General features: G+C 40.7%; 9 protein-coding genes and 1 long non-coding RNA gene across 13 annotated transcripts; 5 read left to right on the plus strand and 5 right to left on the minus strand.

The window, feature by feature from the left end:
• Window positions 1–2,647: 2,647 nt before the first annotated feature.
• Window positions 2,648–4,814, minus strand: faslg (Fas ligand (TNF superfamily, member 6)). Its single transcript, XM_044200862.1, has 4 exons — window positions 4,455–4,814; window positions 3,781–3,823; window positions 3,629–3,691; window positions 2,648–3,537 (listed from the first exon to the last, which is right to left on the minus strand). The coding sequence occupies exons 1-4, from the start codon at window positions 4,731–4,733 to the stop codon at window positions 3,119–3,121; spliced, it is 804 nt and encodes a 267-aa protein (XP_044056797.1). The 5' UTR covers window positions 4,734–4,814; the 3' UTR covers window positions 2,648–3,118.
• A 2,392-nt stretch (window positions 4,815–7,206) lies between these two features.
• si:dkey-86e18.1 (uncharacterized protein LOC557342 homolog) lies at window positions 7,207–10,924 on the minus strand. Of its 2 annotated transcripts, none has more exons than XM_044200864.1 (5): window positions 10,765–10,924; window positions 10,335–10,375; window positions 10,160–10,234; window positions 9,846–10,050; window positions 7,207–7,846 (listed from the first exon to the last, which is right to left on the minus strand). In XM_044200864.1, exons 1-5 carry the CDS (start codon window positions 10,829–10,831, stop codon window positions 7,281–7,283), a joined length of 954 nt encoding a protein of 317 aa, XP_044056799.1. In that variant the 5' UTR covers window positions 10,832–10,924; the 3' UTR covers window positions 7,207–7,280. The 2 variants fall into 2 exon arrangements, with proteins under 2 accessions (XP_044056799.1, XP_044056800.1); XM_044200865.1 differs by having other exon boundaries at window positions 9,861–10,050; window positions 10,765–10,923.
• A 552-nt stretch (window positions 10,925–11,476) lies between these two features.
• On the minus strand, window positions 11,477–15,804 carry LOC122878278 (CARD- and ANK-containing Inflammasome Adaptor Protein). Its single transcript, XM_044200863.1, has 4 exons — window positions 14,582–15,804; window positions 14,259–14,439; window positions 13,028–13,250; window positions 11,477–12,943 (listed from the first exon to the last, which is right to left on the minus strand). Exons 1-4 carry the CDS (start codon window positions 15,753–15,755, stop codon window positions 12,194–12,196), a joined length of 2,328 nt encoding a protein of 775 aa, XP_044056798.1. The 5' UTR covers window positions 15,756–15,804; the 3' UTR covers window positions 11,477–12,193.
• Window positions 15,805–19,077: 3,273 nt separating this feature from the next.
• On the minus strand, window positions 19,078–21,175 carry jun (Jun proto-oncogene, AP-1 transcription factor subunit). The gene is made up of 2 exons (XM_044200866.1): window positions 20,979–21,175; window positions 19,078–20,870 (listed from the first exon to the last, which is right to left on the minus strand). The coding sequence occupies exon 2, from the start codon at window positions 20,786–20,788 to the stop codon at window positions 19,805–19,807; it is 984 nt and encodes a 327-aa protein (XP_044056801.1). The 5' UTR covers window positions 20,789–20,870; window positions 20,979–21,175; the 3' UTR covers window positions 19,078–19,804.
• A 12,714-nt stretch (window positions 21,176–33,889) lies between these two features.
• LOC122878281 lies at window positions 33,890–63,085 on the plus strand. 2 transcript variants are annotated; one of them, XR_006378439.1, is made up of 3 exons: window positions 33,890–33,976; window positions 58,744–58,909; window positions 62,843–63,085. It is a non-coding gene; the product is annotated as an uncharacterized LOC122878281 (long non-coding RNA). The 2 variants fall into 2 exon arrangements; XR_006378440.1 differs by lacking the exon at window positions 33,890–33,976 and adding an exon at window positions 54,414–54,540.
• A 35,138-nt stretch (window positions 63,086–98,223) lies between these two features.
• Window positions 98,224–104,945, minus strand: prdx6 (peroxiredoxin 6). The gene is made up of 5 exons (XM_044200869.1): window positions 104,628–104,945; window positions 102,429–102,585; window positions 100,408–100,551; window positions 99,633–99,779; window positions 98,224–98,574 (listed from the first exon to the last, which is right to left on the minus strand). The coding sequence occupies exons 1-5, from the start codon at window positions 104,717–104,719 to the stop codon at window positions 98,449–98,451; spliced, it is 666 nt and encodes a 221-aa protein (XP_044056804.1). The 5' UTR covers window positions 104,720–104,945; the 3' UTR covers window positions 98,224–98,448.
• Window positions 104,946–105,087: 142 nt separating this feature from the next.
• plpp6 (phospholipid phosphatase 6) lies at window positions 105,088–114,811 on the plus strand. The gene is made up of 2 exons (XM_044200867.1): window positions 105,088–106,425; window positions 109,574–114,811. Exons 1-2 carry the CDS (start codon window positions 105,933–105,935, stop codon window positions 109,939–109,941), a joined length of 861 nt encoding a protein of 286 aa, XP_044056802.1. The 5' UTR covers window positions 105,088–105,932; the 3' UTR covers window positions 109,942–114,811.
• Window positions 114,812–114,941: 130 nt separating this feature from the next.
• On the plus strand, window positions 114,942–120,495 carry LOC122878284 (flavin-containing monooxygenase 5-like). The gene is made up of 11 exons (XM_044200870.1): window positions 114,942–115,127; window positions 115,869–116,007; window positions 116,160–116,348; window positions 116,451–116,616; window positions 116,770–116,912; window positions 117,020–117,219; window positions 117,472–117,607; window positions 117,693–117,912; window positions 118,012–118,084; window positions 118,697–118,949; window positions 119,079–120,495. Exons 2-11 carry the CDS (start codon window positions 115,876–115,878, stop codon window positions 119,226–119,228), a joined length of 1,662 nt encoding a protein of 553 aa, XP_044056805.1. The 5' UTR covers window positions 114,942–115,127; window positions 115,869–115,875; the 3' UTR covers window positions 119,229–120,495.
• A 3,833-nt stretch (window positions 120,496–124,328) lies between these two features.
• Window positions 124,329–131,123, plus strand: LOC122878286 (flavin-containing monooxygenase 5-like). Its single transcript, XM_044200873.1, has 11 exons — window positions 124,329–124,403; window positions 125,759–125,897; window positions 126,031–126,219; window positions 126,325–126,490; window positions 126,726–126,868; window positions 127,154–127,350; window positions 128,730–128,865; window positions 128,961–129,180; window positions 129,379–129,451; window positions 130,007–130,259; window positions 130,418–131,123. The coding sequence occupies exons 2-11, from the start codon at window positions 125,766–125,768 to the stop codon at window positions 130,565–130,567; spliced, it is 1,659 nt and encodes a 552-aa protein (XP_044056808.1). The 5' UTR covers window positions 124,329–124,403; window positions 125,759–125,765; the 3' UTR covers window positions 130,568–131,123.
• A 991-nt stretch (window positions 131,124–132,114) lies between these two features.
• LOC122878285 (flavin-containing monooxygenase 5-like) lies at window positions 132,115–139,962 on the plus strand. Of its 2 annotated transcripts, none has more exons than XM_044200872.1 (11): window positions 132,115–132,425; window positions 133,817–133,957; window positions 134,215–134,403; window positions 134,518–134,683; window positions 134,831–134,973; window positions 135,310–135,509; window positions 136,631–136,864; window positions 137,765–137,886; window positions 137,973–138,045; window positions 138,191–138,260; window positions 138,339–138,480. In XM_044200872.1, exons 2-11 carry the CDS (start codon window positions 133,826–133,828, stop codon window positions 138,354–138,356), a joined length of 1,347 nt encoding a protein of 448 aa, XP_044056807.1. In that variant the 5' UTR covers window positions 132,115–132,425; window positions 133,817–133,825; the 3' UTR covers window positions 138,357–138,480. The 2 variants fall into 2 exon arrangements, with proteins under 2 accessions (XP_044056807.1, XP_044056806.1); XM_044200871.1 differs by having other exon boundaries at window positions 132,122–132,425; window positions 138,353–139,962.
• Window positions 139,963–140,977: the final 1,015 nt, after the last annotated feature.

Below are 140,977 nucleotides of genomic sequence, written 5' to 3' on the forward strand. Positions count from 1 at the left end.
ATCCCAAAGGTATTGGATGGGTTTGAGGTCAGGGCTCTGTACAGGCCAGTCAGGTTTTTCCACAGCAAACTTGGAAACATGATTGTTTATGGACCTCACGATGGCATTGTCATGTTGAAAGAGGAGAGGACCTTCCCGTGTTGCCACAAAGTTGGAAGCACATTATTGTCTAAAATATCACTGTATGATGTATCATTAAGATTCCTTTAAAGGCCCTGAAAATGTATTTTCTTAATCACCTTCTAACTATGACTGATCCTACATGAGCACACTATTTTCTGCCAAAGTTACATGAGTTTTGCATATTTCCTATCAGAGTCTTTCTGTTATTGTCTCTTCTCACTGGTTTTTAGTGGGTAGAGCTCAGTTGGAAAAAGGTGATGTCACGTACACGGTACATAAATCAGGATCTGAGGAACATATGAATCAGAATCTGACAGTTGGTAGATTGTTTGGACACAGTAGCAGAATAACGGGCTTTTTGAATGTTAAACTTAAAGATATATATTTTTTTACTTTGATGTTGTTTATTTCGTCATGAATATTTAATGTTGTAGAAAAATACTTCAGATTTGAAGCCCAATTTTCAGGGGCTTAAACTGAAAGTAAGACACTAACCCAGAATGCAAACCAGCGCCAGAGTACACACAAGTATCTAGACAGTGATGTCCACATACTTCTGCCACTACCATAGGGTAATTGGAGCCTGTGTGACATTTTACCCCTGCCAACTAACTTTTTCAAGTCTGCCTTAAAACAATACTCACATGCCCATACAGTATGTACATTAAAACAGTTTTGGTTGTCGTGATTGTTTCTTCTCTCCACACTGGCTGTAGAAAGTTACAGTTTTTTACAAATACAAATTAACAAGTACAAAATCCCTCTTTATTCTGTCATGTTGGCTGTGTTTGAACTTTGGCCCAGAAAAAAGGACAGTGAATTTTGTCCTTGATCTCTTACTTTGAATTTGTATTAGGAAGGGATCGTTTCACGGCCAGCATGGACAATTACAGCAGCCAATAACTCTTTGAATGTACATATGGGCACGTCAGTATTGTTTTAAGGCAGACTTGAATGAATGTGAACCCTTTAAATCAATCTGTGAGCCAACTTTCATCATTAACTTTTGTGCAAAAGTCGCACAAGCTCTGGTATGACTGTGGTGAGAAAACTGTTCAGATGCTTTACATGATTGCTGTGCAAATTATTTGACTTTCCATTGGGTGGTATAGAAAGCCTCAGCCCATATCTTGCGAAGGCACTGAGTTACCACACAGTTACTTGTCAAACCTATGTTAGCTTTATCTCATTGTGTGGTTTTAAACTTCAAAATAACAGACTGCCTAAGTCAAGTGAACTCATGTATCAAATGGCTGTTTATGTAGTCTTAAAGGGCTGCCCTTTATAAAACGCATCAGTTTCAAATGGACATGTGCTGTAAAATGTTTCAGTCTGTGCAACTAGCATCATAAAGAAATTACTAAGGAGGGATGGAAAGAATAAAGAAGTAACAGCAAAATGATAAATTGAAATGGCCCTAAGGGTTACTCACATGAAAATTTGCACAGTTCATCCTGGTATAAAGCTTATTCTCCTAGCAATTAGATACTCTCGAAAAATGACCATTCTTGTCTCTGTGTGTAATATGATGCAGATATGGATCCAAAAGGATCCAGATAAGAGGATTGTGGAGCCTTGTCTGAGTCCAAGAAGCTCGGAAACAGATAGCGCACACGTTTCTACAGAGGTTGAGGGTTTTCTTGTCAAAAGAGAGATTTTGGGCAAGGCATCACTTTGAACCGCCAGTACTGTGATGAGTAAAAAGTGATTATTCGAACAAGATGCAACCACAAGTCTGTTGATTGCAGATTTGAGTGAAGACTGGGTGTTAGTAGATGAGATGGAGGTTAATTAAGTTGCTGAGTAAAAACCCTGAACACTTTCAAATCTGTGGTTCCACTCAAAAATAGGTGTCTAAACAACACAGTAAACCTGCATCTCGGAGTGTGCCTCGGAAAACGGCACACCGGGTCTTGAGACAGAAATCAACATAAATTAGTTTAGAAGTTTACCACGTAGATAAAAGGAAGCACAAACTCTTTCACAAAAATCGACCTGCACAGAAGCGAGACCCTTGAGATATTCACACAGGAAGGAACCACACGTCAAACCTGCCACAGTTTTGTCCCCTCAGCTGTGCCCAGCCTGCACTTCTTCTCACACTCCACTAACATATGTATTTGTGGTGTACTGAAAAAGAACAGCGCAATGAGGGTGTTAAACTGCAACAATGCAAGTGCACTGCACCATGGTCTGTTAGCAAAATTTTGAAATTTCAATTAACCAGGTAATGCCCCGCCCCCAACACACACACATTGTAGCTACTTTGGAGAGTTTAACTGCGTCTTTCTTTCAAAATAGAAATCTGCTTCTGTTTTAGACCTCTGCTGTACCTCAATGGAATATATGGAAATCTAGTTCATTACCAGGAGCACAGCCAACTTTGAGTTGGTGTCTTATTATTATAATATTTTCCAGTGGTCATGAACAAAACTCATGTGGGTGTTCATTACATGGCATGTGCAAACATTAAACAATGTCAGGTTTCATAAACAAAGCATTTCCTTGTTTCAGCAAATGAAAATCAACTTAAATTATCTCTTTATTTACTTAATCAAACAACCATCATATAACACTTTTTCACTTTCATAAGCACACATTTAGACATCACAAGAGTCAGATCCACACTAAAATAAATATTTTAACAATGCTATAACTAAACCACCGTGTTAGTGTTAACCGATTCTCTCAGCATTTATAAAAGGCACACTATTTGTTTATCCATACGTGTGGAAATTGCTTCAATTTATTTCACCTCCAATTTTAAAGCTGGCAATAAAGAGTGCATGTGCAATATTTTCTCTGGGATTTAACATTGCAGACCCTTTCATATTCATGCTATTCAGTGCAGTTATGATATGTCATAAGAATCACATTCAACATAGGAATCATTCGGGTAAAGTGATGAGTAAGATTCACTCCTGCCTGAGACATTCTGAGCAGTTTACATTCACTGGAGTACAATTATGACACTAAAACACAAAGCCCCAACTCTTCAGATCTTGTAGAGACCAAAGAAGTTGGCATAATGTGCATGACTAAGATAACTGGGGTGCGATACGTTCACAAAAACTTTGTCGTGTTTCTGCAGCTGCAGGGCGGAGCCGAGGTAACTCTCAGTGGTCCAGGAGTGTCCCGGCTGCTGAGAGCAGAAACCTGCTCTGTGGGCCTCCATCAGCTTCACAGGTGAGGGACGTTCTGCTCTCCTCACAAACACAGAGTGAACAAACGAGGATGTAGGGGAGCAGTCCTTAAAGATCAGCTCCACTCGTGAGTAAATGTGGTAGAGTCCGGTCTCGTTGACTTGCAGAGCACCATCAGCAAACCGGTATGCCACTCCCCCTGACGTGAACGCCCGACCAACCTGCGACTCCCACCGCAAAGTGTTAGGGAATTCTTTTTTTTCAATCCGCCCTGCAAGAGGAGAGAAGTGATGTTACCTCTTTCAGTCCTATGTCGATTATTGAATCATATAATATAGGTTACATTTTTATTATTATGTTACCCATCAAGTGTGCGGCAGGTCTGTTGTCTTTTTCTTTTCCATTCAACTCAGGTTCATAGAGACCTGAAACAGCCATCAGATTAGAGTCACATCACCTCTTCTTTTCCTTTGTTGGGAATAATTCTTGCGTGGTGAGAGGTGTTTACACTTACCAATTTGCTTCTGAGCTGTGTTATATTCAGTCACAGGTTTAACCTTCAGTGAAACAAAAGAGAAACAGAGGAATCTCAGTACCACATCACACAGACGCCTGCACCTCAGTGCTTTTTTTCTAAAAGAAAAACTGAGAGCACAAGTTAGAGAGGATATCCTGTTTCACTGGACCGGTGACCACAGATCAAACGATTAAGTCCTTGGTTTGCATTTTTAAATGTCAGGGCAGAGCTGAGATACATTAACTCTTCAAATGAAAAGTAAAAAGTGAATCTATTATCAATTTACTTTGCAGTGTTGTGATAACTTTCCAGCTGGGTTTTCCACTCTCCCACCTTACACCTCCCTATCACCCCTAGCAAAGGTTAGAGAAGTCACACCATTTTTATTTGCAGCTTTCCCCCATTAAAACTGTATAACAAGCAATATTCTACACAAAGGAATACAATTAATATTGACATTATTATTATTATTTCTTGGCAACTGTTGCTCTTCTCTGCTTCTCATATTCTACACACTGCTGTCCCATTTCTCCTGTTGTTAACCTCAAAACTATTTGTTTACACACACACACACACACACTGCTGCAGTCATTATTAGCTCATTAATTCGGTAAACAACGCTCACTGAATTTCAAGCTGCTCCATGTCCATCACACCAAGTGGCTCCTTACCTCTCTCATCGCTCTCAGTTCCGTCTGCATGTTGTGAATCTGGTAGGCTTCGAAGCCCAGGGCCGCAAACACAAGCAGGAAGAGCATCAGCACGACCAGGGCCACGCCGTGACTGACTCCCATGCAACCCCGACTCTTCCCATGGCCCCTGACCCTCTCCTGGGCAGGCGGGAAGGACCAGCAGGGTACGAGACTCGGTGGCTGGGCAGAGTGCTGAGGACCTCCACTTCTATCCACAAGAAACACCTGTGGGAACGGATAGGTCTGGTCACAGCTCATGATGCAGGTCCTGCTGTGAGACAAACTGTGTGTGCAGCTATCGCCTCTGCATGAAGGAGGTGTGTACTTGTATCTGAGCACCTCTGTCTTAAAAAAAAGAAGCTTCAGTTGTCAAGACATTCACCACCCACAAACACCTCCCACACAAACACCATGTACTCAAGACAAGTTCATGCTACTTATCATTAACTTACACATCTTTCCTCTGGTCTGCATTGCTGCAAAGTATTTATGAGTACTTGCTGCATGGTATTTACTTATAACTAAGTGTATTAAGCTTTCGATCTTTTGTGTGCTTACTGGTTCAACTTTGTTTTTGCAGTGTGCATATAGAAAACTGTAGCATGTAGTCTGAAGGGAAAGGAAGCTAGAGGTTTCAGCTGACCCTGCCTCACTAACCACCATCAAGACATCATCAGACAGAGACGTTTTCACCAATTCCACGAAAGGAAAGATTGAGCAACCACTAACACGGCCAGCTGCCCAGAATTTGACATGCAATCTAAGAGGACTTGTGGCCCAGGTTACATTTTAACTTGGGGAAACAAAACTGAATCTGAAAAGTTCGTTCAACAACTGTGGGGAAAAAATCAATGCCTTGAACGTTTTTGAAAATAGACATAAATAGACATGGGTCATTGAAAGTGCTTGAATTTATATATTTTGCGCAAGAATAGAAATTGAAGTTCTTTTGATATTTTTTTTAAATTAAAGTAACATCACTGTAACACCACAGCACAACTGAGAAGTGATCACACATTCAAACCTCTCTCTTCTTTTTAATTGTTGTCTGCGAGCTTCTGTAAAGCCCGCTAGTTCTCATTATAAAAATTCTCAGTGTTGTAACAGTAATTAACCTTGATCCGTGTCTCTATGCCGTGTTGGGTCCTTGAATTTGAGGGAACTGGGCCTAGAAAGTCCTTGAATTTGATGTTTAATTATTATTAAAATGTATTATTCTATCAGTCTTTATGAGGCACAGCATGTTAGTAAACAGTGATAGAGCAGTTTCAGTAGTACACAGCATATTCTTGGTGGGAAGATGCTCCTGCCACATGAAAAGAATATATGTCTCTACATTGGCTTTCGTGCTGGCTGCTTATGAAAAGCTGGTAGCGAGAGACAGAGATACTTTACAGAGGTGAGACATAACCCCAACCAATACCTCAGAGACGAGCTTACAGGAAAGCAGAACATGCACACCGCTTTCCTACCCACTCTGTGAAGAGTTAATATCATTGTGGTCTTACTGCCACTTTTGGGTTTGTTTCCAAGGATAAGCAGCAATTACGATGTGCCTTCTTTGTGGTTGCAACAGTTTCCATAAGAGTAGTTCTTATCTGTTAATTAATCAAGAAAATCAGTTTACAGCTATTACTTAGCGCTGTTTGGTGGGCTTTGGTGATTTAGGATAAAGGGCATCTTTCCGACCTCAGAGATGGAACAGCCTTGCAGTGGAGGGGGCTGCAGCAGTGCTGTCTCACACAGGCCTACACTACAACTTAAGCAAACTGATTCATTATGATTTACATCAATTGTGAAGCTAAGCCAGTCTTGTATATTGCGTAAAACTTAATTTGGTGTTTTTTGTGTGTATTTTGGTAACTGCAAAGGAAACTCCAAAGTTCTCGGCCCTGTCTGCTGTTGCAAAAGTTTTGTTTTGTTTCTCCAGGCCCCTGCAGAGACAAAGGGGAACCCACCTTGCAGTGTGCATACAGAGCTCCAACTAAAACGGTAACTACGTCAAACTTAACCATAAACTGCACAGGGTGTCTGCACTCTAGAAGCTGATGTGCCGGTTTCCCAGAAGTGTCATGCTGAAAGCGGTCCCCGCACCAGCAGCACCAGCAGCGGGTTAAGTGGGAGGGTGGGGTTTTGGGGTCTAACCAGTTCGTGTTCAATGCTGCTGCTCCAGTTAATATAACCAGACAAAGACACAAAAATGAATCACTGAATCAGCAAGTCTAAACATTACTGTCAGTTTCTCATAGTTTCCCTCCTTTCTGTTGCATAATGGAGGTAGTTGTGGTCATGATGACTGATTACACAAATGGAGTAGTACCTGAAAATTACAATGAACTTCTCAACATAAAATTAATGACATTACTCATGTCTTTCTTGCAGACATATCGTTTCCCTTACACAGCAGGTCTTGTGAGTAGGCTTTTAACTCAATATCAATTATTCAGCTTTTGTCTATAACATTTTCATATCAAGACATCGTGATTCACAGTCCTCATATCTCATATCTCTCATAGTCACATCTCACTAAAATCTGTCACATCTTAAATATTTGAGAAAATGTAGGCCTTTTTTTGGTTACAGGATTTTGTTATACTAAAATGCTAAAAGACTAATTATTTTCTTATATGCAATTCTCAAAAATGCTGTGACAATTATTGTGATATTAATTTTATCCATATAACCCACCACCACTTAGGAAGCCTTTGAATGAACACAGAGCAACAAGAGGTTCCATAAAAACACTTTATTGTAATTCAAAATGTAGAAAAATGTGGACCAATATATTTCATGATCAAAACAATATCACGTGTCACACTCCTCATCAGAAGAAGAGTAACAGTCTAGTCCCAGGACATGACCTGTCCTCTCCTCTGTTGTCCCAGTGTGGGATGACTTCCCAGGTATCCTCTCTGCCGATTCACAGTCTGACTTATGGTCTTGGACGTCACTTTTCTGTCCAACAACAGATCCCATCGTTGCCCCATCATCATTCTCTGTTTTTCTGCTCTGGGTTGAAGATGTTTGCCTTAATGAAGCGTTAACAAGGTTTGGCAGGCCAGACTGCAGCATCCTGACTAGGCTCTGTGTCTGAGAGGAGCCTCGCTGAAGTGACGGTCCTCTGAACGCAGCAGCTGCCACCGCTAGCCTTGTATGGTCAAAGGAGAGGGGCTGGTCCTGGTCTGCATAGACTGCCTCTGAAGTTTCTGAGATCTGGTTGGTGGGGACAGGGGTCTCCGAATGGCTGAGAGGTATCTGTCTCTCAGGGGCTGAGGTTTTGTGACATCTTGTCCAATTGCAGGCCAAGTCACTCTCTCCTCCAGTCCACTGCCTGCTATCATCATGTGATTCACAGGGCTGAGGATTTTTCACTATAAATGAAAGTGAAGATATATAAAAGGTCATCTACTGGTGTCTTAAAGGAATAGTTCACCCCAAATGAAATTCAGTCAGAAAGATGGAGATTAGACAAGTAATAGCAAATTAAGGTTATACAGTTATGTCTGGCAGAGAGGGCTTTTTTCTACTGGACATTCCCAAAAATAATCAATGATCAGTGATCAAGAGAATCTGCAGAGAGCACAAAGCATCTCAGAGGGGATACGAGGTAAGATATGTAATGTATATAATGGACAAAATATACTGTTTTTAATATGACAAAGAGGAAACAAGAGCAAGAAGCCTGGATGGTAAAAGGGGGGAATCAGCATTATCAGTAGAAAAAATGATTAGCAGTTTCTGTGTGCTTGTAGATGGAATCTGCCTGATCGAGTCTGTAAACTACCATAAAATTACTCCAAACAAGTCTTTGCAAGTCTAACAATAACACATTGGGTCCAAAGTCCAATACCTACTCATTTTTACACACTCCCAAGGATCTACTTGTCCTACAGTTATCTGGCAGAGGAGTCTACTGTTACCTTCATTACCCGGTTACCTTCATCAGACAATAATCATCCAGGACACCTTGCATATTTGCAGAACTTTTGTCGATAACGGGTGTGTGAAATACAGACTAATATCCCTGGGATTTTCAACTACATTGCAAATTAAAATAGAAACACAACACTGAACATCACAACCTCATAGTAGATGTGAAATATGCAAAGTGTTAATAAACAAAACTAAGAGTCTACAGCCGAGGCTGTACTTAATGCTTACCTCACTAAGATAATATGATTGCACTGACAATACTAACATGTTAAGCAGGTATAATGTTTACCATGTTCACCATCTTAGTTTAGCGTGTTAGCATGCCAACATTAGCTAATTAGCACTAAATGCGAAGTACATCTGAGGCTGTATTGGACATAGTAAAATTTTGAACTGATAATGGCACTTGATGAAAAGTCAGGGGATCACCATAGCACATGATAACAATACATCCTGAGGGAGGATTAACTGTTTGTACCAAATTTCATGTCATCCAGTTGAGACATTTCACTCAATAACCACATGCCAACCTAATGGTGGCACAGGAAGAAAAGTCAGGGTATCACCAAGTAATTAGAATTCATCAACTGGGGAACACAAATGTCTGTACAAAATGACATGGCGATCCATCTAATAGTTGTTGAGATATTTTAGTCTGGAACAAAGTGGCGGACCGACTGACTGTCCGACCAATGAACCAAGCTTAAAATGAATGTACTAAATATCATCTCTTTTGAATGAAAGTGGCCATGTTTATACAGATTCTTTCTTTTGCTGTAAGATTCACGGCTAATTTACGTTAAGAGTATATATTTCTGATTTGAAACATTTGACCCAAAGAGAAAATTCTCCTTTCCCCATTCAACCCTTTCATGGAGGTCTGTTTCATGACTGGGATTTTATTATTGGCATGAATAGTTTTGGACATGGAAAAAGAGGAGTTTCATTACTACATACTTGCTTCATTACCAAAGATAAAAGTAACTGGTAACCAGTTATCTGGCAGAGGAGTCTACTGCCTTCACGTGCGTCTAGGAAACTCTAAACACTAAATATTAGTTAATATAACTTGTTGCATATCCAAATTTTTGGCCATATCGCCCACCCCTAGTTCTGGTGTTTATAGATCTGTGTGTGATACTGCATGTTAACTGTAGTTTGATTGTACATGTGTGCTGCTACTTCAACTGTGTTCTCTCAAATGCCCCAAACAAGTTTTTCCTAAAGGAGACAATAAAGGCTAATATACTCTAATCTAATCTAATCTACCCCTTCGTCGGGATATTTAGCCATGCTAAACCTGTAGCTACTTGTAATTCTGGTACTATTGTCAACTTGCAAACAAACAGGATGATGATTTAAAATATATATCTAGAAGCTGTTGGCTAATAAGAACACATGACATGTTTTTACTGTATGTAGGAGATTAGTCTTAACCTTTAACACACTGACCAATACTTGGAGAGTCTTGTGTGTCTCCTCTCCTTTTGCAGTACGCTCGAGGAGTCCATGGCTTATGTTTGCAGGAGGGGTTAAGAACTCGTAGTTTGGCAATGAAGCTTTTGTACTCTTTTTCTAAAGCGTCGATGTGCAGCTGGAACTCTGCTATCTTCCTCTCTGGGTAGTGAGACAGCTGGGATTGCTGAGAGGGAACAGACAAAAACAGACATTCTTCTTTAGGCAGGAAACTAAGTGTCATTAGAAACCATCTATGTATAATCCCTTTTACACATTACTAACAATTCACTTACCTGCAAGTAATACTCTATTTCTTTCTTGATGCTGGGGATCCACTTTTTCACAGAGGAAGCTGAATTAAGAGTAGACTGTGAAGAAAAGGGGTGGCTGAAACAAGCTAATCCAAGTAAAAGTGAAATGAGGTGAAGTCAGTGTTGACAATTTGATAATTTATTACGTCTTCATTACCAGCTTGGGTCTCCGCTCATGTACATCTTTCAGGCGACCCGCTGTACATGAAATATTGAAAGAAAACATTAGTTTAAGTGCCTCAAGGTGCTCAGTATTTACTCTGAGCAACACGTTGAATGCTAGCTGTTAGGATAAATAATAGCACTATTAGGAAGGGATGACTACGTTAGCTTTTAATATTACAATATAACAACCTCTTACAAGGCGGATGATAAAAAACATTACGGGAACATTTGCTCATCCAGGCAGCAACTTAACGGTAGTTATTTACCGTAGTATTTTTAAAATTTTAACCAGATGGAGCTAATGACAACTGTGAGTTAGCACCACTGCTAACAGTTAAGGCTAGCTGCCCGTACAGCAGCGTGTTTTTATTGGCCAAATATTAGTTAAATTACAGTGTATGTTCTGGCAACTTGCTGCTTACCCTCTCTCTCTTTCTGAAGCCATAATCTGTTCAATCTCCCTTGTTGCTTCTCCTCGTTTCTTGCCATTTCAACTTCACTCCAGACAGTCTACAGGACCGCGGCTCTAACAAAACAACGTCACGTGACACGCAGTAGCCGTCACGTGCTGCTAACATACCGCGAGAGCAACTCTCAACGTCATTAAAAGCGCACTTACCTGTTCAACCACAATCATTACAGACGTGTTTCTGTTCGTTTGGTTTGTATGTAGAAACAACATGAAGCAATTATTAAAATGAAATCAAATATACAAAGTTAAGTTGCTGAGCAAAGCCCATTTGTGCCTCTCAGCGGTTATCATTACAATGGAGTCAGATTTGTTTTTCTGAAAGATAAAACCCAATAGGCATTAGGAGAGAAAACGTTAGATCAGTGCATACTTATAACCCCCCCATAAAAAATCCAATACATCCACTGTAACAGCATATGTTTACGAAGTTGCAAATGTATTTCCTAATCCAAGAAGAAGATCCCCACGATTAGACTAACTGCAACTACTGATGCCTCACATTAGCTTCAGCTGACTTTAGACTACATTTAAATTTCATTTTATCTAGCCTATTTATATAACTGTTACTATTTATACTCACACACCTAACAACAATGTATATAACATTGAATTGTTGAACAATGAATCAAGGGATTAATCACATTTGCATTTAAAAATGAAAATGATCATTAAATGCTTTATATAACATTTTTTATCATTTAACACTTTTAACAAATACGTTTAGTAGGATAATTTAAATGACCATTTAATAAAACACTTTATAAATTTAAAAAAAAATGCATTATGGAACAATTTATAACTGACCGGTAAAAAAGTATTTTCATGACACTCTCCTGCGTCCATTCAATGGAATCTGGCAGCAATATTTTGAAAATGTCAACATTACAGTAAACATGAGGGTTTTTTACATTGAAGTTGCCTACAGGTTTTTGATTTCTCTGAGATATTTATGTTTTATTTGTTTCTGTGCAATATTTTTTGCATTTGCTCAAAACATGTTTTACATAATAACATTATACTTTAGACCATGTTTGAGTGAAAGTGTTTCAACCCATTATTGTGACATAGCATTTTCTGATTGAGGAGTATTTGCTTCATTACCAAAGATAAAAGCCCAACAACAAGCCTTTGAAGTCTATTCTAATGTCTAAACAAGAATTACACTACTTCATGCTTTTGTTTCTGTATTCATTTTTTGTTTCTATCAATAAGTCATACAAAAAAAAAGACTCCAACAACTTCCACAAGATGTGATGCAAGGGTTGAGATATGGTTTCATCAGTGATTTGAGTTCCTGAACATATTGATAGATAAAAGGTAATAATATCATTGAGCTATATTTGCACTTCCTGTTGTTTGCTCTCTCAACGTCTCCCCTTTTATTTGATAAGAAACATCTTTCTCATGAGTAAAGTTGCAACGTTCTCATGCTCTGGTGTGTCTCCACTCTCTGCCACCTGCAGTGGTGTCTTCCCCACATTATTGGTAGCCTGCAGATTCACCTTCTTCTGCCGTCCCGTGTGCCCAGCTTGGCCCCAGTTTACAAGCCTCTTTACTACCTCCTGGTGTCCACCTCGTGCAGCACAGTGCAGAGGAGTGTCTTTGCTGTGATCGGTGCTGTTGATCTTTGCCCCGGCCTCCAGGAGTAGCACAGCTACACTATCGTGGCCCTTCTCAGCTGCAGCATGAAGTGGCGTTTTCCTCCATGCATTCCTCTCCTCTATCCCCTTGTTGTTGAGTAACTGTAGAAGAGCTGAAACCACGCTGGCATGCCCACCAGCGGCTGCGTAATGGAGAGGTGTGGAGCCATCCATGTCTTTAGCCCCTCCCTTTGCCTTGTGGGACAATAGTGAAGTCACAGCATCTACTTTCCCCTCCTCAGCAGCTAGGTGGAGGGCAGTTTTTTTCTCGTTATCAGTGGTGTTTGGGTTGGCTTTGGCCGACAGCAGCAAGTCTACCACACAGCTTTCTCCCTTGGAAGAGGCTGCCCAGTGCAAGGCTGTCCTCCCTACCCTGTCTTTGACTCCTGGGTCTGCCTTGCCTTGAAGAATCTGGATCACTGGGTCTGCATGGCCCTGCTGACTGGCTATATGCAGAGGGGTCAGTCCATCCTGGGCTACTGCATTTACCTAGAAATGGCACACAACTCTCAGTCTACCCAAACATAAACATCTACAAAATGGACATTAATGACCAACTGGTTTGACAGTTACCTGTGCTCCAGCTCTTAGCAACAGATCAACAAATTCTGGCCTATTGCACTGAGCTGCCAGGTGTAGAGGGGTTTGGGCTTTAGGTCCAGTAATGTTGGGGTCTAATCCCCTTTCCAGCAACGTCTGCACTATGGGCACACTGCCACTGTGGACAGCCAGGTGCAACGCTGAGGAGAGGTCGGATAAAGTAGCATCCAGTTTGGCCTGTTTTGCCACTAGCACTCTGAAATTAAAAAAAGGTCACTATTTAAGATTCACCAATACTTACAGAAAAAGGACTGACTCAAAGTAAATCTGGACTTATTAGCAAGTGAGCAACAAAATCATATTGGACAAAGTAAATTTTGGATATATATAAAGACATATGGTACATGATCAGTAGCAAGAAAGAGCTGCAGTAATGGACATATAGAATATATGATTTGATATAGGAAAAAGCATATGGACATTATATTTGTGTCAATGTGTATGTACTGCGTGTGTTGAATGTTTAGATATGTTTATAATTTATGTTCTGTTGTATACTGTACATCACTGTCACTTGCTGTTTGCAAAAATCATAAAAATATAACAACAGAACATTTTAAAGCCACTATGTTAACAATATTTTACACGGGTGTCCCCTTATGGTAGTATAAAAAAAACTTTGTGGCAGTCGGCAATGTGTGCAGCAGCCCCACCCCCTCCTCCACACAGAGCTGACCCAGGAACACTGAAAATGAAGGGCTGTTTTCACTTGGACTGTCACAAGATTGTTATGTATACCACCAGGATATTTTAAGCGATGCTATAATCACAAATTCCACACATATAGGCTTTAAATTCTATCATCAAATATGTCAGGGTCATGGGACACAGAAGAGCGGCACATCCTTCTGGTTGAGGGGATGGAACTGGGGAATATTTGACATTTTTTCTTGAGGAATGGTACAAATGATTGATTGATTGATTAACAGAATGGTACTGGATTGATTGTCTGTCAATCGACTCATCAATGAATAGTTTCAGGTCTGGGTTACATCAGGGCAGGAGTTCTGGGATGTACTGCAGAGCAATTATGAGAGGTCACTGATGTTATTCATCTTTGCCTTGGTCGCTTTTTGTCTTTCTTGAGGTCTTGTCCCTTTTCTTTCTTTTTCATGTTTGTAATAATACACTAGCTATCAGATTTCCTCAATGTGAATGTGTGTAAGAGCCACATCACTGTGTTTTAGCATAATTCAGTCCTTACCGGAAGACTTCAGTGTGCCCCAGCTCAGCTGACAACAGGAGAGGAGTGTACCCCTGTTTGTCTAACATGTTCACATTTGCTCCGCTGTCTATGAGAACGGTTACAACTCCATCATCGTTCTGTTTAACAGCCGAGAAGAGAGCAGAGCCCAGCGCTTCTTCACTCAGAGCTCTGACATTATCTATGGATTAGACAAAATATTGTATGTTTGCAGCTTCATGCTTTATTTATGTACAATTAACATTTCAAAAAAATTAGAGCATGGTGATGTAGCACACTTCAAGATGTTAAATAAGGTCATAGTCTTTTGTGAAAAAACTCACCAAGCAGCAGACGGAGAATTGATTCTTCATTGAGCTTAAGAGCTTCATTTATTACATCACAGTCAACTTTAGCCCCTGCGTTTAGAAGGACTGTCACTGTTTTCTCATTATTCCTGGAAACTGCATAAAACAGAGCTGTTTGTTTATGGTTGTTTCTGGCATCGACTCTGGCCCCGCTCTGCAGCAGCATCTCAGCCAGCCTCCAGTTATCTTCCATGGTTGCCGTGTGAAGAAACATGTCCTGCATGTAGCTCTCAGACCGTTTGTTCTCCTCCTTCACCAGGACTTTCACAGAATTCAGATGCTCATTTTCCGCTGCCAGGTGAACGGGGGTTTTGCCTTGTAGATCCTGAGTGTAGATGGGTGCCTCAGCCTGTATGAGAGCCCTGACTGCCTCAGTGTGACCCTTGCTGGCTGCTCTATGAAGAGCTGTGTGACCCTTAATATCCTGCAGGTCCAGTCTGGCTCCTTCACGGATCAAGAGCTCAATGATGGACAGGTGACCAAACTCAGCAGCTATATGTAACAGAGTCTCATTGGAGGAATTCACAATGTTAATATCAGTGTCTTCTAACAGCTCCTCCAGCAGTACTAGCTCTCCATCTGCAGCAATCATGTGGATGAAATTATCTGATTTACTTTGTGCTGGTTTATGCTCCTCTGATTTTGACACAGTGCTTCTGTCTTCCTTTTCAGGGCTAGATTTCTTAGTTTCTTTGGTGGCAAATAAAGTATGAGTCTTCTGAGTGACAATTCTATCAGTAACTTTATCCATCCCCTCCTGGTCCCTCTCCAGCAAATATCCAATCAGCTGTCTCCTTGTGTCTCGAATACGTTCATTCACACCACACACATAGGTCTTGATTCGCCGATAGAGGTCGGGTTCTGCCAGCATAAGACACGGATGGAAGAATTTCCGACATGCCCTTTCACCTCTGGCCTCCAGGATGTCCAGGACCCTGGAGTTTTGATCTGTGCGAGTCCTAATGGTCAAGATGATGGATCTCTTTGCTGCTGTCATGACCCCCTCTGTGACGAGAAGATCCAGTAGATCCTCAGTATGTGAGATCCCATAAACTAGATCCCTTCTCTTTGCCCTAATTACATCCACAGCATAGGGGTTGATATAGTTTGATGCTGCTTGAGCATCAAAACCCTTGAGTATATTGAACATTTTAAATAAGGTTTTCTTAAGCCTTCACACGCAGCAAGTCATTGTTGTAACTTGTGGTTCAGGCTATGTGTGTGTGTGTGTGTGTGTTCTTTTTTTTTTTTACCTTATTGCCAAGTGAAACATCTTGCCCTAGCAACAAAATACAGAGAGTCTATTCACCATACAGATCTGTCCAGCTCAACCTGCCCTTTGTGCGATTATGTGACCAACTAACATGGTTAGTTTACAGTAGATGTAGTTATGACAGTAGTCACACACTGTTATTAAACTTTGTAATTGAAATAATAATACACTCTTTCTTCTGAGCTTGATCAGTGTAAAATTTGTATTTTGCATATTTTTCTTTTGTAAACAGGGACAACATTCATGACAATAACAGGTTTTGAAATGTAGCTGTACTGGGGATAACCTTGTGTGTGTGTGTGTGTGTGTGTGTGTGTGTGTGTGAGAGAGAGAGAGAGAGAGAGAGAGCACATGCATGTGCGTTTGTGTGTGGGTGCAGAAGTGGTGCACTCCCCGGATAACCCCATTCTGCTCAATCTCTGAATCACACCTACTCTATATGTCAAATGTCAGGGAGATATCTAATAATCACCACCTCCTTTTTGATGTGCCGTTTTGCACCAAAGTTATTTATTTGTGTCAAATGTGCAGTCAGTGGTGGAACAAGGATTCAGATTATTTGCTTAAGTAAAAGTAAAAATACTACACTGTAGAAATACTCCAAGTAAAAGTCTTGCATTCAAAATCTTACTTGGTAAAAAGTAATTTTATAAATCAATTTATAAAATTATAATATTTAATTATACGATTTAATGACTGTTACTGATGCGGTAACATGTAAGCAGCATTTTAATATTGTAGCTAGTTGAGGTAGAGGTAGTTTTAACTATTTTATAACACTGCATTATATTTTACAAGATGGCTATATATTTTGTATGTAAAATCTTAATCTGCAAAGTAACCTAAATATAACTGTCAAATAAATGTAGTGGCGTAGACATTTCCCTCTCAAATGTTGTGAAGTAGAATTATAAAGCAGCATAAAATGTAAGTATTTAAGTAAAGTACAAGTACCTCAAAATTGTACACAATACAGTAGGGACTACCTGAATGTAGTCCTGACAACGTCATGTTTGTTGTTAATAACGACACACCTACAGTTAGCCTACTGCGGGTTTAGATTTAGATATTGGGTTTTCATTGCGATTTTTATTGTATTCTATTCTATATTTACATCCAACAGCGTACGTTCTGTTGCCGTTGTAATCTTTGCATTGATTTGCCCTTGGTAACTTCTCAGGACCGTATTATGCAGAGATTAAAAAATCTAGTCACTTCCCGTAATACACGCCTCCTCCGTCGTGACGTAGATCTTCCGACCGTTGCCTCTCCTTATATGGTCGGGAAGGACTCCGTTTACCGGAATGATGTCATGATGGCCCAAGTTTGAGAAATCAGAACAGGTTAAAGGAGATTTGTGGAGAAATTAGAGTTCTCGTTATAATTAAACATGTAGAATAATATTTATATTCTATCTGGACCTAACAAACGAATTACAATAAACCCCCAGACCATCAACTTAATTGGTTCATCATTTCATTACTAGTAATGGATATTGAATTAGCCTAATGTTATTTACTTTATTTAACTCATTAAGAAAAAAAATATTGACAAACTAATTACCTGCATTTATGCCTCAAACCATGTTATGAAAATCTTCCCTATGGATTTATAAGACATGAAATATAAATTGAAGAAAAAACAAACACACCAAACAAAGGAAAGGAAAGAAACAAAAAGAAATCGCAAAATAATAAGGTTACACAGACAGAATAGGCCTATAAAGTATATTTGTTTTACGTTTAGGCTTTATTGTGCATCATAGTCAGACTCAAAACACCCTTCAAGCCTCCATAGTTAATAACCTGTTCTTTTTCTTTGACACCTGAAATCATGACAGGTCTGTGTTAATTTAAGCACGAAGCAACAACTGATGAGCCAATGCAAGCTACAGTGGAGGCATAAAGGCTTTGAGGAAGCAACATTTCGTTTCATCTTTCAGGTCAGACAGTCTGTGTCGCCCTCTAGTGTTTCATTATAAGCAGGACACACTGGTGGCGTATAGGAGTGTTCAATGCTGTACAACCTGTCTGCCATCTCTGGCCTGTCCCGCCACATTCACCTGCTGGAATCAGTGTCTGTGCAGGAATGAGGCTTATAATGTTTGCTGGGGAATTTAAGTCTCAAGTTTCCTTACTTTCAGTCGTATACAGCCCCAGTCTGTTTTTTACTTCATACATTTGAAGTATATTTACATAACTGAAGGGCTTGAAAAAAACATAAATGGAATTTCTCAACTGGTCATAACAGGAAATATTGGGATGGGTTCACCAGCATTAGGCCTACTGATGGAGACAAACGTTTAACAGCTTTAGAAAACACTTATATTTAGTTACTGTCTTGTCTCAGTCCCTGAATTTAAAGCCCTGGCAATGAGGCTCCTATCTTGTGTTTTGGATATTTGGTGTTGGAGCTATCCCTTTGTTTACATTTCGATTACTGTATGCTCCTTTAAGCGAGGAGCTTACTGCCTTTGCACTGAAAGTACACTATATGACAACTATATGATAATAGGATACCCTGTATCCAGAATACACTCTCCCACAAAACCACAGTGATAACATTTTATTGAGTTAATATTCAGTCATGTGTTATCTCTGATGTAGCCTATAGCTATTAATTTGCAATATATGACCCAAGACTTTGTCTGAGTTTGTTTCCACATGCTGGGGCTTTCTTTATTTGCAACAACAGCCTAATGTTGAATAACTGTATGGTGCAATAGCATCGAGGATGTCCTATGATTTTCCTGTTATTGTGTGGCAAATCAGTGATACCTTGGATTTTGAATTATCGCTCAGTCCAACCTGTTGTAACAGTGTTGTAGTTACAACATCTTAAAGAGTTCTACTTATAGTGCCATATAGCTGTAACACCTGAGAACAATGAGGTTTTGAATACTATTTACACTCTTCAGGTAGGTCTGTGCGTGCTGAGACATAAAGTGGAAATCTCAAGCTCTACAACCCCCATCTTGCAGAAGTGGCCTCCATCAGTAGTGAGTGAGCCTGGTCTGTCAGCTGAAACACAATCACTTAGCCTGGATCAATACTAGCACTAATGGAATTTACCTTGAGGTACTGGGAACTTGCAGCTCTTGCAACATGTTGTAGCATGTTTTATTGTTTGAGCTCCTGACATGGCACACCCACTTTTTTTTTTCTGTCACACACTTACAAGAACACAGAGGCAATGTTGCTTCAGTTTATCTGGTTTATTTTCTTAAATATTGATTAGTTTCTGAAGTGCTCAGAAAACGAAACATAAAAAAAAATTATACAGTATATTTTATTACAAATGGTAAACATAAGTACTCCAAGTTGATCTTATATACATATAACAATGAGTGAAACCCCATTAAACAGCTTTAGAAAAAAACAAGTAAATCTTGAAGCTTTTCTAACACAATTTCTTACAATTAAGAAAAGTACATTGTACTGTAACTCAGAAGTCAGGCAGCTTTTGTTACAACTTTTCAGCCGTTTAGAGTTGGCCAACGCGCCCAAGTTTGAGGCCATTATGGTTACAGCAAGAAAAGTCTCTATTGCAGGTTCTTCAATCCTCTAATACTGAATTTCTCCTTTGATGGTCATGATAAGGTCCATGCAGAGCTGGGTGTAAATCAAGAAAACTTTAGTCCTGTCCAGTTCTGTAAAAACAGCACGAAACAGAAACAGAAAGGTATCCTGCTTGTTGCCATGCCCCCTCTGGTTCATGGCTACTGTCACTGTCCTGAGCCCCTCTCTGGGACGCGCCAAGGGGGAGCGCGTGGCACTCGTGGAACATTAGCGAGGCCCCTGCCAGTGTCGCGCCACATCATCCCAAATCCCGTCACGATTTCGGGAGATACAGCCACTCACTATCACAGGAAGCGTCCGTTTCGTTCAACTACAGTCTTTCCTCTCTCCGCCGCCGCTGACACCACCTCAGAAGGTCTGCAGCTGCTGCGTTAACATGAGCTGGCACCCGCTGTTGACGTGGTTCATCACCTTCTGCTTCAGCTGGGCCACCTGCTCGCGCAACATGTTGGCGGTGGACGCGAGCTCCGAGTTCTGCGACTTGAGGGTCTTCACTTTGTCCTCCAGCCTCGAGATCCTCTCCAGCTTCCTCTTCCGGCATTTGGAGGCAGCGATACGGTTCCTCATCCGCTTTCTCTCGGCCTTGATGCGCTCCTGGCTCTCCATGTCGATTGGGGAGAGAGGAGGGGTCTCCCCCGGCATCTCAGGCACGATTTGGGGCTCCTCTTTGAGCGCCGTGAGCCGGGGGAGCGGGGCGGAGGATGACTGCCCGTAGATTGGAAGCTGCGGTGGGGCAGCAGGGAAGGACATAGTTGGGGCTGAGGTGGTGTAATTCGGTGCCGAGACGGTGCTGATGGCCGGGTTGAAAGTGTTCAAGTCCTCATAAACCGGCGAGTCGGAGCGCATGGTGGCGTTGTTGTTGTAAACGGTGGCACCGGCAACAGATGACACAGGCGGCAGGGCTGTGTTGACAGTGGCCTGGGGGGCTGAGGTGACACTCACATTAGGTGTGCCCGGCATGTGCTGGTGGTGGAGCTCGGCCAAGGCTCGGACAAACCCCTCCGCAAAGCCCTCCTGCTCGTCGGTGACATTCTTGGGGCACAGGAACTGGGTCGGGGTCGGCGTGGTGGTGATGAGTCCGTTGCTGGACTGGATGATGAGCCGCTCCAGCTCCGGGGAGGCCAGCTTCAGCAAGCCCACATCAGGAGAGGTGAGGATGTCGCTGGCTTTGGCCCGGAGGTGAGGTTTCAGAGTGCCCGTCGGGTCGGCGAGGTTCAGTGTCATGTTGTGTTTCAGCGCTTTGGGGTTGCTGTACCCGTAGCCGGCGTTGTCGTGCTGGGAGAAAGCGTTGAGTGAGTCGTCATAGAAAGTAGTTTCCATCTTGGTATTCATAGAAGACAAACCAAAAACAATGTAGCCTACTATAAAGTCTTTTATAAAACAACTCTCTCAAGGGGACCCCCTTCTCTTCTTCCTGGTTTATCAGTCGAGGAAAAAACACTGGTTTCCAAACGTCCTCTCTGTGCGTAAAAACTTCCAAACTTTGAGTGCGCACTTTCTTGACACAGGAATCAGGACTTACTTCTTGCAGCCAGCGATGGTCGATTGTTCAGTGCTGAGTTGTAACAGTTCACAAAGCTTTAGTCAAAGTATCCAGACTTGTACTGAGTCCGTGAATGAAAAGCGCCGAGTGGCTCTAACTTTTCTTGTCAGGCAGCAACACCGTCTGTGGTGCTCCTCTGCCTGGATGTGTATATACTCTGAGCTGTACAGCGTGGAGGCAAACCTTATCTGCTGCCGCTGCCTCTCTAAAAATAGCGATGATGTCATGACGGGGCTCTCCCATTGGCTGGAGGGCGTGTCGAGGGCGGGGCCCAATCCTCCGATAAGGCGCGTTGCCTAGACGACCACCCAGAAGATTCTTAATCTCGCGGGGGATTGTGGGATGAGGTAATGCTGTAAGGAGAGCGTAAGCGCGGTGCATTGTGGGATGACGTATTGTTTTTGAATCTCTAGTTACCCGCTCTACTGTCGGTGGCGGGACAGACAGCGCTCAGTGCTACAGCTCCTGCTGAACTTCTCTTCTCACCACCTCTAAGATAGGCCTACATCTATTTTCTGTCTTCCATTTATTACACTTTTTGTATTTACTTAATGTTTTTGTACACATAGAAGTAGTCGTATTTAATTTAATCTTGTAAAAGCCATTAAAAATAGGCCTACAGTTGAAAGAGCTCTAATAGCATGAATTTTATAAAATTATTAAAATGTTTTCGTCTTTATGTTTATGGTAAATTAAAATGACAACCACCGTTCTCTTCTGTCTTACTACATATTTATAAAATGATCTGGCTTTACAACAGCTTTAACACTAACAGTAAAATGAAAATGCCACTCTATTCTAGTTCATTCAAGTTTATTATTCTTTATCTGGCTTCAAAACATCTATTTTGTGTTACAGTAAGAAAACACAAAATTATATTCTTTTCTATTTTGCCATTCAAGGTTTTCCACATTTAGGCCCTATCTGGCTTCAAAATGGCCATATTATGATACATTACATGAAAAAGATTCAATTTCTTCTGCCATTTAAGCCTTTTCAAGTTTGTCTGACTTCAAAATACCATTTTGTGATACAGTAAAAGAAAATGGCTCTTACAAATTCCATTCTAATCTATTTTGCAAATCAAGTTGAAAATCAAGTTTATTCACTTTTAACCAGCTTCAAAACCAGCTTCAAAATCGCAATATATTATGATATGACATGACTAAATTAAAATGACCCCCACAATTTTCTATTCTATTCTGTTCTACAGTATTCTACTCTCTGCCAAATCTACATTGCAGCTAAATCGGAGCTCTAATTTCTGTGGGTTGGAACTGGAGAAAGTTGTGAGCACCAGAAAACATGGAAAAAGGGAATGAAAACAGTTATGTGAAAACAAAATTACATATTTTTCCGTGTGTGTGCACTCATGGTGGAAAGTCTTCTTGTTCTGACTGTCATTTTGCTTCTCCGTCTGGGATATCATGGTGGTCTCTGGTTGGTGGTCCCCTATAAATTGTCCTGTATAGCACACATACACAAAACACTTTCCGCATTTAGTTTTGACTACACTGTGCATGCTGAGGTACAGTTTGACACCTGGGCAAGTTAATATAAACATAGACATATTTAAATATATAAGAAATGCATTAAAACTCAGTTATTTACCTGAAGTGTAGACCCAAGTCCATCTTATTGAGTCATGTACTTTGGTACTTACCAGTCTTTTCTTCCCTTCAGTCATTACGACACAGATTTTTAGGACCTTTTTGCTTTTACCACTGCATAAACCACACGTCTGAAAAGTTACATTTAAGACCTTTTATTTCTGCTACAACTACAAATTGTTAAAGATAGATCTTCAGACGTCTGTTCGTCCTCATAAAGAGCAAGTACATTTCCTATTACATGTCAGGGTGTGTAATAATTAGTGTAGTGCACTCCATTGTCCTCTGGCCCTTGGTCAGAAATCACAGCTGGTTTAATGGCAGGAGGTTAACCGGTGTGTCTTACGTGTTCCCCTCTAGTCTTCCACAGTCCCACTGTCTGGGTCATCTTCTGCCCTGCCAGCTTTACTGCCTACTATCTCCAGCTCACCACGTCTAAATATGTCCCCCTTGTGTGACAAGTAAATCAGTCCCCTGGCGCTGGCTGGCTCAGAGAGGCACCTAAGGAGGATGAACTGGATCATAAAACACTACCACAGTCTGACTTTTTATGGCTACTAATGTTGTCTTTATGTACTGTTGTATATGTCAAACCATAGCAATCAATAAAGCTGGATATACTCTGATCTAGTTGGTTGATTTAACTGATCTTGCAGTTTATTTTTTTATTTAAAAGCTTTAGAGAAGATTGCGTTGTTTTATGGTCATGCACACACAAGGGAAAGGTTAAGGTGGGTACATACATACACATTCTTGTAACAAACCTCTTTTCTTCACTTTCATTCATTTTTCCTGTTTCTTTGGATGAACGTTTACAGATGGCTGTATCTCCAAATGTCTTTCTTATTCTCTCATTTTCTGTCAGTTTCATTCACTTTGTCGTATTTTTATAACTATCACTCTAGGGATGAAATAAGGGGAAGTGGAATAAGGACAAGTTGTTTAGTCGCTTGTTTACACTCAATGTTCCACTGGCACATTATGAAATATTTATCCACTTTGGCTCATTCATGTATTCATGACTGCTTTTCTTCTGAATTAAAGCGCATGAAAGAATTATAAGTAGGTGGTCTAGTGCCCACCACCTGACAGCAGGGATCCTCATGTATGACTTCACCAATTGTCCCAAATAGACGAATGAAGTTAGGGTAAAACATATGATATCATTTAAAGTTATTATCTCATTTAAATTAAAGCCCTTTTCAGAGTCACATCCCATGGCAAAAGTCAGACCTTGGTAAATTCTGTTTTATATACTTTCAAATAGTGTTTAATACAGAACCCTTAAATGTTTCAATATGGCTAGAGGGCTGGATGAATTGGGTCTGCTTTTCTTCCCTGGTCGCCACGCGTTATGAAGAAGTAACCACACGCATGGTAGTTTGCCAAAGTAATTTTCTGTGGAGGAATGTATGGGAAAATTAACATGGAGGAACCCTACTGTTTAAGTGACTATTCAACGTGAGGTTGGGATATCCTGCTGCTGCCTTGGTTTAGGGCCTGGACATTTGGTCACTTGTGGTCACATAGGCTTACATACATATTCAGTATTGTCCTCACATGTAGTAGGATAGAGGCAGAGGCCTAGGAAGGAAGAAGCCCATTATTAACAGTGTGGAGAAATGTTGCCAAAAAGTAGCCACATCCAACTTATAATAATTAAAATAAAATCATTTCATTCTAATATGTATTTTTGTAATAATTTGTCTCATAAAAATGACTCTAAGTCAGGCAGCAGAGCATATTTCACTGATTTTAGCTGATTACTGCCACCAGTGAAATGGGGACTCTTATGAAAACTTCTGATTTGTGGGACTAACTCGAGACTTGGTGTTCTTATTGAATTATTTCTGGTTGGTGGAGCTAACTGCAGGCTCTCATGACATTGGGAAGTGAGGTTTCAGTACTGTGGAAATAACAAACTACTGCAGAATAGATGGATGCAGTAGTATTACTACTATACTATTACTATACTACTAGTAGTAGTATTACTAAAAGGGCTTAGCAGATGTTCACAGAGAAATATAAAAGCCTTACAATGGTAATGAATCCCAAAAAGTACATACAGTATACAGGTGTCCACACTATCTTAATATGACTTCCAGTATGTCTACAGCAAGCAGCTCTGTGAAGCTGTACTTGAGCAGAGCAGTGCTGAGTTAAATTCTAACATTAGCATGCTAACATGCTCACAATGACGAACATGCTGATTTTAAACAGGTATTATATTAACCTTGTTCACAATCTTCTGAGTTTTAGCATGACAACATTTGCACAAAGCACAAAGTACAGCTGAGGCTGATGGGAATGTCTTTAGTTTTCCAAACCAAGGTATAGGACAAGTTGAAATTTTGACCTGATGATAGCGCTAGATGAAAAGTCAGAAGACCACCAAAGTTATTACAGTTCATCCTGAGGGGGACATGAATGTGTGTATCAAATTTCAAGGAAATCCATCCAATGGTTTTTTGACACATTTCACTTAAAACCACAAATGTCAACCCCACAAGAAAAGTCAGGGACCCACCAAAGTCATCTGGGAACCATGATTGTTTGTATAAAAGTTTGTGCCAATCCATCAAGTAGATAGAAATATTTCTCAAGATAAGTCTGGCATGCTGGTAGTGCTAGAGGAAGAGTCAACAAATGACTAAAGTCATTAGGATTCATCCTCTGGGAACCGTGGATATCTGTACCATATTTCATGGCAATCCATCCAATAGTTGTTAAGATATCTTAGTCTGGACCACAGTGTGGGACCAACACACATCTGAGAAAATGTTTGTGGTCAACACATTTAGGTAAACAGACTGCAAAAAGTGAAATTGTCATAGTAACATTTAATCCAGAGACCATCATCATCCATCATCTAAAGCTGCCGCATGTGTAAATGTGTTTGCTCCACATTAATCTTGCTAACTCACAGTTTTAGTAACAATTTTCAATACACATTTAAAACATCTTGTTTTTATTTTATTCTAAACAAGCAGTGGTGATTCAACTTCATTTCACTTTCCTTTCTGTTTCATCTTTATTTTCAAAATGAACAATGAACATAGACTCTCATACAAACGTACATGTTTTTCAAGTACTGTGTTCCTGCTCAGCTGCATCCTGACCTGAGGTAGTACAATTGGGCCTTCTGAGTTGTCTAGTATTTAGACTTATCCTCCCACCCACCCCTGCTTCTCACTGATCTTTTTTATCATTGCCTCCCCCTCTCTCCTGACTCTCGTCTCTTTCACTCCCTCCATTCTGACGTTACCTCTGCACTGTTTTTCTCTCTGGACTGGATCCCAAATGTCCTCCACTTACACCCCCCACACACTTTGCCTTTCTCTTATCTTTCGCCTCCTCCTCCTCTCTCTCTTGTCCCTCTCATCTTACTCCTATCAGTGGCCATCCAGGCAGCAGGATTTCCCCTGTGATGGAAACAGGCTGTGGCCCAATTGTATTGTTTCAGCAGTTCTTTTCAGTAAAATCTCAGAGTGCTCTCTGTTTGTGTTGGTATCATTTAAAGTTAAAGCAGTACAGTGGCCAAAGCATTGCACAGTGCAAAGGACAAGCACAAGTGTAAAGTCACCGAAACATTTAAAAAAAACAATTTTTGGTCTTTACGTCAATCTGAACATCCCTTGAGGTTTGCAGGGTGAGTGAGAGATAGGGAGACAGGCTGTTGAAGCTTTTGAGACAGTGTACACTCACAATGGTCTTACCCTGTGAGAACAATTGTTGTTTCAGCTGTTATGTGAAGGAAAAAAAGCACCCGACTGTGTAGATTGTGTGTCCGACTGGCCTGTAAGCAAGCTCACACGCTCGGATGTGTGTGTGTGTGTGTACACGTCTGTTCTGCCTTCACTGTAAGTTCACAAATTTGTAGATGTGTTTGTCATTGTGTGAGGACAGGCAGGTAGAGCGTATTTGCACCAATATTTAGAACAATGTGAATTGTCTACACCAGTGTTTTCCAACCAAGATTGTGGAGTAGCTCAACTAATTTGATGAAATAGAAATTACAATTTGATTTTTTTTTACAACCACATATTGAGTCAGCTATAACACCCTAACACCACATTTCTTTGATTAAGAGTGTGTGAAAACTAGTTAGCATGCGAGCAGAGAAGTTGAAACAGTTAGCTAAAAGTAACAGATAAGTGGTTGATAGTTAGCTAAATGTAATGGATAAACAGATGAAACAGATAAATGAAATAAATGGTTGAAATAGCTTAAAGTAATGCACAAATGGTTGAAACATCTCAGCCACTCCAAGTGGTATTAGTATGAATGCAAACTTAACCAAACCAGCCTAAACAGTTCAATTGTATGAAAAAAAATGTAACATCCACTATCGTATCCAGTTTTACATCATTAAAAGTATATCATGTAGCCTACACGATCTGACAGAACTGTGGAAGTACGTACCGAATTATCTCCCTTACTTTAGCTTTCAGGACAAAAACAATGATATCAATGCACCTTCCAATAACAATCTATTTTTTTTGTCTGGCAAAACAGCATGCTATTCCACACCTCCTTCCTTCTTTTCTTTTGTTCTTTTCCTCTTCATCCTACTCCTACACCACATCTTTCATTTTCTCCGATTGCCTCTTTTTTTTAATCATCTTTACCTGAATTATGTATAGTGCACACACACATGCACACACATGCACACACATGCACACACATGCACACACACGCACACATGTGCTCATCCTCACACATTAATACGATACTGTGGCAGCCATTTTTTTTAATGAAAAAGGAAAGAAGTAGCTAAATGACAAATGTCCCTCTTTCCCTTCTGGATTTACGACATGGTGTAAAGGGAGGAATCATTGTGTCTGATTACTACACACATGCTGACACACACACACACACACATTGAATCTCCCTGAGTGATGTCTCATTGTTCTGCCCTTCACCAAGTGTAGAATGAGTGTTTGATGCCTGTCTTTGACAGGGTTTTTCAGGCGCTGTTTTAATTAATTTGCCCATAAAATGAGCCACGATTCCCAGCAGCCACTCTGGCATCCCCAGCCACAAAAGACTTTATTAGCTTTGACAATTAATCGTCGCTAACTACCCAGACTAATCACATCTTAGATTTATCGGTCAGAATCATATGGAATATTGATTGGCTCTCCCTCATTTTGACCCTTTCAGCGCACAGTAACTCACTCAGGCAAGTGTACAATGACATCATTGGGTAAACTTGGCCACACTGCAGGTTCTTTGACTTGACTTTTGCTATTTAGGCTACAGATGCTTTTTTAAATCACAGCTAAGGCAAGAGAACAACTTCAGTTAAAGGGTTCCATACACTGGGATTTGTATGTTTGTGGGGGTGCATGTCTGCATGTGTATTTATTTGTTGTCTCAGAGTAATTTAATCTGTGAGAGTGGGTCTGGGCCTCATTATGTAAATTAAATAACCTCATCTAAAAAGAAAGGTGGAATGAGCCACAGACAGCAGGACTGTCTCTCTTTCAAACACACACACACACACACACACACACACACACACAGACACGCAGTGTCAAAAAGGCCATTTACTTTGCCTTCCTGTATGTGTGTGTGTGTGTGTATTAGTGCTTCTGTGTGCCTCTGAGTGCACACGTGTGTGTGTACACTCAGAGACCTGTATGAGTCCTCAGCTGGGTCTGTTCAGCCTGTAACAGGGAGGTGAGTGTGTGAGTGTGTCACTGGGGAGAATGATCGATAGCTATTAAAACCCACCAGTTTCTCAGTCCAGATGGAGGCCTATTTGTGTGTGTCCGTGTGTGTGTGTGTGTGTGTGTGTGTGTGTCCGTGCGTGTGTGTGTCTGTTTAGCCATGATCAAGCACTGTGTTTGTACAGGTGGGACACTATATGGCAGCAATGCTAACCTGTTCCCCTCCATTTACCTCTGCAAGTTTGGGGACCATACCAACCGCACAAGGTGTGTGTGTTTTTTCATTTAGTATGTCTCGGGCTGCATTTGTGTGTTTGTGTTGTTTGTGTGTGTGCAAGAGTGACCAGGAGGTTGTCAGTGTGTGTTTGGACTTGCTGGTTATTCTAGCCTGGCTTTTCAGAGGCAATAAAAAAGTAGAGAGAAACGAGGGGGGGGGGTTAGTGACAGGACTGAGCGATTGTTTTCAGCCAAGCAGCAGTTTCAGTCTGTGGTTGAGAGAGACCGAAAGAAGTTTGTTCTTTTTCATTACTAAAGAACAGAGAGGAAGAGAGAGAGAAGCTTTTACAAATAAAACATGACTCAGTGAAGGTTTTGCTTAAATTATATTCAGGCTTTATTGGATATATGATAAATATAAATGAACTTGATCTTGCAGAATGTAGTCCTATGAAACATGAGACCTGCAACTGTAAAAAAACAGACTCCTCTCTCTCTTCTCTTTCTTGCTCTCTTTCTTTGTCTCTGTCATGCACACATGCACTGTGCGCACTCACACACACACACACTCACACACACACACACACAGATCATCCTCACTACCCTCCTCTGAGACAGCTATGAAACCTGATCACAGATCAATATTGAGTGGTGTTATAGTTGTAGAGGAGGGGGCTCACACGTTGATGGTTGTCTGGCTTTTGGGCGAGGAATATTATACCACTTTACACTGTACTAAGACCATGCAAAATACTTTCTGATTGGTTGGCAGGTGTCAATTAAAATTAAATAGGACAGGACACCAGGACACCTCAAACATTGTTCAGATCAAGAGTTTAATTGCTATTTCAAGTGATTTTTCATTTTCATTTGTAAGAGGAAAAAGAGTGTTATTACTAATTTCAAAAGTTACACAGACTCTAAGCGTTCAGTGTTCATGGGAGCCTATGGCCTGTATTAGAATGCCAGTAACCATAGCAACAAACCTGAAACTCAGTAAAAGATAAACTAACTTACTGTTAAATCAAAGGTCGTCACTTTGTCAGAGGAATCTGAAGACAGTTTCAGCGGTACAGCAGTACTGCCCCCTTATTGTTCAACCCATTTCATTTTTTAAATTATATGCTTTTGTCCCATATCACAATCTTCATTCTTCATTCTTTTGCTCTGGGTGTTTCCTCTCCCCGACTCTCTGGTATCATTGTGGGGATTTGCTAATAAACGTGTTGGTTGTCCTGTTGCCGTGCCAACTGAGCAACAAATATTTGGAGCTATGTGGCACCTTCCACCAACATTCCAGGATCTGCTGTTTTGGAAAGTTCTTCTGTCAGTCGTCTCCCCCGTCACCCTTCACTGTATCTCCCCTCCTCTTTTCTGCCTCTCTGTAGATAAATGGACTCTTTGTCTCCTGGTAAAAATGAACCTTGAAAACAGTAGTTGGGACAAGTGGTTTTGTCTAACAGCAGGAACACACACTATAACTGGACACTAATGCAGATCGGGAATAATAACTGCTTTGTTATAATAACTGGCTAAATGGAGGTTTGACATGTCCAATGCTAAAATATTACTACTGCTCCACTGTGGCATTGCATATACTCTGCATATACTAGTATAGCTTGTATAGCTTAAGAATAACGAAGATACCACATTCAATTATGACTGGATAGGTCATAATTTAACATGGTCAAGGTAACAATAACCCATAACATGGTGTCAGTGCAATATATACAGTATAAACAGGGAGTGGATGCAATAAACCAGACTCTTCTCAAGATCATGCAGTCAAATACAACACCACTTAGTTTCAAAACTTACCTCAGAGTTGCATGGACGTTTCTCTGACCAGTGTTGGAACATAACTACGTACATTCACTCAAGTACTTGAGTACAATTTTGAGGTACTTATACTTTACTTGAGTATTTCAATTTTATGCGACTTTATACATATTGTGTGAACAACAAATCCTCCCAATTAAACGACAAAATATGTTGTTTGTCCACGCCCTCTAGAATGACACATGAAGCATTTTCTGATCTGACACAACTATCGGCAGGACAACATCACTTGTCTGTTCCTTCCAAAATTATTACAAATCTCTGTTTTATGATGTGACAACGCTATGGTTAAGGTTCGGTTAGGTTTAGGCACAAAAACAACTTGATTAGGTTTAGGGAAAGAAGTTATAGAATGTCTGATGTTTTCACCCCGACCTCCTCCCTACACAGACTTTGTAGCTCTATAATAACATCACCCGACTCCTTTGCTCCCGTCATTATTCCTGCGGCAGCTAGAGGCCTCTGTCATTTGAATGTAAACATGTGTTGTTTTAGGGCACTTGCTGAAACGATTGATGCTGCTGTTCTTCTTGGGAGGACAGTCTCTGTGCAAACATTGTACAATTTATTTGACAGCTATATAGTTACTAGTTACTGTGCAGATTAAAGCTAGGGTAGGTAATGTATTTCAGAAGCATTTTTTTGTTATATTTGTTGAAATTCTCTTTACATCCCGACAGCAATCAATAAATCAAATGCTCTGGAAAAAAAGGAAAAACATGCGGTATCTGTGGCTGGCAAAGGCCTGCAATAAGCCAATCCTGGCTGTCTACCTGCCTACCTGCGCGCCCTCTGCCCGTGCACTCATTGTGCATGAAAATGTGTTTTGGGGGAGTGGCTTTGGAGGGAGGTCTGAAGGGAGGGCGTGTTTTTTTTTGGTTGGATATTTCATCATAAAAAGGCTGCTTACTTGTTAATTAATTGGAAATAATAATTAAGTATACTAACATAACACTTGGATGGCCCATTTCCCATAATCAGTACTTATAGTATAGTTTTGTAGCACAAATACAGTTTTCAGATTATATTTTACTTACTGTACTTTTGATAGCAAGACTTTTACTTGTACTGGAGTATTTTTACATTGTGGAATTGCTATTTTTACTTGAGTAAAGGATGTGAATACTTCTTCCTCCACTGTCTCTGATATAACTCTTGGAAGTCTTAGAACTGTTTCCAAGGCTACTTGTAGCTGTTGGGTCCTTGTATATACAGTACTGTAATAAATGTAAGCCAGTAGAATGCAGAGAGTTTCAGAGCCACAAGACTGATGTGACAGATAGGAACTTCCCCTAATTGCCGCTTCGATTTTATTTCAAGTTTTCCTTCCTGTTCTTGCTTTATGAACCTGAATCAGTGAATCCTCAGTTGATCATTAGATTAAGTTATGACTTGGCCGAGTTATCGTTGGGCTGCTGAAAGGCAATCAATTCTTTTAGCGTGAAATCTGAAACTTCTGACAAGTGATATACAAGCGGTGCCTGGGAATGTGCCTGCCTAAGGATTTACGTGCAGGCCTGCACACACACACACACACACACACACACACACACACACACACACACACACTGTGCAGACACAAAGTTAGATCAGTTTGAGAGCTACAGTGGGAGCTATCACTTCCATGTAGCAGCAGTGCAGCTTTTGTAGTGTGCAGCTCTGCAGCACGTCTGCATGCTGATGGAAGCCGGGAATGATGGAGCTCTGTGAGGCATCCAGCTCATCTGGTCCGTCTCATACAATTCATCCTAAGTGTTTACAACATGATGTGGCAAGTGTGTAGGTATATCTATCTCCACCATATGAAGCACAATTTATTTTCATATATTAACTATGATTTTGCTCCATTGATCACTGGACAGACAAGAAGTATAGTCTGAATTTACCAAGAGAGACAGCGGGGGGACTGTTGTTGTAAATAGAGCTTTTAAGCATCCTGCAGCTCAGGATGCAGGATTTATGAGATCAATGCTGGTATACAGCGTCTGATTTGCTATCAGTGTTTTTGTCTGATGTTACAGATTCTAGTAATTTAATGTGTCCTATGTGTTTTACTGTATGTGTGCAGGTGACCTTTATATACACTTAAATCATAGGAATCAATAACCTGTGTGTCTCTGAGTGATCAATGTGTACAAACTAGACCAGTAAGTGTGCAGTGGGTGTACTTAATTTCTAACTAATTTCTTACAAAGTTCTCAGAAGAGATAGCGATCTTGCAGCATGTAGTATATGTGTGTGTATGTAAATCTTTTGAGTTTGTGGTGGCTGCAGTCACTCTGTGGAATGCACTTCCGCTCTCTCAACCAATCGTTAATCTGTATTTACTCAGTGTAGCTCGAGGGCACTCTGGTCGTGAGAAATCTTTCCCAAATCACCTCTCTGCTTTAGCGCACTTGCATGTGTGTGTATTTTTGTGTGTGTGTGTGGATGTATGTGTAGTCAGACTGGTTTGTCAGAGAGGAATAGAAAAAAGTCTCAGCCGAAACTGACTCCGGTGCATGCACATGCTGTCCGTGTTTCACATGCAAACACACACCAGTGACTGAGTTGGCAGTTGGAATCCTGTCTGCACTTAAAGTCCTGCCTCTATCTCAGAAGGTTAAGGGCTACAGCTCTTATCACATACTGAGACTGTGTGTGCACATGCATTAGCGTGCTTGTATGTGTGTGTTTGTCTAACCCTGTGCACATGTGTGTGTCTGTGTGTGTGTGCATGTTTGAGAAAACACAGACTGGCTCATGGGACTGCTCAGGCTGTGTGTTTTGGCTCTGTCAGGCAGACCATTTCCATGGCGTCGAAGGTCAGGTGGTCTGGCTTGAAGGCCCAGATATATTTGTATGTTTGAATTATGTATGCAGGCCTGATGAATAACCTCTCTGGGAAGTTAATGTGTACTTCCTTAGTTCCCAGTGGGTTTTGTGGGATTCTCAAGACACTTCCTAAGACTGCTCTATATGTCTTTGTGTGGCTGAAGTGTGAGACGGTGATGAGACAGGCCACCCTTGAAGGTCACAGGTTTTATACCTGTTACACCTGACATTTTTGTTAATACACCACCAGGAAGCGTTCTTTAGAACAATAATGTTTGATTAATAATGACATCTATTGTCATGTCATGATGAATAAGAAAACTTCAGTGATACTAATGAAAGCATAACACACAGCAATACTACCACTAAAATGATACTAATACTAATAGTAAAACTAGTTTCAGCACTAATGATACTAATAATAATACTAGCACTATTAATGGGAACTCAGTCATACTGACATAGCAGATAATGAAAACTCTGTTAATACTCAAGACTGACAGATATCTGTGGTTGGCAGAAAGTTGACCAGGGAACCATTCTGCAGCCCACACATACCTAGGTTACTTGAGGTCAACATGCGGCCAGGCTGACCCACTATCTTGCTTCTTCTCCTCTTTATGTATTTCAGAACCACCTCTCCTGCTTCTTCAGTCCTTCTTCATCAGTCATCATGCATTTTAGCAGGCTGTTTTAATAATGAATGTCCAGAAATCTCTGTTTCTCTCTTTTTGAATCCAGGTCAACAAACATGTAAATCTTGACTAACGGGTTCCTCAGTGGTTCTGCGCAACCCTGGTCGTCTCCCTGGTTTCTGCACGCAAAGGTAATTGTGCACATATAACACGTCTTTACTTGGACATTTGGATCTGTTTGTTCTTTCAGTCTCACTTTTTTGGTGTCCTAATACTCCAAGGGGACATTGGTGGTCCCTCTGTCTCTTCATGTTTCCATTTGCCACTGCAAATCAAGCAATAGTTTCACATTTTGGGAGATGAAGCTCTACTGAAAGTTCAGTCAGGAAGACCATTCTTCTGCATGCTTATGGCCTGTAGATTATTTCTCATATCATCCTGCCATTTGCTCCACTCATGCATGCTCTCTCATTATTTCCTGCTGGTATTGTCTGGGGCTGCCAATTATGATATCAGCTGTTCTCATCTATCACATCTATCCAATAGCACAGCAACACACCTACATTGTTATCCTATCATGTTGCTGCTGTCTTTTTAAATATGATTCGCTCTCTGCCTTTAGTACATTCATGCTGTTGTTATGGGCGCCCCTCCACCTCCCCATCACTGCCTAGTCTTTGCCCATTCATCAGCTTCATCAGCTTCATCATTTCATCGGCCTCATCAGCCTATTAGCCTCAGCAGAGCCAGCCACCACCGGTATCTGGACTCCATAGGGTGATTATTCTTGCTGCTGCTCAGGGCAGACACCCCTCAATTACAAAAAATCTCCCCGTAGAGTCTAAGCGCCAAAGAACTTCTATCAAGACTATTGATAGTTATAATAAACAATTACCCTTACTTCATTCACTTGTCTCTCCTGACTGAAATACCCTTATTAGCTTTCTTACTGAGAGTTAGATAAGAAGATAGATGCCACTCTTACATCTGTACAATCAATATGAAGCTACAGTTAACAGCCAGTTAGCTTATCTTAGTACAAAGACTGGAAACAATGAGTTTTAGAGGTGCTGGTAGGTGGATTTTGTTACTTTTGTACAAAGTGTTTCCAGTCTTTATGCTAAGCTACAGCTGCTGGCTGTATCATTATTTTTACCCATGCATAAATGTCGATTTCGTTTTGTTTCCATTATGTTTGTTAAGATTATAATGCTTGTGCTTGTGTGTATATATTTGTTCAATTTCCATTGTTGGAGGTCTCCTAGCACATTACAGTATATGTAGGTTGTTCATATTTGTATGAGGTCAGTACAGTATATTGCAGCTGTTAGATGATGGTGGGTTTAATTTGCTGTTTATTAATGTGTCTGAATGATTCCATGAGGGATGGGTCATGTCAACGGACAGAGACATAAAACTCTTCATTCATTCATACCGTACAGACATGACAGTGGTAACTCCCCTCCAGAGAGCGAATAAGCATATTTCTAAAAATGTTGAACAATTCCTATAAAATGAAGTTTAAATTGCAAAATAATAAAAGCTGTCACTTGTGTACACTACATGCACCGTAAATGCCACATCCTTTCTGTTCAACTGTGTGCAGATTAAAATGAGCTGCTGAGGTTGCAGGTGTATGAAATAAAAGCTGCATTTACGTTTGTCAGGACTTCTCAGCTTGTATTTGTGATCAAATTAAAGCCAGTACTGGTAAGTGAAATGCACCTGATTGATAAATTGACTTTAATTGCTTAATTGTGTCTAGTCTGTCAAGCCCACATATCTAAATGACATTTCCAGACTGACGTGCATTAAAATGGGCAGTGGAGGAAGTCATTTAGGCGTAATAGCGATAAATGAGTGGGCTAACTGGCACTAATTACCCATTGTGCATGTATGTGTGTCAGAATGCTTGAGTCTTTGACAGGCTGGGTAGAGACACCTACGATAACACAGCTGTGTCTTATTCCCCTGGGTCTGGGAGTGATTATATTGGAACTGAATGACTCCCTTTTTATTATTGCTTTTACCATTTCTTCATATATTTGCCTTAGATTTCAGTTTTACTTCTTCTCATGTCTAGCCCATTGTGTTCTTTCTGTCTAGTGTGTGGGATGGAGAAATGGAGAGACGGATGGAGAGAATGGACAGACGTCACTGTCAGTTGATGTAGGAGCTCTCAGACACTCACACACTTTCATTCAGCTCATCACAAACACCCCGCTGTCTTCATCTGTCTGTGTGCCATGCCGGTTAGCAGTGGGCGCGTGACGTTATAGGGGAGTAGGATTCCATTGTTTGCTTTTGACGTGCATCCGCCCTCAGCCACGTGTGCATTTTGTGTCGACGTGGTTTTGTGAGGGGACATATTTGTGTATGTGTGTGTGTGTGTGGTTTTGCATGGCAGAGAAGTGAAACCAGCGTAGCCTCAGAGACGGCACCATCCTCTCTCTTTCAACTATAACGTGAAATTCACAGATCGAAAGAGCTCCGTGTCAAGTACAGCCGTCTCACAGGCCCGCTGTTTCTGTTTATGCATGTGTTTTATTTTGTAGCAACAGTTACACTCGTGCCAATAGCAGATATTGCAACCATCTTAGATTCAGGTTCATGGATTATATATTGACAGTGACATTTAGATATTGCACATGAAGAACATAAAACATGTGAGGAATGCACTGCAACCCCAGGAGGCTAACCTGTTTAGACAATAGACCATCGTGGTGGCATTTCACAGGCACATGGCAATTTTGAGTGCCATTCTGCCGACATACTCCTACTTTTCAGCCGTGACTATGCCATGTTAGATGTATGCTGTAGGTGATCGTTGTAAACAAATCCCTGACACAAGGACGGGCCTCGGTGCAGCATGGGTTCTGCCTTTCAAGAGCAGCAGGAAGGACTTACAATGAAACTACTCAGGCTGCTTCCTTTCTGTGCAGAGGCACTGAAAAGGAGGCACAGTGCCAGTTTCTCCTCCTCTAGCCCGAGGTGGGGTTTTTATAGTCAACTGCTCAAGAGTTTGGGAACATACAGAGCAAATAGTTTGATGGGCTGCTGACTGATTGATTGATGACTTTGTCTGTCAAAACACACCACGTTATTATGCTGCTTTTTTGTCATATTCCCAGTGCACAAACTTGCTGCACTTTTTTTTCGCATGCACCGTGCCATGTTGTATGAAACTTCAACATGTATGTTGAAGGAAAGGCACTGTTGCATACACTTGAGTCATTGTGCTCATGCACCTGAAAGCTGTGTTTATTTTCCCCCGCTGCTGTACATGCAAGCTCTGTTTTTTACGTCGGTCCTGAGAGCAACTTCCTGAGGTTCTCTCCAAGCTTCCTGTCTGAGAAGTCAGAGGTTATCTGCGAACCCTGCCCCTTTCAATGCACACAGGTCCATGCAGCTGTTTCCTCTGATGATCATGGATCAGATTGAAACGCACATACATGCACACATTTTCTGGGATTTCAGGAAGGCCACAAAAAGCGTAAAAATCTACTGGAAGAATAGTTACGTTTCTACAAAGTTGCTGTTTCCTTTTTTGCTGGGAGGATGATTTTCTGTGTCTGATGTGTTCCCTAACTTCTCTTTTTCACATCATTGTGAGTTTGGGGTGTAGCCTTGGTCTCAATTCTAGGACAGGAACTATACTCCAAATGGGTGTGTGTGTGTGTGTGTGTGTGTGTGCGTGTCAGTGTGTATCTATGTGTATGTTTTTTTGAACATCTGCTCCTCGTTGGCTTTGTTTTCCCTCCTCTACATGGCCCACCGTTGCACTGGGTGCTGGACTCCCAAGCTGTTCTGCAGAAAAAGAGAGGAAGACAGACATGGAGCGGGGAAGAGACGAAGAGAGAAAATTTCTGCAGCCATTTCAGTAGAGTGTTAAAAGAATTTGATCTCATTGTCAAGGGATTAGATTCAGTTGATTTTTGCAAGCTCTAGTTCTCCGTTCCCACTTTTCTTTATCCCAGTCTCTTTTCTCCTCTTCCCACTTTGTTTTCCTTCCCTCTTCTCTACCTTCCCCCTCAGTGTTTCTCCCGTGGCCTTGCTCGCTCCATCCACCTCCCTCAAGGCAGCAGATGTTGGGTCTGTGTCCAGATGTTTTATGTTTATCACTCTCCAATCACATCTTTAACAAACTCTCAAACAGTAAACATTTACAATGGCGTCTCCTCTCCTCTGCACACACTGACACACACACAAACACATGCAGATAGACTCAGGTATGCACGCACTTCATAGTTTCTATACTGGTTTGAGTCCAACATCTCTGCTGACTTAACAACAAAAAGAGCGCTCTGTCACTCGCGTGCAGCCAGACTCCAACACAAAAAGGAAGTCTTCAGATCTGCTTTTACACTCGCTCCAGAAATCACTCGGTCTTGAAATGCAGTGCTTTCATAGCTGCATTTTTCTTGTTTCAACCAGCCAATCTGCAGACTTTTCTTTCTCTTCTGACTGTTATACATCTGGTGTCTCTGTTGTTTCATATCTGTGTCATCCACAGAAATGATCCTGGGAGGGATTTTTATTGATTTGTATTTTACATTTGACTGAGACATAATAATTCTGTCCCTGCTGCTCTCTCACACGCAGCTACGAAGGGAAGCATTGGCTATTAATATTGAGCAATTCAGCAGTGAGATACCAATAACAAGGCCATAAATAATTCCTTCTGCAGTTCACCTGGCTTTTTTCTGGCTTGGCAGCTTGATAGAACAGGCAGAGAGACAAAGTACATACCTGCACATAGACATGCAGATAAATGCCCATGCATGCTTACACACCTTTGTAACAACATTTATACGATATATATGTGTGTGTGTGTGTGTGTATTTGTACCCTATATACATTAACATCTGTTAAATGTCTAAACAACATATATTTACATTATAACCCCATGTGTAAACTGTATATTCAACATTGCTTCATTGTGTTATTTATACTGCTCATTAATTAAGTTTTGCGCTTTTATTGTATTTTTTTGTTAGTTTTCCTGCTAAATCCCCCAAATGATTGACAAGGTTTCATTTTAAGTTTCACTGGCAAACAATAAGATATAGATATACTCAGTTTTTAGTCATGCTATCAGCATTGGTCGGCTGGACCACCACTTCAAGACTGAAATATCTCAACAGCTATTGGTTGGATTGCCATGAAAAATTGTGCAGACATTCATGTTAACCACAGGATGACTCTTAACGTCTTTGGTTATCCCCTGACTTTTTATCTAGTGCAACCGCCACCAGGTCAAAGTTTTAATTTGACCAGTACTTTGGTTTATGGCCAAATACCTGCAAAACTAATGACATTTCCATCAGCCTCAGCTGTACTTTGTGGTTAGAGCTAATTAGCAAATGTTAGCATGCTAACACGCTAAACTACAATGGTGAACATGGTAAACATACCTGCTTAACATCAGAATGTTAGCTTTGTCATTGTGAGCATGTTATGTTAGTATGCTGATGTTAGAAAGTACAGCCTTGCAGAGCCATTAGCATGGCTGTAGACTCTTAGGGCCGGGTTGTGCTTGAAAATAACTGGTTTGTACAACGTGTTGTTCGACCATGTTGGAAATCCAAAGTGTTTATACGGCCACACTTGAAGGCAGGGTAAAAAGCCAGTCATCCTAGTGAGGGGGGAGATGCGACACTGAGGTTCTTTAGGGGGTTAATACCGCACATTTTCAGGTAGTCTATCCAGGAAGACATTCATAGTGTTGCACTCATTTGTTCATATGAAAGTGACAGAAATAGTTGTGTCAAGAATGAAAAAAGAGAGCTAGAGAGAGAAGTTCAAACCTCGAATCATCTTCCATGAGTGTGAATGTCAGATTGTCGGATTTGGAAAGTTACAGAAATTGTTAGACACAGCCCCCCTAATCTGACATTGTAAAGATGTAGGGGGGAAGGAGGTTTCCAAAGCTGTTTGACCATCCGACAAGTTGTGAGTTTACTTGCACCTTTAGTCTTGATCGGTGACATCAGAGGGATTGTTAAAGGCAAACACTCAAATGTAACCTAAATGTACAAAACATCAGAAAAATCAGTAGTAATGTTTTTAGTACATAGACACATAAGTAAAAGGAACAGGGAGTCAGACAGACAGGTCAGTGGGGAAGAAGCTAAAGGAAAGGCAGACTGTAAGACAGACAGAGCCACAGCAGCTGATACTCCACTGAGTGACAATGATGAACCTCAGGTTGCTGGACTTGACTGCAGGCCCAGGTTCTGGCACAAAGGTGTGACCCTCAGCTTGACGACATGGCACCCTGCTGCCAATTTGGAGGGATTCCCTCCCTCCTCTCCTCTCTTTCACTTTTCCCATCTCTTACACTTTTGTCTTATACAACATGTTCTACCTGTTCTGTTTCTGTTATATCTGGCTGATTGATTGACTTCTGTAGATCAGAGTTTATTACTTCCACAGGCTTTCTGGTCATGGACACAGCTCACCCAACACCTCCTCTTCCTTCCTTATCCCTCTTGGCTTGGACATCAGTCCCATTACTATATCTTACCTCTTTCACTCCCTGTGGTTTCTCCTCCCTCTTGTTGCTCTCCACCCCCCGACCCCCCATCACTTATCCAGGTGATGACATCCATCTCATGTCACGACAGACAGGCTGCTCTATGTGATGTCCAGGTGCTTAATCCTTGAGCCTTTTGACATGCCAGGCTGGGGACATGGAGCCAGGGAGTGAGGCCATCAGACAGCTGGTGCTCTGGGGTACCCCCCCCCCCCACTTAAACACACACATACACACCCATTGTACCTTTAAAAAGATTCCCTCACCTTTAATCCTAACATTAACTCTCACTATTGAACTTACACACACACACACACACTGACTAATTTTAGTGCTGACAGAGCGGCAGGAAAGACTGATAATTAAGCAGATCAGACAATAACAAACAAGAAGAAATCAGGACCTAAAGGCTTACCAGCTGGGGTTTTCATATCTTAGTTTCATATTTTTTCTTTAAATCAGTTTTTATTTGTTCTATTTAGTTTCATACATATGGGTTAGTATATATATACAGTATATATATATATATATATATATATATATATATATATATATATATAGTCCCATCCAGGACAGTAGCAGCACATTTAGTCTGTAGACAGACCAATAATAAAAACAATTCATAAGTCACAGACAATAGGAAAGCTTTCCTCTCTGTGCCAGCAGTTGTACTTGGCTCGTTTGTCCAAAATTTATAGCGGAGTTCTGATTGAGCCTTTTTCTGCTGAGTGACTAAAATTAGTAAGCGATGACTTTCCTCCTCACACATGTACAATGCTGCTGGCAACATCCTTACATCTGCCTGTACATGACAGGAAATAGCAAAGAGTTTAGCCTCAGTGCTTATTGGATGTACTTACCATGGTGGAACATGTGTTTATGGTTGATAAAGCATCAGTGCTAAACAGGACTGTGAATCCACATGCTTGCATAAAAAGAACACACACACACACACACACACACACACACACACACACACACACACACACACTTATTAATTCCACTTAGTGATTCTGAGAAGGAGCAATGCTCCCCATAAAGTACTGAGTCATGAGTATAGCGCAGAATTCAATTATTGTTTTCCCTCTAGTCTCTGAGCTTGATTCCCATCAGACACACACACACACACACACACACACACACACACACACACACACACACACACACACACACACACACACACACACACACACATGCACGGTACATTTTCCCATCAACACATCACTATTATCCAATGCTGTTTAGTGGCTAATGAATTTACATGCCCACCAAATGATGCGCTTCTTTACCACACGTATAAAACACAAGGTTTGAGTGTGTGTTGGGCAAGTGTGTGTGTCTGTCTGCCCTTGGGTATATCAGTAATGAAATAAAAAGGCTGATTTCATGGTAACTGCTTACAATACAAGTCCCATCCCATCAATTGGCCATTTCCCATAGTTTATTGTTTTAAATGGCTGGAGTGGAGAGAGATAGAAGGATAAAATCTAGAGATTAGAGGGAAAGGAGAGAAGAAAGGTTTAGAGGAGGCAGAAGACTTGGTTGACTTAGATGAGAAGATGGACAAATTATGAAAGAGTCATATTTATTTGTTAGAAGTCAGAAGGGATTTCCAGAAAGTTTAGTCACTCGCATAACTGGAAATTTAACAGTTTAACTGCTTGAAATCTTGGTTTGGTAGAGCCCTTGTTTGTCCATGAGCAGGGCAAAATGCCAAGAATTACTTTCAGATGTGATTTACCCCTAGTTGGCTTGAGCTGATGAAGACAGTAGGGTTGAAAGTGAAAGGGAAAGACAGAAAAGCGAGAGGACAGAGAGAAGGTAGATGGGTAGAAGATGTGGGGGGTGTTTCAGATCAGAGGAGGAGGAGGGGTGAGATGGGATGATGAGGAGTGGGGCGAGAAGGGAGGGGAAATCCCTCAGGGAGGTTCATCTGTCCACATATGTAATGAAAAGATAGTCATCCATGTACCCGTCTAATGTAGTGTATCGATGAACAGCTAACAGCCTCTCTCTCGCTCTCTCTCTCTCTCTCTCTCTCACTCTAATTACTTGTGTTTGCAGTGAGGTTACAGGCTTTGTTGAGGTCTCCCTGCCTGGAGGCAAACCGAAGCCTTTCAACTCTGTGGCTTGTGGACCACCCTAGCCCACACTGGTATGCACTCGATCCCCCTCTATCCCCGGCTCTGTAGCAGAGGTCAGAGGTCAGAGCTGGCAGGTGATTGGATGTTGTTGTGGTAAGGGAATACTGGGCCGCTAAGTGCTGTAAAAACACCAACTGTCTCTGATATTACTGGCCACAGGCCTTTAGCCTACCACTGTGTGTGTATGTGTGTGTGTGTGTGTGTGTGTGTGTGTGTGTGTGTGTGTGTGTGTGCGCGCGTGTCTATGTATAGAGGTCAAGAAGGGACAAGAACCAGATATTTGTCTTGAACTAGACCTTCTGAACACACACCCCACCTGGAAATTAACAGGATCCATGTGTCTGTGTGGACACGAGTCTGTGAGTGTGTGTGTGTGTGTGTGTGTGCATATGAGATTTTAAAAAAGCCACATTGCTAGTATTTAAAAATATCTTCAGATCATATCTGCCATTAAAATAAGTTATAGTTGGAGCCTTAAACAGACAGACAGTAACAGTTGGACGTGCACACACATTCAGACAGTTTAGGTGCTGGAGAAGTTAAGTCAGGGGAATGCAGACAGACTCTCCAGTAATGTTTTTGATGACCCGGCTGTGGCCACCACATAAACTAGCATGGCCGGTTGAGCTGTGTGTCGGAAGAGAGTGAGAAGAGACAGGCGGGAAGTGGTAGAGGAGAAAAGTTTTTAAAAAATGAACTAAAAAACGTTCCCAGGTGGAGTTTCCAGGTGGTTGCTAAGTAGTTTTCTAGGCAGTTGCTACAGTGTAATCAGTATAAAATCTGAAAAAATGCATGAAACTTGTGATGGAACTGTGATTTCTCTAAAAGTAGGACAGATATGAAAAAACTGATACAAACTAATAGAGGTTTAATGTTAGGTTAAAGTTTGGCAAAAACTGGCAAAAAGAATTTTGTGTGAATTTCATATCCGATTGCTACAAAAATTCATAGCACGCTTTCCTTCTATTAGTTGCACAATTTGATGTGCACAATTTTGTAGGTGGGAGGAGTAGGACACAGAAAAATGAAAGGCTTGAAATAATAATACATGTGTGCATTGCAAGCACACATAATGAATAGAGTGAGTCTGAAGAAAAGGTACACCCTTGCCTTTTTTGTCTCTAAAACCGATCGACTTTTGAGGTATTTGTGTGTGTGTGTGTGTGTGTGTGTGTGTGTGTGTGTGTGTGTGTCAGCGTATACGTGAAGGTGGCTGCTCATGGATGACACGTGACATGACATTTGTTGAGCATGTACTCAGAATTTGGTAGACAGATGAATGAGACACACATACACACACAATCAGTGTTTTCGGCTGAAGGTTGCGGACTGAGAGGATTCACTAGTAATTATGGGTCTATTCTCATTACTCTTCATCCGAAGGCTAAAGTGCTCTCTTGGCGCTCCCTTCTCCACTTTAGTTTGATTGAAAAGACTCTCAAGTAGACACAGTTTCCAACATGGTTTAGCTGAAACACATACACAGACACACACATACTTTGTTAGCATGCAAGTGCACAAAACACACATGCAAACACACACCACAGCTGTTGTAAAATATTTTTTATAAGCACAGAATGCTCTCTTGGCAGTGCCTCAGCTCCCCAAAGTTCAAGCACCCTATAGTTGATATCCTGGGTTAATGCCAGACTGACTCACTGCTCTCTGTCTCTCTTTCTCTCTCTCTCTCTCTCTCTCTCTCTCATACACACACACACACACACACACACACACACACACACAAACCCGTACACAGCCCCAAAGCTTTGATTGTTCAGTGCTTTTGCCAAATGTTTCACTGCAACGGGGAACTAACTGCAGCCATTTCTCATGTAAGCTCACTCTTTCTCTCACCCTTTCTCCACTTCTCAGCCTCGACTCTCCCTCCGCTGTGTGCAATAAATAATCACAAAGTGAAGTCCAATAATTAGCTGGCATAGGTGTGAGAGGGCTATCAAGATGAGGGAATACCCACAGGAATGAGATGATATAGGGGAAAAGAGTGGAGAATAAAAGGGTAGACCGAGGGGAGTAAAAGATCAAAAGGCGATGGAGTCATGCAGACACGGCAGCCCGTCGTAGCAGCCAAACAAACCCAGTGACCCCTCTTCTCGGCCCAGTGCTTTCCCTCTCTGATCTTCTCCTCTTTTGGCAGCAACAAGACCTCTCCATCCTAGCCAGGCCCTGCCCATCCTCTCTTAGCCTCACCTAGCATACCAAATCATGGTCCAGTCCAGCAAAGCAGCATGAGCCAGCCCCGCCCGACCACTCACCCAACACTGCAGGAGGCAAAGCATGGAACCTCTGCTGCTCATATGGAGTACTGGAAAACTTTTATAGCTCCATAATATTTAAACCTCTCCCTTCAGCTCCCCATTTTTTCTCCTGTTATGAAGCAGTCACATTCTTTCTACATGTGCCACAGATGTTCTGGCTTTATTGTAGCACTGCCATTGCTATCTTATTTACTTTCTTTGCTTTCTCTTTCTCCATCTTCACCCCTCGCACCCACTTCACCGCAACCTCCACCGCGTGCTGCCCCCTTGTCTCGCTGGCTTGCTGTAACAAAATCAGGGGCTTAGAGAGCAGTCAGCGCCAAGATCCTCCACAATGCAAAACAGATGTGTGACACACACATATACACACAAACACACACACACACACGTGGAAGAGCAGCCTGGAGCATTTCGGGCCAGAGGGTGGAGAGAGAAGTAAGCAGAAACAGCTCTGTTGCTAGGATACAGCCAAAATAAAACAGACCCGGAGAGCTGCAGTCTCTAGCTGAAACAGGCTGTCTGTTTCACACACACACTACTAACTGTCAAGATTGGAAAACAATGTTTTGAGAGAGTCCTGGGAAAATAGACTGGTTGAACCTTTCATAAACTGTTGTGTCAGATTTCTTGTACTCGTGTCTCATGTTCAACTCGAGTTTGTTCACTATCACGTAAAAAGATGCAAATAGTTGGCTTTGGCAATCTGTTGCTGATTATGTTTCAGTGTAAGGTGACTGTATGTGAGTTTAGGAGTGTGTGCATTCATGTGTGTGTGTGTGTGTGTGTGTGTTTGTGGAGAGTTGAGGAGTTCAGGCTTGCTGGTACATGCAGGTGTGTGTGTGTTGTATTCAACAGAGGAAATCTCTTACTGATTGAACTGTTTTCAAGGGTGCTTATTGTAGCCAAAGGTCTGCTGTCTTCCTGATGGAGAGAGTCAGATACCAGCAGCAGTGTGTGCGTGTGTGTGTGTGTGTGTGAGAGAGAGAGAGAGAGAGAGAGAGAGAGAGAGAGAGAGAGAGAGAGAGAAAGGAAGAGAGAAAATGTTGGTGGCTGTCTGTCAGTGTCTGACAGCTTGTCCATCCAATTTATTCTGTCTTTTTTGTCTCCCCCTCTCTCCCTCTTTAGCAGTGTTACATTCATGGTTGTTAATTACATGTGTGCTTTCTAACCCTCCTCAGAATGAAGGTCTGCAGGAATGTTTATTTCCTTGTTCTCCAGAACAGGTGCTATCTTCTTGGAAATCTCCTGATGGCTTTAAGCACACACACACACACACACACGCACGCACACACACAAAGCCAAGGGGGATTCCTGGGACTAATGTTTAACAGGGAGAAATTGGACGGCACCATCAATTTTAGCTCTTTGTGCAGACACTGTGGTTTACTCTAGATAGCCGGGCCAAGCCTCAGAGATAAGACGACTCTCGGCCTGCCTGTGGGAAAGATGAAAGCATTCTCTTTAAAACTGACTTTCTGTCTCTTTTCCACCCTCTTTTGCCATAAGTGCACTATGTGTGAATGTGTATGTGAGAGGGCAAGATTGTGTGAGCAGGTTTAAAACTTTAAAAGCAGTTATGTGTCACAAAGATTTTTTTATTAGTCGTACAGTTGTACCCTTAAAGTTGGATACATGTTTATACATAGTGACCAAAGCCTTAGCATTACATTCATCATGTCGAGTGCACCGCACTCTCTACAGGCAAATTAACAGTCGTTTAAATATCCTTTCAAATATGTGCCATTTTGTGGATTAAATACATAAACCATCTTACGTGATGAAAACCTGTTTACTTTAACTGAAACATTTTCAGCCTGCCCGGATTGTGCAGCTGGGCATCATCATGTTTTCCATGTTTGCTCACATGCTGTGCATTGCCAGTGACATATAGAGATCATGGAGAAGTATTTGAAATACTTTTAAATATTTCTGAATCCTACAGTCTTCACAACTCATCATATCATAGTTAAATACTACTTTAAAAGTAAGGGAAAGAGCTTTTCTGGGTTATTTCAGTGTATTCACCTCAAAGTCAGATTTTGCAGGTATGTTTCAGATCAAGTGTGGTGGTTAATCTGTAACTTGCCATGCCAACCAAGACACACACACACACACACACGCACACACACACACACACACACACTTATGCACAAGTACATGTGCATACACACTCATCTACGCCCATACACAAACAGACCTACCATGGTGAGTGCTGTGAGTAACTGTAGATTACAGAGCTGTCAAACTGGGTGCTGGAAGGAGGCAATTAGATCAGGGGATGTCTTGCAAATGGGCTGCCTGACCCCAGACACACACACAAGCAAGCAGAAACAGAATTTCTCCGTTACTGCCTGAACCTTGCCCCAAACAAAAGCAGAGTAAATATAAGGCTGCCCTTAGGCTCCAAGGACTGTGTCTCACACATACACACTCAGACCAGGGTGCAGGATATGCAGAGGCATGTACCACACTAAGCCCTGACACACAGATATGAAAAAGATTCCACTGGAAAACCACTGGAATATTGTACGATTTGTCCCAGGATCTCCTAACTATTAGTAAACACTGTGTGTGTTGTGTGTGGCCATGTGCGAATCTGTGTGGGTGTGTGAGGATATATATGTGTTTGTGTGTGTGTGTGTGTGTGTGTGTGTGTGTGTGTGTGTGTGTGTGTGTGTGTGTGTGAATAAGTGGGTATGTGCCTGTGCACACATTTTAGGCAGACAGAGGATTCATTGTGATATGGTTGTTTCCCTCAAGGCGCTGGAATCTGGCACATTGTCTTTGTCGGAAACTCAAACCATTTACAACTCTCGACTTGTTTTGATCCTTTCAGAAAATTCCATTTCCTGCGGTCGTTTGGGGAGTGACTGTAGAGAAGCCTCTGGAAGGAAAAGCCTCATTATGGCTTCAGTGTGAGTTGGAAGACTTGACTTGAAGGTCAGTGCCAGCCTCACCGCTGTAGTTTCCCATGTATGAGAATGAATTGTGGATGAATAGGTGACCCTTAGATAAGAAGAAAACCCAGCTTGGGATGTTTGGTGCTGGATGGACAAACACAACCTGTTGAGAGGAAGGCTTCTTTGGGTTCACTTGTCAGCATAATCAGTTTGATCATGAGGATGATCTTGTTATAAATTGATAATCATTGATTTAATTACATTTTTTTTTCACTAAATCAAAATGTAAGTTAACTGCAGTGTAAAGGAATAAAGACTAAACCACCTGTTTTGGGGTTTTCCTGAACCTTCCATGTGCAGTCCTTTTATAATTGTTTTCTAATCCCTGGCCTCGCCCTGCTGGTCAGTCCAGCTTCAGTTTTCCACAGCCACGCATGCAAGGACAAAATCTTCAGTCAGACATTGGTGGAACCAACCCAACTCAGTTGAGGAAAAAAACAAACAAAAAACACACATATATATACATACATATATATACATGTATATATGTATATATACAATTATTTAAGGTTAAGGTAATGAACTACTGTCAGCACATTAAAATAATGGTGATCTGGGAAATAAGAGCGCCTATTTGTATCCAAATGACAAACCATTTCTCTGTATTTTCAGTATGAACTCTTTAACCAGCAGCTACATGTTGGATGTTCAGTAAAACATTGGACACAGAGTGGTAAGGACCATGCGCCACAGACAGTGTGCACATGTCTCAGAATTGTTAGCGTGTGCATTTTGAGCAACAACACGATGATAACCTGGTCGTTCACAGCGACACACTTTAGTGACAACTCAATTACAGACCCAGTTTACTAAAGACAAGTGACAGTGTGAAACTCGGATCATCCTCCAGCCTGTTACACTGACAAACACCAGCAGTAACACAGTGGTTTTTATTCATGTGTCCTTTTGTAGGTTTGTATGTGTAAATGTGTGTTTTTGTATGTGATGTAATGTCTGAAGGAGCACTCCAGAGCGCCACTGCTCCAGAAATACAACCAGTATGATCTCAACTGATATAAACTTTATGGACAGTGTGAATCAAGGAACTGGAGCAGAGAAAAGGAAAGAGATGGAGTGTGGGAGTTAGGGGGAGGGAGAAACACTACATGGCCAAATGTATGTGGACAGATATCCTTTCCTCATACAGTAGGCTATTTTTGTTTGTTTTTTGTCAGTGGCTGTTCTTCATGGTTTCGGTCAGGCCTAAAAGTAATCCCCAAAAGTAACGCCAAAACATCTCAGTCACCCCCCTTGTGACTCGCTGCAGTATAGGTCATAAACCCCGCCCCTCCATGTTAGCTGAAGGGACATGGGCCAAACTAAAAACTCAAAGTACTTGTCATTTTAGGTAGTTCTTATCCCGCTGATGTATGTTCATGTGTTCATTTCTCTGATAAGTTTGGTTTTAATTAGTTATTTGATGCTATAAAAAGGAGGGTTTACATCATGATTGACAATTGAGGCCAGCTCGCGATTGAGTCGGCCAGGTGAATGGGTGGGACCTCGACACCGCAGCTCCAACACCGATCACTAATGCGTAGACTCCAAATGACTTCACCAGCGCAAGATGGTAGCTTCCGTATCCAGGATATTTTGGTTTCATTTTTGTACAGCAGGTGGAAGTGGAGACGCGTCATCCATCTTTACATAAAGTCTGTAGTCCGACCTCATTAAGCCTATTTGTGTTTATTTGACATTTGCTTCACTTCCTCATTGTTTGGGGTTCCACTGACACCGTAGCAGACTTCTGAAACATGTCATTAATTCAAAATCATGTTCATATGTTTAATTCTCGTAAAATTAAGTCACAAAGTATCAAGATGATGCACAATGTTAAATATGTTTTTGGAGCTTTTAAATAAGGCCCAAGGTCTCCAGATACCCAAACAGAACATTAGGAGTAGGCTGCCATTCATCCACAAGATCGCTGCAGCAAGTTTTTCTTTCAAAGCCTTCCCAGAAGAGTGGAAGCTGGTATAGCAATATATTACAGTAATGCCTATGGTTTTAGAATGATATGTTCAGCAATCAAATATGGGTGTGATGTTCAGTTGTCTACATGCTCACATACATACATATGTAAACCCTTGTGTACGCACACACACACCCCATCCCATCAGGCTCTGATGGGGAGAACAGGTCTGGTGAAGGGGATTCTCCGAGCAGGCCGCCTGTCAGAGTGTGGGATGATCACGCGCCTTGTTTAGCTCAGACATGGTTTTCAAGTGTATTTCTGTGCACTGTGTATGAATGGGTGTTGGTCATACGTGCCCATATGCAGATGTGAATGCTGGGTTTGTGGCAGAAAGAAGTAGAGAGATCCACGAGAGAGAGTGAGAGAGAGAGAGAGAGAGAGAGAGAGAGATTATTTGTGTGTGACAGAGGGTAGCCTGTATCTGTAGCGTGTGACACACAGTGCTCTCTCTGCAGCAGCCAGGCCACAGTTTAGGGACTTGTGCCAAGGGACAGAATAGCCTGTCTGTTTCCTGCCTCTTACTGAACGCTGATTGACAGCAGGGCTTCTTTGTGTGTGTAAATGTGTGCATGCGTGACTCTGTTTCTGTGTGTGTATCAAACTGACAGATTGACAGAAACACACCACACATCGCATGAAGAGGGATGTAAAGAAGTTGCCATCTCCACAAAGGAAAGACACCCTGCCTCCTGTCAAATTGTCACTTATTTAACAGTGTGTTTATCTGGTTTATCTGGTCTTTTTGTTCTTTCCACACACACAAAAACACACATGAACACTGGGGAACACATGCATGCAATTCACACACTCTCAAGTAACCAGTCAGCCTCCGTTTAAATAAACAATTTCTCCACAGAACATACTGCAGTTTATTTATTCAGAGTGTCAAATTGCACACATGAACATACATATGTGCACAAACACACATCCTGGTCTCAGCTGTCATGTTTCTGGAGTGTCAGGTTGTGAAGAGCAGAAGTAGCTGCCTCACCTCTGACCTCTCTGCGGTCTCTCGAGGACACGAGGACTGTAGACGCACAACATGTGTATCTGCGATTACAGCATTCAGACACAGGAAGGCAGAGATCAATGTAGGAAGGGTTAGACTGTGTTTGTGGAGGTCAAAACATCTGCAAAGGAGATAAAGCACAGATGAAGATATAAAAAACAGATGCATACAGGAACAAAGTATAGGGTTAAGGATGTGGCTGAGGAAAAGCAGAAGTAATGCTGGGTGTGATACAAGTCTGTTTACCACATCATTCGAACTGGACAAGAGATTCTGTGTACCTTTTTTAGAGTGGCTCAAATAATTTTGTCCTTTTTGAGGGTGAGCACGTAAGAAGAAATCCAGTCATTGAAAATGACTTTTTATTGATGCACTGGTTGACTCAAAAACTAGAGATTAACTGTAACGTATTGGAAATCCGATGCAAGGGTCAGAGATTTGGCAACATTTATAAAGAACTGCAGATTTAACCCAATTTACGTGTGAAATTTGGAAATTGCCATGTCGGACCATTGTTCACAACGCTGCCTGAAATCTTTACATTGCATTAGCAGTCATTAAAATGCAAAGAGGTATCCTAAAATATGCTCGTGGCACCATAAACCTCACTACTAAGAAGAAGGCGACATGTGCACTGACAGTAAATTTAAAGAGAAGAGCAGTCAACACAAGACAAGTAATGCTAGCATGAGCATTGAATGCTACTTCAAAAACACATTGGCCCCAACTCCAAATGAAGGTGAAACTGTTACTGAAAGCATGTGCTATTTTATTTATCAAGTCCTAATTGCAGCTGAATTGACTCACATTTTTTACTTTTCCAGCAAACACAAAAGGATGTAGGACACAAACCTTTCAAGAATGATGCCTGTTTTTATGGCTTTATACCTGTGTCGAGCAAAACTGTTGATATTTTTATACCTGAATCTTTACTGATATTTTATATTTGCAGTCTTTATATTTCCACTCTTTCCAACTTTGTACTGTAGCTGCTGCACAACAATTTCCCTCAGGTTAAATGAAGTTCTATCTTATCGTATATCTTATCTTAAAACAATATCCAAACAGGCACATATTTGGTGGAGCTCAAGGTGTGGTTTATGTGTTTTTATTAACAAGAAAGGCTGAAGGAGAGATGAGAGAGGAGAGAAAAGAAGTGGAGACATGAACTATAAACAACAGAAATTGGACACATCATTGAGGGCAGCTGATAGTCCCCCCCCCCAACCCGCTCTGCGGCCCCATCCACTCCCTGCAGTGAGCCCCCAGACATTCACAGAAGGTCTAAACAGGAATCCCCCACAGCCCCACGACAGACAGACTGACTCTGCATGGTCTGTATCACACACACACACACTGAAACACTTACGCACACACTCAGACCCAAAAACACACATGCATTCACACGCAGGCTTACAGACGACACTGAAATAGTCCCAGTCTGGGGTATTACCATACACACAATATCATCCACTTATATCACGCTGTAGCACTATATGGCTTTACCACATGCAGTCATTTATAAAGAAAAAGAAGTGCTTGTTGCTTCTGTATGGCTTTTCCCTCTGATATATTTGCCACAATCATCTTCATTTCAACTTTTCAACCTCCACTCACTTTTTCTGACATTGGTCTCATCTATCTTCTCTGTTTTTCTTTTGCTCCCTCTTCCTCTGTTTTAATTTCTCTTTCACTCTCTCTCATAATACCTAAATCCATACAGTAATACACTCCTGGAAGCACTTTTCTCACTGTTTACGTCATCAGTTTACATTATCTCAGCCCTCCCACATTTCACGTCGACACTGGTTGATGCAAGTGTCTGAGTGACAGAAAGTGCAGATGAAGGAAAGGTCAGGGGTTCCTCAGCCTATAGTTCCTGACATTGCATCACCTTCCACAGCAGTGCCGATGTGCTTTGGTTCCCCTCAGTGTTCAGTGAAGCACCACAGCAACAAGGAGGGGCTTTCTTCCACCCTTTCCCCTCAACATTTGCATGGCACTCACTGTTAGGGATTTCCCTTAAACACAGAATACCACATACTGTAAGATGACACACGGTATGTAAGGGAAATGTATGGTCTCTTGAAGCCAGAGATTGGAGCACTACATTTAAAAATTTTTAATTTGGGAAAACACCTGCAGGAGCATATTTTCTGGTGTAGGATTCAACACTTCAACAGAATAAAGATTATAAGAAGGAACTCAAGCTCCCTAATTATCCCCATGATAATTCATTACTAAGACCACTGCTGTGTTTCCCTGAGAATGTGGCTGTTCTCAATCCATTGTAATCGGTGAAATCCCTTCCAGTCCTCTTGTATACAGCTCTTCAATGAGTCCTGTAGAGATTAAATGTATCTATTGTATCTTGATTGTGGCTTTAATCTACAATAATTTGATTATCTCTACAGATCTTGTTGGACCCAAATATATACTGAATGTAATCTGAATATCTTGCTCCATTTGGCACATTGTGGTAAGTCATTTCATGACTTCGTAAAAGCTGAAGCATCTTCATCTTAGGATGATTCAGTGGTTTTGATCAGTGCACAATTACTCAAGCATTAAAGAGCTTTGGTATGTTATCAGCAATGAAACTAACAGCGCTAACAAAAGACTGGATGGCATCATCAGAGACGTCCAGAAGACAAAGAAAACCTTAGGTTAGCTTAGCTTAGCATAAAGACTGGAAACAGGGAGAAACAGCTTGTCTGGCAGTGTCCAAAGGTCACAAAATCTGTATGCCTACACCTCTAAAGCTCACTAAATAATTAAAAAGAAATAATTTGGCAAAATGACCTTGTCCAACTATCAATTGTTGTTTCCACACATTAGTTTTAGTATGAACTAAACAAACAATTAGTGAGCTTTGGAGGGCTGGTAGGCAGATTTTGTGACCTTCGCACAGAGCTAGGCTAGCTTTTTTCCCTTGGTTTCCAGTCTTTATGCTAAGCTAAGATAACCTTCTCCTTCTGTAGTTTCATATTTACCATATAAATATGAGAGTGGTATCAATCTTCTCATCTAACTCTTGACAGGAAAGCAAATAAGTGCATTTCCCAAAATGCTGAACTATTCCTTTGTTATGTCCCAGACCACAATAACAAGTAGATGAAATGAGTGGCGTTTCACTGTTATTGCCAGTTCAGGCTGACGTTCGGTTCAGCACAAGGCTGCGGACAGATTTGCTATGTCATGATGGCTGCTCAGGACACATGATCCTCTCCGCAGCATGCACCCTGCTGGTCAAGAATGCTGTCTATTTCCAGTTGACCTGCCTTGACAGCTAGTTATATACCCAGGTTATGCGATTAGGCCTGCCAGAGCGGAGGAAGAGTAGTATGAGGAAGATGAGTGTGGGGTTTCCTGGGAAGCTCCCAGTCAGACATCTGCTGCCATCATTCTATCACCCTCCTACTCCCTCCCACTCTTTCATCACACTGTCTGTCTATCTCTTACGTGCCCTCTTTCTGTCTCAGTGTCTCAGAAATGGGTCTTTGTGGTGAGCACCAGCGCTCCGCTGAATAATTCAAAGAGCAGGGACAGACAGTGGATTAAGTCCCTGTAGAGGAGGAGGACGAGGTGGTGTGATGAAGAGGGAGGACAGAGGGGATTTTAAACCATTAAACACAAGGCACAAGGAGCTTAGGGGAAATTCATTGACGAGGGAGCTCGGTGGGCAGCAGTGGGATGGGGGGGGGTTACTGTCAAAACAGAAAAAGAAAGGGAGGAGAGAGGCGAGAGTGGCCAGCATGTCACATGACCGTCGGGAGATCCCTGAGCAGAGCTGATCACATGACTGACTGGAAATGCACCCTGGTCACTGAGAACTATTCCCCGAAGTTAAGTCTGTGTGCGTGAAACCAGGCTTCTCGTGCTTGTCCTTAATATGGATAATATTGTACAGCAACTGAGATTGTCATGAATTACGTGACATTAATACATCAAGTATCTTTATCTTTACTGTCATATAATAATACAAAGTAATTACATATATGTGTGTATATATGTGTGTGTATATATATATATATATATATGACCACCTTTATATATATATAAAGTATAGAATAGAGAAACAGAGAAAGGTAGTTGCTAAGAATAAATAGATATTAAAAAGATAAATTGTGGGATTTTGACATTTAAAAATTATAGTATACACAGAATTCAAATGAAAAATATGTTTCCTGCTATTTAAAACACATTCAGTCAACCATGACAGTAGAAACAAAGTGAAAGATACCCTTCAGATGTCTGTCTGAATTTAAGCGTTGGCAGCTGGTATGACAAGAGGATTTTGCTGAAGCAAAGCTGCGTGTTTAAACGTCAAAGGTGCAGGGAGTGTTGAGTTAGTGTGACTGATCACAGTCTAAACCAGGGTAATTCTCTTTCTTCTTCTGCTGTTGCTGGACTTTTGGGCCAGCTGGCTCACGCCCACTCAGTCACACACAAATGCACAATCTCACACACCAAAACAGCCAAATCGTCATTTAGAGTTCAGTGTGCTTATAGTTCAGAAAGTCAGGGGGATTTGATCAGTGGCCTTTCTTAGAAAAACTGTTTTTTATAATGTAAAATCAAATTAAATGAGCTCTGAGTTGAGGCTTATTGCTTAGCCCGACTACTTTCTTAGTTCCTCTTGAATGGTATATGTTGGTCTGTAGGCTGAGGTCACTGTGGCGAGTGACTAACCATTCAGTGGCTGTATGTAGGTTTGGGATGAAGAGGGTTTGATCAGTCCAGTTTCAAGTGTTTGTGTGGTGTTTTGTGACGTTTTACTCTGCTGGTTTTAAAGCAAGTCTGGCTGTTCTCACTCTCATATTTTAATAAAAACCTCAAAAAAGTCCAAAGATGCCAGATTCATAGTGAGATTAGAATGTCTTTATTGAACACAACATGAGACTGTTAGTGTAATGTAATGTCAAGTGCAGTGTGGTTTAGATAATGATGATGTCATGTTTTGCAATCTAACAAAATAAAATATGAAAAAAAAATTATATAATGTAAAAGTACAGGACTGATGAGCATGGCTATAACATGGCTATAACAAGTGATTGAGAGTAGCATCAAAATACCAGAGATTTGTGGCGGACTCTGCCACTACCAACAAAAACTACCATAAAGAGAGATAATTATTGAATTTAAATACATTGAATGACTTTTGTACAAAAACACAGACCATAAACGTATAGAAATGGGTAAAATCGGGATTATAAGTTAAAAATGTTTTATACAAAAATTACTTTCTCTCTCTCCCTCTTCATGGGACTTGACATAACTATCACGTGTAAACAGTAATAAAAAACGTTTCAAAATATGCTGATGAATAAAATACAACACAGTTCCCTTACCTTAGAAACTATACCACTTTTTCATATGACATACAATGGTGAGTAAGACATTAGTAACAATGGTTTAAAGGTTGTGCAGACGTGAACTTTACTCAGTTTCATGGGAAATTTCATGCTTGGCCCTGAGTCTTGCTCATAACCAGTTGAGACAGTTCATGCTGAGGCTGGTCGAGCAGCAATCAAAGCCCTGTGCATTCTGGGAGTGTGGCTAAATACACACATTGCAACCATACCTGCACAGTTCGTTGATGGACTTTATGGCCCTTCTCTGAGCGCAGCGCCTTCAGGCTTTGTAGCAGGGGATGAAAAATGCACTCAGCATGAAAAGATGTTAAATACTTTCCAAGCACACACGTCGGTTTGTGTTCCCTGGAGGACGTCCGCACATTAGTTTATAAGTCCATAGTGGGAATCTGGTGTTTGCTTTAGTTCCGGGTGGGTTGCGCTCTGTGTGTGTGGGTCGGTGTTTTAAGGCCAGTAGCTCCAGAAACAGGACCGGGCAGGACCACTGTGTTTTTAAAAGGAAGCCATGTAGCTGTTGTTGCTCTCATCTCCAACATGTTTCTGTAAAAGAATGAGAATTATGGAAAAAGTATCCCCTGGTTCTAGGTAAATGTAGGTGAGGTAAATATGCATAAGTGTTACATAAGCTTACTGAAATACACGTAACCAGTGTTGGTTTCACAGCACCCACTGTTGTTTCAGCACATCAATAAGAAAGAGTCGCTCCACAGATGCAGACCTCTAAACATTGGGCTGCTGTGAACAAATGTGGGCCAACATCACTGCAATGAGCTGAATAAAAAACAGAACAGCTCTGTTGTGTCCGCCATCAATCAGACAGACATCTGGCAGTGATTAATTTTATTAAACTGCAGTGTATTTCAGTTTAATACCTGCTCTCCTCTGTCTCTTCTCCATCTTCCTTCATCCCTATCTCTTTTTCTTTCCCTCTATCATAATTGAAGTGAGCTTCTCCTCTCCTATGTAACCCATTGCTTGTCCCACAGCACTAAAGTGTCGTTTGGGCCGCAGCTTAGGCACTCTGTGTGCTCTATGCTGCACTCTAACTCTTGCAGATCAGCAGAAGCCCAGATTAGACAAATGAATAATTCATTTTATTGCCTTAAATGCAGTTTGTGGTAAAAGACAGTTATAAATCCTATTAGGCTTCTGACCCTGTTCATTTCACTGTTGTGACTTGAGGATCTTGCTGTGACCAACATGATGGCTGAAAGTTGTTCAAAGCATGTGCAAGTGCAAAGTATTAAGCTTGGATTATTCTTTCTTATTTTTCTTTCTTATCTTTGTCTCTCAGTCTCTCGCTCTCCCTTTTGAGGTTAATTTTTAGGACCAAATAAGGTGATGACTCTTCATTATTCCTTCCAGTACTCAAGGACAAGTGAGACATGTATGGGTGTGAGTGTATGTGTGTGTTTTATGTCCTTGATATTAACAGTCTTGTATACAAATGGTGGAAAATAGCATTATGTTTGGCAGAGCAGTTGTAGCAAATTCTCTCAAGGCCAAGACAAATACAAAGATTTTCTGCTCTTCCCTCTGATCCATTTATATAATAATGGATGTCAACATATTAAAGTGAATTAAGGTCAGGTTGGTGTTAGCCATCATCATCAATTATTGATCTTTAATAATTGATGCAGGTGATGTTTAGTGTGGCTGATATTAAGATAATGGGTTGATGCTGCCCAAGTGGATCAGAATGTTAAAATGTTTTTCCTGAGTGTGTGTGTGTGTGTGTGTATCAGTTGTTTTCACTGTGTCTGTCTGTCAGTCTGCCTGTGCTGCTGAGTCTGTTGGGCGTGAGATTAACCTGATGATCTCATACTGTGGGTGATGCAGTCTTACGGCAGGTGAGTCATCAGGCGATGCTGTGGGCCTCTTACTGGAACAAAGACACGCTCAGATCATCTCCCCTGCAGCTTTCATCTGCTGCTGTACTTACTGCATCATCTCCCTGTCCTCCCTCCCTCTGCCTCCACTTCATCGCACAGCTTCGCTGTCACTTGTCCCCTTTACTCTCCACTCTCACTACATTCTCTCACCAATGGCCTGTCCTTGACTCTTGTCTCTCTCTTTCAGTTCTGAGTCATATAATGAGAAGTTAAGCAGTATTAATTTAGTACCAATTCGCACTGTTAAAAAAACACATCAAAGGAAAAGTTTGACATTTTGGGAAATTCGCTTACTCACTTTGATGAGTGTGGTATCAATCTTCTCATCTAACTCTCGGTAAGAAAGCTTATAAAATGTCAAACTATTCCTTTAACACAAATTACAAATTGATAATTTAATAAATTAAGCTCAATCTAGTTTCTTCTCAGGCCATCATCAATAGCTGACTCCTCTGTCATCAGTTCGTTTCTCCTTTTTTTGTCCTCTGGCTCTTTTCCTCCAGCTTTTCTATGTCACCCTGCCTTCTATTTGCATTTCTACTGCTACTTGTGTTTTATGCCCTCCATCACACAGCAGTAAACACAAGAGCCACAGAGACTGCTGGTTTGTTTTTTTAATTAGGTAAATGGACTTGAGTCTGCTGGACCAGACAGAGAAATCACTCTCTAGACTCCAGCGCTGTCATAACGATTTCTTAAATTAATGAGTTCAACTAAATGTTATTAAAATCTTGCTTTGCAGTGGGTTATGCATACTTTTACCCAGTGCTGTTTTTGTTTTGGGTTTCTTAGGTTTGCTCTCAGGCTTTGACAAGGTGAACACTCCACAGTTTCCAAAGAGCAGAGTCGACAGACACTCATGCCAAAAGGGGAATTCGCCTACGCAGCGAGCGACCTCAAACCACAGCCTTACCTGGTCCTGACAGACTGCAATCTGACTCTCCCACACCCACAGAAGGTGAGGCCTGGCTGGGTTCGGCGGGTGGAGAAGTGGCACTGCCCATCTTTCCAGGGAGGATCCCTTGAGACACAACAACAAACATGAGCTCAGACAGAGGAGTATTATCTGATGTTATTATTGGAGATAATTATGTCAGATAATTATATCTATTAGCTATGTTGTGTCTTTTCAGCCACTCCAATGTCAATATTGTTTCAATCTCCTAGTCCTGAGAGTGCTGGACCCCATGGGAAAATACCGTGGGTCGGGTAAAGAGGGGGTGTGTAGGTACCACAATGTAAGTGAGATGTATGGATTTTATTTATTTCTGTAATAAAGCTCTAACAATAATAATTAAAAACACAATATTTGTATTTGTATAGCAGTTTTTAAAGGTACTCAATGACACTTCTGACCAAAACAGAAAAAAGCAGAATTTCAATTTGACATAAAAAATCACTGAGAACAAGGAGATAAAACAATAATTGGCATCAATTATTAAAGAAAGTTAAAGCAAGTATACTCAAGTATAGCTATCATATACTTACATTATATGCCAGTCTATAGACTAGAAACAAAATCACATCTGTGATGTGTTTTTTCTTATTACCAAAGACACACTGTTACCCAACATTCCCTGTTTCCTTGTTGTACATGAGCGTTTCTGACTTTTGAGGGACTGTTAAGCTCACAGAGGGCTTTTGTGTGCCGCAGGTGTTGAGGTATATGAGGCTGTGCTAAGGAGTGTTTTATTCCTATAGGCCCCCTGAGGCCCCGAGGCCTGGTCCAAGAGAAAGACCAGAAGCAGTTTCAACTTCCTCTACAGTTTTGTATGGAACACAACTTCAAACACTGTACGTCACAGCGCACAGCCAACCACAGCTACAAACACAACACATACTGTGTGTTTCTCTCTCTTTTTATTGCACAAACTTTACACACAAGCATTAACTAACACAAAAATTAAAGTCTCTTTCTGCCGGACTTTCTAAAATAAAGACATGAATATGTATTTATTTGACTTGGAATGACAGTTTTCTAAAATCTTATATAGTTAAAATATAGTTCTGTAGTGATCGTTAACAAAGTGTTTGGTTTGTGAAAATGGGTTTGGTTGGGTTGTAGATTACATGTATATGTTTATTTGTGTCTAGTTGTCTAATAGTCTTATTAAACTGCATATCTCTGTGCTCTTGCAACAGATTTATTTACAAATCTGGAGTAAAATCCCAGGTTTAGTATAAAATGGGTTACTGATTCATAGTACTAACCATTTCTTACTTTATTTTATTTTGAAGATACATCAACTTTAGAGTGCAATTCTAAGAAAACTAAATCCCTCAAGAATAAATTGTGCTATATATAATATAGCAAAAATTAGCCTTGCTTAGGGGGATGATATACAATACAGGGTGTAATATTAGACTATTGCACCAAATGCAGTCCAGTCAACAGGTAGAGCAGCAGAGCAGAGAGCTCCCAGAATGGATTGTGTTAGCGTCTCTAAAGCCCCTGGAGCCACAACACTGACCTTTCCTGTTATGGAAATGTACTGCTGGCTGTTCTAGGCCCACAGCCACACGCTGCTTGTTTGAATGGCCACGCAGGCCCCCTTCTGCTGCCTGCCTCTTTCCTGAAGACTGCTTTTACTATGTGAACGCACGTTTGTGGAGCATTGTTCAACAGAATAGGCACAACTTGTTCCCTTTTTATGTTATTCTCTGTCTTTATTTTGGCAAACTTTTCCTCTACTGTTTTTTTTCCTCTTTCTTTATACTGTGTGGTACAATTGTGCGGAAATTTAGTCTGAACTCCTCATAATACATAAATAATGTCTGCTCCTATCTTTGTGTGTGTTGGATGTAAACCAGCTGATTCATGATTAAAAAACCAAAAACTACAAGGGTGTAGAGAGTCCACTTGTCGTCTTGCAGTTAATTTCATGCTGCTTGCCGTCACAGAGCCTCCCTCTCTCCTGTCCGTCACTGTGATTAGGGTCTAAACTGGGGCAAATGAAGTGACATGTTTTGCTTTGCAGTGAAAACAGAGCTGTGTTAATACTTGGATGTGGAGTTCGTGTGTGAGTGTCGGGGCAGGGGCTCACTGGGTCAGCAGCGATGCAGCGCTGTGCTCTGTCCGCCATCATCTGGACTTTCCATGTGTGATGTGATTAGAAAGCAATTTGCTCCTTGACAATCTGACCCAAGAAAAACACCTGCTTTATTAAAACAAAACAAATTACCCCATTTAGCCCCCAAAACACAGAACCCAACGGTTTAGCGCCCGAATACATCACATACATGGATTATTATAAACAAATAGAGGTTTAATCAGAGTAGACGAACATGATCCTTATCATGACGTATGGCGGCACTCCACCAAAATCTCCAGTATTTTTGTTTGACCCACATTCTTGACTGAAAAGCTTAACATAACAGAACTGAACATGGTGTTTGTATTATCAGAAGTTTCGTAATTGCAGAGCAAGTAATCCACTTTAGATATACTTTGTGTTTCTCAGAACAGTATTTACATGTTGCACTGTAATGTGTGGCTTCTTAATTCCCCATTTCCATTTAGGGAATTTTCTTATTTTATATTATGTAGCACAGAACTTAAATATCCCAGGCTTATGTGTTCCTCCAAAGCCTCTGCTCTAGTAGAGAAAATGTTTAAGCTTTCTGGATATTATAATATTGTGGCTGTATATTTCACATCGTTTAGAAATGAAACAGATCTCGCCCAAGGGAATTACACTGCGCTGGGTTACATAAAAAACAAGCTACCTCGTAAAATAAATATTTCTGGATTGATGTGGCTGAAATGTCAGAGAAATTGGAAGTTCTACAGCAGTTTTTACAACACATTCTGTATAAATGGGAGATTTCAAAGACAACAATTTTGACTAGAGAGGTTTGGCCACAAGAAAGCCCCCTGAAGCAAGGGGGATTATACAGTGTGATGTAAACAAAGATCAGTCCCCCAGTGCTGGTAAAAATAGATTTAACAAACATCTTGCCAACAGGAATTTGTATTAAATTTGACATGAAATATCCAAGAAATGCCATAAGGCTTTGCTCTGCTTAGGCTTGTGACGTGTCCCATTGTGAGGGCATTTGTTCCCATGCAAACCCTTGGAGAACGGTAATAGCCTTGCCAGCGTTTGGGGGACTTTAGCGTAGCATAGCATGCCTTAGCATTGGACTAGTCAGCTGTAAGCCCGGATTGTTTATGATTTGTCTGAGAAACTAAGCATGGCATGATAATCGCTAAGCTGTTGGGATGCCCTTTCAGTTTTGGCATTTTGTACAATTTTGGATGCTGCTGATGTACAATGAGGCCTTTTCAGACAATTGTTACACCAGTAAATCTCAGTTGAATGTGTGTTCTACTCAGAAATCTGTATGCAACTTCCCTTGTGGGCTTCAACAGAAATCTGTGTTAGAATTTTCTCATTTTTCATGGTTGCAACTTCCAGATCACATCTGTCTCCAGGTGTTTACAGATGAGGTCTTTCAGGCATGACTGTGGTCTTCTGTAGAAACCAAAGGACCAGCAGTGTTATCTCCCCTCTCCACACTGTTTCTCTCTATCAGACAGGGTTATTCCCTTCAGTCTATCTTTATCTTCTTATAAAGACAGTAAGCTTTGTAAAAGGAAGGAACAACATCGCCTTCAGCTCTATATACAGTATTTTCCTGTTCCTCAGCATTTCCGACAAATAGTTTTTCACTTTGTATGCAAAATCAGACATTCTTCTCTGTTTTGTATGCTTCACTGGACATTTGCTTTCTGTCTGGCTCCTCTCAGTCTTAAAAGTTTCTCCTTCATTCACTCTTTCTTCCTCAAAGCTGCTGTTACTTTATTCAGACTTCAGAAGCCCCCTCTGCCCCTGTGTGTCTCTGTCTGAATGTGCTGTGTTTTCTGTATTTTCTTTTTCTGTCTGTGCAGACCGTGTGCCCTGCGTAGGATGCAACGGGAGAGCGGCCAAAAGCAGCAGCGCTGACACATGAAAACACAACCAAAAATGTTCGACTCCCAGCCAATATTGTTCCAACACTATAACACTTTTAAATGAGTAATGTTCATTGTTCCATCATGTTGTTTTTTCATTTAGCTGGACAAGAATCACTGTCACTATAACTGTTTTTAGCATTGTATTTATGAAATAACCACTGCAACCATTCTCAACAATAAAACTACGGGGAAAATTACATAAGTTTATTTTATTTCAGCAAATTGTCAGCATTCTAGCTTGCCATGTGTCTGAGCCAGATGCACATTTCAGCGTTGTTAACTTCCTTTTTTCTATCACAAGCTCATAAAAGCCTGCTTTTTGATTCCTGTTTGTTGTTACAGACTGCACTAGTCAGACTACTACAATCTTTGCAAGACAAGCAAATTCCTTTTTTTATTTAGTTATTCGGCATCTTGTTTCAATGTACATAGGAGTCTTGGTCTACAGTAAAAAAGTAGCTTCAACCTAATGCTGAAAAGAAACTGCCTATGAGAAAAATTTTAAATATGGATAAGTCAAGACGATCTGATCCACTGTTTCATTTGTCAAAACTACAACAAAATAAGTGCAAAATATATAAAAATTTTAACTGAACTTAATTTTGCCTCTTCCTGTTTAGCATATTAATATTAGAATTGTTTGTTTGCCAGACCCATGAAACCCACAAAAACAAGACTTGGTGTCTACAGACATGCTAGCGGCTTTGTGAGGCACTTAGGCACTGCTGTGCTTTGTACTAAAAGCTAACATCAGTATGCTAACATGCTCACAATGAGAATGTTAAGATGTTGGTGTCTTAGTTTAGCGTGGTAGCATGCTCACATGTGAAACTTAGCCATACTCACAAAGTACAACTGAAGCTAATAGGAACGTCATTAGCGTAGCAGGTTAGGATTTATCCTCTGGGGACCATGGACGTCTGTACAAAATTTCATGGCAATCCATCACATAGTTGTTGACCAACAGACAGACCAACATTACCATTCCTAGAGCCAATGCCGCTAGCATGGCTAAAAAGATTTCCTTTAACGATGGTCAGCAGTATGTCTGTAAAAGTAAGACAAACTTCTGTCTCCCTGCTTTTAAATTACAGTCGACCAAATATAGTACACATCTGCTGCCAACGGTCACATCTTAATGTCTGTTAAGAATATCTGCAGTATATATCGGTGTTTGACACAATTTGTTTATGAGTTGAATTTAGCAACCACTTAGGATTATTTGAAAAACGACCTGTGCCATTCTGTAGAGGCAAACTGGCCAAGTGAACTGGCTATACAAGGGTTTCAAGCAGATGATAGTCACAACCGCTCCTTCCTTAGTTTGGTTTTCCAGTATTTATTAGCTCCTCAGTGACAACTCCAGGCCGATGGTAAGAAGGGATTTGTCTTTTGAAGAGTTGGCCTACTTACGGTAAGAACACAAAAGTCTAAATCTGTTCTTTCAGCGCTTCTCAACATCACAGACAGACAAGATTCCAGCACTGGTGCCAGCCCTAATGTGTGTGTGCGTGTGTGTGTCTAACGGCTGTGTGCACATGCATGCGTGTGAGTGTCTGTGTCAGCATGTGCGCATTTTTGGACAAGAGATGGTGGGTATTAGTGAGTTCAGAGGAGTAGGGCAGTTGGGTGAAAAGAGAGATGAAGCAGATGCCATTTCTCAGTTGGGGCGACGTTAAATCTTGGCTGTGCCAAGAGGCAGCAGCCGTTGGCATGGGACTAACAAGTGTGTGTGTGTGTGAAGTGTGAGTGTAATTGCAGGGGGGGGGTCTCAGTATTGCATTAACTGTGCCCTTATAAAGACGGGAGCAGGATATACTGTTCTCATACTGAAATGCCATTTTAAACAAACACCAAGCAGTGGGTGGTGAGACAGTCTGTGCGTGTGTGTGTGGAGGGAGATGGTGTCTTTCTCTGTGTGAGGCCTTTACAGGCTTTAGGAGCTGGAACACCCGAGTCCTCTAGATGTAAAAATAGACTGTATATACAGTCGTAGTCATCTGGACACTGTTTTCAGAATCAAGATGTTTCGGCTCCCATCCGGAAGTCATTCTCAATTGTGAAAAAAAAAAAAAAAATGGGACAGGAACTAGAAATTTAAGCTACTCTGTGTTACATAAACCCTGCCCTCAGGAAGGAATCCGCCTGAGTATCTGTTAATAGCTAGTTTCACCAGAAACTGACCTAATTGTTTCCAAGATGGCCCAGTAATCAGTAATGAGGCCTACTGTTTTCTGGCTGCATCTACCTCATCACTTTTAAGTACCTGATTAGCATGTGATTGGCGTGACCAAGGTCCCATTTTTTTTTTTTCACAATTGAGAATGACTTCCGGATGGGAGCCGAAACGTCTTGATTCTGAAAACAGTGTCCAGATGACTATGACTGAAACCTTTTCTACGATAGAACACTCCTGGACGAATGAGGGACTACACCGACTGTATATACACTTAGTCAGTCAAGAGATTCAAGCCCAATTACCATTGTTATCTGTGTGCACAAAGGCGGACAGTCCATCTTAAATTAACATGGAATAGGAACAGCTGATAAAAAATAATAAAGGTATCAGTATCACTCATTTTCGGTATTAGTTTTGCAGCATTATATATTAAAGTTATAACCCATAAGATTTTAAGCAAGTGTGGTTTAATACTACAGGTCCCAGAATTCTTTGGGCAGCAAACACTCATTAAGCAGGTTCTCTTTCAGATTAGACAAGAAAAGAGCAATTGTTTTAAATGTTTATAGAGCAACCAAATAAACTCACATTTTTTTAAATACAGAATTTATTCAATTACTGGCGTCTTGTTTTGTAGCCACATTTATGGCGGACTCCGCCACCAACAAATGAAAAGTACTATGAGAATTAATTATCAATTATGGGGTCTGATTTCATAAAAGTCCTATAACTTTAAAGTCTGTATGTATAGTCTAATTTTCAGTGTTTTTTTTAATTTTGATGATAAAAAAACAGATGAAAATATAATTAAAAGCAATGATTTTGAAACTACCATAAACTTGTTTAGTTTTATTACATATTGGCTCATAATCAGCAGCTCATTTGTGCTTTCTCCCCATTCTTATCACCATGTACTGCCAGAGCCTCTTTGAGCTGTCAAAAATCACAAGAGGGCCTGGTTTATTGTAAACTGTTTATCTATATCCTCTCCAGTGGGAGAGAAAACGATTGGGTATGTGGGGACATTAAGGCGATTCAAAGTTCATGTGAAAAGTTATCTGCTACTTTAACAAATTACATTTGCTGAAAATCAGTGAAACTGAAAACCATGAGCCTTAGATGTAATGTAGTGAAGCCCAGTTTTAAACTTTCAGGGTAATTTGATGTATATGAGTGTCTGCAGCAGTTTAAGATTAAATTGATTTTACAAGAGGAAAGCGGGTGTGCTGCTCCTTTTCTTCTTCCTTCCCTCCCCTCCTCTCATCTCTTAAGGTCACAGATCAGCATGTGTGTGGCTCACTCCATCAGCTCCAAGCAGCTGGCACAGGTTGACCCCAGTGGTATGGTCCGCTCACACCAGCACTAACAAACACACACACGAACAATCTCATCGTTGCACAAGACGAACGCTCAGCAGCAACAGTTGACAGCTAGAAAACACGCACACAGACGTATGTGCACGAGACACACAAAATGTTTGTTGTCTGTGTTGTGAGAATCAGGCCCCATGCAGAGCGTCTGATACACTTCCACTGTGTGAACCATGTAGCTGAGTGGTTCACTTCTTTTTGTAGATGGACACTAAATTATTGGGTGGAAAGACTCTAAAGAGACACAACGTCTTGCTGTATTCCACAACTCTTTTTTTAACCAACTTTCATGCCCTGCTTTTTTTCAACCCAACATTGGTTTTGTTACATGAGTACAGCATTACTGATCACTATCATGAGTACTGTTGCCCTTTAAGGCATCAGCTGAAATTGGCAGAGGCTGCTGATTTTTGGAAGCTGTTCACATTTTAACCCCTTGGACTGGCTTGGCAGCAAAGAAGCAAAGTGTTTGCGAGTCTTCAAGCACTTTGGCATCACAGGTCAACATAGATCTGTCTCTCTGGTTACAATAGTACATTATGTACCTACACACACCTACACAAAACCCACACATTATGTCCAATCCTGTGCACCCAACATAAGACAGGGTAGAGAAGGGAAAATGGGAAACTACTTCAATGCACGTAGCGAGGGCAGTAACGGGAGAATGGGGAAAAGACAGACAACGCCACCTGGGGAATTGCACCCCAGGAAACAATGTTTCAAGAACCTTAAATATAGTTTTGAAAATTGATGGTAAAGCACACCGACTTGTTACTAACACAAGACGTGACAGACGTGTTTTCAAAATAAACTAAATGTTTTATTGAAATAACCAAAATAATCAAATAGGGACACCAACAATCCTTACAGCAAAAAATTGTGCAATCTACATTTGTGTCCCAGTGCTTGTACTCCCATGCATAAAGTGTAAATGGTAAATGGACTGTGCTTGAGTAGCGTCTTTCTAGTCATCCGACTACTCAAAGCGCTTCACGCTACATATCACATTCACTCAATTCACACACATTCATACACTGATGACAGATGCTAACTGCTCATCAAACACTGCCAGCCACGACAGGGACAGAGGACAGGAGCCAAAAGAGTGAGCATAGGCAGGCGCCTTATATAATCTGGCCCTGATTTGGGAATTGGTTGGGGAAGAGTCAGGCCTCGGACTGTGTTCACTAACACTACATAGGATACTGTATTCACCTGCACCAGGGGAGCATTACCCACCACACAAAGAAAAAGCTTTTAATTGTTCAGATAGAGTCCAAATAAGGCTGTGTTAGATAACTTTAAAGCCTTCATGGCTTAAAAAAATAGTTTCACATTTTGAGATTTCAGAACGTTAGATGAGAAGATTGATACCACTCTCATGTCTGTACGGTAAATATGAAGCTACAGCCAGCTGTGGGTTAGCTTAGCTTAGCATGAAGATTGGAATCAGGGGGAAACAGCGAGCCTGGTTCTGTCCATACATAACAACATCCACATACCAGCACCTATGAAGCTCACTATTTAATCTTGTACTTAGTGGTTTTGTGCCAGACTATTTCTTGGCCGGAAGCAGTGACTTCTTGGAGTCTCCGCTGGTTGCCCAGCAACCTCCTCACAGTGACGAATAGACCCTCACAAAACCACAACCTCTCATTTTTACACTTTGTTTATTGTAGGATTAAACAAATCAGATAACACATTAATTAGTGATCTTTACAGGTGCTGGCAGGTGGGTTTTGTTTCCTTCTCACAGAGCCAGGCTAGCGTTTTCCCCCTTTTTTCAGTCTTTATGCTAAGCTAACTTGCTGCTGTGTGCAGCTTCATATATACAGTATAGACATGACAGTGGTATCAATCTTCTCATCTAACTCTCGGAAAGAAAGCAAATAAACATATCTCCCAAAATGCCAAACTATTCTTTTAATACGCAGTTTAGTTTACACTCTTAAACCTTTGCATTCACATTTTTTTTATATATGTTGTTGTCATCACACTGCACTTGGAGACAAGCAACGGCAAAGTCATGCTTGGAGGAAAATGAAAAAGAAAAAATATTGCTCTTCCATTTTAGGTTACACAGTTTAGTCAGCTTGCTGTGTTTAATGAGGCTGTGGTTTAAGTCTATGTGAAGGTGCTGACTGAGTGAGATAACAACTTCATTTGAGGCCTGAAAGTGCTGGTAAAATAAAATAAAAACATTCAAAGAGGAGAAAGAGTACACAAACTTCACTATAGCTCTAAAGTCAACCTGAGTGAACAGCAATGTTTCACTCTGTAGTTTCTGACCATTGGTTGAGCGTCCAGTGGTTTTCTGTGACTGGAACCACCCACACTTTATTCTCACAGAGAGAGACAATGCAAGAGAGAGTGAGAGGCTGGCTTGTGGTGTGTATGCATATGTGTGTGTGTGTGTGTTTGCGTGTGTAGGGCTCTTTGCAGATGTAGGGCTGGCCATGTGCCAGCAGCAGGGATCTCTGGGAGCAGACCCAGGCATGATGTCATTACCAGCCAGACCAAGGAGCAGCAGTAATCTGTGACATTGTGCCTTCGACGGAGAGAACCAAGCACCCAGTGTGTGTGTGTGTGTGTGTGTGTGTGTGTGTTAACATTATTTTTGAACAGTTTATGTGTGTGTATGTGGTACAGGACATGCTTATTGTCAGTTTTCTGTGCCTGGTGTCTGTCAGTCACACTCCTCCTACATACTCTTCTCCCTCTGGTCATCAAAAGATGACCCTCAGAGGTTCTGTTTTTTCCCCCAGAGTTTTAAGTGTGTGTGAGTGTTTATCTGTCTCTCTGTCATGGAGGTGAAATATGAGACTGTCTTGCTGTTTTCTCTTTTCTATTTCTGGTTTATGACTTTAGAGGGACAGATGGACGTCTGACAGGATGACATTTCTCAGTGGCCACTTGAGTTTACAGCTGATGTGATTTGGATGTTGGAGGAGAGGCAGTGACAGTCTGACAGTCTAATCCAATTGGTCTTTTTATTTAATGGAAACAGCAAAACTCACCATGACAGTTTCCCTTTTCACATTCACTTCAGACTGCCGTTTCTCTGAGATGTATGGGGCCTGTCTGATGCTTTCCATGTTATATTTGTTTATGCTTGGCCAGTGAGGGGTGAGGCAGAGAGCCAGAGAGAGGAATCATTGAAGTGCTAGCCAGTGTTTATGTTTGTGTCTGGGTTTGCCTCTTTCTCCTTTCCCTCATACCCACAACAGCAAGCAGCTTCAGTTTCTTCACCTCTCTCTCTCTCTCTCTCTCTCTCTCTCTCTCTCTCTCTCTTGCTCTCCCTCACTTGCCATTCCTTTTTCTTGCTACCTGCCTCACCCCCTCCCACACTCAAGTACAATTCAAGTCAAACTGAACCTGTCCTTCTTTCACTTTCCCTCCACCCTGCTGTCTCTCTATACACCTGCCAACCTTTACTCTCCCGCCTGTGTTTGTGCTCCAGTCTGGCTATTGGCGTGGTCCGTCTGGCTGAGGAGAAGGAAAACCCGTCAGGTGGAGCATGGTTGGGAGGAGCCCTGAGGCTGGGAAGAAAGAGCGCCTGTGGTACAGTACATGCTTTGGGATTTTCCATCGGAACACTGAAACCCAGACGTCTGAGCAAGCTTTATCAGGAAGGAGTTTGCTCCAAATGCACATACTGTGCAACAACACACAGAATATTAAGTGGAGGAGGTGTGTACGAAGTTGTCCCCTCTGTAGTTGTGGAAATTTTGACTAATGCTAACTCTCTTCAATCTTTCTTTTTCTCTCAGTCTGTCTGTGCATGTGTTCATGTGATTGTGACTAAATTGAATCTGCACTTCAGGTTTCACATGTCGGCAGGGAGCTCTGTTTTCTGAAGAACTACCCCTGTCTATGTCTCTTTCTACCCAAACACATTAGCACTCGCACTGCTGCTCCACTAAGCCCCCACACCGCCTTTAACTCATTTCACCTCATTTTAGAAGTTCCCCAAGGCCATAACACTGAGACATACAACACCATTAACCTGCCTGTCACCACTCACACTGGCAGACATGCACCATGAACCTCCACCACCCAACTCTGCAGGAGTAATTTTTATTTTTATTTTTTGTTGAAATGATGTGTTGAAAAATATCATGCAATATATTAAAATATAAATTTAAATATATGGTAGGACTCATATCGTACATACAGTATATGTTTTGCAATATGTGCAATATCAAGATTATTGAAATTTTCATATTGCAGCATCCGTGTGAGGCTTTTTCCGGATGTATGTGTTTTCGTTCTGAGTTACCCCAAACAATCGCATCAACCTGTGTCATTTCCAAATCTGCTCTAGCACATGTCGTACGTTAGTGCCCACGCATTCAGTAAGGGAAGAGCATTATTTTCCCAGAAGACAAACAAACCGTCAAAATGGCTGGTCATTTACCACAGGGCCACCAAGCTCGTTAGTTGAGTTGAGTCTTACTGGAAGGGGCAAATTTGTATTTTCAGTATGACTTCCCATCAAAACTGCCAAGCCCATCCTAAGTGGTTTTGTTTACATAGTGTTTGTTTTTATCTTCTTCAATGTGAAATTGATCATCAAGAAATGTGTTTACGTATACCAAGTTTAGTTGCTCAGATAGTTTCCCTGATGCATCTCTAATTATCATGCATTTATCAACACTCTATCTTAAAATTTCTTAGCGTGGTTATGGTTACTGGTTTACCTGAAATTACAGGAACTGTTTATGTTTTTTTTGATAAGAATAAAATTTCCAGTAAACCTCTGGCTCTTTCTCACTGGGATTTTTGCTGTAGTTTACTATTGAGAAAGTGTAAACATGTGGAGAAACCTTTGACCTTTGGGTTTGCACTTTCTGTCCACCCCTGCACCAGAGCTCTGAATCTCTACTCTGCTAAAGCTCACCTTGTGTACTCATCTATATCCCCTCTAACTCACCACACCTCTTCGGATCAGGCTGAGAGGGATTCCCAGCTTGTTCACGGTTAGTTTACCCCCTCCCTCTCTGCATCGCTGTCATCTCCCACCTCCTCTGTGGTTTCTCCTGCCTACACTGTGGTGAGCCAGTGCACATGAGTCAGTTTAGCGTTATGGTAGAGACATGCTGTGGTTAGCTGATCTTTATGGTCTCCCCGATGAGAATCCATTATAATGAGACCCCCATGATGCCTCACTTGTAACCACACAGGGACACACTAATCCATGCAAAATGTGTGTGCAGTCTCTTATTTATGCAGAAATGAAACTAAGTGTAGCTTAGTTTGTTTACAGTCATTTTGCACAAAGTGTCACACTGTAATACTATAACTAGAAATACACCAGTTATTAGATTAAGACAAAGTAGACTTATGATTCATCATTCCAAAATTTGCATCTACAATAAGAAGTTATGATAACATTGTACTCACCAACGTAATTGTTGACATCTGGGAACTAGCGACATCACTTTAAAGGGCAAGAATATTAGTAGTCGTACAGGTTGTAAACAAGCCAACAGTTTAGCTAAAGTATCTAAACTAATGTAATTGCAGGTAAAAAATACAATTGAAAAATATAACTATGGTAAGTATGGCAGGTCAAAGTTGAACCCAGAAGCTGTTCTGTAAACTGTGATACATGTAACGAACAGTTTGGATATTAATTTTAGCAATTGTGTGTGCTTTCTCTTTCAAATAAGTTTGTCTAACCAGGGGTTTGTTTAACAAGAAAGAATCTACAGCCTTGCTAGCAGCTCTCTGAGGCTGTACTTAGGTACAGCAGTGCTTTGGGCTAAATGCTAACATCAGCATGATAACCTGCTCACAATGCCAATGCAAACATGCTGATGTTAAGCAGTTATAATGTTTACCATGTTCACCATCTTAGTTTAGCTTGTTAGCATACTAACATTTGGTAGATAGCACTAAACACAAAGTACAGAGGCTGATGTTAGATTAGTTTTGCAAGTATTGTCATAAGCAAAAGTATCAGACAAATTTTAAATTTGACATGATGGCTCTATATGGAAAGTTATCACAGAAGTTGTTACAGTTCATACTGAGGGGAACATGAATGTCTGCACCAATTTCATGGCGATCTTAGTTGTTTTTGAGATATTTCAGTCTAGACCAAAGTGGTGGACAGACCGACCATCATTGTCATTGCTAGAGCTATCGTGGCACTGATTGTGTGACAGCTTGTGTTTGTTGCCCCGTCTCTAGCAATGTTGTGTTCTCAGATCTCAGCAATTAAAGGAGGATCTGTGATTTGGTGTGAATATTTCTTCTTTTGCAGCAGATAGAGACATTTAATCAGAAGCCTAATTTTACACTTACGCTAAGGTCCACAATTCTTCTGCAGCTGAGAGCTCACTGCAAGAAAGATTTATCGAAACCCTTCTAACGTTTTATGAGACCACAGATTTTATTTGAATGTCATTATATGGAGCGTTAACTTCTATCTAAAAAGTGTGTGAGCAGTGTGGGAGAGGGGATCCCGTCGTTGAGACACAACCCAGCAGAGCGTCACAGATGCAGAGCAGAGCGCTAACATGGACCCCACGCAGTATGTGGGTGGCCTGCTGCTCGTCACCTTCTCAGCTGTGGGGGGGATTCTGAAACTGCAGGGGGAAAAGGAAAGCCCTTATTTCAAAGTGTGTGTGTGTGAGCGAGCAATGGCAGTTGACAACAGAGTTGAGGTTGCAGGTACACAGCACACTGGAGCGGGTTGGAGGTTGGTGGTCTTTATTACGCCCACACATCCTCTTTTTCAGGCCTGAAGTTACTTAATGTTAATGTTAACACACTCTTAAGCTCCCTCACTGCCTCTCACACAAGATGAATGAATGCTAAGATAGGAGTTTTGGGGGGGATTTTTCCTAATTTTCTTTCTAATACTATGGTTGTCAGTTCCAGCAAAATGTACAAACAAAAGCCAGCTGTGCCAATACAAATGCACTGCTGAACCCAGTTAACTTGGCAAGATATTCCAGTTAATTAATACACACTCTTATGCGAGGAGATAATCTTGCTGGAAGTCACAGCTTCGTATGAATGACCGTGAGTTCAGTCAGACATCCAGGCTAGCACAATAAGATGGCATAATGTGAAGAGGGTGCTGTTGTTCTCAGCGAACGGGTGTCCTGGTTGATAATTAGGTCAGCACAGCCCTCCTGGGAGGAGAGGGCAGAGGGGACACTGTAGAAACCCCTCAGCCCCCATCACAGCCAGATGAAAAGAAAACACTTTCAGTACAGGTTCCATATGTCAGGGTGAAGGGTGAAAATGTGTTTTAGATTTTCCTCTTTCTCTCTTCTCTCTGGTCCCATTTGATTCTGAGTTGGAAGGGAGTAACCTCTTAAGAGCTCTTATAACACCTCTCTGTCCCGGCGTTTAGGTTTGTTTCTACAAACTACGTGAGGGTGTGTGCGTAGTGTGATGTGGTCCGGCATATCTGTTTCTTCCTTCCTTTGGGTTTTAGCTAATCCACTTCTCTAGGCTTCCTTCCCAGAACAGCAAGACCTTTCTAAAGAAAACAAGACAGAGTAGCACCTTGGAAATCCCTCCACCTCTCTCATTAAAGATGAGGATGAAGACAAAGTTGATTTTCCTGATTCAATTTAAGCCCATGAAACTAGACCTCAGCCATGCCGCTCCAAGAGAGGGATGAAAAAGAGATAGCTGGAGAGAGAGGGAAATACTTAAATGAGCAAAAGTGAATTTGTTATATCACTTTTCTTCAGTTCTGACTGCAGGATCTGTGGTTGGTTACTATGTGGTGAGCATTTTAAAGTAAAACTGAAATTAATATTCCTTTTTGCTGAGAAGCAAAGCCTTGGTGTTTTTTGACCTGTGTACTTATTTGGTCAAAATTGTAATTACCGAAGAGGCCGTGACGGACAGTGTAGGTACTGGTAATTTGATTGGTGCAATGTCTGTGTGGGTGGGCACTAAAAATAGTTTGTAATTGCTTCATTTCAAATGGCCACACAGAGAGTTAACCAGCTTGGGACCAAAGTTGCTAGCTATTGCTTTGTACCATCCGTGATTTGAGCAGTTATTGAAGTATATATGAAGTAATATGCGGAGTGCTGAGGTTACAGGACTATTCTTTGCTGTGAGGTTTGGCAGTGTGGTCATTTGCCATCACCACAACTGGACCCATGAAAGAGAGACAGTTAACAATAGCTTTCTATAGTCAAGTCAAGTCAACTTAATTTATATAGCCCAATAGCACAAAACACAAATTTGCCTCAAGGGGCTTTACAATCTGTACAGCATACGACACCCTATCCTTGGACCCTAAATTCGAATAAGGAAAAACTCCCCCCCCAAAAACCTTTAACGGGGCAAAACTACACACTTAAATGTGACCCAAAGCGTAGTTTTATGCTTTAAGTCAATTTTCTTAACTACAGTGATTGTGTGTTGAGCTCTGAGTGCTGCCAAACCGTGGGTGACCTACACTTAATACTGTGCCTGAACGCATCCTGTGGAGACACAGACAGAGCACTGAAGCTGCTGCTTTGCTGCTCACACTACGCCTCCTGTGTAGACAGCTAGTTAGCCTAGCTTGCTAGCTTCCATTTTCCAAGTGGAATACAAACTTAACAGCACAGCAGTTGCTTTTTAATGTTAATAAGGGGCTATACAGGCCTATAACATATTCCAGTCCACCACTGAAGTTGACAATGCATCTCCTAGGAAAGCTGGCTCTCAGATGTCAGTCAACCACTCACGTGAGAAACACCCACCCAGAGGCTTGACGCTTAGACAGTGTTTTCACTCTGTCAAAAAAAGGTGTCATCTTATTTTGAAAAATAGAAATATATGCACGATGGTTGCATATTTCCTTACACAAAAAGTGAGGAGAATTCAAAATTCAGTTAGCATTAAGTTGATAAGTCAAGAAAAAATGTAGTAACAATTACTAAAGAGAGACAGGAACTGTGTAAACTTTGCAGTTGCATCCTGCACATGCATGCGTCTGCCCGTGCGCATGCAAACGTGTGCATGTGGTTGTGTACAACATAATGACCCACCAGCAGAATTGCACGTCAGGCAAATGACAGACCGACAGAGATAAAGACTGTTCTTATGTGCATGTAATTCAAACAATAATCTGCTGCGGACTCGCTGAGTCTGCCAAGCTGGGCATCTTCTCTGTAATCACACTCACGTTTGGACAGAAGAAAAGAGCAACAAATCCTGTCTTTTCCCAGGCTCTTCCTCTTTTTATATCCTTCATTAATACGCAAAACCCTTTATAACAGGGATTCTTAGTCTTTGAATATGTGACAATGTGTGTAAAAATGTATTACTTGTCCTGACACCCAGGCTTATTTAAACATCTTAGTATTGTAATCATGTGGGGTCAAATGCGCCTTAACTGAGGCCAGGCTGTATTTTCCATTCTCCTTCTTCAGGCCTATAAACCAACAGCGTCATCTCTACAAGTGCTAAGTGTGTAAGATTTTAACGCCTTCCTCTGACACATGAGTGTGAGTGTCAGCTCTGTGGACAGCAGTGTATTTGTCTCTGTCAGCAGCCCTTCAGCGCCAGCAAGGATCAAAAACCGTGGAATAACAATCCAGGAAACCAAACAAGCTCAAACTGACCAAAGTCTACAGTTTGAGCTGGCAGAGGAAGTGAATGAAAAAGGTTCTTTAGTGAGATATTTTTGTCCTGCATTGGAAAGAGGCAGAGTTTAAAAAAGGAGAAACCGAATCATGGGAATTTGGACAATCGTGGACTAAAAAAAGACAATTTCTCCTGAAAATATTACTAACATGGATGACTATACAGAATATCCATGAAGCAGTTATCTGTGCTGTTGTTTCTCAACCAGGTGCTGTTGTGAACTTCTAGTGAATGACTTTCAGTGGCATCTTGCTACTGAAAGAGTGTGTGGGTCTTATTACTTCACACACCAAAAACAGTGTATCCACCCCATAAATTATTCAGTATGTAAGCTGCAGCATAAATAAGTAAAGTCAGTACAAATGAACTGAAGTGAATTGAATGTAAAATTGTACATTGAACCTTTCTCTACATAAGATTTACTGTTGCATTACCTCAAACCAGAGTTGGAGTAAAATGCTGCCTTCAAATGGAACTTGTGAGCTCGTGGTTACGACTTGGGAAGTCGTGTACATGATATGCTTGGTGTTCAAGTGGTAAATTGTGAGAACACCGCTGCTAGGCAACGGCAACATGGACACCAAAAGACTCCTTGTTGTTCTCTTGTCATTCTTGTCATTGGCTTCTTTCCAAGAAATGTTGACTTACTTATTTCAATGTCATGTGGAGGAACAAGAAATGAGTTTACAAAGAATTACAATATATTTACTTACCATCCACCTAAAAATGAACTTCCATGGCCTCCGCCATTTTTGAAAACGTCAGCAAACACAACTCATGAACTCGGAGCTTTCAGAAAATGTCCACTTCTGAGATTGCAAATACCACAAGAGTATGTAGATTATTCATATGCAGTGCCAGTGTGAATGCACTGTACCAATGGCTGACCGTAGTTCCCCCCACAAGAGGGGACTGGGGTATTCAAAGTAGATCAAGAGTGTGTTTTTACAAGTCAAACCTGAGACTTTTCCTTCTCATCTCACACTACCAGCTGTGTTTTTGCTGTCTTCCCCTCATTTTCTGTCTTTCTTTTCATTTCAGAATAAGTGCTGACAGGGTCTTTCAAACACTAGAAACTTCTCTTTCTTCAGACTCCTCGACTATTGTTCACTTTGAGTTGAACTGTCAAAGCCTTTATGTGCAAACAATACATGCGTGAACCATATTTAAGACCTTACACACTGTAAAGAGTCGAGCCACACTTCATTCTTGGATTGTGTGTGTCTACATTATGTAAAATAAACAATGTTGTGTGACTAATTGAGCAAAATGTATTGTGCAGATGTGTCCACACTGGATCAAAACCTGCAGTCAACGTGCACATATCTGCTTGACAAATCATCACCCCCACCCCCCAACACTCCCCCACGCACTAAACTCTAGACCTCCCCATACACCCCCTTCAGCCTCTCTGGGGAGCCACTTCAGGCTGCCTGGCTCCAGTGTGCACTAAGAACCAGGGGGTCTCCATGGAGGGCATACCCAAACCGTGAGTCCCTTCTGAAGACACAGGTACACTCATCACCATGGAATCACAGTGGAGGAGGGTCACGTGTGGTCATAAACACGGTATGAGAACATGATCTTGGCTGACATTCTGTGTTGTTCTGAAGAAACTTAGGCAGGAAAGTTATTGTGGAAAGGAGGAGGAAAATGTCTCTCTCCTCACTTCTTGACTCACTCATTATCTATGTGCACTCTCTCTGCCTCTTATAAATCTCTCCATTAACATGACCTGCAGTAATAAGCGCCTCACCTGAACCTAGAGGGAAATGAGAGTTACAGAAAAAAGGTTGAAGTTCTAGCAGTGTGACTTAGCTATTAACATAGCTAATACAACAAAAGGCTGCCAAAACCTCATTCCATGTTTTATCTAACATGTTACTCAGAATCCATCTCCATGAAACCCTTATTTCCAATACACAAGCTTTTCCCTTAAGTAGCTTTGAAATTAGATTAAGTATTTTCTTCCACACTATCTCTGCTATATCTGCCTCTTCCAGTACTTAATTGAAGCTACAGTAGGCTACTGTATCCAGAGTTGTAATGAGTGAAATATTCATGTTTTATGGCTGCACCATTACAAGAAATGTAAAATTAGATGTTTTATGCTACATTTTATAGACATGTCCTTGTTACACTTCTAGCGGACTCTGTCGGTCGGTCCATCACTTTTATCCAGACGGAAATATCTCTCAATAACTGTTTGATGGATTGCCATGGAATTTTATATCCATGGTCTCCAGAAGATGAACCATAATGACGTTGGTGATCCCCTGACTTTTCCTCTAGTGCCACAAGCAGTTTCCACGTATGTTGTGAAATACCTCAACATCTACTGGATGGATTGGAACAAAATGTTAAGCCGCGTTTCCACCCAAAGTACCCGGAACTTTTATTCCCAGAAACTACTTTTCAAGGAACTAAAAGGTTCCTTCAGCCCATTGTTGTGTGCTTGTGTATAAAGACCCGTGAAGATTAGGCAGATTGCACTCATTAGTTACATCCATCACACAGCTGCATAACTCTGTTGTTTTAACTTATTAAACTCATCATCTGCAATTCAGAATATAGACCGCTGCTTATTTTAACCTATGCAATCTCACCTGTTTTAAATACTGAGCTTACCGGTGTATAATAGTGAAATTGAGAGCCACTCCTTCCTCAGAGCGTTGTAAATATTAGAATATGGTAACACAAGCATAAGCATTACGTGTCTTTTTACATAAATAGTAGTATATACCTGCTTTCAAATATAAGAACAGCCACTATACACACATTTGGTTCCACAACTATTTATTATTCTGCAGAAATATAAATGTGCAAAATACAGCATTTGTGTGCTTCAGCAGGAGGCATGGGACAAGGGCTGCTGGTGGTCACAGGAGTAAATACACTAGCCTCAGCATCGTGCAGTTCAGTGTGCCAGTCTGTTTCATCTGAAAAACGCGTTGAAAAACAAATGTTTGTGTTAATGTCTCATTGCGACGACATTAACACAATATCATTTTGTACAATCGATTTAGCCAACCCTTGCCTTAGCGAATACCACAATTCTACACCATTAGCAGTTAGCATTAGCGGTGGAAATGCAGCTTTATTCAGAAATTCATGGTTCCCAGAGGAGGAATTGTTTGGAGCGCCACCTTTAGTGAAATGTCTTCACAATAGTTAAATGGATTGTCATGAAATTTTATACAGTCATTCATGGTGCCCGGACAACAAATCCTAAGGATTGTGGTTGTACCCTGACTTTTCTCTTAGCTTCACCATGAGCTTGACATTTGGGGCTTTGAGTAAAATACATATATTGGATGGATTGCAATGACATTTAGTACAGACATTCATTCTTTTCTCAGGATGAATTCTAATATCTTTGATGATCCTGACTTTTCCTCTAGCGCCATATTCAGGTCAACATTTTAATGTGTCCATTACTTTGGTTAATGACCAAATACCTGCCAAACTAATGACATTCCCAACAGCCTCAGCTGTACTTGTGTTTAGTGCTTAATAGCAAACTAATATGGTGAATATTGTAAACATTATGCCTGCTTAACATCAACATGTTAGTATTGTCATTGTGAGCGTGTTAGCATTTTGTTGTTATGATTTAGCTTAAAGCACAGCTGTACCAAAGTCAAGTGACACAGAGCTGCTAACATGGCTGTAGACTCTTAGTCTTGACTCTATAACAGACAGTTCCACAACTGTTACCTCTTACATACCAAGTGACACCTCAAACCCTTTTAGTACTTCAACTGACACTTAGGTTCCCATTCCCCAACATTTCATATGCAAATAACATTTCAAGACATTTTAACTTGTTTAATTTACAGTGTTTACCTGCAATTTTCAGCAGAAGTGATCACACTTAAATTTCCTTCTGAAAGTTTAGTGTGTTGTAACTGCGATCTGATGTATTTCAGTATTGCATTTGATAATAAGATAACAATGGCTGGCACTTTCACTCACTAACTATGAATGCTAACAACGTGAGCTAATCTTTACTGATGCAGCTATGTTCATCATCCTCTGTAGGCTTCTGTTTTCTTCTCACTGTCACAGATTAATTTGTGAATTGCCCTGTTAGAGACCCACAGGCCACTTAGAGCCTGTTGCCCTCTGACCTCTGGGAGGGGTTAAGTATGGGAATGATAGGGTCACAAAGAAGCTAAGGGTTAATTGTAGTCCCTCTTAGAAGTAATCGCCAACATCACCCACGCCTAGTACCCCTCCACTGCTTCCCAGCACACACCCACACACACACACACACACACATTTGACAGCTACTACAGCAGCCCAACTCTCTATCCTCTGCAGTGTCCCTTCATATCCTGGCCTGCAGGCGAACAGTCCCCCTTTTTATGTAGACAGATAGATGTTCAGCTTGTTTCCTGCTACATATTTAGCATTCCACAGAGCGCCAGAAGGTCAGGCCTTGCCCAAGCCTCTCCCCTTGGGACTTGATGTGGACTGCACCACTGGGTCACCCAAACACACAACCAGACCACAGTCTCAGACATTCATACATCCTCACTGGACTGAATACAGCAGGGACCCAGCACCGTTTACTACTCTACTATAGCTTAGAACACACATGAATGATGCCAGCTATCGGGAGGATAGCTGTAGGAAGAGGAATGTTAATTGGAGTGGAATTTTCTTTTTGTTATCAGGCTTGAATCATATTTTCTTGAACAGTGGCAGTTTGTCATCCTATTTGAGCTTTTCATTTGAAGGACAGTGTGGCACTGTGTGTGCATGTGTGTGAGGAGTGACATGTATGTGCGTGTGCATTCATGTGAGGCAGAATGGATGCGATTAGAGGACTGGATTGAGTGCAGCAGTGTAAGAGGGTGAGATGGAGAGACAGAGGAAAGCCAGGTTGGAATAGGAGGGTAATTGGCTGAGATGAAAAATGAGAGTCCTTGACCTTTTGTTACCTCCAGGGATGGCTGATAGCATGAGAGCCCATCCAATTGCCCCATCCCAGTGCCACTCCCTCACCCATAAAGATTTTTAACTACAGGGATGGAGGACAGGAGGGATGAAGGTAAAGACAGGCAGTGGAGCTCAGGGGGGAGTCACTTGGTTGCTCTTGGGCGTGGTGGTCTTTGTGTGCGTGTGTGTGTGTGTGTGTGTGTGTGTGTGTGTGTGTGTGTGTGTGTGTGTGTGTGTGTGTCAGGGTCTCAGCTGTCTCAGCCTCCATTAGTCTCTAATAGGGCTGTCACTCTGGGCTTTTAACTCTGCTTGTTAGCATGGCAGACAACCAACAAACCCGCTGCCCCTCGCTTTCTGCACACCCACTCCCAATCCCACAGATGTCCCCATTAGCATTGCTCCTCACCCACCCGCTCATCCACGTTTCTGCACTTCGTGTGTAAACGTACACAAACATGCTGGATGAGATGAGTCCTACTTCAACCGCAACACCTGTGGGGAAAAGATTCTCGACAACACTGCTTTCTTTGGAGCAGATCAGCAACTACATGGAGGTTCTGTATGTGCAATATAGTTTTAGCGGGAATTCCCCAGCGTCCCCAGTATGACATGCTGTGTCTGTTTGCAGCGTGGTGACAGGTGTGTCCGTTAATTAAAGCTCAGAGCTAATGACAGGGCGCAGACCTGAAGTCTGGCTGAAAAGAAAAGGAGCCCAGGGGATGGAGAATTGCCGGGATGAGTACACTTGTAGACTGAAATCCTCATTGTTGACAAATTACTAATACGTTGAAGAAAAGATAGCACTTGATGGTTTTTCTCCATCTTAAATTGTTATATGTTTTCAATTAACTAAAACAAAACAAAGTTAAGTTAAAGGTATGGTTGTTGTCACCGAAACTGCTGGTCAAGGTATTCCTGAAATCTGACTAAGAGAGTGAAGGAGCAGAAAGACATAGCTGCCAGAGGTGGTAGGTAAATTAGCATCATTAGCTTAATATAGCATCAATAACCTCAAGAACTTCAAACAAAGCTGTCAGTTCTTCACTTGGAGCTCTGCAGCAGGAGACAATGGAAGCAAAACGAGTTAATTTATTGACCAGTGGATACAGGAAAAAAAAACTAACTGGATAAGCAGATACTATGGACCAGTCAGGAAAGGGGAAAAGAGCTTGGATACATGGGAAGAAGAAGAAAAAAGCAGATTGAACCCGAGAGAGTAGGCAGCTGTGAGGAGGTGCAGTTTGTCCTTGTTAAACTCGCAGCCATATGGCCGGCATCTGAGCTGGTTCTGGAGGTGATTTTTATAGCTGCTTTTATAGCTTGGCAAGCTTGCACTGCTCCAATGAGAGAGTGCCTGCCTACCTGCCAGTGCATAGCCATTCAGCTGATGGGGAGGAATAAACATGAATAATGTCCTGAACTTTATTCTACATTTGGAATATTAAAAAGCACCAAGATCCTACGCCTTGAAAAGAGATTAGTTGGGATATACAGTTGGGGCTGCTTCCCTGTCCTTCCCCTTTTGTCTTTTCTTTTCTTTGCTACATTTTTTTGTCCCCTGCTCTATCCATCATCCATCCCTCCAGGCCTTTTTGCACTATTAAAGGGTCATGGTGAAATGCGTCCATTTGAAATGAAAACAAACAGTCATGTCTTTCCCCACCCCGATGGATAATAGCATTACGCTAGAATAGCTGTGCACTAAAGACCAGTGCAGTGGTCACTAGTCTCTGTCAAGTGGCAACAAATCACAGTTTAGCTTTCACCAACAAACAAGGTAAATGTTTCGGTATACAGTGGTTCCCCATCACATATACATTATTACTTGGCCATTATAATCAATGATAAACGCTTAACAAATCATTATGCTTGATTCTAACAACAATGATTACTGCATTTTTAAGATAAGCACATGTTTGACTATGTGCACACACACACAAATTCAGTACTGTGTGAGATTGTTTTTTCTTCCTTAAATAGCAGAAGAAGCAGTGTTCCTTCTAAGTAAAACCACACTATGGGAACCTGTCTTCATTCATACTCACACACATACATTATATCTGCATGCAGCCTAATTTCTTTTCATCTTTTCCCACAAAGTTCATTAGGTTTTGCTGCAGTTGTTGTTTGAGTTGCCAAGCCTCTCCACCAAATTGCATTTCTCAGGCATTTCTCTCAACGATTGAACTGGAAATATGAAGGGGATCAGGTTTCCACTGAGGGGAATTGTTGAGTGTATGTGCGTGCGTGTGTGTGTGTGTGTGTGTGGCTAAATGGAGGTTTCTAGTCCTTTGTGAGAAACTTTTGCAGACAGACAGATACTGCACACACATATGGTGAAGCATGGACTGGACAGGCTGAGATTTTTTGATTTTTTACTGTTGTCAGTTTGGTAAAACTGGTCAGTAAGAAAGTCAAGGTTTAAGAAAGTCAAAACATATGATGTGTGAAAATCATAAAAGTAAAACAAAAATGCCAAGATAACTGTTAAGGAAAGAAAAAAATCTAACTGAACAATAAAAAGAAATGCACAGGAAACATTGATTTTACCTGATGTTACAAAAGTTTCTTTTCTCTGTTTCGCCTCTTATTGAGGTGTGTTCAGACAGAAAGCAAAGTAGATTTTCATACTCTAGAATTTTCTAAATTTTACCACTGGGCTGTTAACCCAAATAGCCAATGTGCCAACTATACAGACGTTAGCTGTAAGCTAGCTAACAACATGTGTACCGACTGTGTGTGTGGGAGTGTTTCTGACTGTGTGTTCCGCTCAGCGTTTGACTGAACTTAGACCTAACCAGAAATTCAAAAACGTTCTGTTATTTTCCTCCAGTGCCTCTCCTTTACCTCTCATCTCTGTACATTAGGCAGATTTTTGGAGCCTCGGGATGAGCCTGAATTTTTCGACTCATGCAGACACGTCTTCACCTCAGTTTGCACCACCCTGACGAATTCATGTGTGTTTGCATCTTTCCATTTAGTGCGTTTCCATCCACCTGTGTTTATGTGCATTTGTTTTCTGCCATTTGCGGTTTGACTGGTGCTCTTTTAATTATGTCATCTAGTTTGGGCCCTCTTCTTCTGCAATGTATTAATGGCACCCGACTGTAGAATTAGCACCACCAACTGTTTATCTCGTGTGCCTAACTCCTAATATTCGCATAACAGTAGTGGATGGAAACGCACATCAATTCATATTGTCTTTTGATGATTTTATGGAAATTCTGTTAAAATGTGGGCTACATTTGGATGGACATTTGACTATTGACTTTACATGCAATCGCACTGCGTCTAAAATTCACCTCACATATAATCTGAGCACAGTTTTTGTTTTTCTTTGACACGTATTTTAAACATGCCATCTTTTGGGGGAAAAAAGTGAATAAAGTGTGAAGCTACAAGCACAGAAACTCTCCTAATGCACATCAGATAGAGAACAATCTTACATAAACTCTTGAGTCTTTGATCTGTTCTCAAGGTCTCTGTCAGAAATGATCATCAAAGCTACATCCACCAATTGGCTGGCTTGAGACGTGTTTGAGTTCAAAGCGAAGCATACACTGACGCACATGTTGGCCGCGGAGGTGATTGAGAAAAGTGATCGTTTATCTCTGTGCCAGGTAACCGCATCTGTGGGGCCTGTGTGCATGTTTACATCACGATAATAGCGTCTCAACTCACCACGCTGCCTAGCTTCAACTCTCTCTCTCTCTCTTTCATCATGACGTTGTGTTGCGGAGGACTTGTGGATCATGGCCAGCTTAAACAGTTCCCCTCTCTTCCCACCGCCCCCCCCGTCCCCCCCCCACTTGCTGTCACATCAAACCTGACCTTCAGAAACTGACTGCAGGCCCGCTTTAAGTGTGTGTTGTGGTTTTGGCAATTGACAAAGAGGGGATATGTAGGAGGGAGATGAAGAAAGAAAGGCACAAATTCAACTGGAGGAGAAATGATGGTTAAAAATACTTGATTTGACAGCATTCAGGCAGATGTAGGCAGGCAGAGAAAAGCACAACTGAGACGAAAGAGAGGAGCTGAGAATAAGGGTGGTACAAAGCTGAAATCTGAACTCCTGCCAAACTATTGTAAGAGTAGCTGTTCCGCCTGCAGCTGTCCTGGTAATCTTTCCCACAGCTCGTTCCCCCGCCACATCTGTCCTCATTCCTCCTCCTCTCCTCTGACGATCTGATCACCAAAACAGAGAGGCTTTCTTAGTCCTAAAAAAATCTGGCCACACACTAACATAAGGGTACCTCTATGCCCAAACACACTCCTGTATGATGGATTGATATGTCGTGAAATCTAAAAGTGTGCATTCCAAAGAAAGAGAGAAGCAAGGTGGAAATAACTCCAGGTTGATGCACGTAGGGTGAAATGGAGGAGAAAGGAGGGGATGTTAAACGGAAAATGGCTGTGTGCCAAGTGGCAAAGTGCTCTTTCAGCTGTCTGCTTGTTTTATACACACTCCTCCATCACAAACATCTCATCACTGAGGAAAAGCTTCAGTGTATGTGTGCGTGCGTGTGTACCTGCCATAACTTGTTCCTTTGTCCGTAAAATGTAAAGGGCTTTGTTTCACAGAGGGACAGTTAAGAAGCAACTATTTTGTTCAGCAGACAGGATTGGGGACACAAAGACATGTAATTTAGAGTGCAGCCTTGCTTCCTGTCAGAGACTCATAAAGCGAGATGATAACACACTCATGGAGATGTGCCTGTCACAAACCTCTCGACAAGCCTGCTAATGTATGTGTGTGTGTGTGTGTGTGTGTGTGTGTGTGTGTGTGTGTGTGTGTGTGTGTGTGTGTGTGTGTAAGCATGCTCATAAGTCAAACTCCTCTCCTCCTTGTCCGCATTCAAAGAAGTGTATTGTCTGCTCTTATCTGTGCATCTGTGCAGAAGGAGTGGAAGGAGAGGAGGTGCTGCAAGGTTGTAGTTAAACCTCCTTCTGCCTCCTTGCTTTTAATCTGTGATTTATATTCACCTCTCAACTCTGACAGAAGAGACAGAGACTGCATATTTCTGAATGATGAATCCTGCTATTGATGGGAAAGCTGGGGTCATCTCAGACTTTAAGACAACTCCGCTAAAGACAGGTGACAAATTAAAGAATAACCTGAATAAATTCAGTGACGCTCTCCAAAGTTGTCACCATCTTTTTGTCATACAAAAACTTTTTTTCAAAATTAACCTTTTGAAAATAAGTTTTAAACCAGCAATGACTGAATTTTTGGGCTATTGGGGGCCAGCGTAAACAAGCTGTAAACACAAGACTGAGATATTATCTTTTAAGTTTATGTGGCATACTTGTTGCTCATTTAACAGTTTCTTCTGTACATCTGACGAATGTAACTCCAATATTCACACTACTTTTAGCTCTGTTTTGCTCGTTAGCTGCTAAATGCTCCACTACATTATGTGTTGTATGTTTACTAGCTAGTCGCTAACTGTGTCTGTCTGCTGCTTGGTGCTGGACAGGTTGCGTGCTGTGGGTTTTTAGGGAAAACAGCTATGTGCTAAACATGAAAATTAGACTAATGATAGGCTTTAAGGGTTGGATAACCAAAACAATGAGCTGAAAGATGCTAAAATGGGAACTGCAGAATCTGGTGATAATTCTCTCTGGTTTCGTCACTGAGAGCGACCCCTTTCACATAAAAGTAATCATGTGATCCATTGCTAATAAACAAATATTGATTATAGTGGCTTTAAATGGATTAGCATCCTGATTGAAACATAGTTTGGTACCCCTTCATCAAAAATCTACTTAAGTGTAAGTAGAATAACACAACGCTGTCTCCTAGAAATTATATTTGTATATTACTAACCAGATATATTACCACCAGAACCGGAGCCAGGCGACAGTCAACGGACCTAGCTGCATGGTTAATTGAGCTGTGGTGATGGTATCTGTCCATCAGGAAGCTCTGTAAATCACAGAGAATTGAGGCAGAGCAGCAGGAGGACATCAGAGGGAAAACAGGAAAATATTTTCCCCATAAAATATAATTCAGTTTCACCAAAATCAGTGAATAAAGTTGTTGTGTTTTTGTACAGTAATCAGTGAGGCCCGCCCCCCAGAAACACTCCGCTCCAGCATCTAGCATTTTTCCAACCTAAAAACAGTAAATTCATCAAATTAAGTGCCCTATATCACTACTTTAACCAAAACCATTGAATAAAGTTGTGTTTTACATTAAGGTCTGCCACATCCAACACCAACTTCTGCTGCTGAGGTCACATGATTTCCTGTCAACTGCGGAGATGCTCTTGCGGAGGTCCGCCATTTTGTGTCTGCAGCTAGGTACTCTTGAGTGAATGCTACATTTATGTACTGCGCTAGATTCGCAGGGAGGTGGTCGGGATGGACGGCAGACATACAAAGTGCAAGACTGTGACACCAGAATCCAGGGTTCACATCTAGACTCCTGTCTGTGATTATGGTTAGGCAACAAAAGCACTTTGGTTAAGGTTAGGAAAAGATCGTGATTTCAGTTAAATGTTAGAAAAAATCTTATGTTTCAAGTCACTGCTGACTTTTTCTCTATTAGTGCCAGTTCCCAAACATCACCATAAAAAAGTTGAATAATGCTGTAGTCACTACGAGTGGATCGTGTATTGCAAGATTGCCTACTTTGGTGGATAACAAATGAAATACGTTGTCAGTGAACATTTTACGACTTGCCAGGCACATCAATTAACAACATTTCCTCATTATGTTAATAGAAAACGTAATTCGGTCTGCATTATGTTTCCCTCAAAATGTATTTGCTGTTGTGCATTAGTTGTATGTAAATATAATTTCTAGGACACAGGGCTGAATAACAATGCATGTCACAATGTCAAAAAAGTGCATAAAACAAGCTATGCAATGGCTACGAGGGTAGCTATTGCATAATGAGGGTACTTGTGATTAGATTGTTACTTTCCATCCATGTTAAAATGTTAAGCACTTCGAGCTGCCAAACATGAGCCCTTCAACACATGTGGTAGTATTGGTATATATTATTCAATGTGGTACAGTATAAGTATTGTTTATTCTGTATTTAGAGCTCCCAGCAGAGTAGTAACCACAGTGAATGCAATAAAACAAAGACCTCTATTTAAAAAGGGCTCTGTTTGCTGTTAAAATGCTGGAGCAGTGATCTGTAGCTTTTGCCCAGTGTGTTCTGTAAATGGTATCAAGGAGATTTTAGTTGCTATTTTGGAAAGTTAAAAAAAAGCATGCTCAAAATTCCCTCGTATCCACTATACCCCACCATGCCTGATTGTCAGTTGCCTGACATGAGAAAACCTGGCTGGGTACAGGCCAGCTGGAGTGGTCCTGAGCTCCTCTGAGAACCAGAGTTACAAAGGCTCACTGTGCTGGAGTGGCACTGAGAACTGTACCCTGGCAGCAGCTCTGAGACTTAACCAACGCTGGGCAACACTTGAACCTGTGATTTTTCTGTCTGCTTTTCACCTCCATCCACCTCGTTCTATTTCCTACTGGCGTCGTCCTGTCTTAGCTTTGCTGTCTCTGTCTGTCTGTCTCCCAGTGTCCCTATTTGTCTATAAAATACATTTTCATAGGTGGACGCCGTTGACTGAACCTGTCTTTCTCTTTCTGTTTGTTATCTTTCTCTTTCCCCTTCTGTCTCTTTCGCTTTTCATTTCTTTCTCCCTGTCTCAGTATCAGCACAATCAGATTGTCACTTTCCAAAATAGCTTGCCCTTTTTGCACAGTAATCCATTGGCAGCAATGTTTTTCAGAAGAGAGAGCGAGGGAAAGACAGTCTTACAGATTTTCCTGCCCTGTTTGTATAAGTTTTTGCATCATATCCCTTGACAACATGGCTGTGATGTCATCACAGCGTGATGGCAGGACTGAGATCAGGTGCACTGAGGTGGAAGTATGGCACTAATCCTGCTATAAGAGGCCTAAATGGCACCCTCTAACTAGCAGCAGGGGGGAGGGATAAAGTATTGGGTGCAGGTGATAACACAGCAGACAGAGAGAGTCAGGCAGCGGGGAAATCCCTGCTGAGGTCACACTCCTATTCTGAGGCCTGAATAGGCCCCCCGGCTCTAGCTCAAATTGGGCCCAACTAAAGCTGTTCAAAAAACTTTGCCCACCAAAAAATTGGTCAGATGGCCAATACACTGCCTGATGAAACCTACTTCACTTATTCCTCTCAACTGTGCATCAACGTAGCAACTGCAGTATCTGTCTCTTAGGTAGCTAAATTGCACCACAACAGTAGAAAAATCAGGAATAGCTGCGTTCTTTTTAATCGGTTTGTATTAAATCACATTTCCTTTTTCGTTAAAAAAACATGTGTAACTACGTGGGATATCTGTGACATTTAGCAGGATTTGTGATACTCTATTTCAGTTTAGTAAATCAGGAGTAACGCAGAGAGCCAAAGAATGTGTTGGACTGAGCTTCAGGTCTAATCACTTTATCCCTGCTTGTGACCACATCACTACTGTGCCAAACACCCTTATACAAATACTGTACTGCAACAAGAATAAATACAACTGAGGCCTTTGAGAGCGCTATAAATATGCAAGGTTATTCAAACAAGTCACATTTTTGTACTATTCTAGCACCCGCTGCCACTGAATCAGGTAGGTTTGTCCATAATCCAAGAACAAACAGCAAATATTTGACTTTCAGTTTGTTATTCAGTGTCACAGATAAGCTCAGATGTCCTCTCTCCAAGTTGCAACCCTGAAGCAATGGAGTTAAAAATGTTTCTGTTCCTGTGCCACCTCTTTGGGAAGAAGAAATTGTTCATAAGCTTTTCTGTTGTGAGATTATATGTTTATATGTTAAAGCAATATTTCAACATTTTGGGAAATACGCTTATTTGCTTTCTTGCCAAGCGTTAGATGAGTAGATCGATACCAGTCTCCTGCCTGTATGCTAAATATATAGCTAGAGCCATCAGCTTGGTTTGCTTAGCTTAGTTTAAAGACTGGAAACAGCTAGCATGGCTCTGGCAAACAAAATATTTCTTGTGATGGGGGCAGTTGCCAGGCAACCAGCGGAGACTCCAGGAAGTTCCTGGTCACAGCCAAGAAATAGTCTGGCATATAACCCCCCTGAAAACAGCTAATTGTAATTTTTACACTTTGGTTTTTGTACAGACTAAAGAAACAAGATTTAAAGAGTTAATTAATGACCTTTAGAGGTGCTTGTAGGTTTGTTACATTTGGACAAAGCCAGGCTGTTTCTAGTCTATATGCTAAGCTAAGCTAGTCAGTCCAGTTTCATATTTACCGTACAACATAAGAGTGGTATCGATCTTCTTGTTTAACTCTTAGAAAGAAGACATGAAAAGTGATTAGTGATGTAACATGTCCCTCACATCTAATAAAGAAAGGTCAGTGGAGTTTTTGCTGTTCTCATGTCCGTATCATATCAGGAGTCTTTTATCTTAATATAATCAAATGTCAGTGTGTCAACGTGAAGTGAAATGCTGACCAGCAGTGAGAATGGTGAACCTTTTGAGGGTACACATGTGTATGTCAGTTTGCAAAGTGTGTTTGCTGACAGGAGTTTGGTCATGTGAAAGTTTGTGTTCAGCTTCACCCTCAAGTGGGATACACCCACACCCATACAGACACCAGTAAAGGGCAGCTCCTGAGTCTTGATCCCCTAAAGTTTCTTGTCAAATTGGAGGTGATGAGCAGCCACCCTTAGCAGCTTCATGTTCAGCATGTTAGCAATAGAGTTGACCTCAGCATCATGGCCACTGGGTCAGTCCAAGGTGTGAAGTCACTGACCTGACGTCTAAACCCTCTCCTTGTCTTTTTGTTCCAAGCAGACAAATGGGGTCGTTTGTTGGAACACAAACACAAAAATCAAAGTCGACCAGCTCATTCGCGCCCCACATTTCCTGCTCCTCAAATCCTTTGCCCTACCTATGTATAAATAAACATGTGTACAGGCGGTCGACTCACCTTTCCTCCCCACCGTCCCTTACTTAAATAAACATGCAGGGGGAAGCGAGGGGTTAATAAGGCCAAGTTTAGGGAAAAAGAGGAGAAGGGAGGGAGCAATCGAGGCATTGGAAGGAGGGGTGGAAGGTGAGGGAGGCCCAGGGGAGCTCATTATACTCAGACAGAGGAGACATTAACTCACATACACACACTTTGACACACACCTCCAAACTTCTTTAACACACACAGAGAGACTTATTACTCTCCATGTGTAACATATGCTGGCTTAAAGCCCCATTAACACACAAAGTTTTATAAGCGTACTTAATGAAAGCAGTAACCCAGAAAACTCTCTGGTTCCTGGTGGGGTGAAGCCCGCAAGCTACATTATAACATGAGAAAGGAATATATGTCTGCTCTCCAGGATATTAAACTGTGTGTAGCAAAGACTTAGGGTCTTATATCTGTCATTTTAAGGAGGAATTTTGTCTATAAGAGAACTTTAATATCTTAATTAAAGAAACATTTTTTTCAGGAACAGGTAAGTATATCTATGTTATTATAATAATATTACAGTGTTCTTTTAGTCTTTCCCTGCCACTCTCTATGTTAGCTTGGCAGTGTTTATTTACAAGTGCTTGTTTTATGATCATCGCTTTAATTGATAGTTAACCATGGCTCTGCTCTCCCACTGTTGGATGAACATAAACAAGTACTAAAGCAAAACATGTGTTTCTCTCTCAGCTCTGTGTGTGTGTGTGTGTGTGTGTGTGTGTGTGTGTGTGTGTGTGCGTGCGCACATGACCTAGGGTGTGAGAGCCAGGAAAGCCAGACTGATTTCATTATGCTCCAAACTAGCCCATTATGGTTAGGGAAAATCATCCAAACCCTAAACAGTCGCTATAGCAACGCCATGTCACCTCTCTTTTTTTCAACCTCCCTCGCTCCCCTCGTTCTCCCTCTTCCAATTTCTTCTCGTCCCTCACCTCCACGGCCTCCACCCTTTCTTCCCCCCCCCTCTGCTCTCTCCACCATATCACACTCAACACACACACAAAAGCGCAAACTGCCACGCACACAAGCTCACGCACACACACACACAAACGTGGCACTCACTCTCTCTTCCCCCATCGACAGAGTTTCACAGCTACCTTCCCTCTGCCCTCTCACACTGACCGCCCTCTGCTTAAAGAAAAATAAACCAGTGGAAAAGAACACAAAGCATAAAAAACAGCAACAGGGTTTTGGAAGTGTAAGGCCTCTATCTTTTTCCTCTCTGTGTCTCTGCTTTATTTTGTTCAAAGGTTCTTGTTCCACACACGTTTTTGGCCCGTCCACTTCCTTTCCTGTTAAGTCCAAGTCAGGTTTCTGTGAAGGGGATAACAGCATGAGGAGTAAGTGAATCAGATCCTGTTGATGGTCAGCTTTATCATGATTGTTATTACAATGACATACACTGTCTCAAAAGAGAGTGCAGAAAGTTTGAGCGTAGGTGGAAAAACAGTAAATTGGATGTTCATTTTCTTCACATGAAGGAAATACTTTAATCTTTTAATAAGAAAGTGAAAGAGGCGAGAACTGCTTATTTCTGATAAATCACAAGAAGAAAAATCCTAGATCTTTGTTTAGCACAATCGATACATTGGTGAACCCTGCCCCTCCCCAGTACCTCTTTTCAAATGATGACTGTGAAATGTTTTTATCATTCTTTGTTGATAAGGTCACTGACATACGGTCTAAAATATTGCTTTCCTGTACCCCTTGGTACCCCATTGTCTCTCAAATGCACCCCTCCTCTAATTTCTTGACATTGTTCCAACCTCTCTTTTTAAAGATGTTTTTCGTTTCTTAGGACTATACATGCTCTCCATGGTGAATAGCTCTCTTAGATCTGGCTGTGTGCCTGATTATTTTAAACATGCGTTTATTCAGCCACTCAAAAAAAGCCAAGCCTTGGCCCATTGCTTCCCAGTAACTATACTATATACCTATATCCAAACTTCCTTTTATTTCCAAGGTCTTAGGATAAGTAGTATGCAAACAACTTGCACAGATCCTGGACAGCCATGAAATCTATGGTAAATTCCAGTCTGGTTTTCATTTGAGGCACAACACTGAAACTGCTCTGCTTAGGGTTTCAAATTATATTTTAATGCGCGCCAATGCTGGGGATTGTTCAGTTCTGTTGCTGCTTGACCAAAGTGCAGCTTTCGACACTGTTGACCACTCTATTCTCCTTAGTAGGCTGGTGCTCCCACCCTCTGGAACCGTCTTCCCCTAAAAAACGCAGTCAGTCGAATGTTTTAAGAAGCTTTTAAAAACTCATCTGTTCCGTAAGCACTTTTTTACTGTAAGGTGTGTTTACCTTGTAGTTTTCATTGTTTTTACTGTTTTTATTGTTTGTGTGTTCGACTTCTGTGTTTGCCTTCTGTGTAGTTTTTATTGTTTTGTTGTTCTTTTAAAAGGTGCTTTATAAATAAAGTTTACTTACTTACTAGGACAATTAACACTGGTTCTTGAATCTGTATCAACCTGGATATTGGAAATATTTTTCCCTAGATTAGAACAGAAATTGTTTTTCAGTCTGCTTTTCCTGTATTTAATATTTTCTGTATGACCATTAACCTCATTGACCCGCAATTGCACCAACCCACAGAACATTATTTTAAATTCTAGTGGAGATCCTAAAGTTTCCAATGACAGCTAGACTGAATTTTGGAAAACGCATGTAAAATAGGCTAGAATATTTCTGTTTGATTGAATAGCGCAGTCATTCCACTCAGTGTAAACATCATGTAGCGTCAGTGAAGAGCTGGAACAAGCTGATACAGAATATACAGTATATGTGTGATACTGTCAGACAGTGTGAAATAAGAATAAGTTGGACATGGGAAATATACATTCCGGCTGCGAATTAGATCAGAAGATTGATACCACCCTCATGTTTGAACGGTGAATACAGGACTACAGCCAGCAGCTGGTTACCTTAGCTTAGCATAAAGACTGGAAACAGGGGGAAAGAGCTAGTGTGGCTAGCACATACCAGCACCTTAATCTGTACAAGAAATGTAAAAAGTTGTGCCGGACAATTTCTGGGCGCAGTGACTTCCTGGAGTCAAAAACAAGATATAACGTATTAATTAGTGAGCTTTCGAGGGGCTGGTCGGTGGGTTTCATTACCTATGGACAGAGCCAGGCTAGCTGTTTCCCCATTTCCAGTTTTTATGCTAAGCTAAGCTAATGTCTGCTGGCTGTAATTGTAGGTAATCATTTGCTAGCTGTATATATAACAGACAGACATAAGAGTGGTATTGATTTTCTCATCTGACTCTTAGCAAGAAAGCGAACAAGTGCATTTCCAAAAATATCTGACTATTCTTTTAAAGTTACCTAAGAGAAAAATGGAAGAAACTGTAAGTTAAAGGGTTAAAGTGTAAATATCCCCTTGAGAATACTGAGAGTCTGGCTTAAAACACACACACACACATGCTGAAAACATTATTAATGACTTAAAGTGGTCTAGTAGTGCTGCACTTTGTGGCAGGCCTGGTGGTTTGTGATCCTTATTGGGTTGTGTTTGATGTCTTCTCTTAATGGCAAAGTCCCCTGCGTTATGATTACACACACACACACACACACACACACACACACACACACATAGAGAGGTACACTTTATTATGTGAGCAGCCATTTGCCTTGTCGCCATGATAAAGCTCTTGGCGCTCTACTGGGGTTGTTTTAAAACCCAGACACCCTTAGCCATTACTCAGGTGATATGCCAGCGGCTGGTGATCAATGTGTCTCTAATAGAGAGAACGGGGGGAGCAAAAAGTGAAAGAAAGACAGCGATATTGATAGAGAGAGATAAAGATACGCAGAGAGAGTGATTGCACTTTTACCTTCTCATTCATCACCCTGTTCATAGAGCACTACTAACCTTCTCTGCAGTAATAGCCTGTCTGGATGCTATATTTACGAGGTGCCATCAAAACAATGGCATTTATCTAGGCACTTGGATCATACACTTTCATCACTTTTATCCTTATGTCTTCACCTCTGTGTGCAGGTGTGTGTGTGGGGTCTGCTGACCCATGCTTTAGCAGGAGTGAGGAAAGCTCGAGGGTGAGTGTCAACTGCGAGGCGGCTAATGCTCCTTAAAGTTCAGCCAAATCCTGAGGTCAACACGCATGTTTCTGTTTGTCTGTCTGACCTTCAATCTGTTCATCTGTGTCACTGTCTATCAGTACCTCTATCTTAGTCGTACTTGGTAAGTTGTTGTGCAGGTTTTGCAGGAGTTTCAGATTGTAGCCCATGTGGATCATAAGGAGGATTAAACAGCACCCTGAGTGAGGAAGAAACAAAGAGAAGAACTTAATGGTGCAGTGTTTTGTCTGTGCATGGGAAAGGGAAGCTGAAGAGGCAAAAACTTTGATAAGCAGGGTTGAGTGAGATGGGGGAGGTGTTAGTGTGTGTGTGTGTGTGTGTGTGTGTGTGTGTGTGTGTGTGTGTGTGTGAGACATGTGGAGAGTAGGGAGGGCGAGAGTGCCAGGCAATGTAGGAGGGAGAGAAAGAGAGGGCGCGTCTGGAAAGCATCAAGCCATAGCTCTGCAAATGTGCGAGTACATGTGCATGTGTGTGTTTTGTTGCTCCTCTGGTCTCTGGCTTGTTAACCTACAGGTCACGGGCAGCTTCAATGCCTGGCACACAGCATGGGAATAATGACCTCTTCCATAGCAAGCACATGCTCATGAATAAACACACATACATTGAAAAACACATACTGAGTGTGTTCATTACGTTTTTATGCTGTTACCTTTCTATGTCAAAGGTCTGTAACACCTTAAGGAATAGTTTGACATTTTGGGAAATGTGCTTATGTGCTTTCTTGCTGAGAGTTAGATGAGAAGATTGATACCTCTCTCATATTTTTCTGTTCAGCTACAACCAGCAGTCAGTTAGCATAGCTTAGACTAAAAACAGCTAGAAACATGTTAGTGAGCTTTAGAGATGCTTGTAGGCACATTTTGTTAACTTCGGATAGGGCCAGGGTAGCTGTTTCCCCCTGTTCCCAGTGTTAATGCTAAGCTAAGCTAACTAGCTGCTGGCTGTAGCTTCATATTTAGCATACAAACATGAGAGTGGTATCAATCTTCTCTATAAACTAATAAGCATATTTCCCAAAATGTGTTCACAGTAAGAGCAGAGAGCAGTGTTTATGTCTTTGATCAGCAGTATGATGTGTGTGTAGTGTGTGTGTGTGTTATAGAGAATGTTAGAAAGAGAGAGAGAGACCAGCAGCTGGTGTGTTGTGTTTTGCCCGGTGAGACCTGGCCTGGGCTGGTGTTGTGTTACATGTACTAGTGTTGCTGAGGCGAGGTGGGGTGAGTTGGTTCGATAGCCAAAAAGGGAGAGGTGACAGATGAACAGGAGGGGGGAGGGAGAGGCGGTTTGGTACTGGGCAATTAAGCCAGCGTCTGACACCCAAAGCACTTCTCATGCTCTGGCACAGGCTATTGTAGCCTGGAATTTGAGAAATGCATTTGATCGGTACGGTGTGTCTGTGTGGGTGTTATTTTGGACGACTCCTGGGGAAAAACAGCCACCAGAGAAGGGAAAGAGAGAACAGACAAGAGTAGGTGGAGGGCAAGGGTTACCTGATGAATACATGCACTTTCATCACACATTTGAGAAACCAGCATCCAGAAGAATGTAGGCCCTTTCTGTCTGTACAATCTCTGCAATCTAATGAAGAGAAATAAAATAAGAGAAACAATACAAAAAAACACAATATATCACTGTTTCTTTAACTTTTCTGGGGCAATTCTGTCAAGTGAGCAAATGATTAAAAGGAAAAGAAGAAGAATAGCATTCCAGTTCCAGTTGTGTGGATGACAGGAGTGAAAAGAAGGAGGGCCCAAAGATATTTTATCTGGCTCTGTACACTCTCTGCCTCCCTCCTCACTCAAAGGGAATCCCATCTTTTCTCTTTGACCTCAGCATTCCTCAGATTTAGAGTGAATGCAAGGCCAGAGTGTGTGTGCATGTGTGCGTGAGATCAGCGTTCACCTTCAGACTACTTCAAGTAATTAATACGATCCTCCGCCATGCACTTTTGAGGGTTGAATAACTCAAAGAGGAACCCTACACTTTAGTCCTGGCTTCTGTGTCTCATCTACAATTGTAGTCAACTTGCTGAGATGAGTTTGCTGAAACTGAAAAATGAGTGTCAGTTCAGTCCTTCATCTGTGTCTGCAATACAGAGATTTGATGTGATGCTTTATAGTTTTATATACACAATCCTGTGTATTTTTATTGAGGTAATTTAGCCATATTCTGTTTTTATTCAGCTGAACTGAAATGAAATAAAGATTAATGGGAGAGGAGTTTTTTGTGAAATAATGGATAATTGTATTTCTATGGGCCTCCAACAGTTATTGAAATTAAGCCATGTGTGAGACGTTTAGAAATGTCTCTTTGGAGAAACTGCTAACTCATAGACATCTGAAATGTGACATGCGGCCACAACTAGACACTGCTTTTTTGTAAAAAGTTTACAAAAAGGTTGAAAACCACTGGTTTAATCTGAAGACATTTTCTGAATCATATTGTTTTTATTTTAAATGTAAAATCTTAATCTGTAAGTAAATGTAGTCAAGTAAAAAGTACAATACTCTATTTGAAATGGAGAAGCATAAAGTATCAAAATGTACAAATACCTTAAAAATTATACTTAAGCAAATGTACTTAGTTACTTTCCACCGCTGCCTCTTCTTGGGCTGTTAAGTTTCATCTGGATAATGGCATTTAAAAGGCATTGACATGAAGCATAGAGCAAACAGAAGTATCAATTTAAAACACCAATCCATGGTATATTAAGACATTTAGGGCATTAGCCTACAATGCTGAGTTGGCAGCATTTACTCTACAAATCTATTTGTAACTTGTTTTGCCTCAACAACACTGCTGAAAGTAGATATCAATTTTAATTCATGGTAATTGAAATGAACTAGACATTTGAGTACATGTGGTACCACTCCCTATCACTGCAATTGTTTGTAAGATTGGCGCTTACACCCTAGCTGCTGTCAGAGGATACCATCAGTGGGTGAATCATTGTGCATAGTCTGCCACCTATTGATATAAGATGGTACTGCAGCAAAAGCAGCATGGTGATTTTCTATTTTAGGTTGTAGAAGGACACCTAGTGGTACAGTAAGTCATAGCAGAGGATGTTGTCCAAAACTGTGCACAGTGTGAAAAGATTCAAAGATTCAGAGGACATGTGTGAAAGTGTGTTTATTGAAGGAAGGTAAACAAGGCACTGTACAATGACACTAGAAATGCTCCTGGTTCATTGCTGGACACATTGCATGACTAAAGAAAACTAGTCATCAAATCAGATAAGTGCATCTGTGCTTCTGGTCAGCTATATATGTGAATTATCATCCAAAGATTTCCAGGTCAAAGAGCAGTAAACTATAGCAGGATGTAGTCTTAAGTGTCTCTTCAGGGCTGGGTGTAGCGCAAGTATTTCTTCCCAGAAGGCACCTCTTTAGTGGTAACACCGTTGGGGAAGAGAGCAGCAGCTTCAGCCTCAGACAGCGAGGGAATGACCATGACTTTGTCGCCAGGCTGAAAGAGACAAGAACAGAGAAGTGTATTTCAGAAGCAGGGCCTAGTTTTAATTAAAGTCTTACAGGAAGCCTTCACTGTAATGATAATTATGTAGTAGCATCATATGGCTCCTGTTTCATGTAGCTTTTGGTCATTTTCTTTAAAGTTCTCACTAAAAATGAGGTCACAGACGCTTAAATTGTTTCTTTGGAAGGAAAGCACAACATTTTTTATGATCTCTAGCTGTTGTTCTTATGGAGGTATAGCATGTATTGTAAGTCAGGTTGCTCAAGTGTGTGTGCTAAATGAATGTAATCGAAATATGTAAAATGTAAGATGAGACAGTTAGCTTAGCACTGGTCACTGCTCCAGGTCAAGAAATAGTCAGGCACGTAACCCTCCCCCATAAAAGAATTGAAACAATGAAATATAACATGTTAATTAGTGAGCTTTACAAGAGTTCCATGGGTGTATTTTGTTACATTTAGACAGAGTCAGGCTACTTTTTCCCCCGCTTTCAGTAATGCTAAGCTAAGCTAACTGGCTGCTAGTTGTAGCTTCATATTTAACGGACCGATTAGAGACTTGTATCAATGTTCTTATCTAATTCTCAGCAACAAGGCCTATAAGTGTATTTCCCAACTATTCAAAATATTTCTTAAAAAAAACGCTAATGATTTTTTATAATAATAATAATAATAATAATAATAACAAAATAAAATAAAAATAAATAAAAAAAAATAATGACATCACTGATAAAGCTGTTTCCATTAGATTAAAGCTGATGCATTTTATTGATCAGATGTTGAAGGTGGGTCTTAACTTATTTCTTCTAATAACATTATATAGGACATGCCAGTGTATCAAAGCATTTGTGCGCCATTTGCAGACTGGCTGAATAATGCTAAAAGCAGGGGCAACAGAAAAATGTTGTGCTGTATGTGCTTTATGTGTGCACAGTTAATGTATCTGTCACGTCAACATTATCTGTCTGTAAAGAGGGCTATGCATCCATTTTTGTTTCCTACGATCACCCAGGCTGCTGACTGACATGAACAAACGGTTTAACTGTGTACCTTCCAGTCGACAGGGGTGGCAACCTTCTTCTGCGCAGTGAGCTGCAGAGAGTCGATAACTCGGAGTAACTCATCAAAGTTCCTTCCGGTAGTGGCAGGGTAGAGGATGGACAGCTTCAGCTTCTTGTCTGGGCCAATCACAAAGACCTAAAAGGGGGTTAGGATAATGCAGGGTCAACATAACACAGAATGCACTATTCTGGTGATAAAATATGTCCACAATTTAATTCAACTGTTCAGAAAAGTTTACATTCCCCAGAAGCATAAAAATATATTTTTCCTACAAAACATGTCATCAAATCCATTTTCATGTACAGAGTTCGATCCTGTGAGAAAGATTTAGACTGCTGCCTGTTGCCACATGAGGTTATCACTGAGATTCAGCTAACCTAAGCAACCAGCAGAAAGAGAAGACGGGATAGCATTTGTTTAGATGCCGTCACTGTGTAAAATGTGGCCAATCAACAGCCTGTATGGCACAAAGCCATAATTTTGCTCTGATTTGATGGGCCAGCCAAATGAGGTGCCAAAGCCTTTCACAGGCAAGAAAGTCTGTTCAGGACAGATTTTTCTGCACAAGACCATTTTTTACTCGCATTTGGTGTCTGTTAATTCTGGATCATGATACTGTGCTTTGGCGTTTGTTTTTCTCTGATTACAATCACCTGCTTTTTGCATATCAAGATGACGGTGTAGTGCTGTAATACAAAATATGTCCAGCACTGGTGAAGAGGCCATTAGTGTTTGAGTGTAAAAAGGAAGACAGGTGTCTTACACAGCGAGCGGTGAGGGGGATTCCATCCTTGTCTCTCTCATCGGGGTCAAGCATGCCCAGCTGGACAGACAGCACTCTCTTGTCATCGGCGATGATGGGGAAGGGCAGAGCGCTTTCAGCCTCACTGTTAAATGCCATCACATCCTAAACAGAGGGAAGGGACACATTCAGCCTTTACACCTTTGTTAATGTGTGTATGTCAGTATCCTAAGTTAATCACTCCATGATTAACTTAGGATACTAAGTTAATACTGACAGCCATCTCCATCATTGCAGCACAGGTTTGATGACCTGAGACCTTTAATCTTTAACTCTTGCATGAGCCATAAATGGTTCAGTAGCACGTTACAAGTCCCTATGAGGGCCATGAACTAAGTGGTCCGTACTGTTGCCTCACAGATATTAACAATAATCTGAGTGGGCAAAGAGAGCAAATATTAGGCTCAAAAAGCATGTAGTTTTCAACTTTTTTTGGTAGGGAAGCAGGTGGTGTTACTGTTGTAAAATCAAAACCACACACTTCCTTTAACGGACACTTTCCCAGTAAACATTCCCTCTTGGACCAATCACTGGCCTTTCTGAGGAGGCGTTGTTGTAATGTGGTGACCCAGTTAAAAGCAAATCACAGTGAATCCAGTCTGTGCTGAGGGTAGGAATTACCTCATGAATATTTGAATCCTCAGTTTCCACCAATTACCACAGGGGCACATGCACAATAACAATGCTGTTCAGAATTAGAGGCAAGCAAGAGCAAAGTAATATAATATTCACAAATTATAATTATCTTGACTGATGGATACCGTTTTATTCCATATATCTGCCATTAAATTCACTAAAAAAAATGTAATTTAGTAAAAAAAGAAAAATCAAATCTAGATAAAAAATGAATTATTTTAATTGCCTTTTTAACATTTTAATTATATTAAAAGGTGCAGTGTGTAACATTTAGGAGGATCTATTGGCAGAAATGGAATATATTTATAGGTATGTTTTCATTAGTATATAATCAGCTGAAAATATGAATCGTTGTGTTTTCATTACCTTAGAATAACAATCTACAGAGGGAGCGGATCCCTTTCTACAGAGGTTGCCATAATGCACCACCATGTTTCTACAGTAGCCCAGAATGGACGAACAAACACTGGCTCTAGATAGGGCCGTTCGCGTTTTTCGCGAGTTTCTTCTAAACGCTGGGAAGGCGAGCGGTATTCAATCACAGCTTAATGCCACTAAATCATACATACTGGTCCTTTAAAATAAAAAATTACATTTAATTAATTAAATTCAAAGAAAACTAATTTGATTAAATTTGATCAAAATAAATAAAATATAGATTAAATTAAATTGAAATAACAAATGTAAAAATATAAAATCAAATTCAAAATTTAAATTCACAATAAATCAAATTTGAAATTTAATTAGATTAAAATAAAAATTGAATTGAATCAAATTAATATATACATTTAATTTTAATCTAATTTAATTTTAATGTTATTAAATACATTTTTAATTTTCTTAGTTTTTTTATTGATTTTTTATTTAATGTTTTAAAACATTAAAATTAAATTAGATTAAAAATTAAAATATATTAAAATTGACAGATTGGTGACTATTTAATGTACACTTAATGAACTGTTAAACAAGAAGACTGCATTTTTGGTTTGAAGAATAATTCTCACAGACAGCTGAGATATTTCAAGTTAATCAATGCGGCGAACTTTTTCCTGTGTCCAAGTAGTGGAGAGTTGTACGAGCTGCCATCTCCGGTGTTATTGGATTGTTTCGAGGTGGAGTTGGAAGATACTACTAAGACACTACTGTCAATGTCTCTGCATAGAAAGTCACCTGCAAGCTTTAAAATGTCAGTGTTAAGCAATGAAAGTAAGTGAGCTTTAATTACTTTCATTAAGTGTCACTCCACCCACAGTAGCCTGACCTGATCACCGAAATTATCCTTTCAGTGCTTACACACCACAATTAAACAGAGGTAGAGGTATACAGCGTGTGTGTGCATCCCCAACCTTGCTCCAGTTGCAGTGATCCTCAACACTGTCAATCGACAAGGCAATCATCTTCACACCTCTTTTCTTGAACTCATCGCTGATCCGTGCGGCACAGGCGAGCTCAGTGGTGCAGACAGGAGTGAAGTCCCTTGGGTGGGAGAACAGGATACCCCATCTACAGAGGAAAAACAGACAAAGAAATGGAGGTCTTTGCTCTACACGTCATTTTCTTCAGCCTACACTCATGTATTCCTATTTAAAACTGATCTTGCATAAAGTTCAGAGTTTATGGACTGGCCATGTTACGTCCTATGCACAAGTTCAAGTAATCAAGCTAAATGAAGTGGACTAAAGGTCAAACCTGCACAGAGTTAAAATAATATTTGCTTCCATGTCCCCGAGTATTAAATGCACCTTACATAACTAATTTCTTAACATGTACATTTATTCAGTCTTATGTGTTTTCTGTATTTATGTCCGTTGTTGTGCATTTGCGTCTTGATGCACCCATGTTTCCCATAGAGTCTAGAATTTAAGAAGAGCCAAAAAAAAAAAAAAAGAGAGAAAGAGCACAAGCAGTGGGAGTTGAGACAACAGAAGAGGAAGAAATGGCTATAAAAAAAAAGAAAGACAGAGAACATTGAGTCTCAGTAGAGGAAATTCCAGCCACAGATTGAAGCAACAGGTGTCTGTGAATCTGGCAGACTCAAGCTCAAGACATTAAATCCAGCTGTGTTGTACTGAAAATAAACAATGTGTTTGACAAGGAGGGGGTGAAGGGTAAGACGGATGCAACAACATCACTGTGTAACACTTGAAATTGTTGGAATCACATGGGTTTTCTGCCTCACATGATTCCTGTGGAATTACTCATCAATGTGTTGTAATGTGCTATCACAAGGCAGGGGCAAGAGAACAGCTTTGCTCCTCACAGGCATTTTGATCACCTGATTATGGAGTGACCAGAAGCCTCGATTAGATTGGGGCCATCCCAATTTGTTCAAGTAGAACAAACCCTAGACACTGACACAGTTGCTAAGGGGAATGTGTTGAGATGCTGGACTTGATTTAAACATTGACAAGAAGTAAAAAAACAAATCATTTGATTTTTTGCTGCAAAACCCTCTGCTTTAAATTTGTATTAAACAACATAGTCCACACATGGGCTATTCTAAGACAATTGATACTTGTGTTTTTTGCTCTGCTGGGTTTGCAAATTGTGACTTTTCCACTTGGCTACCACTAAGGAAAGGAGGTAGGCCTAGTTATTAATATGCAGTTATTATAACTGGGTGGTTTCCTTATTTTGACACCATCACGAAATTAGAGCCAGTTACACTGTTGCAACACCATATCTGATCATTCACTGCACGCCCAACCTTCAGGATAAGCAAATACAGGGGGGATCAAGAGAGAATAGAAGATGCACAGTCAAACACGTAGAATTAGATTACTCTGAAAAGTTTTTAGAAACGGCTTTAATTTTTATGTTGTTCAACCCACTATATTGGAACAGGTAAATACTGTTAAAATCATTCAAATAGCGATTGCATTAAGTTGTTGGAGCATGATACTCTGCCTATGTTCATCAAAGGCAATAGTAATCCTTTCTCTCTGCTGTTATACAAAAAAACAGCTGAGAAAGCAGGGTTGGGCATTAGAGCTGATGCCAACATGGGTGCAAGCAATGAAGCACAGTTCCAAGTTCACACAAACAATACAGGCCTTGTCCTGACTGCGCTTACACCTCACTGAGTCTGGCTGCCATTGCTCGGTCTACCGCTAGGACCGCTCTATGTTGATTTTATCCATTCAAAAACACAAATATAACTGTTTAAAGCTTGTAAAAAAAAATGTGTATGTGTATTATATCACATTTATGGTATATTATCATTTTCTAATCCAACCAGTCATGCTTGTGTAATGCTGTCTGTGTCAGCCAGCAGGTGTCTCATTGCTGTCACAGTGAGATCGCGGTTCAAGTCCCTCTCTGGACTGGTGTGTCAGGTCGCTATAAAACCAGGCGCCTGGGTTTTGAATTCAGAATGAATCCTTACTCAGATCAGGGGACGCGCAAGCTTCTCAGTCTCACAGCCCGCACACACCCAGCTACCATGGCTCAATCAAATGGTGCACGGTTACAAGCACATTTCAACCCTCGGAATAAAACAAAGGAGTTACAATGTGATTGCCTGTACGGGAAGCTTGCGCACTTACGAGCTTCCCAGGAAATCGTGGAACTTGATCTTGCCGATGGTGGTGTCGGCCTCGAAGTTGGGGAACTCGTCTCCCAACAGAAGTCCAGGCATGTCGCTCTTCTCAGCAGCTCAGACACAAGAGAAAGAAAGGGGATTGCCTGCCTGGCTGGCCTTCTTCTTATTATTATTAATCTTGTTTTACGGCGGTTGGCATCCAGCTTATTGGTGCATTTCCGCCACCTTCTGCTCCGGAGTGTGGATCAGGCAATAGACGTACAATCTAAATCATATGACGCCTGGCTGGCCTGCAGTGATCAGCACCACATGAACGGACCCGGATAGGGGCGGGGTTAACTTCAATTACGTAGGTCGAGCGTTTTTTTTAAATACTTTAACAACTTTGTTAAAATAACAAACACATTACAAGCAGAAAAGCAAAAAATAAAATGTATAAATAGGCCTATATATACAAACAAATGTATGCAAATAATTAATACATTTATAAAATAAACAATCAATTTAATAAATAATATAAATAATAATCTTGTCCACAATGTCTCTTAAAAGAAGGGATGTCTTCAGAGTTTTTTTGTTTTTGCAGATCTTACAGACAGAATTATAGACAGTCTAAAGTTCTACATAAAACAAGGACACATTTGGTAGAAATTGAAGAAATCTGACCTCCGCTGCTTTAAATAGCCTGAGCCTTTAAAAAAATGAAACAAAATATTTGTGACCTGGTTTTAATGATTTATGTCTTAAAAAAGAAGAACAATGGAAGAACAATGGAGCTTAGTGAAAAGTCAGTAAGTATTGAGAGACAGGCGTTGGGTTTGATCTTTTCATGGAGTTTACAGACAGTGAGAAAAACGAAATAACTCCACCATTATCCTTTAAAACATTTCCGATATGAGAATTATTACATCATTCAAAGAGATCCTTTCCACCGAGGCACAATCTAGGGATTACTAAGGGTCCTTAACTCAGAAACCAGCTCTCCAACTCTTTTATTTGATTTCATTTTATTCTATTTATTTCTATTTTAGGGTCAATGCAATGTGACTGCTGCCATAGCAACGTGTCCAGGAGTCAGAGGAAACCGCTCACGTGTAAGTTTCTAGAAGAACACAATTTCCCAGGTAGCTTTGCGAATAGAACAACAAAGATGGCGATTCAGCTCAATGTAACTGGACGTGATATGAATTGTGAAACGTACAACAGATGAGCTAAAGGAGCGACAACCCGCACAGCACTGCAGAAAATTTACCACTGCGGTGCAGCTACATCACACCTACGTGTCTACGTCGGTACATTAACAGACAAAATGCCTTCTCCTAAAGCTAAAAACACCGGTCGCAGCGGAGGAAGCCCGGTGCTCGGCAGCTCCAACGGCCGCTACGACTTCATGTCGCTGACGAAGCCGATTAACCGGTCCTCGCCGCCGCACCTCCTTCAGCGGCAGGGCTCCGACACAACCACCGCCCGCCTCCGAGCCTCGGAGAGCCCCACTCGGCGCCGGGGCTCCAGCTCCTCCACGGGCTCGGCGAGCGGTCAGGGGCTTCCAGAAGAGGACGGTATACGGCTCAACCCGTCCTTCATCCGCGTAGCGCTCAGCTCCCTGCTCGCCATCGACCTGTGGCTGTCCAAGCGGCTGGGGGTGTGTGCCTGTGAAGACTCGTCCTGGGGCAGTGTGCGCCCGTTAATGAAGCTGATAGAGATATCGGGACATGGCATCCCTTGGCTGGCTGGTACCGCCTACTGTCTGTATAAGAGTGACAGTGCTACAGGACAAGAAGTTATGCTCAACCTTCTCATGGGTAAAAAAAAAACGCTATTTGTGTTCCTCCATATGTCACTCCGTGTCTCTCTAGGAGGGAATTAACACAGAAATCTTTCTTCCCTTGTTTTCATCTGCCATGCGCAGTTCTTCTATCAGAGCTCACAAGTGATCCCACCTCCCATGAGCATTTATGTTCATTTTCTGACCCATTTTAACTTCCCTGCAGTGCTGGCAGGTTCTCACCTCATCTGTTGTTCATTCTGGCCCTAATCCATATCTGTGCAGTTTCCCCTACCCATCTCTAGTTATAACCTACATGTTGTTTCCTATAATATATCTCGTCCCATACTAGTGTAAATCACGTCAGCTTGGCAAACAGGTGAATTCTTCTGATTTGCAAATTGTTATATTGTGTGAAATGTAGAAAGAAGTGCCATCTAAGTGATGTCTTATTTTGTTGTGACTTCTCTGTGCCTTCAGAGGGTGGAGTCCAGTCAGCTGTGGTAGCCTGCTCCAGATAATCCTGAATTTGTCTGACTGACACTTTGTGAGACCACAGGAAGGAAATATATACTATGAGGAAGTAGTGAGGTTGGTTTCAAGATTATCAGAAAAGCGAGGTGTACACCAGTGCAAGCTGCAATGCAGGCCCATCAGAATTAAAACACATCACACCACCAAGCTTTATTCACTAAATGTTTTCTGCTATCTTGTCTTCATTAGGAGGGTCCCACCATGAGTACAGCATGGTGGGCTGGAGAAGAGTTGGGAGAGGGGTTTTGAAGCTCACACTGGTCTTCAGTTAATCAGACATAGCACAGCCGTTTTTTTTTTTTTTTACTTTAGATTGATTTATGAACGGTAATGCAGCTTTTACTTGGATTGCGTCACTTAACAGTCAGTAAAAATCTATAAGGAATTAAAACAAATTCTGCAAGCCAATAGGCGCCCCTCATTTGAACTTTCTTCACTGAAACCTGTAAGTGCACTGGCGCATCCAGTTTGTACATCAAGAATGGCTTATTGTCAGAGGAAGAGGATTTGTGTGTGTTTGGCGTTTTCAGTGCCACAGTATTTGAGAGAGGTCACATTATGTTCCCACATATGTTCTCAGAGGTCTGGTTGTTTTGCCCAGTAACACGAGCCCACAATGGCAGTTTACTGTGTATACTTAATTTTTCATTTTGCTTGACATGAACTTTTCTGACTTGTTTTTTTCCTGTGTGTGGGTGAATGTTTTTTTCAGGTGGCAGTAATTATGAGGCAGGTAGAGGCAAGTCTGCCTCTATAGCTGCATTTTGCTCAGGTTAGAGAAGCTGTGAAGAATGCTTTCTGCATCTGTCTGTGGTTTATCAGACAGAGGGGGGATCTCACCTCGCTGTTTTTCAGGAAGTACTGCTGCAATAGGGAAGATTGCTTCAAGGGTACACTGAATGTTAATAGTATTGGATAAATAATTTATTTTTGCCACCAAACATCAGTGGTCATTTAATATTTAGCAGTCAACCCTCCTGAATGCCTGATCTTAGACAGTAAGCAACAGTCTTTGGTCCTCTGTATAGACCGTTTTATCTGCATTAAGATAGACCTGTTTTAACCACCAGAAGGCTGTTTTTAAGAGGTATTAAATGATTGTGCATGTAAGCCAGGTAAGAATTAAGAAAATCCCACTTCATCATAATTACTTGAAGCCACCGTTTCTTCAGGATTCTGACATGGACAAAATACTGCCCTCAAATCAAAATGACAACTTATAAATGAAACAGCAGGCTGCAGTTCAATTTCTGAGCCAGTTGTACACTCTAGTTATGAAACACGGCTTTTAACAACAGCAGTTATTTGACTATTGAGTAGTTTCTATAATTAAGTAAATGTACTGTTGCATATTCATTTTGCTGATATCCTTTCATTGGACTCCCGGCTGCGGTTGGCTCAGTGCCTCCTGAAAGTTGCATACATTTTTCAGCACTGCAGCCCTGGAGAACATCAAGGACTTGTTCACACAAAATACTTTTATATGGTCAATGCAATGACACAAATTAAATAAATTCCACTGGGCCAAAGTGGAGGGCAGCTACCACCCTTTTTAAATATAAGCTGCAGACATAAGCCGCAGGTTTCCTCCAGATATGATCAGCAATGCTCTGTATACGGTAGCTCACATTTATTCATTGTACTATCACAGTTAGTTACCCATGTCTATCCCATATCAGCCATGCTGTCTATATTTACTGGATGTGAGGATTTAATACATACAGTTTTAAATAAAATTGTACAAGCTGTGCCTGAAAGCCCCGTAGGGACCAGTAGTTTGCCTCAAATACACTGTTCTTGATCTCCAGTTAAACGGGAGCCAACTTTGTGAGACTGCAGGGCATCCATTTTGACTTGTAATCGCAGAAAGCACAGGTGCAACTAATAACATCAAGGATAGCTCTGCTCCATATAAGTGTGCCGCTGGGCCTCTGAGCCAGCATGCACGATAGGCCTTTTTTACAGAAGACATTTTGGCATGTCACAGTAGGAAAAGCTCAAATTAATGAGGGTCCTGGCATTGTTCATGTTGGCTCACTGTCACACTGTCATGGCTTACTGGGACACTTGAATAGAACAGAGCCATTGTTAATGATTTCAGTAACACCTGTGCTTTTCCTGCTACACCCTGACACACCTAAATGGACTGTAGCCATTATCACTGTTATTAATTACACCTGTGTTTGACAGTAGTGAGAAAGTTCTATTCTGGATCATCATTGTCAGGTTTTGTGAATCTGGATAACTTAAGTCTACGGTGAACTAACAGTCAAACTCGCACATCACCTGATCTGCTTTGTGCAATTGACCAATTAACATTTGCTCTGGGCAATACATGTTTGTAAATCTACTGCACTATAGGACAGGCCACATTTACCAGTCTTGGGGTTGTGAGTAGACACTTTCCTTTACCAAAAATTACTTTTTATAGGCTGGCTCTGACTTGTGTAAATCATCCCAACAAAAGAAACTAAGCTATTAGGTGACATCGGTTTGCTTACCAAGCCATCTATGTTTCTATTGTGATGCAAATCTGCGCCAAGGACAATAACCACTTCAAGTGTCTCATATCTGTTTGCCAATGGCTTTTGCATTAATACTGCTTTGTTTCTTCATACAGTATAACACATCTCCCCCTTCATCCCCTCCAGGCCTGCTGTTGGACCTGGTCCTGGTTACCATTGTTAAGGCAGTGGTGCGTCGGCGTCGGCCAGCGCATAACCGTATGGACATGTTTGCCACCTTTTCCGTGGACCGCTACTCCTTCCCTTCGGGCCATGCCACCCGTGCCGCTATGTGTGGGCGGTTCCTGCTGGCTCACCTCGTGCTGGCTGCCCCTCTCAGGGTCCTCGTCCTGCTGTGGGCCGGCCTGGTGGGGCTGAGCCGAGTGCTGCTGGGCAGGCACAATGTGACTGACGTGATGTTTGGATTCTGGATGGGCTATTGCCAGTATAAACTTGTGGAGATGCTGTGGCTCTCACCTCAAACCCTGCAAGGGCTGCTGGGGCAGTTAGTTTAATATTAAGGACCGAAGGAGGAGGTGACATGGAGGTTTAAATCTTGATTGTAAGAGCGCCTGCACACCTTTTGTGTTTTAGACTCATATATAAATGAAATGTATTATTTTACTTTTGACTAGAGAAGAGAGGTCTATCAAACACAGTTTTGGTCTGCTGTTATCTGACACTTAAGTTCAAAATCCCACTTTCAGCCCTCACTTTAAGGTTGCAGTGACTAGCCTGTCTGTAGTAGATAGTACAGGATTTGTCAGAATAGACCAGTGAGAAGCAGATTTGTCCAGATTACCTCCTGCGGCCACCTCACTCCCCTTACCGGCCTGATTCACGGACAATATGAAGTAAACTCCTTTTTAACTCTAACAGTTGTTTTGGACACTGGAAATGATTTAAACTGCAAGTATACTTTTGTTGCTAAGGGAGTGTTAATTTCAAAGTCTGACTCAGATATACCCTAAAATTTTACATCGCAGAGGAGAGGTATAATAATTAATGTGAATCATTTTCTTTAGAAAATACCCCCACTTTTTTCTTCAACTAAGCTTTATTCAATTAATGCAGAAGCAAACAGCAATAAGTAGTTAAAAAAGTACTGTAAAAATACTGTAGTATAAAAGTTAATAAAAACATTAGTGGGACTGTATCCTAAGTGGTTCTACTAACAAACCCTGATGAAATTCCTTTTTTAGAGTGTCAAAGTGTCCAGTAGCAGCTGCTCCCAAACTGCACACTGATATTTCACAGGCAGTATGCACACCGTTGTAAGACCCCTCCTGTTATTGTTGTAATTTGAGGCCAGGGTTAATGGGAGCACCTTGCCCTCCTGTCTTCAGCTGTCCTCTTTCTTTGGGACGATTTCTAGCCTCTAAGCTCTCTCCTCTGACTGAACTTTTATGTCCTCTTCACACGACTACTGATATGAGTTTCAAGTAGACACACCCAAACCCCTCATAAACATAAATTTCACCAATTTATTTGACCAGGCCATTCTTATTTCTTTGACAGTATCACTGTTTCATTAATAATCAACCAAAACATATCACATAATGCTGATTACTAATTACTAAGGATTACTAAACTTTGATGGATTACATACACTTAACCTTATTGTGATCAGGTGATGCACAAAAACATAAATCATTTTCAAATAATTTTATTACGGAACATACAGTTGTAATATGATGTGAATATACATGAAGATGTGTATGTGTTTTAGTATTTTAACACCATATTACTGCTTTTATCAAACTCGTTAATTATTAAAATGTTTCCCCTTAAACAAGGAAAACAACATTACCTGATTTGTGGGTCTAAGGGAAGAAATCATCATTTTCCAACACAATTTATTCAAAGTCAGAAGAAGAGTGTGTGGGAAGCCTCTTCTCTAGGCATTGACGGTTTCAAATGGCGTAATGAGGCTGAAGACTGACACACTGTACAATACATTGTCAGTAAGCAGAAAGAAAGCTGCATATTGAATGGACTCGTGTTTTATGTAGTAGGGTGGTACATACTATATCTTTACATTTTCATTGTTAAGTAATGGACCATCCGTTCACTAAATGTAACTTGCTAAACTGAAGACAAATAACCACAGTTTGGCTCAGTAAAGGAGTCACAGTCACTGAACATGGACAGGTCTTTTCAGTCAATTTCATTTGCTATTAGAAGTTAAACAAAGAACTTTATTTGAACGGCGAAGTGGAGTTGGAAACACGAAACAGCACCTCTGTTATCTGACAAAACTCTTTTTGTTTACATAACACAATAAGTTAAAGAATATGATTAGCTGTGGTTTTATTGACCAGTTAGTGGCCCATAGTCTGGCAACAGACTCACATCAGTGACAGTTAAGAGCTTACTAGTTTTTTACTGATTCACAACATCATACATCTCTTTTCTAGTACAAAACTAAGCCCTTTATGGCATTACATGAGCAAATTTGAAACTATCTGTGAGTCAGTTTTCAATCAAGATCTTGCTCCTGTTTTGGGGCAGCATGCCACTAATCTGGGCACCTTTTTATAAAGTATGGAATAAGGTGTGACTGAGATCTACCTACAGCTCAGCGGAGGGAGATGTATAAATACCTGAAATGTGATCAATCACACCACAAGTTCATACTTGATCACTGAGGATAATATTAGTCATGAGCCCATTTACTAAATCTCAGTCCAAGCAGATTTGGAAGTACTGAAAATTTAAAACATTGATTTAGATTCACAATTATGATTTGATTGTGGTAACAATCACAGAATGCATTCGATTTCATTGGTTCTTACAGTGGGTAATGAAAAACAGAGTGGATACGGGGCAGTTTAAAATAATAGAATTGAATAATTTTTTCTTACTTCAAATTTTGTTCATAGAAATGACAGCTTACTAGAATTCTGCACTGTGAAAACATTCCTAAAGACACCAGCACTGTACTTTTTTTTTTTTTTTGCTCCAACCATGTTTGCAAGCACTGCAATAATTCTAGTCTCACAGACGAAGATAAACTAGGTTTATTCATTAGTAGATTGAGTGAGAGATTGATTAGTAGATTAGTTTTGAAAAACGTACTAGATTGTGTAACTACGCACATCATTTCCCATCAGCGCCATGGTAGCACAAGGTTTTAAATTTGCATGAGTGTTGGGTCAGTGAGGACGTCTTGACTGTTTGTTTTGTAATGGCCTGGTGTGCTGCCATGGTTCATGGATCAGTGGTCAGAGTTTGAAGGTAAAGTTTTATAACATGCTACGTGACAGGAATAGATGAACATACAGTTCTATGTGACATACTCCCATATCTCAACTTGGAGACAGTTTTGTGAAAATGTTTGTGAATGTAAAGAAAGTCCTTGCCACAATTTCTCATCTACTAACTCTAACGAATGTGATGCCACATGGCACTGTCTATGTCAAATAATGGTTGGCTAGATTTCTCATGATTTTTATGTTTTGTCATGTGTTTTCACAATGTTTACATTTCCCACTAATTCTCAGTTGAAGATTCACAAAGGCAATCATCTGTAAAGAGATTAACAGCCAAGTGTTGAACTGTTGCATATCTTCCCACAGTTCTTTTGTGATGATACTTTGACCTACTGAACTGGTCTTGAATCTTAATGTCTCAGACGTGACCCTGTGGGTCAGCATGTGTGTTTGTTTGAGGGTTAATCCTTACACGCTGACCTACTGACCAGGCGGTCAGTAGGTCAGTGTGTGTGTGTGTTTAGGTGCGCATACTATTTCTCAGAAGCAGCATGTTTGATGATTAATCGATATCCACGCACTGACCCACTGACTGTGGATTGAATGCCAGGCTGAGATCCAACATTAATATTACACTTTAAATGACGGCAGTGGTCAAGATGTAACACAGATGTGTGTTTTGACGTTAGCGTTAGCGACCCATACGTAAGCCATTGAGGGCACAGCATGTGAAAAGTTGTGGTTAACTTATTTGTGCCCTGTCAGACATCTGTACCAAATCTGAAGAGCAAATGAGACTTTATTTTTTCTGATGGATGATGTGTCATTTAAGCAATAATTTTGCTTGTATTCAACTAACCATGAAATCAGAGGATTAGCCTACATACACGTCAACTGCCTTTTTTCAGTTCAAGCTAAGTGGAAGCTGAAGGGCATTTCCCCAACTTAAATCCAGTTTTTATTGTCAGATAAGTATCATGAAATGCAACTGTTGAGCAGAACTGCTCATATTTTTCCAAAAAAGTTTAAAGAAAAGTAAAGGAAGTGTTGTGCATGTGATCCACTCATTGACTACATGCACACAGTTCTCCTCCTCGCTGAGTGTGTAGGGCATGACCGCTCTGCCAGGAGGAAGCAGATCATTTAATAAGTTGCACAACAGTAGGCTCTGTCGCGCTCACTTTACACACACACATCTTGGCACTGCCAGAAACCAGAACTCGTTAATCTACAAGTGCCATCTAATTTCTCTGTTTGGGGGTCTGTTTTAATTTGTCTGTTGATTAGGAGTATGATCAGATATGTGGAAATATGATTTCTGTGCAAATGTTTGATGTATGAACCATTGTTGAACCATTTTTTGACAGAAAGAATGTTTTAGTTTTTGTGTCTGTTTAGTTTTTAGAAATATCCTGCTTTTTGACTGTGAGCCACTTATGTGGCATTTGCCAGTTGGTCCAAACCAGGTCCAAATAGCTGGTATGAACCAGTGTAGTTTAGTAGACTGTTCTCTGGTACACTGGTGCCCCATTGTAGACCTCATACATGCTGTGCCCTCTCTCTGCAATAACTGCCCTATGAGCTTCCCAGTGTGAGCGATAAGATGACCAGCGAGAGGTTGTAGCTTCCAGCCTTTCTGTTTCATTAGCCTTCTGTCACATATTTAAATATGCTGGACAGTGAACTTTGTGACCAAATGATTATTATGATTGATTTTTGTGTTGTCTTACATGTGGATATTGAGATGATGCGGAAACCTAAGAAAAAAAGACATTTATCACAATGATTATAGAATAGATTTGCACATTCCACATGTCACCTGTTTACTTCCAGGTTGAGAAACACCACCGTGAAGAAAGATGCATTTTGTTGTTTATTCAGCTCTTATTCAGTAAATGTCATTTATTCTTGCACATTGGCAAACATGAAGCCAGCTAAAATATATTTCACTGCACTCAATTTTGCCCGCTGTATACTATAAATTATATTGTGTGTTTCCTGTATAGACCTTATGCTTAATGTATATACATATGCCTGTATGGTCATGTGATTACACTGTTATGTTCAGTGGATTTGAATGTGCTGTTCAATATTCTCTAAAGGAATATTCTATTCCTATTCATGAATGATTTGATTGTACTGATTTTTAATTAAAAGGGGAACAAATCTGAAACTGTCTCATTTCATGTATGACTGATTGATAGATAGAGTGAAGTGTACAATCATTGTTACTCAGTTACTTATCAGCATTCCAAATTCCACCCACTTGATTTAACTCTGAGGACACAAATTGAACTTTAGTCAAAGTCAAACCCATTGGATGTGGGTAAATACAACTTAAACTGATAGTCGCCTTTTTTGGGCAGGACTAGAGAGGGGAAAAAAGAAAAGAATGTGCATCTTAACTCACCGTCTCAGTATAAAAGTCTGTGCTCAGGTGACGCTTGTTCCACTTGATAGGCACAAAAAACCAACACACAAGGATCAAGGTAAGAAGGAGAGCTAATAACCTTGTCTTTCTGGTACATTTTACTGCAGAATTCTGGTATTTTTAGTGCCATTGGTGAGTTAGTTGGTAATATTTTAGTGAGATGTGTTATGTGACCTATTCATGTGCAAATGATTGAAGTGCAACATGACTGGATCAAACAAGAAAATTGACTTTTTTTCTGGTTATCAAAGGAGTGCAAAATAGTTTGTGAATGGTGAATTGTAGATAGGCTGATTTCCACATTTTGCCCTGACACAATTACAACACTAGTAATTAATAGTTTGTAAAAAAAATTAAAAAAAGAAGAGTGAAAAGATTGCACAGCACAGAGTTTATTAATCTAAACAAGGACTAAAACAGGACTAATCTAAACAAGGACTAAAACTTTATGCCGAATGCAATCATAAATATTCTCAAAGCAATTCTGTAATCAAATGCAAGTTGGGGTGAAAAGATGTTAAGATATTTGATCTACCTTCCTTGTTAAAGTCTCACTGGAGCATTTTAAACGAGCTGGGAAAGAGACAGAGCTTTACATATTAAACATGAAAACACACAAAAAAAATGTTCACATTTACATGTAGTTCTTTTGATATAGTGCATTTCTAGTACACTTGCCTTTAGCATGAAAATACTCAGATGACAGTGGGTGGGACTGAAAGGTACACATTTGGAATTATGTACTAAAATCTGATGACAGTGATGAGTTATAAACTACTTTTCCCTTTTGTTTATTCAGCTCCGTCATGGTGCACAGAGTAGCAGTGATCGGGGCAGGGCCTTCTGGTCTGACCAGCATGAAGGCTTGTCTGGATGAGGGCATGGTGCCAACCTGCTTTGAAAGCAGTGATGACATGGGCGGACTGTGGAAGTTCAAGGCAAGTAGGGGCAAGTTGTCAAGTACTGACAACCATTTTGTGTTTATGCCCCAAGCTATTCAAGGGAAACTGGATGAGATAGAGTTTCTGTCAATCTTACCACCATTTTTCTTTTCCTATGTTTTCTGTCATTTCAAACCTCTTCTCTGCAGGAAGTGTCAGAGCCAAACAGGGCCAGTATCTACCGATCCCTAACCATCAACATCTCCAAGGAGATGATGTGCTACAGTGACTTCCCCATCCCTGCTGATTACCCCAACTACATGCATCACTCTAAAATCCTGACATACTTCAGGATGTATGCAGAACACTTCAAACTGCTGCAATACATTCGCTTCCAGGTAACAAAATCCCCATGAGCAGAAAGGAGTACGTGGTTCATTAAACATTTTCACCATTATTTATTTCTATAGATGAGCCTGTCATTCATTTATATATTTTAGACCTCGGTGAAGAGTGTCAGACAGAGGCCAGACTTTTCTCGTACTGGTCAGTGGGAAGTGGTGACTGAGAATAGAGATGGACAGGAGGAGAGGCATGTCTTTGATGCAGTTATCTGCTGCTCCGGTCACTACACCTACCCTAACCTGCCGCTCAAAGACTTCCCCGGTAGAGACACCGTTTACATACATCTTGCCCAGGCTTGCATTAATATGAGGCTGATTTTTACATTCTATGCTAAAACAATTATAGCATTTTCACTTCTTGCTCTTAGCACAAGAGTAACACAATATAATGAGACATCATTCTGCTGTGTTCCAGGATTTGAGACATTTGAAGGAAAACATTTCCACAGCTGGGACTACAAGGGGCCTGAAGACATGTACGGGAAGAGAGTGGTGGTCATCGGCATCGGTAACTCAGGAGGAGACATCGCTGTGGAGAGCAGCAGAGTTGCAGAGCAGGTTGGGGAGTCTTTTCTGATTGCTCATGTCTTCCTTTGATACAGGTATTGATTCAAGATCATTCATGCATGTCTGAATGATGTCTGTCTCTTGCTCTTGTTCTGCAGGTGTACCTGAGCACTCGTCGCGGTGCCTGGGTCATCCGGCAGGTTTCTGACAACGGCCTGCCAGTGGACATGAAGTACAACACGCGCTTTGTCCACATCTTGTTCCAGCTGTTGCCAATCAACATCCTCAACTGGCTTGGCGAGAAGAAACTCAACGCCATGTATGACCACACCATGTATGCCCTCAAACCCACACACAGGTAGGTGCTGTTAGGACCACACAGATCATTACTCTGCATAAAGTCTCACTTCCTCATATTGTTGCTGAAGTGTGCAGGGAATAAAGTCAATCACATTTAAGCATTACAACTCATGATGAAGATACGTGTGTCGAATCTGTGGATGTACAGTATTTAAATTGGAGTGTGAGTCACTCTCCCTCTGTCATTATCATCCAAATGTCTTAATCTCTCCCTTGTTATTCTCACTACCTTCTTCTGCTGCCTCAACAGGCTCTTCAGTCAGATCCCAGTGATCAATGATGACCTGCCTTTAAAGATTCTGTCTGGGTCGGTCATTATCAAACCAAATGTGAAGGAGATCCGTGGCTCCACCGTGGTGTTTGATGATGGCAGCATTGTGGAAAAGGTCAGAAAACTTTGTTTCCAAGGATACCCCCAAGAATTTATCTTTATTTCAAGCACAATTTAAGCTTGTCTCTTCCTTTTTACAGGTGGATACGATTGTGTTCGCCACAGGTTACAGCTATGATTTTCCTTATTTGCCAAGCAATGCTGTGTACAAGTCTGGGCACCGTGTGGGTCTGTACAAGCATGTTTTTCCTCCCAACATGGAGCATCCCACTCTGGCTGTTGTGGGTTTCATCCATGCCCTTGGAGCCATCATGCCCCAGGCTGAAATGCAGGCCCGTTGGGTCACACGTGTCTTCAAAGGTGAGGCGGCATGTCCAGTTTATCACCTGCCACTAGTCTAGATACATTCCAATCACATCAGTCTATTTACCTCTCTGTCTTCTGTCTTTTGTTCTTCAGGATATAAAAAGCTGCCCTCAAACCACGCCATGAAAAAGGCTGTTGAGAAAGACACCAAGGATATTGACAAAAAGTAAAGCTCTCAGTATTCCTTTGCCTGATTATTTGTTGCAACCAACATTGTCCCTTCTTCTGTTATATCCCTGAGTGAATAGATGATAATACTTGCATTTCTAAAATTGCACTGATTTTTTATTTTTTTTCGGGGAGGGGGGGCACTTGGGGGCAACGGAACAAGCTGTAAACACTAATTAATTAAATGTTAGCAGACAGTTACTGATTACATATCTAGCAGACACAAAGCAACATTAGTATTCATTTGGAGTCGTGCTTGTGGTCACTTGATTAATGTAAATCCAACATTCACTCTCCTTTAGTTGTCTGGAGTTTAGTCTCCATCAACTCCTGAGGGAGATAACAAGCTCTTTAGCTGCTAAATGTTAATATGAAACTATTGATTCGTGTAACTTTAACAAAGCCTGTTTAAGTACTCTTTAAACCTGTTTCAGGAACTTTTAACATTTTTGGCAGCAATGAAATTCTTCAAATTAAATGACTTTATTCATGGATAGTAAACACACCGGTCAGAGTGACAAAGAATGCTATATTTTATACTCATATTGAACTTTTCAATTCATTTTAGTGTGGAATTTCTGCATTAATATCTGGTTTATGCTCTCCACAGTTACATTGTGTCAAAGTTGACACCCCTGCAGGTGGACTTTGTTTCCTACATGGATGACATAGCAGGAGAGATTGGAGTCCGGCCAAGTCTCCTCCGGCTCTTCTTCACAGACTATCCATTGTTTAAGAGGATTCTGTGGGGACCTGTCACAGCCTACCAGTACCGCTTGATGGGACCAGGGAAATGGGAGGGAGCTCGCAGGGCAATCTTCACCCAGTTTGACCGCATGTACCAGCCCCTAAAAACCAGACAGGTCTGAAATGAACACTGTTTCTTCTTACATGACATGCTAAATGCATAACCTGTCCCTGAGTCCCAACTTATCTGAACATTAAGTACTGTACGTGTTAATTACTCAAACCTTACCACCTGTCTCTTCCAGCTGAAGGAGCAAGAGGCCTCCATCATTGGTCGCCTGATTAAGCTGAGCCTAACCGTCATGGCCGGAGGAGCTGCCGTCTACTACATCCATGTGCGCAACCCAACCACCATCCCCACCATGCTGTCCAAGCTCCGTCCACAAACAGTCTAAACATGCTGTATTGATCAAATGATGAAAATGAAAAAAAACAGTGGTGGAAGAAGGACTCAGATATTTTACTTAAGTAAAAGTAGTAATACCACAATGAAAAAATACTCTGTTACAATTAAAAGTCCTGTGTTCAAAACTTTACTTAAGTAAAAGTACATAAGTATTAGCAGCAAATTGTACTTAAAGTAACAAAAGTAAGCATACTCATTATGGAAAAAGGCCCCATTCAAAGTGTTACATGTATTATATATTTATTATTGGAATTGTATTCCTGATTTATTTCCGTCCAAGCAGCATTTGAATATTGTCATGGTAGATTTAATTTTAACAACTGTATATACTGTTGGGTAGTTTCATCTACAATAATCCATCATTTTATAAACTGATCATATTTTTGACGAATAAAATCTTGATATGAAAAGTAACTAGTAACTAATGCTGTCAAATAAATGTAGTGGAGTAAAAAGTACAATATTTCCCTCTGAATTGAGTGTAAAGTAGATTAAAATAGAAATACTCAAGTAAAGTACCTCAAATGTGTACTTAAATACAGTACTTGAGTAAATGTACTTAGTTACATTCCATCACTGAAAAAAAACACTCAAACCAAATACTATATCTATACTCCTGTTTGGGTTGTGATTATAGCAACAATTATAGGGGTCACTGTCTGAGCTGTTGATTAATGCTAGGTATTATTGTATCTATATGTGCAGTTTTTTAAAATGTTTAAACTTGTTATGTGGCAACTGTTTTTCCAAAAATGTTCATGTGCAAGTAATTTACATCAACAAAATACGTTTTAGAGGCGCAAAGGGAACAAATCCTGGTTTATATTATATATCAACACGACAAACTGTTCACATTGAGCGGCAAAATGTTGACTGCTAATGATTGTTGTCAACATTTTTCTTTTTTTCCCTACAATATCCATTCTTTGTAGTATCCCAGTCATAGTTAAATATTGAAAAATCAGCACTGAGCTAAAGAATAACAGAGGATCCAAACAAATGTCTCCAATGTCAGAGCCACACACTTCAGTACATCCATCAACCTTCCCGACCTTCATACCCTTACAATACTTTTCCCTGCACTGCATGAAGGTCACACCACCAATTATTCCTTTATAATTTCTTTGTTGTCTGTTGAGATTCACTGGATTATTAAATGTCAAGCACAACTAACTACACTTATTTACATCTTATATAACTTAAGTAACCATGAATGTGGAGTGTTTTATTCATATATATATATATTAGATGTCTCATCTGAGTGTCTTGTGTCCAGCTTTATTGAAAAAACTATAGAAATATAATGGAATAGTAGGCATACAAGTGGCCATATATGAAATAAAAAATAGGAATTAATCAAGATGAAGTATTCTAAAATACTGTATCTACACATGAGTTAAAGGTCCTGCACACAGATGGTCCGCCCACACTGGTATTTTCACTTATTTTAGATTAGATGTCTTCTCAGGACTGCGTGTACAGACAGTTTGATTGACAGCCTCCTCACTCTGCAGTTAATCTTGTTGCATCTGTTTTGGACAATACAAATTACACCTTTATTATTTCTATTATTTCCCTTTACCTTTAGACAGGACAATGTCACAACACAAAGATAGATAGATAGATAGATAGATAGATAGATAGATAGATAGATAGATAGATAGATAGATAGATAGATAGATAGATAGATAGATAGATAGATAGATAGATAGATAGAGATTCATCTTACCTTATAATGGTCTAGTAAGAAGAACCTCATAGTTTTCATGTCTACTCAAGCAGACTGATTACAGTCCTACTTATATACAGTATACCAGATTAAGAAAAAAGGTGGGCATTGGACCTTTTTAGCCCATATATTATCATTTAGCACAATTATGTCTGTAGCTGCTATAAGATAATATATGGGCTAAAAAGGTCCTATGCCCCCCTTTTTACTTAATCAGTAGTAGGACTGTAGTCAGTCTGCTTGAGTAGACACGAAAACTAGGCAAATCATTATTGAGATATTATTTATTTGCTGAATTTCAAAATCACATCAGGTATTTTGGTTTGGTTTGGTATATTTGTATTTGGTTGTGTTTTGTGTATTTGCAGCGCGTTTTCTAAATGCTGCGCAAGTGTTTCCAAATGAATGACGACCTTTTCTTAATTTGTTTGTGTTTTGTCTATTTGCATGTGTTTTCTTACCGTACACCAGCCTTTGATGTATACTATTAGATTTGCACAGATCAGTAATAACATTCTGTCATTTAACATTATAAAGCATATTGAACATTTTTCAGACAAAATACATTTATAATTCAGATGTTGAGTCAAATTAATCAGATTTTACTTAAATATTTATCACTGCAACATATTAAATTTAAACAATAAAAACAAGTTGTTAACATGGAGTGTTTTGCTGATTCTCTCATTTATAGGATTGTTCTTTGCAACTTTGCTCATTTCCAAAGCACATCAACTACTGACACATGTTTGGACAACACAAGAGCTTATTGAGGTCAGGGGTTCTTTAACCAATAGGGGAAATAATTTAAAAGGTCATTTTATATATCATTATAATGAAACTGTGAAATCATCATTCCCTAACCCATAATAATGACAATCTAATAAAATGCTGTATTATTTTCTGTATTATTAATACACTAAACCTACAGTACTGAACATCACATTTGGTTTCACTGACAGAGACAGTAGTGGAAATTTCCATCATGCTGGGCAAAGTCTGCCCCGCTCTGTCCATTTTACTTTTCTGTCCTTGATGCATGTTTTCTCTGCCGTTATCTCACCCCTCCCTTACATGTTCCCTTAGGTCCTCTTATTAACTATTTGTTTTCTTTGACTACACTGACCATTCTGATGTACCCTTTCCACATCTGTGCTAATAAACTTTTCTTAAAAAAATCATCATCAATTGAAATCTTATTTTAAGTGTGCGTTGTAGAAGTTCACTGTTCACTGTGTGGGCTCACCCATAAGGGCCAATGGAAGGCTGCATGGATTGAAGTACATTCTTAGTTTCATATTATTTTCCATGAACAAGGTTGATCTGTACTCTAGTACTGGGCACTGCAAGTTTGATAGAAATGACATCCATGACATCCTGGACAAATTCAAAGCCACGTCATGTCATACTTAGTCAACTTCACTCAAATGATTGTGAATTTGAAAAAGTGCAGCTGTTTGTTTTCAGTTAACAAAATTGCTCTAGCTGCCTTTTGTTACGAACAGACAGGCAGGGGCCACCGATATGGAGACAGATGGTTTTACTGGATAACAGCCAGGTAGAACAGGTATGCTGGTATGGAGATGGGGAAGTCCGTAAGAGGGAAGACCTGCTGGAGAGGGAGATCGCTGGAGACAGGGGATAAGTATTATGCTGCGTAGCATGGGGAGTCCTAGTTACGAACGAGGTCGGACTCAGACTGAGGTGAGTGCAGGGCTTTTATGCAGGCTGTGATTGGGAGCTAATGGGGAGCAGGAGTGTGATTGGGAGCAGGTGTTGATGATTAATGGATGGTGAAGCCTGGCGTATCCGTGACACCTCTCACCAAGCTGCCATAAAACAATCAGTCAATCCTCAATAAATCTCTTTAACAGATGAAAACTGCAAAATCAATCAATCAAATATAGCGGCAATTCCAGTGTTCAAGCCAACATAGACTGTTGGAAGTTTAAAGCTTTTGATCTGGACCTGGTCCAATGTGGCCTAGATGTGACAAAAGCAGTGAAATCTCCCTTTTTTGCATTTTCACAAATAGAATAAAGAAAACCAACAATTTCTAATTCAGTTTGATTTGTGTTTTGACATGCACATTTTTTGCCCTTGTAGCACCCCCTAGTGGTCTATTTGAAGGAAACTCTCAGGGCATGTTTCAGATTCGTATGTGGACATATAAGTAAGTTTGGTGATGATTGGCCCAATGGTTGTTGACTTTGGTCTATTTATGTGCTGAGCCATGCCCCTTTTGAAGTTCATTGTTCATTATCTTGAAAAGTAAATAAGATATCAACAAGTGTTACTCAACTTTTGATGAGTTTTGACCAATGATGATCCACCAAAAATTTGGTAGCAATCAGACCTACGGTTTAGGAGGAGATGTGCATTTTTGGGCCTTAATTACAGCGCCACCATGTGGCCGATTGAGCTCAAATTTCGGTGGAAGCACATGCACATCATTCCAGTTACTCGGCCAATTTTTGTGTTTCTATCTCATTCCAGCTCATGGTCATTTGAGCCACGGCATAAGACAAAAAATAATAATAAGACACAAACACAATAGGGTTTCAGTCCCTTCGGGGCTTGAATCCCTAATAATAGAACAAACCAGATGTGTAAGAAACCTCCCAGCCGAACACACACACACAAAAAACTGAACTACAGTCAAAGTTTTGAGTAAACACAGCTAAATTTGACATTTAGGAACACTTTGTAGCCTACACATTGATTATTTAGTAAAGTGTGCTTATATATTTACTGAATAACTCACTAACTGATTGACTGATTGTATAGATAGGCTTGTCAGGAGAGTTACAACTACGGATTTTAGAAAATTAATACAATTTAGGAAAAATATACAGACAAAGCCAAACGAGCAACCCAACAGATGATGGTCTTCAGAATGAATCAGCTTCATAATGGAGTGTGGACCTGAGGGATCCTAAAACAGCAGGGGGCTGTACAGTAGATTAAAACCCAGAAAAACTACAGGTGCATACACACATTTTGACACCTATAAATCACTCTGCATCTAAAGGCATATTCACAACAGCCTGCAGCGATTAGCCTACTTGGCTTTGATGGTGAAAACAGACTCTGTCCCGCAACCGGTTTATACATTGGCTACGTTTTTGAAAAGTAAGTGAAAAGATGTGTTTTGATAGTAATTAAAAGTCCACTTAACGTTACTTACTGACGGCGGTTAAAGCAATGACTGATGACAAGGGGGTTAAAGAGGTCATAGACAGCCAAGCGCACCCAGCAAGTGATAACTTATCAAGCCATCAGAGCAAACACCGCCCCCCAGTTTAGACAGAAGATGATCTCATCCGTGTGTTTAAAAAAAAGGAAAGCGCGCCATCGGTCACTGTCTCAGTATAAAAGTCAGTGCTCTGATGATTCTCTTCCTTCTTTCCAGACACGCAGAGCCAACAGATCAAGGTAAGAAAGACAGCTGATGTTGTGGTTGGTATACTGCACACAACTAGTATTAGTTTTCATATTTAAGTATGTATACAATTGCAAATCATTAACCTGTAATATGACCTTGCCTTTAAACAAACTCAACACATTTTAAATCATTTTTGTTTCTTTTTTTTTTTGATTATCTGAAATGTGCAAAAAATATATGAATGGCTAGTGTGTGAGATGTAAAGTCAGCCAATTGATTTTACATTTCTGAGCTCTGCATTGTCAGAATGGGACTGGTTTCGACATATGCACTAAAACAAATACAACATAATAGTAAAGTTCAAAAGTTAAGGGCAGATACAAAAGAAAGAGCAACAAGAGAATTCAAATAACCCACAAAATAAACACATTTGCATTGCATTTGCACAGTTTCAATAGAGAGAAGGAAACTTTTGCTGGAAAGATGTAAGTGCAAAACTGTAAAACAATTTATAAACCTAGACATCCAAAAAGTAAGACAAAGCACACTTGAAAAAGTAGGTTTCAACAGATACTTAAATTAGTTCACAGATTTGGCTGAGCAAAGGGTCGTTCCAAAGTTTCAGTGCTCTCACAGAAAAATCACCTTTGGTCTTGATTCGGGTTCTAGGAACTGACAAAGTTTTATGACAGAAGCTGTGATTAAGGGTCACTGAGTATACATAAGAGTTCAGTCATATATGTTGCAACCAACCATGCAGTGCATAACCTGCAACATCGTAAAACCAGTTCTTAAATTTGATGCAAGCCAGTGCAAGGATGCTGCAATGGGGGATATTTCATCTGCAGTACCTTACTTGTTCCATTTTAAAATATTTTAAATCAATTGGAGAGGAGAACAAGGTTTATAACTGATTCTCCTCCAAAAACATCTCTCTTTAGAAGACCTTTGAATGCTTGAAAGGTGACCACAGTGGTTGCCTGCATCCATAGATTTTAGAGATGACAGAAAAATACAAGCACTTTCATTAAAAACTTCTCAAACTCTTCCTGCAGAATAATCTTCTTCTTCACTGTCTAGCAGTAAGCGCAATATGTTCCTAACAATCACACACAGATCGAAATACAGTACATCTAAATAGGCTGCTACCTTTTTAGATTACATGACCAGTGTATGCAGGTGTAGCTAGAAGTAAAAAAAATCAGTTTTTTGTCTTCTATGAGGCAAAAGGTTTTACTATACAGTATGTGTCAATATTGTGACATCAACATACTTGTATGAACTGATAAAGAAAACCTTGAATTATCAGTGCGATATTTTTCCTTCTGTACCAGAGTGTACTTTATGCTGTCTTGTGTAAACCCTAATTATCACTTTCTCACTGCTTTCTTCTTTCCTGTTGCAGCTCCGTCATGGTGCACAGAGTAGCAGTGATCGGGGCAGGGCCCTGTGGTCTGACCAGCATGAAGGCTTGTCTGGATGAGGGCATGGTGCCAACCTGCTTTGAAAGCAGCGATGACATGGGCGGACTGTGGAAGTTCAAGGCAAGACTTTGCTGTGGAAAAACTGTTGACAAGATGTTTTTTTCCCTACCTTTTTTAGGCCTAGGCATAGGATTAAGATGAAAGTCTTAGCATCATTTCTTAACATCTGTCATTTCAAACCTCTTCTCTGCAGGAAGTGTCAGAGCCAAACAGGGCCAGTATCTACCGATCCCTAACCATCAACATCTGGAAGGAGATGATGTGCTACAGTGACTTCCCCATCCCTGCTGATTACCCCAACTACATGCATCACTCTAAAATCCTGACATACTTCAGGATGTATGCAGAACACTTCAAACTGCTGCAATACATTCGCTTCCAGGTAACAAAATCCCCATGAGCAGAAAGGAGTACGTGGTTCATTAAACATTTTCACCATTATTTATTTCTATAGACGAACCTGTCATTCATCATTTATATATTTTAGACCTCGGTGAAGAGTGTCAGACAGAGGCCAGACTTTTCTCGTACTGGTCAGTGGGAAGTGGTGACTGAGAGAAGAGATGGACAGGAGGAGAGGCATGTCTTTGATGCAATAATCTGCTGCTCTGGTCACTTCAATTACCCCAACCTGCCACTCAAAGACTTCCCCGGTAAAGATGCTTTTTGATGTACACACACGCTACTTTGACAAGAGTGTCCGGCAACGTTCTGGCAAGACTTGCATTTAGAATGAGGCAGATTTTTTTGTCTTTTTGCACTGAAAAAATTATAGCTTTACAAGATATTGTTTTTGGCACAAGACTCCAATATCTGTTCCAACACACAACAAGATGACACAAGGTAGAGCAGGACAATATATGAAAATATCGTTCTGCTGTGTTCCAGGATTTGAGACATTTGAAGGAAAACACTTCCACAGCTGGGACTACAAGGGGCCTGAAGACATGTACGGGAAGAGAGTGGTGGTCATCGGCATCGGTAACTCAGGAGGTGACATCGCTGTGGAGGGCAGCAGAGTTGCAGAGCAGGTTGGGGAGTCTTTTCTGATTGCTGTGTTCCTCCTTGTTAGTGGGGACATCTCATTTGTCTTACTTGTCTCCTTGTTTTCCTCACTTGCATCTTTTGCTCATGTCTTAGTCCCTCTAACTAAAGATACAAGAGAGTTGCAGTTTCAAAGTAGCTCACTACCGTATATAGGATCAGCTGCAGCATGCAACTACAAACAGATTTCCAATGAAAAGTTGAGATGTATTGACTCAAGATCAAACAACATTCATGTTTTCTTACCTGTTTCTTTCTCTCTCGCTCTGCAGGTGTACCTGAGCACTCGTAGCGGTGCCTGGGTCATTCGTCAGGTTTCTGACAACGGCCTGCCAGTGGACAGGTTCAACACACGCTTTGTTCACATCCTGTTCAAACTGCTGCCAATGCGTTTTCTCAACTGGCTTGGTGAGAAAAAACTTAACTCCATGTATGATCACACCATGTATGGCCTCAAACCCAAACACAGGTAGGATTCATCTGTTTCTCTCAGTACCAACATCCTGGTTTGTTCTAACGCAGTCTCTCACATAAAGTTTGATTGTCTCCTGGTGTTAATGTCAATCACATTTCAGCATTACACTTTGTGTTCTATAATGCGAGCGAAGAATGTATGACTAGACTGCAGTAGCACACTCCCTGACCATTCTTCTCTCATTATAACCAACCTTTCTGTGTGGAGTTTGCATGTTCTCCTTGTGTTTCTGCATGGGTTTACACAGTCCAAAGACATGCAGGGTAGGTAAATTGGAGACTGTCTGTCTACATTTGTCAGCCTTGAAATGAACTGGTAACCTGTCCGTGCTGTCCAATGTGTGCTGGGATAAGCTCTAGTCCTCCTTGATCCTGCACCCTGAATAAGTGGGTAATGATAATGGATAGATGAAGAAAAGATACCTAACATAGCTTTGTTTTTAGTTGTCATTCTATCTTCTGATTATCTGGCAAACTGACTTTAGGCTACATTGTGAACATGTGAACAATGTGGGTTTTTTAGTCCACCACTTTGGTCCCCAGAGGACGAATCCTAATGACTTTGGTGATCCCCTGACTTTCCTTCTAGTCCCACCATGGGGTTAACATTTGTGGTTTTTGCGTGAAGAGTCTTAACAACTATTGGAATGATTGCCATGAAATTTGGTACAAACATTCATGTCCCCCTCAGTATGAATTATAATAACTTTGTTGATCCTCTTTTCTTTTAGCCTAATAATCAGGTCAGAATTTTAATCTGTCCAATACTTTGATTTATGACTAAATACCCACAAAACATGACATTCCCACCAGCCTCAGCTGTATATACTAAACTAATATAGTGAACACACTAAACGTTATATCTGCTTACCGTCATCATATTAGCATTGTCAAAAAGACCATGTTAACATGCTGATTTAGCTTGCAGCCCTACTGTACCTAAATACAGCCTCACAGAGCCGCTAGTGTGGCTATAGATTCTTAGTCAAATTTGGTGTCATATGATGGTGATATAGTTCTGGAAATTCTGAAACACATTAATCCCTTGTTCATCTTAAATTGCAGAACAAGCAGTAGCTTACAAAAAAATGCTGCAGGCAGAAAGGTCAGTGCAGCTCAGGGTCATTTGGTAAAACATCAACACCAACATAAGTGCAGGATTGTCACAACAATAAAAAAACACATCACATACACAAAAGGAAGGAGGCATGTAAAAGCCTTTTTTCCACAATTATGTGAACACCACTTAAATCACTATTAATTTGTCACTAGTTATCAGAATATCTTTCTATATATTATATTATATTATATTATAGTACCAGTTTGTCTCTATCTCTGTCTCTCCCCTGCCCTCTGTTGCCACTGCCTCAACAGGCTCTTCAGTCAGATCCCAGTGATCAATGATGACCTGCCTTTCAAGATTCTGTCTGGGTCGGTCATTGTCAAACCAAACATCAAGGAGATCCGTGGATCTACAGTGGTGTTTGATGATGGCAGCATTGCTGAAAATGTTAGAGAATTTTGCCTAAATTAACTCATATGCATTAAATATTTAAGTTCTTGTTGACATCAACCACAATGGTTCTTATGTCTTCCTTGTTACAGGTGGATACAATTGTGTTCGCCACAGGATACAACTATGATTTTCCTTACTTGCCGAGTGAAGCTATGTACAAGTCTGGGCATCGTGTGGGTCTGTACAAACACGTTTTTCCTCCCAACTTGGAGCATCCCACTCTGGCTATTGTGGGTTTTATCCATTCTGATGGTGCCATTATGCCTCAGGCTGAAATGCAGGCCCGCTGGGTCACACGTGTCTTCAAAGGTGAGAAAATAATCACTGTGGTCCCCTAGAGATACCTCTCAAACTGCACATCAAACACTCACACACAGTCAAGTTGAGTTATTATCATTATTTTAATGGCATTTCATGAAAAATAAACACAGTTTATGACCTCAGGCCATTCGCCTAGATACTTTCTACACGTGTATTTACCTCAGCTTTCTGTCTTTTGTTCTTCAGGATATAAAAAGCTGCCGTCAAACAAGGCCATGATAAAGGCTGTTGAAAAAGACACCAAGGAGATTGACAAAAAGTAAAGCTCTCAATATTTCTTTGCCTCATTACTATTGCATCTGACATTACTGATATTATCTTTTAAATTTAAAAAAATTATACTTTCTGAGTGCAGTCCAAGCTCTCTAAATTTAAAGGAATAGTTTGACATTATGGGAAATACGTTTGTTGTTTTCTTGATGAGAGTTATAAGAGAAGATTGACACCACGTTTGATAATGTATGGTAAATATGAAGCTACCACTGCGCCCATCCAAGAAAAATCCAGCACATAACCTCCCGAAAAAAAGACAACATGCCGTTTTTACAGTTACAGTACATTTTATGTACGGATTTAATAACACACTGAGCACTGAGTATTACTAAGTTTGTTTTGTGTGTAGCATGAAGGGACTACTGCTTGCATTTCGTTGTACAACCCTGTGTTGTATAATAATAAATAAATGAACCTTGTAAAGCCTTGTAACCGTGTATACTATGTCAGTCAACAGCTTCACTATTCTTAGTATATTCTTTTGAGTCACTCCATTCATATTAATTGGAAATCATTAATTTCTGATATATCCTTCCTGCAGCTATGTTGTGTCAAAGTTGACACCCCTGCAGGTGGACTTTGTTGCCTACATGGACGACTTAGCTGGGGATATTGGAGTCCGGCCAAGTCTCTTCTGGCTCTTCTTCACAGACTATCCATTGTTTAAGAGGATTCTGTGGGGACCTGTCACAGCCTACCAGTACCGCTTGATGGGACCAGGGAAATGGGAGGGAGCCCGCAGGGCAATCTTCACCCAGTTTGACCGCATGTACCAGCCCCTAAAAACCAGACAGGTCTGAAATAAACACTGCTTCTTCAACATTGTGTTACCCTGTCAATAATCCATGCTAAATGTACAGTACACCTGTCAGGTATCAAGTACGACTGAACGTTTGTCTATCAGAATCTTTAAGAACATGTCAAACATAATCTTTTCCTTTGTCTCTTCCAGCTGGATGCACAACAGGTTTCGATTATTGGTCGTCTGATTAAGCTGAGCTTAACCGTCATGGCTGGAGGAGCTGCCATCTACTACGTCCATGTTCGCAACCCAACCACCATCCTCACCCTGCTGTCCAAGCTCCGTCCACAAACAGTCTAAACATGCTGCACAAGCTGAACCAGGTGTCCAATGTCTCATCTGTCCATATTTACTGTTTCTAGATAATTTGGGAAATATCACGTCATGAGGCAGGAGCTATCAACAGAGATCTGTCACTTTATTTTTCTTTGAGTCAAAACAAGTTGTTGTGATTATGGAGAAGATTATGATATAACACTTTTCAGTGACACCTTAACAATCATCTTCATAATTATATGTCACTGCTCAAGAAGTGATGCCATATTTGCTACTGTTGTGTAGCACTCCTTATCCACCTTGTGATGACCCATTTTACAATAACATACTGCACTGGTAACACTTCCTCCAGCTTGACTTGTTTTTAGTGAAGCATCATGAAATACCTGCTCATACAGAATTGTTTATGTTGTATACTGTCTGATCACGTTACAGCACTGTAACCAGATTTACAGTAATGTACTGGGAACATTGTCGCCATTAAGATATTGTGATGAACCTTTCCTTACCTATGTTTTTTCTCTGTCTGAAGTGATACGGTACTGAAGGTTATATTAAAAACAATACAATACTCACACAATATGTGCATCAAAAGAGTTATTGAGCATTATATTCAATTTCCCTTTCCATATTGGCTCAGCAGCAATCCTTTCTTAATGTGACTCCAAGGTATGAAATGGGGGACAAAATTCCCAATCCTTGTTTTGTGCAAAAATGCAGTAATGTTCAGCTGGAGCTTCAAAAGTCTGAGATTCAAATTAAGTAAGTATTTTGCAATTTTCTATGACATTTTCCACTTTGTTACTATCTTTATGCAGAGTTTATGGTCACTACCCCTTCACTGCAGCTCAGCAAGAACACTGTCAAATGAAACACAAAGAGAGAATTTCATACTAAAAAGACTAAGCATAACTGTATAAATAACTAGGTCCATGTATAAAGTGAAATTCATTAAGTGCTTTTTTCTGCTGTGTGGTAATGGTTAATAGAGGTTAATGCTAAGTTTTCTTTGCCCAAGTTGGACTATGCAGACATATCGGGCTGGTCGTTGCTTTCTACAAGGAGGAACAGCTAAATGTTTTTTTTTTTCATTTTTCATCTACACACTTGAAATAGGACAAAGGAAACAAAGGGACTGGACCAGTCTCCGTAACTTTCAATTTAAGCCACCTGAGAGCCTTTTGAAATGTGATGCTGTTGGAGACACATAAGCTGCAGTCTGATTTATGTCTGTTTCAAGTAAGTTGGTGAGGAGTGGCAAGATGGAGCAAACTTTCTTGAGAATTTAATTTTATACCAAGATTTAACTCTTTTCCAAACGTTTGATGGTTAACAAGTTTGACGACTGTTTTGTTTATTATGTCTCTAAGTCAACACAGAAAAACACAAGATTTGTTGCGAGCAGTTTCATTTAGGAACTATTTTCTTTCTACCAATAGTTCCTACATGAAACTGCTCTCAACAAGGTCTGTGGATTATCTTGAGTAACCGGGTCATGATTTCTGGAAAAAGACGTTGCTGTTGAGTTTTTCAAATGTATTTTTTTGGCGCTTTGAGCACCACAAGCTGAGTGCCATCCAGTTCCATTATATTCGAAACTCAGTAACTCAGACATATGTATTTTTCTTTTTTGGGTATATGCATATCAAGGGTTAACTTATGATCTTCTTTCTCTGTCACCTCCCTTCGGAGTCTCTTGTTATGCACAATACAGCGTTCCATTTAGTGGCATTTCCACTCCACCAAACAGGGTTAAAGTCTCTCCCCCGCAGTAGTGTTTAACTGATTAGGTGATAAACAACAGCTCAGTTCATGTGAGTTTAGAGGCTGTTTAACATCCAGTCGCAGCTGCACGGGATTTGCAGTCAGCTTTCTGGAGAAGGTAAGAGAAGTCTTTCAGACCTCAAGAGTATTGTTATTCAACATCACAATAAAGAGACCTATTTTTGTGCCAGCGGCTCTCTGCTGATTATTCTCCTGACAAAAATGGGTCGCTTAACATGCAGGGATGCATATTCTGTACCTGTAAGCTGATTTACTCACTCAATCTTTCAGCAATATTTCTGGGTTTTAAACTAGTTAATGATATGAGATACTTGACATTACAGTGCTTAAATGTTAGCTGTTCTTTAGAAGTTACAAAGCTCAAACTTAGCTTTGCTGAAAAGAGCCTTTGCTAGAGTGTAGAAAACAAGCGAAATCCTTCACTCATCTACTCATTTAAGTTGTCTGTCTAGTCTATTAAAATAGTCTTAAGACTTAAAAGCTGCTGCATGCTGTGGTATTATTCTAAACATACATCAGTGTTAAAATAAATTGCTCCAAGGAAGAAGCCTATTTAATGAAGAGGGGTGGATTATCAACAGAAAGTAGTTATACTTGATTGCAGGCCTACAAAATCTAATTAAAGTGTGGAAGTATGGAGGCACAGCTGGAAGGATTGCCATAGATTATGTTTATAGTATTGATATAATATTTACAGATCTTATTGTAATTGTTGACTTTGCATTTGTAATGTCAAGACTATTTGCTGAATTTGCCTTATTTGACAACAGAAATAATGCTGGTTTCAGGAAAAGGCTGAAACCAATAACATTTACAAAAGTAATATCTGTGTCATGGCCAGGTGGATTTCTAAAACACTTCACTAGTTCCTTTAGCCATGCTAGCAGCATGGATCTATGGATGGCTATAGCAATCGGTTGGTCCACCACTTTGGTTCAGACTCATATATCTCAAAAATAACTGGATGGGTCGCCATGAAAATAGCTTGACAACATTGGTTGGATTGCCGCAAAACGTTGTACAGACATTCATGGTTCCCTGAAGATATATTCTTGTGACTTTGGTGATGCCCTGAATTTTCATCTAGTGCCACCAGTGAGTGAAATATCTGGACAACTAATGGATAGATTGCTGTAAAATTTTCTATAGATATTCAAGGTCCCTAGAGCATAAATTGTAATGAATTTGGTGATGCTCTGATTTTTCATCTGGCACCTTAATCGGGTCAAAATTTAAATATGCCGAATTCTTTGGTTTATGACAACATACCTGCAAAACTAATGGCATTCACATCAGCCTCAGCTGTACTGCGTTAGCAAATATTAGCATGCTAACAGGCTAAAGTCATATGGTGAACCTGGTAAATATTACCTGCTAAACTTTATTGTGGTACCTAAGTACAGTCTCACAGAGCCGCTAGCATGGCTAGAGACTCTTAGTCTTCTGACATGACACATTTCTGATTCATTATGTCCCTCCTTACACAAGTGCTCAGCAATGGTTCAGCGTGTGGCAGTGGTTGGAGCAGGCAGTTCTGGTCTGGCCTGTATCAAGATCTGTGTTGATGAGGGTCTGGAACCTGTCTGCTTTGAAAGCAGTGATGACATTGGCGGCCTGTGGAGATTTAAGGTGAGTGGGGGCACCGTTTTAAAGAGCATCCCACAAATTAATTTTGTCGCCAGTTCAGGATTTGTTGTATGATGCCATATGGCCAAAGAGCTTTCCACCTCATCTAGAATCTTCTATATCTTTACGATATGTGAAAAAAGATTGTGTAGCTTGAATACAACAATGATCAACACTACTGATTAAACAGTAACATGTCCTTATCAGAGTGATGTTTTTTATCAGCTTTTATCATGTCTTGTTTTCCTTTGTGTCCTCAGGAGTCACCTGAGCCAGAGCGAACTAGCATCTATCGCTCCTTGGTGGTCAACACCTCCAAAGAGATGATGTGTTTTAGCGATTTTCCCATGCCTGCGGACTATCCAAACTATATGCACAACTCCCAGCTGCTGCAGTACTTCAGGCTCTATGCTGAGCACTTTGACCTGCTCAGATACATTATTTTCCAGGTTCTTCCCATTTCATCATGCCAGGAGCATCACTGTTTTTTCACAAGTTTCTACAACATTCCAACAGTCCAATTTATTGTGTGTGTGTGTGTGTGTGTGTGTGTGTGAATTCAGACCACGGTAAGGAGTGTTACACAAAGGCCAGATTTTGCTCTGTCCGGTCAGTGGGACATAGTGACCATTAACAGTGATGGAGAGGAAGAGAGGCACGTTTTTGATGCAGTTCTGGTGTGTTCCGGCCACTACACCAATCCAGTCATACCCCTGTCAGACTTTCCTGGTCGGTAAACAAATAGATATCAGTTTTCAAACATTTTACATAATTTGATGGAGTAAAGTGGGTTGACTTGATGTACTTTACATCTGCACATTCTTGCAAGAAACTCTTATTTTCCTTGAATCTGTTGCATAATCTGTGTCTTTCCAGGATATGAAACGTTTTCTGGCAGATGTTTTCACAGCTGGGAGTATAAAGATGCAGATGCCTACAGAGGAAAGAGGGTGGTGGTGGTTGGCTTTGGCAATTCTGGAGGAGATATTGCAGTGGAGATTAGTAGATCTGCAGAGAAGGTACGGTTTGGCAGAGAACCAGGGCACAGATGACAAAAATGTGTGCTTTGAACCAACCCATTAAAATACGTATGTGTCAATTTATTCTTGATGTATTTTATTTTTAATGTTTAATGAGTTTTAACTTTATTTTGTGAGCTTCTTACTATACTGCTATTGCATTAAACTCATTAAACAGGTGAAAAATGAGTGACATCAGCAGGGAAAAGGTTGCTGCCATTAAATATTACACAATATTTTTAATGTGTCCCATCATTTTTGTATGCTCGTAAGCAAGCTGCACTGACAGAATATGTCCCATTTATTCACAACCAGTCCTCTTACTCTCTCTGACAGACATTTCTCAGCACCCGCCAGGGGGCCTGGGTGATCGGCAGGATGTCCAGTAATGGTCTTCCCATTGACATGACAGCTATCACCAGGCTGAACAACCTCCTCACACTGCTTCTTCCCAAGACTCTGGTCAACTGGGCAGCAGAGAGAGCAGTGAACCAAAAATGTGACCACAGACTGTATGGCCTGAAGCCCATACACAGGTGACACATTTTGACCTGGATGACATATGCTCTTGTCATGATCCCAGGCCACCGGGATCTATTGTGTACTTCAGTGTTTGTTTAATTTATTCTACTATATGATTAATCTTTAAAGCTCCTATTCATATTTTTTGACCACATAGATTACAGTGGAGTAATATGTAAACATGTAAATATGTAAATTGTTAGTTGGGCGGCATAGTGACTCAGTGATCAACTCTGTCAACTTCACTTCACTACAGTAGGTGCTCTCTATGTGAAGTGTGCACTTTGTCTCCCATGTTTCTATTGGATTTTCTACTCCACAAGACATGTAGGTTACTGCTGCCATTGATGCTACACTGCGCCTGTACATTTTTGCTAATTAGTCAGGGTGGGTCAAATGTGAGGGACAACTTTCCACACAGGAATTAATAAAATATTTCTAAACTTAATGATTCTTAACTAAACTTTTAACCAAGACTAAGAGTCTGCAGCCATGCTAGTATTGCTATCCCTGCCATCCCTTGAGCCACCGCTAGCATGGCTAAAAACATTGCTGATGTAAACAAGCTGCTTCCAGTACTATATAGTATAAGTTAGATTTGGCTTTCCTGTGTTAGTCCGTTGTTAAAAGAACTGTCAATGAACTTAGGGATAAAGTAGGCTTTGGTCCTGTGTTTAACCTTGTTGGTGGTACTAATATAGCTGAGCAAAAACAACATTTCATCAGTAGCCTATTAATCATGTTGGTGAGGGCTATAGATTCTGCTGGGCATTAGTTTCTGTGCAGTTTTAATCAAATATTTACATTAGTACAAGCATCATCTATGCAGACAATTAGCTAATACAATAGTCGTAGAAAAGGTTTCAGTCGTAGTCATCTGGACACTGTTTTCAGAATCAAGACGTTTGGCTCCCATCCGGAAGTCAATTGAGAATGACTTCCAGATGGGAGCCGAAACGTCTTGATTCTGAAAACAGTGTCCAGATGACTACGACTGAAACCTTTTCTACGATAGAACACTCCTGGACGAATGAGGGACTACACCGTCCTAATACAATAGTGTAATTTTGAATGTGACATAATCTTTGCAACAAGATAGGTTTGGTTGACTCCTGTAATTTCCTTTCTTTCCTAGACTTTTGGACAAAAGGACTTTGATCAACGACGACCTTCCTGGTCGAATCCTTCAGGGAGCACTAGTAATGAAACCCAATCTGAAAGGCTTCAAGGACTCTGGAGTTGTATTTGAAGATGGCACTGTGGCGGAGGACATTGATGCTGTGGTCTTCTGTACAGGTTATAATGGAAACTTCCCCTTCCTGCCTTCAGCTCTATCTATGGGACCTCACGGAGAGTTGACATTGTACAAGTAAGTGTGTGATGGTAAGAGTTTTGTATAGCTAGGGCTGATAACTTTTATTATGTAAAGAAGGTAGATTGAAACTCCACATCACACAATTAGAAACTCAGGCCCTGATTTACTAAGGTTGTAAACGTCATATAGCACAAGATAAATACCAAACTCACGTCAGTACGGTAAATATTGCTGTCTGTGTTTTCATCTAAGAACTTTGACGCTTTCACAGTGTGTTTTCAGTTCATGAAAGTTAATAATAACATTTTGGTCACCTAAAATGTCTTGTTCAGCGTTTGGTTGTACTAAAAGATTCTAGAAGTCTGTTGTTCATTTTTTCCGGTTAGTACATTTTGTTTTAAGCCTGTTTTTCGCTAGCCAAAATTAGCATCCCAATTAATATAACAGTTAACGTGAATTACGGATGCAAAACAAAAAAACAAGATAGCGACGGCCAAAATGCCAATCCCGAGGTTTCAAAACGGTAGCCCACAAACCAATGGGTGACATCAGGGTGACTATGTCCACTTTTCTTCCCATAATGTCTTATAACTTTTCCTTTAATAGTTTTGTTGACATGCCTTTTAAAAAATAATTGTATAAATAAATAAATGTATAAATTCAGTATTTTATTCATAGCTTGAATACAAAATTACATTAAATTGTGGACATTTTAAAATTAAAACATTTAAAACATTATATACAGTTTTTAGTAAAAAGAAAATGTTATGTATGATAACCAATCATATTAGCTTATAATGAAATGTCTGGCACAGAAAGGCTGATAACCTATAAAAAAGAATGGGGCTTGTATGTATTTTTTCTCTTCTAGATCTTAATTATGTTATGAATATAATTTATTATTTAATATAATATCATTTTAAAGGATCACCTTACAGTTTTTTCAAATTTCAGGAGACTGTTTCCTCCTTCTCTATTACAACCCACACTGGCCATCATGGGTCTTTTCCAGGCAAAAGGACCAATCATGCCCATTGTGGAAATGCAGACGCGGTGGGCTGTTAAGGTCTTTTCTGGTAAACAAATTGCAAGCTTTACATGTACACACACAGGCACAGGATTGAGAAGCAAAATGTGTCAGTTGGTGTGTTTTATCTTTAAGGTTTTAGCCGTCTTCCATCTAAGGAGAAAATGCTGCAAGTCATTGAGTCTGAGAGGAAGAAAAACATGAAAAGGTAGACATCATCTTCACGCTTATATCCCTTAGATGGTACAGGCAGATCATTCATGTTCTTTCTGTAGAAAGCAGAATTTTGGTTAAAATATTCCTTGTTAATAATGACACTTGAATGAATCCACTCCTCAATTTTGTTTTCTCAGCTATCGCTGCCCACGACAGGCTGCTCTCCAGGTAGATTACATCCCTTACCTGGATTTCATGGCTGAGGAGGTCAGTTCAGTTCAGCTATATATAAAATGATTGTGTTACCATTTGTACATTATGTATAAGACACAAGCACCATGATAGACTTCCAATCATAGGTAGGTGTTCGACCAAACTTCCTGAGACTACTCCTGAGAGACCCTGTGCTCTGGGTGAAGGTCTTCTTTGGTCCCTGCACTCCATATCAGTATCGTCTCACTGGGCCAGGACAGTGGGCCGGAGCCCGTCAGGCTATCCTCACTCAGTGGGAGCGGGTGGCTCAGCCTTTCAGAACCAGAGCAGTACCAGAACCAGAGAGCAGGCCGTCTGTCCTGTTTTCTCCCTGGCTTCTCATATATGGAGGAACTGTGATAATTGCTGTGCTTCTGTCTAAAAATGAAATTGTTCCAGTCCTGCAGGGTGCAGCTCAGATTCTGGGCAGGTGCAAGATTTTAATTAGGGACTACTTGGTCACTGGTTAACCACAATGACATGAAGAAATCTAGGTCCAGTTTGTACCATAGGATTTAAAATCATATATGTTGCAATATGATAGATATATCGATCCATTAATATTGCAAAAGATGAAAGAGACCTGAGAATTTCAGGAGTCATGTACTATAATTTAATCTTAATTTTTTTATTTATTTTATTTTATGTTTGTGTTTATTTTAGCATGCAGAGAAAAAGACACCCTCACATTTTGATGTGGTGTACAAATGTTGTATATGTAATAATATGGTGTTATAAATTTGTGAAAGTAGCTTGCACACAGGTGTGTCAGTTTCAAAAGTCTGTGTAACCTGCTCACTACCATATAGCATGTAGCAAATCCAAAACTGAGGCTTACTGATGCAGGAAAAACATCACAGTATGTGTCCAAGAACTAAAAAGTCCAATAAAACATGATGAGGTGAAAAAAAAACATGGTTTTACATGATGCACACAGTGGTAAACTTGGGTCAAGAAAAACGTTATGAACAGTCACATGGTTCAGAAAAAATGAGAGAGGGTAACACTTTATTTGAAGGTAGGTTCATAAGACTGACATGACACCGTCATAACCATGACATGACACCTGTCATTAACATGAAGGAGTCTTTATGAAGATTTATGACTGTTGTCATTAAGTGTCATTAAGTGTTATTGTCACTTTTAAATACAAACTTGTGATTGTTTGAGATGTCGATGTCATGACAACTTGACATTTACCAAGAACACATAACATAACCTCATAAACATGCCATAGCATGATTATCAAACTTAAAGAAACTAACATAACTAACATTACATGTAAACTAACATTACATTATAGTGTCATATGTGCTTGGTTTTGACAATGACTGTCATGAGGCCATTATAATTGTGTCATGAATAATTCCCTTGACATCAAGTAAAGTGGAACCATTTGGCAATCTCAGTAATTTTATATCACGAGAGAGTTCTTATACAGTATGGAATCTAAGTTAAAGGAAATAAAACTTGTTTGTGCACAACTTTCTTTCTGTCCCCCGAACTTGTGGAATATTACTGAAGCGTAATGCATTCATTTGAGAGAAAAAATCCTGCACTGTTTTTCTGAATTAATGAGATACCTCAAAACAAAAAAGAGAGAGAGAGAAAAACGGATGTTTCTACTCACCTCCCCCTGCTGATTCTGAGTGATGATTGTGAATGTTCTGATGAATAAATGTAAATAAATAATGCTTTGTTTGTGACAGCTAGCATCTAGGTGTTGTCCAATTTAGATGTTTGACCTGAGGATGGTGCCAGAGGAAAGCTTAGCAGTATCCTAAGTATGAAATGGTCCAACATGTAACTTCTGAGTACATTTCAACGCAACCTGTTCTTTAGTTGTTGATATATTGATTTGGACTGATAGTGGTACTAAAGGAAAGCTCGGGGAGTCTACAAAAACATCACGCTTTGGGGACACTTATTATTCAGAGAGCCCAGGTTTAAATGCCAAAAAACAAATAAATAGTGAACCACCTTTATCAAAGTCAGCAACTGATCTGGACGAGTCAGCAGTGAGAAGTTGCCCGTTAGGTCAGGTGCCTTATGTTTCAATGTTCTTGATTCATTTGTAATAATAAGGGAGTCTGAACCTCAAATGAGCAAGCTGTAAAGGTTTCCACTGAACAGACATGAGATGATCACAGTAAGTCATCATTTACAACAGGATTCATCTTAAAAATCCTGCAAACACATCAGTAGTAAGAGTAGGCTACTGTGTAAGTGAACCATGAATATAAGGAGTGACTCAGTAGCACAAAGAAATTAATACACAGTGGAAATTTGATTCAATGCCTAGTACAAGGTACAAGGTAATTTATCATTTTACAACAAAAGGTTGTACAACGACGTGTTTGTAGTCCCCTCATGCTACACACATAGAACACAACAGCTAATTCAATTCATATTAAAATAGGATAACATATAAAATAAATAAAACAACATATACAGTTATTTATATACATAGCCTACACTTATACACCCAGGAAATAATTCTGCAGTGCATTTTTTTGAATTTGCATCTGGTGGAATGTAAACAGCAGACAGAGATGCCAAACCGGGCCCCCCCTTTGGAAAACCGGAAACCCGGTTGGGAAAAAAACCCATTTTTGGGGCCCCAGGAAAAAAAAAAAAACCCCCCCCAAAAAAAAAAAAATTTTGGGGGAAAGGGGGCCCCAATTTAAAAGGGTTTTAAAGGTTTTAAAATTTTGGGGGGCCCAAAGGGGGTC

The sequence above is a fragment of the Siniperca chuatsi genome, linkage group LG6 (assembly GCF_020085105.1).
Source record: "Siniperca chuatsi isolate FFG_IHB_CAS linkage group LG6, ASM2008510v1, whole genome shotgun sequence".
In the NCBI taxonomy this organism is placed as follows: Eukaryota; Metazoa; Chordata; class Actinopteri; order Centrarchiformes; family Sinipercidae; genus Siniperca; species Siniperca chuatsi.

Bases quoted from the DNA above. Each gene is read 5' to 3' on its own strand.
- LOC122878284 (XM_044200870.1), top strand. From the start codon at position 115,876: ATGGTGCACAGAGTAGCAGTGATCGGGGCAGGGCCTTCTGGTCTGACC. The intron at 116,008-116,159 runs GCAAGTAGGGGC...TCTTCTCTGCAG, and splicing joins GCGGACTGTGGAAGTTCAAG to GAAGTGTCAGAGCCAAACAG. The intron at 116,617-116,769 runs GTAGAGACACCG...GCTGTGTTCCAG, and splicing joins GCCGCTCAAAGACTTCCCCG to GATTTGAGACATTTGAAGGA.
- jun (XM_044200866.1), bottom strand. From the start codon at position 20,788: ATGAATACCAAGATGGAAACTACTTTCTATGACGACTCACTCAACGCT.
- LOC122878285 (XM_044200871.1), top strand. From the start codon at position 133,826: ATGGTTCAGCGTGTGGCAGTGGTTGGAGCAGGCAGTTCTGGTCTGGCC. The intron at 134,404-134,517 runs GTTCTTCCCATT...GTGTGAATTCAG, and splicing joins TCAGATACATTATTTTCCAG to ACCACGGTAAGGAGTGTTAC. The intron at 137,887-137,972 runs GTAAACAAATTG...TTTATCTTTAAG, and splicing joins GGCTGTTAAGGTCTTTTCTG to GTTTTAGCCGTCTTCCATCT.
- faslg (XM_044200862.1), bottom strand. From the start codon at position 4,733: ATGAGCTGTGACCAGACCTATCCGTTCCCACAGGTGTTTCTTGTGGAT. The intron at 3,824-4,454 runs GTAAGGAGCCAC...GTTTCACTGAAG, and splicing joins AACTGAGAGCGATGAGAGAG to GTTAAACCTGTGACTGAATA. The intron at 3,692-3,780 runs GTAAGTGTAAAC...TGGCTGTTTCAG, and splicing joins CACAGCTCAGAAGCAAATTG to GTCTCTATGAACCTGAGTTG.
- LOC122878286 (XM_044200873.1), top strand. From the start codon at position 125,766: ATGGTGCACAGAGTAGCAGTGATCGGGGCAGGGCCCTGTGGTCTGACC. The intron at 125,898-126,030 runs GCAAGACTTTGC...TCTTCTCTGCAG, and splicing joins GCGGACTGTGGAAGTTCAAG to GAAGTGTCAGAGCCAAACAG. The intron at 129,452-130,006 runs GTAAAGCTCTCA...TCCTTCCTGCAG, and splicing joins ACCAAGGAGATTGACAAAAA to CTATGTTGTGTCAAAGTTGA.
- plpp6 (XM_044200867.1), top strand. From the start codon at position 105,933: ATGCCTTCTCCTAAAGCTAAAAACACCGGTCGCAGCGGAGGAAGCCCG. The intron at 106,426-109,573 runs GTAAAAAAAAAA...CATCCCCTCCAG, and splicing joins TATGCTCAACCTTCTCATGG to GCCTGCTGTTGGACCTGGTC.
- si:dkey-86e18.1 (XM_044200864.1), bottom strand. From the start codon at position 10,831: ATGGCAAGAAACGAGGAGAAGCAACAAGGGAGATTGAACAGATTATGG. The intron at 10,235-10,334 runs GTAATGAAGACG...TTTTCTTCACAG, and splicing joins ATGAGCGGAGACCCAAGCTG to TCTACTCTTAATTCAGCTTC. The intron at 10,051-10,159 runs GTAAGTGAATTG...GTTCCCTCTCAG, and splicing joins AAATAGAGTATTACTTGCAG to CAATCCCAGCTGTCTCACTA.
- LOC122878278 (XM_044200863.1), bottom strand. From the start codon at position 15,755: ATGTTCAATATACTCAAGGGTTTTGATGCTCAAGCAGCATCAAACTAT. The intron at 14,440-14,581 runs GTGAGTTTTTTC...TCTAATCCATAG, and splicing joins AATTCTCCGTCTGCTGCTTG to ATAATGTCAGAGCTCTGAGT. The intron at 13,251-14,258 runs GTAAGGACTGAA...TTTTAATTTCAG, and splicing joins GGGCACACTGAAGTCTTCCG to AGTGCTAGTGGCAAAACAGG.
- prdx6 (XM_044200869.1), bottom strand. From the start codon at position 104,719: ATGCCTGGACTTCTGTTGGGAGACGAGTTCCCCAACTTCGAGGCCGAC. The intron at 99,780-100,407 runs GTAAGACACCTG...ACCCCCTTTTAG, and splicing joins TCCCCCTCACCGCTCGCTGT to GTCTTTGTGATTGGCCCAGA. The intron at 98,575-99,632 runs GTACACAGTTAA...TGTCTCTTTCAG, and splicing joins CCACCCCTGTCGACTGGAAG to CCTGGCGACAAAGTCATGGT.